Raw genomic sequence first — 144,179 nt, 5'->3', positions numbered from 1 at the left:
ACCTCTGGCAGAACCAGACTCAGGAAGGGTGGCCATCCGCCTCGACCAGCTGGGGTTTGAGAAGACAGAAAAGAGGGAAAAGAGGGGGGAAAAACACCATAACGCCATTCAAAGGATATCTGTTGGAACAGGGAAACATAGGTTAATAATCACAATAATGTCACATGTACATAAAATCAATTTTGAAATTAAACAGGGGGAAAAAGAGAGCAAAGTGAGGAAAGGTGTGACAGATGAGGTCCCCCAGCAGTCTAAGCCTATAGCAGCTTAACTATTAATATTGATAAGATAAAAAAAAGGAGCAATAAGTTTATTAGAAATGTTTATTTGTCATATGCTTTATTCTGTTTCCCAAAAGGTTTCTGTGATATTTGTCTCCACCTCGGACACCTGTGTGGGGCGGGAGCTCCTTCTCTGAGTGTGAGTGAGTCAGCTGCTTGGGGAATAACAGCAACATGTGATGACAGGACACCCAGGACAAATTAGAGACTTCTTTCAAAAGCTGCAGTGCTGATGTCAATGACACTGCAGCTGCAAGGTTCTTCTCTGTACACACACACATACACACACTTTAGGTTGAATCCAGCCTATTTTACACACCTGGACAGACTGGAGTAGTTGGTGTGAAGTATGTATGTAAGAGGGAAAATGCTGATGTGTCAGTCATGTGCTTTAGTTGAGGGTTATTAAGTGCTGACTCAGGAAAACAAAGGATCAACAGTAGTTATTAGCCTAGCTGGGGGCTTCCCCGCTTGCTAGGTACTTGGATATGTGGACGAAAATACACCTATGAACTATATGTAGTAACAGCCTTCTTCAAAAGCTTTACATCTTGACGTAGATTAAAAAAGATATGATACATTGTGGCATTTTCAGGATAGAATTTCATGCCGGTGTTGTGGTTAACACCATTACCTCTCACCAATAGGGTTCCTGGTTCAAATCCCAGCTGGGGCCTTTCTGTGTGGACTTTGTTCTCTCGGGTACTCCAGCTTCCTCATGTCACTCAGTGCTAATTTACATACATGCTAAGTAACACACCTCTTTTGCATAAATTATTACATTGTCACATAAATATTTAGATGGTTGCTTTTAGCACACCTAAAATGTTACCTCAGAACTAGCGAAAAAGAGTTTGGTTTGGTTTAATGTACAAGTAAGAGGATGTGATGGAATGTAGTAGTGGCTGAGGCCGAAGCGTGTGCTGTGTAGTCTGTACAAGTAAGACTGTGACAGATATTTCTGAAGGAAGAGGGCGGCCTGAAGCCACAAGGCTTTTAGTTTAACCTGACAAGAAAAAATGGAAACAGCTTGTTTCAAAAACTTAAAAAAGACACATTAAACACTTTAATTTAAATTCATGTATGGCTTTTATTGGCAAAGTACAGCAAGTAAGTAGGCCTAGATAGGTGTTGTAAGGTCTACTTTATTTTATTTTTTTCTAACAAGCTAGGCTACAATACATGTTTGCCCCTCAATATGCTAAGCTAATAACCTTCTAGCTTCAGCTCCCTATTCAGCACAAATATGAGAGTGGTATTGATCTTTTCCTCTTAATCTTGGCAAGAAAGTGAATTTGCAAGGTATGTTGAGGGCAAAGCTTAATATTTTCGAAGAAATACAGTCTGCATTGCATACTGCAGTGGACTGTTTTTGCACTTATGCTGAGAATACTGTGTGGCCTGCTTTCACTTGTCACTTACTGTTTAGCAGCAACTGCAGCCATTGCTGAGAGGAGAGAAAAGAGAGGAACATTATTCTGTTTTATTTTATCTTAATGAGTGTCATGTCTGTGGCATACTATGTTCTGTCTTTCATTTCTCCACAGATAGTATCTTCCTTTCAGCTTCCCAGTTTCTGCCCATCTTCCTCTTCCCACCCACAGAAACCCAGACTCTTGGAACAGTACATGATATGACCGCCAAGTCTCAGTAGACTGACTTCCTCCAAAAACACAGTAATCTTGTTTGCATTGCCAATTTGGGGGTTAACAACATCATTCTGGTGTTTAACCAAAGGCCCTTTATCATTCCTTGGCCAACCTCAACATCCCCATTGAGACCTAATGATGACATCATTAACAAGCACCAAGTGCTGGTGGCCGATAATCCCTGAGATCATGTACAGTAACTGATGAGGGCAGATCCTGATGTTGGATGTGAGAGTGAGACAAGAGGAATGGAGACAGAGAGACCAAGATGGAGGGTTAAGTTAATAAGAGAAGATAAGTGCTTCATGGTAATATTTAGCAGGTCTGTTTGATATGTTTACCATATCAGAATGTTGATATGTGGAGATGAAAACATAAGTATTTTCAAATAATTAGATGTAGATCAAAGAATAGGATGTGTGAAATGTTTTATCATATGACAGCACAAACCTGTCTACATAAAAAAAAAAAGTTTGGGCAATTGACATCGACAACATACTGACAGTAAACTGTGCCCTTGTTTTAGTTTGGGTTGCTGTGTATCCAGTGCTGGATTTGATATCTTCCACCGTCTAAATATTACAGGACTGCACATTCTTCAGGCAAAAATGACTGTAAAGCAGCATCCAAACAGCACCAGCCTCTACTTTACACACAAAGCTGGCAGAGAATCTGTGAACAGCTGTGTTTCATTTGTGCACATCACATCAGCCGCACAGAAAAGCTGTAGGTTTACTTGCTGCCATGATAATGGCTTTCATAATGATCTTTCATCACCAACAAAACTGTAACATGGGATTTTAATGTGCTATGTCAGTGGACATGCTCCTTTGATAATAAGTTTAACATACTGACATGCTATGTTAAGCTAGGAGCTTATTTCCTCATTCCTTCCTATTTTTCACCAGATGGGCATGATGACATTAGGCCTTTCTTTTGTATTTATTTTTATTTTACCCTAATGGGTTTTTTGCATTAGTTCACAAGTTGTTTAGAAAGTTCTTACCTCTGAAAAGAAAGTTTTTATTGAACATTCTCTGTAGTGTGTGAACATATGGCAGCTCCTTCTGACTTTCTCCTCAGAACATGATGGAACTTGGCGTTTATCTAAAAAAAAACATGCTTCCCACTCAAGCATGCTTAGCTGTGTGTCTCTGTGTGTGTGTGTGGTAAGTGCGCTAACTGATCTAATCTTGCAGCTCCTGCCTGACACTCGTGTCATCTTGCTTTCCTTAAGACTAAGTGAGGTAAATGATGCGCAGACTGATTTTGGGATTGTGAATGTTTAGAGTCTGAGACAAGGAAGTTACAGCCACTGTCTTGCAGCTGAGCTCACTTCCCTTGTGGGCTGTGTTTTCCTGCAACATGACGGACTGCAATACCTGTTGCACAGGCTTCAGCCGAGGGTGGGAAGCAGAGAAAGGGAGCAGCAGAATAATAGAGAGCACATGGTGTCAATACTTTTTTTATTTACTGCCTCAAATTATCTCCTTCCTGTAATAGACATGCTCAGGCGCACATCTCATGCTGCTGAGCTTGACTTCTCCATGGTCCTTTACTACCCCCAACAGGTCGAATTATGAACTGCAGAGTTGTTTGACAGCAAGGTAACAAAGATTAAGAGTGCAGATACTCAGCAGGTAAAGTGGAAACTAACTGTTGGTATACTTAAAGTTTGAAACTTTAGTAAACTTTCAGGTCCAAACTCAACCCAGACCGAATCAGAATGTAAGTGGCTTGTGATGGGAAACCTACATTAGTTCCAAAGTTACATTTATTCACCCAATGACACTCAGAATAATAGGTTTTATTTAGTGTTTCTCATTAGATTTACGAGTTGAACGCCTCACACACCCCATCAGGAAATTCTGTGCAATGATAGCCACCAGTGGTGGAGCCAGAAAATGTTCACAGGGTTGGAGAAGGCTGAGAACAATAACCTCAACTGATGTCTGGTTAGCGTTTCTCCTGTGGCACATACCAGTGGAGCTATATATCTACATACACAGCAGACAGTCACGTGCAGCTGGAGAACACCGTGTTTATGTAATCCTTGATTGTTAAAATTAGATCAGGGTCAGATTCTAATACTGAGCCTTCTGAAACGCTGATAAAAGTCTTGAGAATTTTGTATTTAGAGAACATGTGATAACTACAGATATGGATTGGTTAGCTTATTTTTTGTTTCTTATTTGTCTGTTTCTCCTTTAGTTTTTAGCTGGTTTTACTTACTGGTATATGCATTTATTTTTATTCTACTATTAAGCTGATCTCTTAAACTGAATTACACGTATTTATGAGTTTGTTTTTATTGATATATTTTACAGTGTGGGTTTGCTGTTTATGTTATATCCAGTCTAGTCCATATATGAAAGGTAACTTTAATTTGATCTTACCTCATCTTTGGTCTTACAGCCTCCCCACCACAGAGTGGATTAAGTGGGATTGATGGAAGGATGGAAGAATGTCTGGGCTGATTGTACCCTTTCATAATTTTAAATTTGAAATATTTTGCAACACCTTTTATCTGCCTCAGAGATGACTTATTTTAGTTCTTTTGTTTGTTCGTTTTTGAAAAACTAAGTGCTTTGGGCTGGGTGGTTGCTTTCAGCTGAGGTAGGGTGGGGTGTGGGGTAAGAAGTTCTGTCTTGAATGCTTATTTCTTATTTTCCTTCTATTTATCTTTTCTTTTTAAATGTCTGGCTGATTCATAAAACAGGAGTTTATAGATGCAATTCCAAGTTTATGAGGGTTTGTGTGGGTTTGGCAGGGGGGCGTGCTGTGATGGTCACCCCTGGCCACCCTTAGCTCAGCCCCTGACAGTCACAGCAGCCTCATTACTTGTGATGATAGCGTGACCGTGAATTGGATTTATGAAGGGAACAATCAAAATAACCATCTTCTTTTTAGGCAAAGAAATTCTACTAATCACTAGAAACAGAAGAGAAACACAGATTACACGCCTTAGAGGTCTGAAATGTTTGCCCTGTGCTGCATTTCAGGAACACTGCCAACATACTGTATCTCCAATAAGTATTGAGTGTCACTGTATTCCATTCTCAGTCCTTGTTTTTGTGTGTAAAGTGGTCTCTTACACAGTGAGTGTCTACCTGCATGAGTGCTGACATAAAGATTTATTTATGATAAGGAGAGAAAAGGCAATCATGAGCACTTCTGGGATGGAAAAGGCATCATCTCTCCTCTCCCCTGTAAGGCCGGCTGCCAGCTGGAAGCACTAACAGATTACAAACTCAAGGCCCATAACACTCATTATATACATCAGCTCTCTGCCTAACTCATCCAGACGACAGGAGACAGACAAATGGGTAAAAACTTATTGGCGCCTGGGGGGGATACTTTATATTAGCTATCATCTACCAGCACCAGTACATATTTTTAGCTATTTGAAGGTTTTTTTCTCTTTCTTTATGTGAGAATATGAAAGCCAAACGATTAAATGGTACCATCTTGCATTGCTTAAAAAAATGTGGTTGTTAGTGCTTTTCATCAACACTTCACAGTGCCCGGCCATGTTTTTCAAATCAATACGCTCCTTTCACAATATTATGGCAACAAGAACACTCTGACTAATGTAAAATCAATCTTACCTGTGATGGATTATTGTTGCAATCAAGATTTAAAAGTCTGCAACTGAAACTAATGTGCAACTCAGGCTTGACTCGCTTGTTAGTGCAAACGGTTTACATGGGAATAAATGTTTACGATACATTCACACTTCATATGATAAAGTGACGTAGCACTAACAAGAGAAACCACACTACATGGAGGCATAAACAGTCGTCACGACTCATTAGGATACAGCACTGCAGGCGTAATGTCTGACTGTGTCTGCGCTGATGCGTATGTATTTATTCATATGTAGAAAACAGAGTGTCTGTTTGTGTCTGTGGTGGTTTGCCACAGGTCATTGGAATCAGATGCTTTATTTGTATCGGTTGTTGGAGTAAAGCCAAATGAAACCACGTGCTTTCAACACAATAGTTATCACATTGGCTCAAAAGATTATCCTGGTGGGGCAGACGGGTTTACATAAAGGACAGAAAAGCTTTTCAGAAGACTATCGGAGATCTGAAAAAGAAAAAGAGTGCAATCTCTGCAATTAAGCTGATCTTTACTAGGTCGAAGGCAACATGAATAAGTTGAATACAACCTTAGATGAATAGAAGGGTATGCCTTATGATGCATTCATTTTGTCAGTAATTGTTTGACAAATACTAAACTAAAATGCAAATGCACTGGGTTTAAATATAAATACACCATCACTGCTTCCATAGGAATTAAGAGGGTAAGAAGCAGCCAGATGCTGCTAATCAGATACACTTGATTAACTGATCATCAGCAGGTGTGAGCACCTCTGTAAAAGCAGAAGTTTTGTCAGTTTGTTTGTCCGGAGCATTCAGCGGTGTTGACACGACGACAAGAAAGAAGGACACCAGCAATGATCTTGGAGACGAAACTGTTGCCGCACATCAGTCTGGGAAGGGTTAGGAGGCCATTTTCAAACTATTTGGAGTCCATCAGTCTGCAGTGAGAGAGATTATTATGTTAAATGTTAAAGTCCATGACAGTACAGTTAAAAAAAGAGTGAACAAGTTTGTTTTGTTTTGAATGGTTGCAGGAGAAAACTTCTTCTTTCCAGTAAGAACATGGCCTCAGGATTACGTTTTCAAAGTTGTATCTTAACTCCAAGACTGCTGGAAAAATGTCCTTTGGACAGACAAGACCAAAGTGGAGATGTTTGGTCATAATGCACAAACATCAGCACAAACCCCTCATACCAGATGTCAAGCACGGCAGTGGAGGGCTGATGATTTGGGCTTGTTTTGCAGCTGCAGGACCTGGGCACCTTGCAGTCATTGAGTCCACCACGAACCCCTCTGCATACCAAAGTGTTCAGAGGGCAAAATCTGTCCGACAGCTAAAGCTTGACTGAAACTGGGTCATCAACAGGACAATGATCCCAAACACAGCAGTGAATCTACGACATAATGTCTGAAAAAGAAGAAGAATCAAGCTGTTGCAATGGTCCAGTTGAAGTCCAGACCTGACTGAAATGCTTACAATTCCCTACGAACCTCAAATAAAGGACAATGTAAAGGACTTGGTCAACCCCCCCCCCCATACAAGCTGTGGAATCATGAGATAGACTTATTTTTTTTTACACATTGTTGCTGCATTTTGACTTAATTATTGTTGAGTGTAATGTGTGACGGGTTGTTCTTCATCTGAAGTCAGATCATTTTAATTTTATCCCAATACGTTCACCTTTAGAATTTAAGGACGGGGCATTTTCTTTTTCACAACTGTATAGTATGTGCATGCATATGCCCTACACCGTAACTGTTAATGAATCAGTGATAATTAAGTATGCTGCCACTTAGCTCATAATTAAATTTTTTTGCTATCTTGCTATCATGTGACTGAATCTTTCTGAATGTGTAGCGATTGACTGCCTAATGACTTGTTCACAATACCCCCAAAAAAACTGTAAAAAGGAACTTTGACACGCTTTTGAGATGCTGCAACTGCTAACACAAACTTCTTTATCTGTTTATCCCAAACAAAAGCAATGGCTGGTTCTTATTTTGCCATTAGAATCAAAATGAAGACTTCAGGCAGTCATGACCGCCAAACATTAAAGCCTCATAAGCTAATTAATCATTTATGCCTTCTCCAAGGACATGTCATACCTGACACTCCCTTCAAAATGTACCAAACTGCAACTTTTCTTCTTTGAGTCAAACCCAAGTCTTCTGTGTCTTTCCAATGCTTTACATTGATAGAATTGTCAGATTCTTGCTCTAGAAAGCTTTTTTTCCCTTTTTTTGTACCTCATATTTTCTATCATCTGGAAACATAATCATTTCAGTTGTAATAATAGGGAATTACAAAAGACATTTGTGTTGCTAACTACACACATAAGGCTTATGCTGCACTGCCATTTAACTGTGTTGTCTGCCATCAAACTCATTGTAAATTGTTCAGGATGAGAGCAACCAGAAAAGTGCCCTGACTGCCTGAATTTTCTCTTCCCGCAGTTGGAACAAAGCAGCAACAATGCTCAAATCGTGTGCCAGATAAAACTGCAGAGGAAAGGCGGAGGCTGACGGGTGACATTTTAAACCAAACTGTTAGGGAATCTCAAGACAACAGATGCCAGAAAAGAAAGAGAAACTGAGAGGGAAATTTGTTTTAATAGTCTTGAGTCAAAGCAGGCCTGAGTGTGATGCAATCTTACGTAAGATGGGCTGTTATCACTGGGTACGTCCTGCAGCCACTGTGGAGGCACATAATGGAGCTCCAAGCTCAAGTGATGATGTCACAGTCATCACAAACTGACTGAAGTACTACGGGTGCAAAGGATAAACGTTTGACAAATAAAGTGCATAAAAAAGGAAACTCATAAAGGGAAATATTAAGTAATCAAAGCTATAAATGATTGAACCTTCTTATCTAAAGTTTGTCAAAGCTTTTTACAACATCAGGTACACAAAAAATAAACAATAAAAAAATACACAAAAGACAAGAAATCTCCCTCGTTTCCCTTGTTTGAGAAAACTAAAAAAGGTCATTTGTGACAGAGGGTAAAGAAGATATATATAGTCCTTCAGGGGCCTCCCCAGGCACCATAACCCTCAGAGAGCTCTTACAACTGTGCCTGTATTTTTGAAACATCTGTAAAAACCTGTAAAAACTTAATTGTTTGGCCACTAGGAGTCTGCAGGAACAGTTTGAACATAACACCAGCACATCTCTTTGAATTGGGAATGCAAACATGCTAGCAGCTAGCCGCTACAGTACGAGACGGCATTAGCATTCATTTAAAGCTGTGTTTTAATTACTTCGTGGCTTTAAGTTCAGTGATTGTCTTTTAGCTCCCGTTGAGTTCTGTCAGTTCAAGGGAGGAACATCTGTCTTGGTCAGCTAAGTCCTCCATTCTGTTATGTTTACCTGCTAACCGCTGTAGTCTGTCTACTGTTTGATGAGCAATGAGCTGAAACAATAGAATCCTGTAGCTACAAATTTCAGGTTTTCAGATTGACTCAGAACAAATTGTGAGCAGACCATGTATACTTCCAGCCAAGCCCTGAAGTTAAAGTCAAAGAGAGAAAGAGGATATCATTGGGGCACATTCTGGCAGTTTGAACTTTTGGGGATACATTAAATGTTTGTTGTTTTAATGGGAATAATTCCTCCTCCAGCTCTTAACATATACACTATTGCCCCCCTTTCCCTAAATTACAGTAAGAAAAACAACATTAGCTAACTTTATGTGTCAGATTTTCTTTTTTGTAAACATTTTCTTTGACCATCTTTATTGTAAATGTTTGGTTTGCTGGTAGTTTCTGCCAGTCTTTCTGCTGCTAAGATTCAACCTATTCCAAATTTGCTGTGGTCGGTTTTGCAATTGCTGATTTCAAAGATCGTCAATGGCATTAAGATCAAGACGCACCACTGCTCATTTGAAAAGAGGTCCCTGTTTTCCTTTTCAACCATTCTGTGTTTTTGGATATGTTCATGATTCATGTCTTGCTGAAAGACCCAATATCTCTTCCTTAAGCCTAGTTTTCAGGCCCTAAAATGCCTTGTTAATCATCATCAAGCCTTTGAAATAAGCAACAGAGCAGCCCCACAGTATGATAAAACCCCAATCATGCTTTATTGTAGGTAAGGTGCCTTCAAACAAACTGATGCGCTGCATGCCAAGGAGCTCTGCTTTGATATCCTCTGTCCATCACACATTATCCCATAGAGACTGTATCTCATTGGTCTAAATGTATGGAGCCCTACTTTGTTTAGTGCAGCACACAGGCTGAAAATCTTCTCTGAGTTTCCTCTGAGTACCATGTGCTGTCAGCATCTTCACAGTTTTACCCTTTCTGCAGCTCTCAACTGGACTTATTATTCTGTTCTTTTGTAAGCACTAATCTAAATTAATCCATTTCAAGTTATCTTAAATTTGTGAAATGTCTTTGTCTTCATTTCTTTTATATACGAGACCTTTGTTGTTGAATATCTTTTGGCATATTTTTTATGATATCTTTACTATTAAAACCTTGCTCACATACTTTTAAATGTGAGGCTATTTTAAATCAGAGCCAGTAGTTCTGACCAAGACTGCAACTAAAAGAGTATTCATTGTAGATTCACTTTTACGAGTCATTTGATCTGTCCTTAATATGAAAACATTGATTTGTGCAGCTCATAGGTCAGCACCATTATGTAGATGTGAGTCTGTGCAAATGTTTATGTTTCTTGAATGATGTGTTTCAAGCAAAGGCAGCACACCATTATTGACTTGCGTGTCGTTGCCTGCTCTGGATGCAAAACCGCTTGGACCCAGATCGTGAAAAGCCCACTGATCTGGCAGGGCTGCTCAAAAGTCAAATATTTGCAAGAACACACAGAACTTGTGATGAAAGCTGGTTTTAAGCTGCGTTTGAGGAACAAATAACAGAGGCTGCAACAATTGCATATCACTGGATCAACCTGCACTCAGAGGAACCAACATAAGCAGAGCTTCAAACCATAAATACAGAGGTACAGCCATAAACTCAAGTGAAGTAGACGTTAGAATAACAAGACTGCTGTCCTGCTACATGACGTCCACAGTGTAGGGCCCCAGACTCCTCTGTTTTTCTTGGAACAACTACAGTGACCCGCTGATGACCCCAGTGATCTCTATGGTTAGTGATTTGTGTCTGTTCACTGATTTTTGATGTACCACCTGAATAACTGCTGCGTATCTTTGCAATAAAATGCAGTAAGGCTAAACGGCTCAAGGACTCTGCTGTATTGATGCCTGCTGGGTTTCCTTTTGAAGGTTTTGTGCTCAGTTTGCAAGTGGGAAACCACATTTTCCACATTTTTGTCGAATACATTCTCATCCCTCTCCTTTGCCTCACGTCTTCTTTTATCTTATTTTTTGTCTATTTTTATCTTGTTTAATTGTTTCATTCGGAAGTGTTGGCCACCTTCTTCCTACACTTCAGGAAGTCATCTTAACAGCTCAGCTGTTATTGTAAACATCAGATTTTGCTCAGTCCTATGCAAAAGTCTTGAGCTAACCCTCATTTCTTTACTTATTGCCAACAGGAAATTGCAGCAATTTATTGAAGCATATATGCAAACATAACAAACTATAATGATCCCACACTGCTTCAGTAATGTTGAGGTCCGGGCTCTGGGGAGGATTCATCCCTCCATAAGACCTGTTGCCACTGATTTTCAGTCCACTTCTTGTGTCATTTGGCATAGCTCAGCCTTTTCTCCCTGTTTCCCTTCCTTAAGAATGGCTTCTTGACAGCCACCCTTCCATGGAGACCATTTCTGACGAGGCTTGGGCCAACAGTAGATGGATCAACTGAAGGTCCAGATGCATCTCTCAGGTCCTGTATCAGGTTTTCCTGTATTTTTTCTTTATTTCATAAAGACATCACTTTCAGAAACTGTTCATCTGCGGTATGTAGTTTTTCAGTCCTCCACTTGTCCGGTTGCTTTTTAGTTTAGTTTATTTTTAACGACACACTACATACCATGCTGAGATATTCCAGTTTATGGCTAAGAGCTCTTTATGAATCACCTTTGTTGGTGCAAAATACTATTCTATGTCTGCCAAACTGTGTTGCCTTTGGCATTTTTCTTTGATGCAACTAAAGAAATGAGAGCCAATTATGTGTCTTTTTGATACACTGCTTGTAAGAAAGTCTGTGAAGATTGAATTTGAAATTTGAAAAGTGTTTTTATGCTATAATGATTCATAGATTTGTGTTAAGTGGATTAACAAACAAACCAAAAAAAAAAACTGCTTTCAACAACTGGACTGAGAATGGGTGAAAAAGCGGCCAATATCTAAAGAAAAACTTTGCGAGACCTTCAGAAAGCCTGGAGAACTATTGTTCAAGACCACTTTAAAAGATTGAAAAATACTGCGGCTGCTTGGAGGCAAAATATAAAGAAACGAGGGCTGGATCAAGACTTTTGCACTTTTTCATTAACTGAACTGAATGCAGCTTTTGACATGCAGCCTACACAAGATGAACCTGAGAGATTTGTGCTGACATTCTGAAGCAGTCTGTGAGAGCGGAGATAGTGAGTCAAGAGCTCCAGCCAATGGCAGCGCAAGAGACAGGGTCAAGGGATATGGAAAAGGAAATAACAAACAAACATGGCAGAGAGCATGACGAAGAAACTACCAGTTCTCCTCAACAACCAGATGATCACTCGTGTCGTGTGGGATTTAGTGTATGCAAACCAAGACTTTGTGGTCGCCACCATCAGCCAGTATAACACCAAGATCTATGATGGTGGCCGCCCAGACCTTTACTGAAGTCCCAAAAAATGTCAAGACCTCAACACTTAACAGCTCTTAAGGACAAGCAAGACGAGCATTTACTTGAACTGTGCTTTTCTAAATATTACTGTGATCTCATCAGACTGTACTGAAGTCTGACAAAAACCACGTAGACTGGCAGTCTGTGATGTTATCTCACTCATCAGAAAACAGCGAATTTTCTGCGATTTTCTTTGGAGAGCATTATCCACGTCTATTCTATGGAGTTGAATATTTCATTAAGCATCAGGAACATCTGTTGAATCGATAAAACAGCGATGGAACTCACATGTCAGACCTCTCAGTCCGTCTCTGCCTGCTGCAGTCGCTCTACCTGCACTTCAAGTTTAGTGTTCACATTTGGCTTCGGTTATAGACAGTAATCCAGTGAGAAGAAACTCGGCATATATTCATCGCTCAGGAAAGACTCTCAATGTCTGTCCATCTGTCTTTCTCACCAATATTGATCTTTTTCTCTCTGTGTTTTCATTTCAACACCTCTCGCTCTGCCCCTTCCATCGTTAAAGGAGACACATTTGTTGTAATCCTCCTGAGGAGAAAAATGTCTGTCTGTGGGTAATTTCAGAGACATTCATCTGAAAGTTATCAGTTATTTTGTGTGAGTCCTGCTCTCTCCGTTTGTGTTATGTAATGTTTGTTACGTGTTTGAAGGAAGTGGACATCTGGAATTACCATCGAAGGCTGAGTTGATACAGAAAAATTCGAATGAAAAAGCTTACTTGTACCTCCGAGTAAAAGATGATAAACTTCTAGGGATGTCCCAGGGAGTCTGACTAAATCTAGAGCTGGGTACATTTTTTTTTAATAATTAAAGAAAAGATGCGCGTGTGGAGGAGAAAATGAGAAAATGGTTTGTGATGATCTCCAGGATGTAGGTTACCATGTTGCCTTGTCAACAGTCAATAAGTGATTTCACGACCAAAACCTCAGCAGATGTTAAATACCTGGTTAGCCTCAAAAAAGGGGGAAACTGAGGCAGCAGTTTTACAATAAAAAAAAATTAAAAAACCTCAAAAAGGGCCACCGGAGTTGTGGAGCGCAGTTCTAGCCTCTATCAGAAGTGATGGAAAGAGGAAAGTGTGGCGTTTCAGTTGAGGCCTGAACTGTGCTGCAGCCACATGCCATCTAGAGTCTCAGCACCGAGTCTATTTTTCCACACAGTTACTGCTCATCGTACTGTCCTCGTATCAGAAAAAAACACCTCTTATTGTTTCGTTAAGCATGTCACAGATGTTAAAAATATATATTTTAACGTGCTATGATGAGAGGTTTCTCGTCCTTTTGTCAGTTGCATATTATTAAAGAGGGAGTCTTCGGCCACAAGTGTCGGCCTGCTGCACTGTAGTTAGCAGAAATCCAATGATTCTGAGAGCATATTGACAGAATTTCTGTCAGTATTTCTATGCTTTGCTCGTCCTCCTTGAACAAGGGTTACAAAGCCCCATGACTGCTCTCTGTTCTTCATTTTTTAATAATATCGACCCTGGAATTGTCATGGTTGATTGGTTTTGTTGTCTTCTTTGTTCTAGTGTAAAGATTTTTCTCTCTGGTTTCCAATGGTTTTGTTTCTTTGTTTAAGTGTCAATCTTATTCTTTGAATTTATATATTGTGTATGCTGGGTGTCCCCAAAAACTGGGTAAAGTTGGGAGGAAAAAGTAAGATTCTAAACAAATTCTTTGTGTCATTTAAAGGCACGTCTTCTCAGGTCACTTCGATTGGTGTGCACGTAAAGAAGTTGGAATCTTCCATCAGAATCATTTCAGATAGATTTAAGAAATATTTGTCCATCTGAGGACCAGCAATGCCAATGGTGATGGATCTGCAAGGAAGCAGGAGTCTGTTATCAAAGCTGTTGGATGAACTCTAAAAGTGTTTGTTTCCAGGACCACACCCCCTCTAAGTGGCCAACGATTCACTTAATACACCTTTAAATTTGAAGTGAATTGATTTGCTAGCAGAAACGTCTTGGACTAACGATGTGAAAGCTGTTCTATCGCTCAAACTACTGAAGACAAATCCAGATCTTAGAGTGAGCTTGAAAACATTTTCTCATTGTTTTAGTAGGCTCAGTGATCTTCTCATTAGAGTGTTCTGGGCTGCTCAGCAGTCTGAATTGAGATGAATATTCCTACAATGTAATTATCTGTCAAAGGAGAAACCAAATAGCAGCAGCTTTTCCTCAGCCAGGCCTCACACCTCGTCTCAACGCATGTCTATGCATGCATTTCTGTGTGTGTGTGCGTGTGTTCCTCTAAAGGTCGAGGTCAACAGCCGCAAAATATTTTCTGCTCATTAATTAAAGCAAATTACAGTCAAACCAAACTGTTATCAGCCTCTCCTCAAATGCTCATTTTTGGTTGAAACTCAAGCTCCTTTTCTGCATTTGGCTTCATCTGACCCGCTATAAATGACGCCAACTATAGCGTTTTCACGCGCACACACACACACAAACACAAACACAGCGTATCTCCTAGCTCCAACCAATTATTTCTAAATGAGGCCTGTCTGAGATTGTTCATGGAGGCTTTGCAACAAAACCACATTCTGACTAAAAGTGAGAAGGCAAAGACATAAAGAGCTTTGGCCTGAGCTTTTCTTATTCTTTTTTTTTTTAGTTTTATTATTATTATTCTTTGTCCAAAGAGGGGAAACTCAAATAAGACCAAAATTCTCCCCATTCGGGTCATTATTCAAACAGGTTGAATCCTCCACAGTATGTTTAGAAGATTGGAACTGATGCATGTCATGTTACCTCAACCACAAAAAATAGGAACCTTTCAAACGTACAAGTTTACATCTAATGAGATATTCTCTCATATTGCTACTTTAACTGAAAGAGGGGAGTTCATAATACTGTAGATTATGAGGATTTCTGGGTTTTGAAACCTGATTTTTCTATTCAAAGACAGTTTAGAGGACAAGAGCCATGCCTGGACCTAGCTGATGGCAGGGAGGGATGAGGATGAAAGACTGCAGAGCATTTGGCTCATAAATGGCCCACTGGTCAACCAGAGTCCCATTAGGAACTCAGCACTACAATGGAGAAAGAAGAGGAGGGTGATGATGAAAAATGGATGTATGTGCTGGATGAATTCCATATGCCGCTTTCCTCTCAGACAAGAGCAACAGGCCTGGATCAGGTTCCCCGTTTTAAATCCCAATGCTAGACCATCGGCAAGAAAGCAGGAAAACCGACCGCAAATCAGAAGCTAGGGTTTCTTTATCCTCTTCCATCAGGCTTTTATGTACTTTTATACATACAAAGAGTGTCATAATGCTGCAAGATGTAGCTCAAGAACACTTTAACCGTCAGCAGCCACGACCCCAGACCGTTCCCGTGTCTCAACAAACTGTTCATCGGCAAAGCTCAACATTACTCAGTGTTTTATTTAATGTCAGTGACACATGAATACCTTTTAACGCAGCAGCTCAACCTGCATAACTTTCTCTCAATATCGACAGGCACATTTTTATACATATTCTTAAAATGTTAATGGAATCCCATCTTGAACAAACTTTTTTTAGCCTTTATTTTTGTTTCGTTTGCGACCGAGTCAGCTCCAAGTGCTGGCTCACTGACTTGAATGATGGCATCCAGCTCCTGTTTGAGAGCCACTTTTATTTGTTTGCTAAGTTTTTTGCAATACCGCGGAAAAACTGCACCATCCAGTGCAGCAGAAAGTGGAGATTAATGACAGGAAGAGGTGGGCTTTTAAGAAGGCAAGTTCTGTGCCATTTAAATATTTGGAATAAATGTCTATTCACTGGATATGCCTTGAAGTTATTTATTGACAGTGTCAGTGAGCCGGCATGCATCATCACTTACTCATCATCACTCACTTACTGTCATGGGACTGGAAACACAACAATGAATTCAACTTTTACAATTTACTTATATGACAAGTGATGTTATCCAGCACAGAAATAGTGGAATTTTGTCCTAAGGATTTAGTTAAATGCAGTTTCATTGATGATACAGTATAATTTCAGTTTATGTCTTGTTCGTTTTTTATGCGTCAAAGTCAAGATAAACGCCAAGATATACAGTATATACACAAAGAATTCATGTCATAATTCCTCTGTCATATATTGGCTGTAAAATCTGGATTTCCCTTTCCCCCTGTCCTGCTGTCATGTTGCTTATATGGACATATTTTACCAAATTCCCACTTTTTAGGCGCAGCAAATATAGCATCATCAAGTTAAAGCTAGGTGGGGATAACAGGAGGAGGCTGTGGAGTGACGTATGTTCCCTTTTGTAATGGCTCACTGACACATTTACAAATATGTATGATCCAAAACAAAATGCTAGGGTTGCTTTTTTTTCACTTAGTTTTTGAGTTGATTGCTCTAAAGCACAGAAAAACAGGATTTTTCTGTAATGTGTCCCCTTTAATCTCTATTATAGGTCTTATAAATCCACTTTATAGACCGGGTAGAGGGTTTATTCCTTTGTGGGTTTGGTTGGCTTCTGGGCCGTAGCACAGAGACTGCTGAGAGCCGCAAATAGAGCACCTTCTTTGTGTGTTTTTCCTCCAGCTAAAGACTGATACTCCAGATCTGCGGTAAGGAAAATGGAGAGAACAAATTGGAACAGATAGGCAGAGCTCCAGGTTTTCCTCGCACCATTTGTGATCAACATTTTTCAACCCAGTGACCAGTTTATGCAAATAAAGAGCACCAAAAGAGAGCAGGAGATGTGTGGCTCAGATAGCAGACCTCAGTAATAATGGCCTGGTAGCATGATGCATGAGCCAATTTAAATAACATAAACCCCGACTTCATCTGGAAACTTAGGCACACGCATACACACACATACACACACACACTCACACATATTTAAATGCCTACATTTAATATCCGAGCATACACGCACAGAACAGCACATGGTGAAGCACATGTGGCATTAACAAACAAACATTAGCCTTTGCTACTCAACGTGCCTGGCTCCCTGGAGCTGCTGGAGCCATAGCTGTAACAACTGGGCTACCTCAGTCTATTTGGCCAGTCCACCTTAATCTACATCACTGGAGCAGCAGGAGCCCCAGCATGTTGGCACTCAATGAGGAGGAACGAGAGAGAGAGAAGTGCAGAAATTTCCCTTCTGCTAACTGTCCCGTCAACACATCCATTCCTCAGTTTGGCTGTTTAATTTGTAACGTCTCCACCTGCCCTGATGTGTAGCACGATGGTCATGATAAATACATTATATTGACTAAAAGTGTGAATGTTTAACCACTGTAAAGTGTGATTTGACTGCAATTCACCTGATACATGCAGCTCAATGTATTCCAAGGCCAATTCCAAGAAAGCTGGGACGCTGTGTAAAATGATGATTAAAACAGAACGCAGTGGTTTGCAGGTAGAGGGGGCAACATAAGGCTGAAAAAATAAGAGGCACTAAAAAGTGCCTGTGATCTTCGGGCTCTCGGAAGGTACTGCATTAAGAGCAGACGTGATTCTTTATCATCTGTGAACACAGTTCGCCAGTATGTATGGGCGTGCATTTGTGTCTATGGAACTGGAAACTTCCATCAGCATTGATGGAATATATACTCACAATCACATTCTACATCTGTTACGGCAGCATGGCTTCGTAGTTAAAGAATCGGGGTGTTATTTAAGTAAGCTATTCGTTAGTTTTGACATTTTCTTGTACTGTTTTAAAGTGAAATTACATTATATATTATTTCAGGTAGGCTGGAAGATTATTATTGTCTGTTTCATCCTCATTCTACTGTTACTGCCACCTCAAGCTAAAGGGTAAATGATCTCCTGGAAAAAAAATAATTTGCTAACTTTTGATGTGTGGAACTTGAGAGTCTGGCCAGGTTGTAACGATCTCCACCCCATCCTTCAGTACTTCTGCTACATTTACAGGCACCACAGGCATCAAATTATTTGCTGTTGTCATCAGTCAATCTGTTTACTCCTGGAACTATTATATCTGAATTGAAAAGTTGTACGTTTGTAAAGAGAGGAAGAAGAGGAATGTTCTAGCAAACTGGAGCACCACCTGTACTGCTTGATCCAAAGAAAAACTCTGTGCTTAGCAACACAACTGTAGACTAAATAAAAAACAAAGAGCTCCATCAATTTTAACAATCATACACACACAGGCAGAGCTACACAATCACAAAGGCAGGCAGATGTATTCCTACAAAACAAATTCTCACACACACACACACACACAGAAAATGCAGGTGGTCGACCATGATAACAAACAGCATAATGAGGAACAGGTGAATATTATAGGACACTTTCTACCACAAATACGGTACAAACTCAGAGCAAAGAAGGAAATGAGAATGCTTTTACGATTAAGAATATTCTCTAAACCGCAATGATTTACCAGATGAAGTAGCGTCTGGCCGACTTAATGACAGAAAGGTGAGGTCGCCACGCCGAGCAGGGAGGAAATGGGATGTAGGAGTAAAATTTTTAAAAAAAGAAGAAAAAAAAGAACGATTAAAAAAAGAACTGCTTGTGCACCTTGAGCCAAGAATAAATGTTTTCAGTGTTCTTCCAAATTATGAGTTGAAAGACTGAACTCAGATTTTGGACAAGTACACTTGAGAACAGAAGGCTAAAATCTGTGCAGTAACAATGCTATCAAAGCCTCACATTTTAGGGGAAAGACTTGCGCCCCTACATGAGAAGACTGACACCACCGATCTCTTCACGGTTTACAGCTAGTGATTAGCCTCAATGGTTCTGTAGGTTTTTTTGTATGTATTCAAAATGTGAAATTATCATTCCCTGGGTGTCAAGCTGCTTTTTAGTAAAATGTAAAGACTTCCTAAGCTACAGCTGCTCAATAAAAAGAACATGGACTAAAAATCATTTTCATGGACAGCATCTAGGGGCGTAGTCGGGGAGAGGAGGATGTCTAGTTTGGAAACCCAAACAAAGATTTATGCTCTTTGGCAATGATGTGAATCTATAGGCTTCTTCAAGCCATGACCTATAACACGCATTGGAGTGGTTTGCAGCTGAGTGTGAAGCAGCAACCGGCATCCAAATCCGAGGCCATGGCTCTCAACTCATAAAGGGTTGACTGGTCCCTCCTGGTTGGCCTTGCCTCAAGTGGAGGAGTTTAAGTATCTCAGGACCCTGTTCACGAGTGATGGCAAATGGGAGTAAGAGATGGACAGACAGATTGGGGCTTCATCAGCAGTGATGAGAGCACCGCTCTGGTCAGTTGTGATGAAGAGGGAGGTGAGCCAAAAAGGAAAGCTTTCTATTTATTGGCCCATCTTCGTTCTAATCCCCTGGTCATGAGAGGTCGTAAATAAAAAAGATGATACATGCAGCTGAAAGCAGATACAAGTGGATACGATGAGTTTCCTTTTTGAGGGTGGCTGAGGGATAAGGATATGGTCTTAGGGATAGGGTTAGAAGCTCAGAGTAAACCCACTGCTCCTTTTAACATCACAGGATGCCCAAGGATGAAGGAGAGAGGGTTGCTAGGGAGAGGGCTTCCTCCTGGACATCATGGCTGGATGGATGGATGGATGGCTGGATAGATGGATGGGTGGATGGATGGATAGATAACTCTTATCTAATTAATTCTTGTGCCACACTCATGATAGAAAATATCTGCTTGTACACCAGATACAGACACTTTAAACCAGATCCATCATTCAACTCTGCCTTTATTTTAACCAATTACTCAATTGTTCATTTTCATGGCAACGCCTGGTATCATAGCAATGGGTCAGGTCGTCAAAATTTGACCACAGACAGACATGTAAAAAATTGCATTCAGCTGCCTTTAGAGTAGTTCCTGCTGCAGTGACTTAAACACACATCCCAGCATTAATGGTATGCACCCACAAGGAGAGTTTCAACTTATGTGTATTCTCATCTGCCACACTGACACCAAAGAGAACTTCAACAGCGCTCTCTTTTTTGTGGATCTAGTTGCCCTAATCATGATGTGATATCGCTGCATGTTCATGCAGATTTGTCTTGTGCACACAATAGTAAGATGATTCCTATAGGCTGCCCATCTCACCAGTACACCCCCTCTTGTTCTCATCAGCTCTACTGCAGCTCAGGAGGATATCCTTTAGTCCTCCTAATGGCTCCAGTGAGTATCATTCAAATTCTCCCGTCTCAGGAACAGTGATGGAGGCTTACAGAAACATTGCAGCTTTACTCTTTGCCTTTAGTCTTCTCTGTCTTGCTCTGTTTTTTCTCTGTGTCTCGCCCTCCTCATTTTGTCATTTCGTGTTTTGGTGTCTTTTATTAAAGCCTCTCATTCTCAGCTTACCTTACCGCAAAATTTCATCAAACTGCATTTTGATGGTTTTATGAAGCAGAGATTTAGGGGAAGGCATTATGTCTCGATTGAGCTTGAAGGAAGCCAAAAGAGGAAAAGGGGTAGGCTACAAATATTTAACTGCCTCCCTTTAGGCCTCATTCTTTCACAACATCCATCCAAAAAGTGGCTACTAATAGCAGCCTTGGAGGAGCTGTAAACAGCCAAGAGGATCAAAAATTCAAACTGTCTTAAATTTTCACATGTAAGGTTGCATTTAGTGCAGAAATACTGAAAAATTCAAAGGCCCAGATCAACTTTTCTATGGAACTCATGTTACACTCCACCCTCTGGGATACACTTAAATGATCTCAAATGAGTGCTTCAGTGAGGTTAAAATAATTTGTTTTAATAATAATCTCAAAACTACTTGTATTTGAAACTAATGCACAGGAGCAACGTACTGCAGTGCAAAGTTCAGGCAGAAAACATAAGTGTGCTTCTGGTTTTGTTGGATGTTTCATCACAGCTTTTGAGGAGTGATGTAGAACATGCACAAATAAGGTTGTAGATTGTTTGAAGTACTTTCACCAATGCACTTAAGGATGTGCCACTAGAGTAGCGTTCACTGCAATCAAAGACAGACGTACTATACAGAAAAACAGCGATTTGCTGCGTCTTTACAACCCTGGCTTTTCTGGTTTGGCCTGTTTGCCTTTAGGTGTGTGAGAATAATAGGAGTGACTCATTCCTCCTGCACACATTTTGAAAAAACAAATCACTTCTTGATCATTTCTATCAATGAAATATTAGTGAGACTTTTTATGTTCCATGTAGTGTCACCATGTAATAATTTTACAGCATGGTGCCAGATCATCGAAGTCACATCACTATGGTTTCTCTTTCCTTTCAAGAAATTAAAGTGTTTTAATTGTTTTTGGGGGTTTTTAAATGAGGGTATGTATATTTTAGTAATTATTGGTAGTTTTGTCAATTCTCTTTACGAGTTGTGATGGTACTGCTGGGAGAGCAGGGCCTTGACACTGCTCGAACCACATATTGTTTAGGGCCAGAATGAACTCTGTCTAGACGATGACGAAGATGTAGCAGCATTCTCACACAGCAGGTGCCACACAGAGATAGGGTTTGGGCCACATACACACAGAATGATATCAAGAAATATTAAAACATTTATACATATAGTCCTTACATACACGTAGAGGCATGATGCTTATAGCTTTCTTAAGAAAAGGGCTCATTGCAGAGTTATAATCAGGTTGAACTATTCTGGGAAAGAGGTTCTGTTCCCAGCATCATGATAGACACTCCTGATATAGAAGCTTTAGCTAACGCATTAGAGTTGTTTTACTATTTCCACATGCATGTGCAATGAAGATTTGCTTGCTGCTGATGAATGCAAAGAAGAACAGCTTACACATAGATCCATATAGGCCGCTGAATGCAGTGAAGACCTGCTTGCGCAATAGATGTACATAAGACATTTTGGTAAGTGTTGATATGATTTTTGTTACTACAACAACAACAACAGTGTTGTTAGCATTGATATCCCTCAGTTTGTTGATTGTTGGAATAATGGTATCAATATGCACATTCCCAGCAGGATGGACCCCCACAACGTTAAGGATGTCCCGTAGTTTTCATCTTTGTCTTCTATGAGAAGCTGTTTTTTAATGAAAGTTTTTTAGAAACTCTTTGGTGGCTGCAGCAAACTTCAGTACAGTAGCTCATCGTCCCCAGAGGAGGGAACTTAATGGCTCAAAGCCCAGTTATCAGTGATCCACTGAAAATTAGTGGTGGTGATTTTCACTTGTTGTCCGGAATAATGAAAACCATGCGGCCACTTTCTACAATCCCTAATTAAGGGTGTACTCATTGTACTAGTACGTATTACTATTCTGTTCAAATAGAAATTTGAGCACATATTAAAACAAAAACAATGAAAGTATTCTATCGGGAATGGTGGTAGTGTGAATTGAATTTTGGTCAGTAGTTCATTATACAGTGTTTACAGAATTTGCACCCCAAAAAAATGCAAAAATCAACCAAAAAAAAAAACATAGAAAACAATGGGAATTTGCTTGAAACAGATGAGAACACCAAGCCCCTCTTTGGAGCCTCATACCTCAATCATACTTTGCATTAGTAACATTATTCAAAGTTTAAATTGGTCACAGGAAGTTGAACTTTTTCTGGCTGAGTCAGTTTTTTTCCATCTCTTTTCTGGTTTCTACACAATCACAGTTTAAGTACATAGTTTTTGGGGGGATAATTTTACCGTTAAATGTTGAGGTCAGGTGATGTCACACAGTCTAAATTTTGCTCCTGATAAATATTCAGATTGTTTTTGTTTTAAACTACTTCCATGTTCTTTATTTCCCCCTTTACATATACAGTTCACACGTCAAAACATAGGCCCCTCCGTCCAACCTACGCCCACCCAAACTCCAATTCACTCCCATTAAATTGAATGTGCTTCTTTGTTTGTAGTTGCTATTTAATCTTTACAGGAGTTCAATTAGCTGGGCTTGACCAATAGAAAGATCAACATCAAACAAAGAAAAAAAAAACAAAGGAGTGTGCCAACATGCAAATGCAAAAAGAAACAGGTTTCACCTGATAGATGAGCCTTTTTATAGGAAATGCAAATGACTTCTGCTGAAATAGGAGCCCGATCAAAGTGAAAGCACTTCATGACAACATGACTGTGTGGAGCAGACAGAAAAACCTGTGGTAGGAAAAGTTTTATTCACACTAATGTTTTCAGATGCTATCTGGACCTTTTTGGTAACTGTCTTACTTCTCTTACTTTTGAGTAAATACTCAAAATACTCAGGTGTTAAAGTTGTTTTTGTCCAGATTTTAGTTGGCAGGCATTATATTTCAAGTCAACGCAGTGCTTCTAATAGAAATTTTGTATAATGGTGAAGTGAGATAGATTGACTGGGATGACCCTGTCTTCTGCTTCAGAACGAGATGAATGTGCAGTCAAGTTTGATTGGTCTGTTTTGATTACGCAATATGAACCCCACTCAGGGTTGGATTTCTGTTCTTTAGTAATGATAAGGTCCATAGGCTTCTTCATTTCTTCTATTGTTTTAAGGCCAGCCATGATCTTTTCTTACCATAACCAGTTAGTTTTTGATAACTAAACCTCACCAGGTGGTGTAAAAAAGTATGAGGTGGGATGGGAGACAAACCCAGGTCTCCTGGCTGACAGTAAGTGTATGAATCAACTGCCCCACTCTCCTGCTTCCAAATACAGATGTTTTTTTCTGTTAAAAATGATAAACAATTTTCATGTCCATACAGCCAACTATGATCACGGAGATGATATCATAAGAGACCTGGAAGTTAACAACCACCATTTTACTAAACCTATTAGTAAATCCTCTCTCAAAACAAATTCTGTTTATATGCTTCTTTTTGCATTGACAACAGGCCTACCTTACAAGAAATTATAAAGGTTTGTTGTTTGTTTTTCTTTACCGAACAAAGTGATATATATCTATGCAGCATATGATAACTACTGATGGACTTGTTTTCCATTTCAGACTGGTATCACGAAAGCTCTGGATAGCATATCCTTAATGGACTGAGGCACTGGTTTCTTTTATCACAGAGAAGGCCAAAGACTTTACCAACTTTAAATTTGACAAAACGTGGCAAATTGTGCGAGAAGAACAATGGCCAGAGAACTACCAGATATGTTGTCTGCCATACTCGGTAGGCTCTGTGAAACTGCAAGATCATTCATTGCACTTAATAAGCAAAATGAGCCCAAGATGATTGATATTGTACATAAGCTGAGGCAAATATCTGATCAAGTTACAAAGTTAGACAATGAAACTAATGAAAGCAAGCAAATTGGGGTAGGACTTGGAGGACTTGGTGTAGGATTGGGATTACTTTCAATTGGAGCAGTATCATGTGTGGGTGCTGAAAAAATGGCAAAACTATTAGTTGGAAGTTTAACGAATGTAGCAGCAATCGCCATGACCACAGCTGGAGTTACAGCTGCTTTGCAAGCAATGTCAAAGAAATCAGATGCAGAGAAAGAAATTATGAAAACTGTGGAACAGTTGAATGAAGAATTTAAGATCATCATTGAACACCAAAAGACTGCCCTGGAGGAAATACAGCAAGTGCTGAATGAGTTGAAGAAAAGCTCATCCTTACTTAGTTCAACAGCTGGAGAGCAAGCAAAACTAAGTATTTCAGAAATAGACACATTTTTGTGGCTAATGATTGAACTAAGAGAGAGTAACAATGTTGAACCTCTCCTTACTCAGTTAGCCAGACAGAGTGAGAAAACTGTTGGTGAGCTTGCTAAAATGAGGAGAAATCTCAGAGACTTTGAAAACTGATCGGGAAAACTAAGTGGGATGACATGTTTTTGAAACATTGAGTTTTATCATTTCTGAAATGTAAAAGGAAAATTATACAAGTCCCAGGTAGATGCATCTCAAGTTTAAAGTCAGACCTAACACACTTTTACATTTGAAAACAAGGGGAAAGAGCTAGCAACTAACAGCATGTACAACTTGCTTGCTGAAGCTACATGTTTAGCATACAGACCTCAACAATTTCTGTCCCCCTTAACTTAGCGAACTCAGACAGGCACAGTGTTAATCATATAATGAGGCAGAACATGGCGTGTTTGTTCTAGTTTTAATCACAAAAGGTGTCACTATGACTAACAATGCAATTCACAAGTTGAAATATTGTGGTTGGGCCAAGAAATACCCAAAGAGTGACTTTTTAGGTTTTTAAGGACAGATAAAGTTGTTGGAGCAGACAGGTGGAGCACCATACTGAATATCTAATGGACTCAGTCATTCCCCAGCAGGGTAGGGGAGGAGCACTTGTATGAGCTGCAGCCATAAAGGTTGGACCAATTCACTTTGAGTTTGGACTGTGAGTCAAATCCCAAACCTGCCGCCACTCTCTGGACGATAATCTCTTCAAGGAGAAGTAAGAAGGCTTTAATCTTAATACAGGATCATGCCACATCACATCCAAGTACTACGCTGCCTGGCCTGCCAGTAATGGACACAAATATACGTATTACTGGACCCTTTTTCTCACCTAACTTAAATCCCTTAAATAAATTTACAGTGAAGGAAGACAATTCAGCACTTTTACTCCTCCATCATTGAGTCCGTCCTCACCTCTTCGATCTGGTACGCTGCTGCCATCGCCAAGGACAAGGGCAGACTGCAGCATGTCATTTGATCTGCAGAGAAGGTGATTGGCTGCAATCTTCCATCTCTCCAGGACCTGTATGCCTCCAGGACTCTGAGGTGTGCAGGGAAGATTGTGGCTGATCCCTCCCACCCCAGTCACAAACTCTTTGAGACACTCCCTTCTGGCACGAGGCTGCGGTCCATCAGGACCAAAACCTCACACCACAAGAACAGTTTCTTCCCATCCACCACTAGCCTTATCAACAAGGACCAGAGCCAACCTTGACACTGACGCTCTCCCTCTTCCCTTCCAGACCTACAAGTCACATTAACGTAGCATTTCAGACGTTCTGCGTTACATTAACGTTCTATCTATTTGGGACCACTTCATCCTGATGTAAATCTGCACATTTATAGGATTTATAGCATTCAGCTTGCACTACAGCTCCTTATTTTTTGAAACTCTGTATATATACAGTATATATATTGTCTATACTTAATACTCTACACCAACTACACCAAGTCAAATTCCTTGTAAGTGCAAACCTACTTGTCAGTAGACTTGATTCTGAAAAGCATTTATGTAAAAGTTCAGCTCAAGAAGACTCCATACGCAAGGGTTTGCAGCAACTACTGAAAGGAAGAAGGGTTGTGTTGAATATTTTTGAAAGCTAAAATGTTATTTTGTATTATTTGTTACATCTACTGTCTACATTTCGAAACAATTGAGAAAACATTTGTTTTTAAATTTAGTTGACTAATTACTGTATTCTGCACACCACAGTGCTACTACAGTATAATTCAGCACTCTGTTTGTATAAGCGTGTACAATTGTTTGTATGCTGCGTACTATTTTTCGATCAATAAAGTTCCCAGGATTTTATGCACTGAAAAAGTCAAAGCAAAGGAATAGTCTATTTTTCAAACTGATTTAATCTAAGAAAAGAAAAGTAAAGGAGAATTCTATGAAAAAGCACTTTATATCAACTTTAAACACTAATTTCTAATCCAAGCAATGATGCCTAATCATGGATTTATTCCCTCTCATCTGCCCTCATTTGCCTGCTGCTTTTTGAGTAAGTCCTTCTGGTCCACTTTCTTTAAAAACTCTCTTCTGTTCTGTCATCCTCCCCTCAGGCTGATGTGCCACCTCCTCTCTAATGCTCTCTGCTCATCCACCAGCAGTGTCTAAACTCTTAAGATATCTATTCTATCCTCTTCCTCCTAGTCCAGTCCTTGTATCTGACCATTTTCAGAAGGATGTGTTTTTGTGTTTGTTAAGCTGCTCAACACTGACCTATTAGTCATTCAAACATAAAAAGGCACCTAAGAGAAGATTAAGAGATCAACCAGTGCCATGTCCACAGCAGACAACTAAGCAAAGAACCCATTTTATCAGCCTGTTGCCAAGACACATAATAATGAAATGATTTCTAAAGAGCTATTAGCAAGATATTGCATGATGTCCAGAGTGTCCTTAAAAACAACCAAGGAAACTGGACAAGTGGAGAACAAAATAAGTGTGATGCCTAAAACACTATCTACAGAAGAAGAACAGTATCTGAAAGTGATGTGCTTAAGAATTAGGGAAAGAATCCGGCAAAGACCTGACACAGGACCTTCAGTTGATCTACTGTTCACTAACACCTCAACAGAAGTAGTCTCTATGGAAGCGTGGCTGTCAAGAAGCCAAAAGGCTGAGCTATGCCAAATGACACAAGAGCTGGACCAAAAAACCGTGGCAACAGGTCTTATGGAGGGATGATTCCTCCCCAGAGCCCGGACCTCAACATTACTGAAGCAGTGTGGGATCATCTTGACAGAGAACGGAACAAAAGGCAGAAAACATCCAAAGAAGAGCTTTGAAACGTCTTTTAAGAAGCCTGGAGAACTATTCCTGAAGACTACTTAAAGAAATGACAAGAAAGCTTGTTTTAGAGGGTTCAGACTGTTGAAGAATAAAGGTGCTCATCCTAAACATTGATTTTAAACCTTGCTAGAATTGTACAAACTCTGTTTTTGAGGTGTGGCTCAAGACTTTTTAACAATACTGTGTCATTTTTACTGATGTGGACAAAATCGACCAATCGCCTACATGTAAATGACAGTATTAGTTATGGTGGTGCTTGTGTAATCACTGCAAGGTGAGATGGCCAACACTGGTTAAAATGGACATTTCAGACACTGAAGAGGTCAGCTGACCCTGCTTGTTTGTGGTCAGAGGCAGTTGGTAGATTTTGTAAAAAATCACGTTACTTGTGGCTGACTTCAACACCCTTGTCATGTGTTACCACTTTAGCTGTGACTGTAAACCTCTTCATTATTCATTCAGAGTTGCAGCAGTGGCCAGCACTCGGAGCAAATGCCTTCCATGTGTGTCTAATTACATCAGTAGAGGTGTTTAACACAAGGTGAAGTCATTAACACATGGGCACAGTTGTCAGATGTGGAGCCAAGCAGCCCCGGGTGAAAGTGTAGACAACTGCAAACTACAGTTACCGCAACATTCACCATGTCTGAGCAAGAAACCTGAGCAATGGCTCGTAAAGTTTTCTGAATCAGTGATCAATGTAAAACATTTTCAAAATTACACAGAGTACAGAGAAACACTGAATTATTGAGTTTATCTGAAATTACTTTACTGAAGACTGTTAGGTTCATAATTAGTGAAACTGGGGCGCCTGATCCTTTAGTTTCCATACGTAAGCCAACAGCCCCATCTGCTGTTCAAAAGGGAATACTGCAATCTTTCAGTCAAACCAGAGCATACACTGAGCCGTAACATTATGACTGCCTGCCTAATTATGAGTAAGTCCTCGTCATGGACAAATTACATCTGAGGGTGTCCAGCAGTGTCTGGTACATGGACATTAGCAATAGATCCTTTGGGCCCTGCAGGTTGTGGAGTGGAGTCTTTGTGGGTTAGGCTTGCTTCCCATAGATCCCCATCAGATTACTTTCTGTGAAGTTTAGGCGAACACCTCTTTGAGTCTTTGTCTTGGATTCCTTCCTGAGCAGTTTTTGCAGGGCCCACTGTTGTCCTGCTGGGGGAGTCTGCTACTGAAGGGGGTGCTGTTTCAGAGTACTACCCATGTCAATGCCAGGATGAAGGTTTTCCCAACCCCAGGTATAGAGGATAGCATAAAAGTAGGCCAAATTCTCCAGTTTCAGAATAATAGCCCAGACTTATTGGCTCCCTGTCACACTGGTATGGCTGCACATGGCCATCAGAGACTGTGAAGCTAAAAGCCCCCTTCTAATAAAGATCAAGTACTCTCAGAAAGGCAAGGTCAGACAGACTGTATATTCAGTGGAAGAGATTGGAGGAACCAATCCTAATTTCTTACTGGGTGGGGCTTTAAAGTTAATTTGCATGCGATATGAGCAATCAATGAATTGACAAGCTAGCAAGCTACAAGGAGCAGTTAGCACAAGCTAAGTGGAGAGGCTATTTGGTGTGTTTTGCTCTTAGGAAGATGGAAGTTCTGGTTTTGGCTGTGAAGGCATGAAATCAGATTCTGTGAATATTCATGTCATACCCCAACATGTTGAACTACAACAGAGTAGACAGAGATCAGCAGCTTTCATTTTTGTGGCATCTGCGTTGCAACTTTGACCCAAAAATAAGGTGACCAGACGTCCACGATTTCCGGGGACAGTCCCCGTTTTGGGTGACCTTTCCCCGGTCAAAGCTGTCCCCGAAAATGTCCCCGATTTTGACACTGAATGGGGGAAAATGCGCGCAGACTCATAGTAATACCAGTTATTACGGTAGCCATTTAACACATCGCCAGAGAAGACGTCATATGACGTAAAGACGCAGCAGCGTCAACAACAACAATCTCGAGGCGGCAAAAAGGAAAGAAAAGGAGACCAGCGGCCACAATAAATGGTATGCTGTGTATTGACTTATTTATTTTGTGTGAACTGGCAGTAGACTTGGCTGTGAGTGTGTGTGTGTGTGAAGTGATGTAACATTAAAGTAAGTATGATTGTTTTTCTGAATTGAAGACCTAACTAGTTATAAAAGTCAGTGAACGTTAACATTCTGACACTGTTTTCATATCTGTCATTAGTGAAGCTGTAACGTTAACATTAGCATGAGATTACCAGGTGATGACATGTTTTTCTCATGTTCTCCTCTGCTCTTATTCTGCTCAGGCTCCTGAGGTGGAGGTGGATGAATGAGGAGATAACTGTAATGTCACTATTTTTTTTTTTTTAATTCCACCTTTTGTGTAATAAAAGCTGGTTAAGACGCATGAAAAAGTACTTGTCCCTGTTTTTTTTTTATTTCATAATGATGATATTTGATGATTTTTCACCACTGCAATGACAATGTCCCCAATTTTCATGATAAATCTGGTCACCTTATTGTAACCTATATTACGTTCTAAATAAACACTTTGGGCAGCTAAATGTGGATGAGAACTAGTCAACCTGAAATTTTATCAGGTGTCCCTGAAACTGTAAAATTAGGCTGTTTTAAAATAGCAATTAGATTAACGTTAAGCTACATCTACGTAGACTTGGTTTAGCAATTAATCTGGTAACTGTTAACCTAGGTTACTTAACCAAAGTCCAGACTGCTGCAGATAAATCAGCATCGCTGTGTTGTGAACAGTGAAGCTATAATCTGCATATAGTTTACAGCACTGTATACTTTGATTAGTTTGCTACCATACGTGCCAAGTTTCCCTTTCACATTACAGAGAGACTGAGCTGTCCTTGTGTGTTTTCAGGTGCCTGATGAAGTTCGGCATCATTTACCCTGATATCACACACTTTGCAAGTGGTCGTTCGGTTGTTTGCTGTCTGCGTGAACGCTTTATCACCAAATGTGACAACATACGGCACAGTTCCAGATGAGCTTGACGTTGCCATGGTTACAGTAGTTTGATCTCAGTGGCTGCCGGCATGTGTGAGGCTACGTTGCGCTCAGCCTGCCATCAGCCTTCATACATCGGAATTCATTAAATAAAGATGAGAAACAATAATTTCATGAAATGAAGATTGTGTACGAGTCCAAAACCTCGAGTCCAAGTCAAGCCTCAAGTCTTTTGAGGGCAAGTCTGAAGTCAAGTCTTGAGTCTTTGTTTGTGCAACTTAAGTGCTACTCGAGTCCCCATCTCTGGACAGCCGCTGTTACGCCTTAACCTGCGTCCACGTTCACTGGCGACCAGAAGAGGCCGCTCAGCTGTCCTGGTCAGCTGTGTGCGTCACATCCCGATCCCAACGCTGCCATGTTTGATTGTAATGTGGGGTGTGGTCAGAGTGAGCAGCCACATCCAAGGAATATTCAGTCAGATGTGAGTTGTTGCAGATCAGCAGGAACAGAACAGGATGAGAAGCTCTCAGAATCATCCCATCATTAAACTACTTTCAGTAAATTTCCAAACTAATCTGCATCGAATGTTCAGTCCTGTTCTCAGCTGTTCCTGCTGATCTGAGGAGGAAGAGTCTTTACCAGGTTCCACTCTTTTTTTCTCAGTCTTCAACTTTTGAAACCAACAAGTCAGAGACTTTATCTGGATACAGAGCATGAGACAGAACAGTCCCAACCCAACACCAAGCAGCTGAACAAACCAAAGACAGTTGATGAGCAAAGCTGCTTCACAGGAAACATGTTGGAACACTAAAATATAGAGTCTGTGGTCATCAGTCTCAGGTAAAAAGTGCCAAGAAAGCAGCACAAACTAGCAGAGTTGTAACTCAGCAGCTCAATAAACTGCTTTGGGACTTGGAGCTCATATGTTCTAAGAGTGCTGCTTAAATGTCTTCAGTTTTTAGAGGCCAAAGTAAAGAGTGAAAAGCTTTCATTTGCAAAGTTTGAGTCTCTAATTTAATGGCTCAAACTGTTACTGAGCAGCTTTTAGTTTGTGAAAATGAGGATCAAAGCTCTTAAAGGAATAAACTCTGCAGGTCAGTATTCAAACAGAAGAATGGAAGCAGCTCAGAAAGGAGGCTGAAGCTGTGATTTGGTGGTTCAGGCAGATACAGAGCAGCTTGTGGAAGCAGAGGGAGGAGGTTCAATTCCTGTGGATGCTGACGGCTTTTATAAAAGGAAGGGCAGGTTGTTCAGCTCAGAGAAGGCTGTACTTTTTGAAGACAAAATAAAAAGAGCTTTTTCCTTTTTCCGAGCTGCTTCCATTCTTCTTCCATCCATACTTTAACCTGCCTCTAACTGGAGAAATTGTAAATTAGTCTCACTGTGAAATTCATTACAGATGTACCTCGGTTTTGAAATGAGCATTATGAAAATAGTTAGATGAGAACATCCATCCATCCATTTTCTATACCTGCTTAATCCAAATCAGGGGCGAAGGAGGGCTGGAGCCTATCCCATCTGTCATTGGACGAGAGGCAGGGTGCACCCTGGACGGGTCGCCAGTCACAGGGCCACACAGAGATAAACAAGACACACAACCAGGCACACTTACTTCTAGGGACAATTTAGAGTCACCAGTCTACCTAACATGCATGTTTTTGGACAGTGGGAGGAAACCATAGTACCTGGAGAGAATATATGGGGAGAACATGCAAACTCCACACAGAAAGGCCCTAGCTGGCATTCAAACCGTCTTGCTGTGAGGCGACGGTACTAACCACCACACCACCATGCAGCCCTTTCATATTCTTTCTCCAGGCTAACAAAGGGTGACTCCTCTGATTGAAAGTCCTCTTCTGGACAGCATAATATATATTTCATAAATTATGACAGCTTGTAGAAAAATAAGGAATGGCTGCAGGGCTTCAGGACATACCCTAAACATTGCAGTTTTGCAAACACGGCTCTAAAATTATTAGTTTTTTCAGGTTTGAGTAATGTTGATATCGCTTCACTTTTGTCACTTCATCTTTGAGTTTAAACACTGACATAACTTGTTTAAGGTAAGGGCTAAAATATATTCTTTTTACAATGCACACCCTATCTTGACGGACACCATTTTTACACTTGATGTGTAGTTACTCTCACGACTGCTGGAGGTTGCGCACTCTTCAAACATAAGTATTGTACATACATTATGTCCCCGGTGAGAACATAATGGGGCAGAGGACTCCTACAGACTTCTAAAAGTCCTTTTATGTTACTAATTCCCCTCCCACTCTCCAATCCTCACGTCTTCACTTACCTCTCATCCACAAATGGTCACGGTTAGGAGTTAACAGCACATATGTTACGATTTACTCATTTTAAATCTCAGTTCATGTCACAATGACGTGTCCCTACAACAACCACTGTGGTTCTACCAGGTTCTGAACATGTTGAAAAATGCACCTATCACATTATCTCTGATGAGACTGGGCTGTCTGTTTTATACCTTGCATCAATTAGGCCAAATGTTGTTGTTACATTGGGCCTGTGCTGTACTCTTACGAGATGATCTGCGTCAGATGACTTCCCTTTAAGTCTATCAGGAATCTGCACATGGTCAGTGTAAACATTCAAGGATATCCCACATGTCAGATGCCGCACACATGGGCAGAAGGAACACACACTGTGTGTCACTGGGAAACACATGTCATGTCATGACCTGGTGCCTGGTCCTTAGCTCTCTATCGCACCTTGACTTAACAGAGTAATGGTTTCCAAAGCCTTTCATTTCCTTAGTTTAGTAAGAAATTTCCATTTAAAGTAACTTTTTTTGCTTCCTCGCATATTGGCCCAGAGTTTATCATTAGCATGTAAGTTGTTACAATCTTCCAAATAAAGTGTAACTTTTTAACAAATAAAAGGAGCCTTTTTGTTCAGTGCATGAAATGTAGAAATAACTTTTTTTTTCTCCAGGAAATCCAATCATCACCAGACCTACTATGTTTCCTTATTTGTAGTTTTTATGGCTATAATCTATCCTGAGGCTTATCTGACATGTACTATGGCTATTGAAGTGATACAAAAGGGATCAGGAAACGACTCTAAACATGAGTAATGGCCCCTAAATGAGGGGATCATCATCTGCCTGAAATCACCATGAATTTGATGAACAACACAGGTGGTGGGGGGGGGTCATTGATCAGCTTGATGATCTTGGGAATTTGATCCCTTTTGTTAGAGCTGATTGATCACAGATAATCTCGAATACACCTTAACGGCGGAATAAACACGTCATTGTGACCTGGGTGTTCACTCTGAGTCACTGTCCAAATAGTAACGGAGGAGGGGAGGACGAGCCGCCTGCATTTTGTGGAAATGTGCGCGTTAACAGGTGGCTTTTGAAAACGCGCCTCATGTGCGTCACGGCTTAGTTGTTAGTTTGCTCTCTAGCAACTGGCCTCATACTGATAACAGACAACTGGGCCCAGAAACACATGATGTGGAGCAACGGCGACAAAACATCATCATGGGATCATTTTATTTGGATGGACCGCTTTGCTCCCTTTTATAAGAGGATGGTAAAGAGGGGCCAAATAGTGTAATAAAGAGACGATTTATTTTTTTTAATTGAAGTTGAACATATTTGAAATCTATGGCAATACATAGAATATATAGAAGTTATCTATTTTGTATTTAAGTAGACTATTGCACCCACATTATTATGACTGTGTATTACTTAAGCACGTTATTTTGTAATAACAAATGCAGCCTAACAGATGGGTTTATAAGTTTAACTTTCTATAAATGTAACTTTTTTTTTCTCATTGAGAAACATGTCTCTAAATTGGCCTCCAAACTATAAGCTTCATGCAAATACAGACATATTAGTCATTTACTTGTTTTCATGTTTCAAGTTGACTCTCGGGTCATTTTCACCTTTCCTTTGTGTGTTTTTTTTTTTCCCATCATCAATCACGGCCTAATCATCTCCCGGTGTTAGCTGAATACAAGGACAGCCTGTTATCAGAAGCAGCGGGATCACCCTTATCACCCATCGTCCTACAGGTGTAGAGCTCAGTCCACTCTCACTGAAAAATGGCAACAGGAGCTGTGCGCCTCTGCATCGTTCTGGTCCTCCAGCTGGGGTGCGTCACCCCGCTGGCTATACCGCAGGGCGCAGGGACGATAGGGAAGCAGGACGACTCGGATGCAGTGACTAGGAGGTTGGACGCTGTGCTCAACTTGAGAGATTTACCCCGGGCTCCAGCGGTACCTCCACACAAGAAGGCACCGCAGTTTATGTTGGATCTTTTTAACGCGGTGACTGTCACCAAAGGAACCCCGAAAAGTCAGAAGGAAATTCTGGAGGGAAACATAGTGCGCAGTTTTGAGGATAAAGGTGAACAGAAGCTTGTCAGATTGAACTATACGCTAAAGTCTGGTGGTTCTGTGAGAAATCATGTAATTTCTTGATAAATTAATACATCATTTAAGCTACAGAACAACACCGTCAGGGTGAGAATGCGTAAATGCTGGCAGACGGTGCAATTGCGCACGGATACGTGTCTGTTTAACGAGTCTTTCTGAAAAAAACGTTCCTCTAAAGATGTTTCTTCTATATTTTCTCGTCTGCAGGCCATAATGGAGAGCGGTTTCACTTCTTCAACTTGTCGTCTTTCGGAAGAGAGGAAGAAATAATCAAAGCGGAGTTCCGCTGGCTCAGAAAGAAACAGAAGTTTTACCTCGGAAAGTCACACGGTCCTCATTTCTATAGGGTAAGCCGCTTATGGAGAGATTCCCTTTAATGTCTTGTCAAGTACATTTTTGTTTGATTTTGGAGCAGAGCTGTAAAGATAACCTGTCCAGTGGGGTATTTGACAAATATATGTTGATGTCTAGTGCTTCAGTGTCTAATTAACCACACTGACCACTAATAGGAGCGGTCATCCTGCCTGAGTGTCAGCAAACATTCAATAATTACGGGCTTTAAACAGACACATTGACAGTTTTGGTTTAGTTAACTAACATTACTGTTTTTTTAACTGCCCAGGTGGATCTATATGAGGTGCTGGACAGCAGAGTAAAGCCATGGAGAGGAAACCTCATCACCTCCAGGCTGGTGCCCGTGTACACACAAGGCTGGGAAGTCTTCAATGTCACTCAAATGGTAACGCCTTCCTTCCATGATTCATTTTCTTGAATTAGGAACAAATGTTGGTTAATTAGACATAAAGATTTCAGTGTGCTGTTTTTGCACCATTTCCAAAGCAGATTTGTGTTTGATTTGTCATTTTGGTGACATTAACAAAGAGCTGGTCCATCAATGCTCTGAATCTCAGATATACAAGTGGATCCGGAGCAGTCAGGAGAACAATGGCATCCTGGTGGTGACCACCTTTCCTTCCGGTAATTGGATGGAGTCAGCGGTGTCTTCATCTAAGCAGGCTGGAGAGTTGACAGACACAAACGCCTATCTGGTCATATTCTCAGACGATGGCAGGAGAGCAGCAAACCAGTCATACCTGGGTAAGGTGGTGGGAGTAGTGTGTGTGTGTATTAGATGCTTTTCCTCCAACAGATCCTCCAATCGAAACAGATTGTCTTTTGCTAAGTGTGAATTATAACGGTGTTCCGTACAGGTGTGAGGAAGGACACACGACTCATATGTGCGTTTCCACATCATAACACACCTCATCCTCAGGTGTTTCCTCTAAAAAGCCCCAAATCCTCATAAGGATTAAGAAGTGGCATTATCTGTTCTTCCTGTACAGTCTACATAAGACGTTTTGAAGTTTTGTTGTGGCCCAAAGAGAAATAGTTTATGACTGCGTCTTTGTCTTCCTCCAGGACAAGCCCAACCTTCAGCAGCACCCGAGCCCCGTGACCGCCTGAGCAGAAGACGGCGCGCGCCCTTAGGTTTCTCGCCCCACAGCCGCGTCCAATCCTGCCAGCGGGTCCCACTCTTTGTTGACTTTGATGAGATCGGCTGGTCGGGCTGGATCATCTCTCCCCGTGGATACAACGCATACCACTGCAAAGGCTCCTGCCCATTTCCGTTGGGGGTCGGCCTCAGGGCCACCAACCACGCCACTGTACGCTCCATCATGCACGCGCTCAAGCTCTCTGGTGATGAAGTAGAAGCGCCCTGCTGTGTGCCCGACAGGCTCCAGTCCATCAGTTTGTTGTACTTCGACGATGAAGAGAATGTAGTCTTGAAGCAGTACGACGACATGGTCGCTTTAAGCTGCGGATGCCATTGACTGTGCAGACTGCACTGTTTAAGACTGGAACAAAGGTTGGAGGCGATCCAAGAATTGTTTAAACACTGTATCTTCATGCATATGTTTAAATATTGTTTTATTTTTAAAAATAAATGAACAATTCTTCAAGTATTAATCACTGCTGCCTGATGTAGTTGAAGGATTCATAAAAACACTTTCTGGAACACAGAGATGTTCACGACATGGGGTTTGAACAGTTTTTTCTTGTTCTAAGTCATTCATTAATAATGAACTATCAGCTACAGACTGGTTCGTCAAAATCTCGCTGCGGTGCGGGAGCGGCCACATGCGTCCACTGCAGGGTCCTGTGATTTAAACCAGCACTGTCTTTTGTGATTTGTAGTTTTTGCGATAATCTGACAAACTGTTAAAAGTACATTATAATGGTTGAAAAGCTGATCACTGTTCAAACTCCAACAAATGTTTTGAAGAAACAGCATCTGGAATAGCATATGTTGTGATCTGGTTATTAATGATATACGTGGGTTTTTTCTTTTTTTTTTACTGTTCATCTGTATTGGAAACACCAGCTCTGCCCTCAGAGAGGAATCTGAACCGATTTGTCCGTCTTTACTACCTTTTTTGCTCTTTTCAATACACAAATGCAGAGACTACAAAATGTTTGATGGAAGGATCTTAATCATTTCTCAAATTTAAAAATGATTATACAAGTTATAGAACTTTAAGTACAATATGTAACATAAATCAAGTAAAAAGATTTAAAAGCTGCAGGGTTAGAAAACCCTGTTTGAATATTTGTGTTCTTGTACATTTTTTATGTACATTGTATGTTTTGTAGAGCATATTAGTGAATGAAAGCTGTAAACAAGCTGTTAGACAGTTCTTGTCTTTACACGATTTGATCAGCAGGTGACAGTATAGAGGTGTAGCTGAAATATACAAACCTGCTGTATAGCTTCAATTCAGGAGAGAAATATCACATATTTACTTAAAATATAAAGCATCCCTGAAAAGTTACTGTACACGTCTATGTAACCTTTCAATATTTGATTTATCACCACTTTGGGGTAACAACTGAAAATGATAATTTACATTTGTTCAGCTCTGTTCAGTACGATTTGTCGAGCCACTATTCCTAAATGGATATCGGCAGTGGAGCAAAATAGGTAAGAGTACACAAAAAATCTGTTGAGAACAGTCATTTTTATTTGGAATGGATCACAGACACAAGGCAGCCCTGCTTAGTTCTAGCTTAGAAAAATGCCGATGCAACAAACCTGCAACACCAATTCTCCTTCGTGTTTACTATAAATTACAAAAAAACAAAACAAAAAAAAAAAAACAGGGATTGTTTTCATACCAGTTCAAGCTTTTCCACGGTGAGAATGAAAATTGTGATGTTTGAAACACATTCAGCAGGTGCAGTTTTAACGTCAGCATGCAAAGTATTTCAGAAATTCCGCTGTGTGGACATGATCAGTCGGAATCAGGAGCAAACAGGGTTTTTTTAAGTTCATCTGATTAGTTTCAAGTATATCTAACGGTGACTTACTTCAAACTGTATGTTGAAAATAAAAATCTCAAGGCAATAGGTAAGAAAACAAAAGCAACAAAACCTGAAAAATAGTAGAGATCCAAATACCAATGTAGTATTTTACAAACTATCAGCATTTACAAATTATAAACACTTTACATTCAGCCACACCTTCACTGTTTACACTTAAGTACATTATGTACATGGATAATCCATGTTCTCGTGTTCTTTCTCGAAAATTGCACATATTCTCAAATCTGCCAACCCACATCCATACAGCCACATTCAACAGCTATCAGTCATCCACAAATTGATCATTTCTTGTGAGTTTATACTCAACCTATCGTCTTTCTTCCTCCTAAACCCAGTGGAGGCCTCGGTGGCTTCAAAAGACAGACACGGCTTGTGTCATCAAAGTTTAAAGTAAAGCAAAACCACAACTAAAGATGTCTATTGTGAAAACAAATGAAGAACTTTCCGGGTGGAGGAAATAAGCTCCATCTTTTAAACCGTAACATCAGTAAAAATGAACATGCACTGGCATATCTAGGGCCATTTTAGTGGTATTTTTAGGTGCATTCTTCTTTTTCTGTCCATAATGGGCAAAATATGTTTGCATCAAAGCTGATTTGGTGTTTAATACACCAATGCACCAGTGACCAGTCATCAGTTGGGGGTTTGATCCATCGCCGAAGTGCTCTTTAAGGAAAATGTAAATGAATCTTGTGAAAGTAATAGAAGGTAAAGCAAATTGAAAAAGATATACCATTGCAACTGCTTCACAAAAATAACTCCTGGAATGCAGCAAACACCACAATTTAACGATCAACTGGGACAGTCTAGCTCCTCAGTTCCCATGAACTCCCCTAACATGTGATCATGTTGTCCATAGGCAGGCTCTAAATATGGATTTCCCTCCTTACAGTGCATTTGCCTTGCTCTCTCCAGATGCCTTTGCTCAAACTCCTCCTGTTCCACGTGAGCCTTTTGGATGGTAGTTTTCTTAGCCATGGGAGACAGAGGGACGGGGACAAAGCTGTGGTAAACAACTAGTGGTGGAGTAAGGACATCCATGGGGGAAGCCTGTGGAACAGCACCATCTGGTGGCTGGACTGGCAGCTGCACATAGCTTCCTGTCTCAGGATCAAAGAAGGTTTTTGTCTTGACCTGAACAGGCAAGTCGACAAAGAAGTACTGCCCCGACTCAGGATCCTGGAGGAGCTTTCGTTGGGTCATAGGGAACGACTGTGTAATAATAGTGTGCTCAATGCTAGACTGGCGAGAAAGCTGGCTGGTGTGGCTGGTGTGGCTTGTGTGGCTTGTGTGGCTCGACTGGCGAGACAGGGATGAGGGGTGAGGTATTTCAATGCAGTGCGCATCAATACTGTGACTTCTCCTCACTGGGTTGTCTCTGCTGGTCATCTCTCTGGGTCGACCTCTTTGCTTAAGCTCATCCATGATGGATTTCTCAATGCGCTGAGTCCTAGGATCGAGCTTTTCACTGACCACCGCATCAGCACTGAGCCTACGCTCTACTTTACTTCCCAAGTACCTATCAATGCTTTGTGATCGATGGAATGGCCTGTCTGACGTGGGCCTCTCATCGACTTGAGCTTTGTATACAGGCACGTTGCTGATTACTCTGTCACTGCTGTAATGTCTTTGCTCTGGCTTATCTCGAACGTGTCTGTTGCTGCTGCGGCCTTGTCTTTCTGATGCCACACTGGGTCGAGCGTCGGTTCTCTGGTTATTGTTTTCCACTGAATCGTGACTCTGTCTCCGAGCCTTGTAGTTCTTTTCTGCTGTGTTCTGATGGTGGTTTTCATTGCCGCTCGGTTGTTGCTCACTCTGGGCATTGCTTTTATTCCTATGATGATTGTCATTGGGATGACTGCCATCTTCTGTTTTTGCTTTGTGTTTTCTCTCACTGTTCCTGCCAATTTTAGCACTGTTGCTACTTTTCTGCTCTGATTTATCACTTTTTTGTCCATCTGCTCTGTGTTTGCTGCTACTTTGAGAGGACTTATGGGACGATTTCTGGGCCTCCTCCTTCTTCATCCTTCTATTTGCCAGTTTAATGGCTTTTAGAACAGCCTTTTCAGATTTGGGTAATACAGCAGGTGGCTTGGGCAGCCCTGTTTGGCTGTCATTGCCACTACAGGTGGACCCTGATTGTTCGTTGAGAACCTTTGTCCCTTCATGCTCAACAGGAACCCCACCATTTATTGCCACCTCATCGACTGTGTCAGCTGTGCTGGTTGTTAGGCTCTCCATGCCTTCAGATGATGGAGTCACCCTTGAAGATCTGTCTTCATCCTGTGAGACAGTGAGAAAATCTCCAGCTTGAGGTCTCTTTGGGTTTTCACTTTCGAGATTTGAAGGCGAGGGGGGTGATTGGTTCGATAAAATCTCCTCAGGTCTAAACATTTCTGGTGAAGTTACAGTGATATTGACAATGGGCGTTTCTTTAGCCAATGTTTGTTCTGGATCTTCCTTTTCTCGATTTACCTCCTCTACCCTCTCTGAACCATTCAGACCCACTCTTGATGACCATGATGGTACAGCTTTCTTAAGCTTATTACTGAAAGTGTTATCTTTTACTTTAAACAAAGCTGGGATCTCAAAAGTTGGTGAGAAAGCATTAGTGGGCGACAATGTTGCTGAATCATTTTCTACACAGGTTTCTCTTTGATCTGTAGAGACGTTCTCTCTATCTGCGCTGTACTTGTGCTGTAATTCTGGCTCTTTTTGAGGAGATTTCATGTGCCTCTTTACACCATCCAGCTCACTCTCCTGATCACTTAAAGAATAATATTCCACTTCGGCTCTATCCAAATCCTTTCGTGAAACACTAAGTCCAGCGTCATCAACCTCTTCCATCTCTCCAGTCAAGTTATCCAAGGAATGGTATATGTTTGACTCAGTCTCAGTGTTTCTGTGCAATGCGCTGTCCACAGAAAAGTAGGAGGACTTTGAGGACAAGCTGGCTTGATCGGGTGGGCTCTGCGGGACACTGATGCCATTTACTAGTAGTAAGGGTGACACTATACTTTTAGGGGTTTCACTAAGAGCCTCAGTATCCACATGTACATTATCACCACTTGCTTTGTCAGGCTCTTCTTGTGCTTTGACACTCTTAGTCATACTGTCATCTGCCGTAATTAAGTGGTCTGGTTTTAAAGGGGCCTTTCGCTTTATCTTGCCCGTCTCCTGTGCCTTATCATTGGTTGTTTCAGTTGTGCCTTCTTTTGAGGGGTGCAAGTTGTTTGTCTTAGTTTGGTTTGCTGTCAGCTTTGGTGACATGCACAGTGTATTTTCAGATAGTCTGTTATTTGAAATTAAAACAGGCTTGCATGTAACTTCATTTGTTGCAGTATTTGATTCTAAATTGCCTTGATTTTCCTCATCCTGTCTGTCTTTGGAAGAATAAGTTTTACTTGGACTTGGCACGGCTTCTTCGCTGTCTTCTCCTTGTATTTCTGAGCCTGTCCTATTATTTAATGGCTCCACGTGGTTTTCAGATTTCCCTGAAATTTCAATTTCGCCTACCCTATCTTTTACTTCATTTGAACCTCCATCCCTCTTGTTGCCTCCCTTTTTGCTCCTGGGAGGAACAGGAGGAGTATCTATTTTTTTGTCTTCACTTTCGTTCAAGTACTCTCCACTCTCTTCAGACATCTGTCTTGTTATTTCTTCCAAGCTGACCTCTGAATTATGAGCAGTATTATCAGTTAAACTGTCTTTCATATGTTTAGCTTTAGCTTTCAGGAGTATGTTTAACTCATTGCCAATCTTATCCATGCCAGGAAGTGCTATCCTTCCACCTGATATGTGAGTCTCACCAGGTCTCGGTTCAGTTTGTGATAAAATCTGTTTGAGTTGATTATGGTCTCTTAAATCACCTAATCTCTCTTTTAGGTCTGTCTCTTTAAATGTAGAATTGCTGCCATTCTGTTTCTCTCCAACTGATGCAATGCAATCTTTAACAGCTTCTGTGCCTTGCTGTAGCCATGTTTCCAATTTTCTGTCAATAACATTTTCTTCATATGATAAATTTGCATCCTGTTCTGTCAATTTATACCTTCTTCTCTCCCGTTCTGAGATGATCTCTTCAAGTGCCATTTTGGCTTTGTCGTAATTGTCATTCATTAGTGTCTTGTTTACGATGGCGTTACTGTCCAACTTTGCTAAAGCCTCTTGCTTGTTCTGCTCCTTCTCTTTCTTCGCAAATATTTCTCTCTTGGCCGAAGTGTTCCCTCTCATAGACAGCATGCCTCTCTTTATATTCCGAAGCTCCCTAGATATCAAATCATTCTTAGCTTTCGCCTCTTCGTCTATGTTAACAACCTCGAGTTTGCTCTTTGTATTCTCAAGTATGCGATCGCCAAGTCTTGCTCTCTCCAGCTCTTTCAAAGCCTGCAAATCATTCATAATATGCCCGCTATCTTTCATTTCTCCGCATGACGTCATCTCCTTATCCGTCTCCGCCCTTGTGTTCACGTTCAGATTGTCTTCCTCATACTCCTCTGCTTGTTTATCATCCATCACTACATATCTTTGATTTTTTATGTAATTGTTCTGCCTGGCTGAGAATACATGTTTCAGCTTGCCTTGTTTCTTGGCAAGTTCCTTTTCTTTTGAGGGTAAATCTGGTCGCCCATCCAGTGAATTGCCATCAGAGGCTTTGCTTAAGTTATTTGTTTGCTGTTTGTCAAGAGGCAGCTGAATGTCTGCTTTAGCAAAGTTTCTCTTTGGAACGGGCGGAGGCTCCTTGTTAACATTGTTCATTTTACCAACCAGTGTTGCACTAGCTGCTTCATTACTATTTCGAGAAAAAACGGTGCTTTCTGGCTCTAAATTTTCTCTCTTGCTTCTAAACGTTTCTTTTGAAACTTTGTCATCCATCTCTTTCTGCCTCAGCTCTTCAGTTTCTAACATCTCCTTGCTAATGCTATCTGAATGACTTGCTGATCGAGCTTTATTTTTGGCGGCATTAATTGCTTCCCTTGCTGCTCTGATCACTTCCATTGTACTCTTGGTCTGGCCACCTGACTCCTTTTCTGTAGAAGTAGGCTGCGCTTTTGTGTTTTTCCCCAGGCTTTTTGCTTTCTCTGGGATATTTGGGAGTCTTTTACCCTCTGATGACAGTCTTTCTTTCTCACCCGTGCGGGGTGAAATTACGGGTGAATAGTTTTTGACGGCATTTAAAGCGCTTGGTGAAAGCCCTGTGTTTGTTGGCAGGTCTAATGGAGAAAGCTTACTGTCTTTTGCCTCATTTGTTGGATTGGCGTGTGCAGGAGTAATGGTGCTCAGGGGGACTTGTAGATATTTCATATCACTGTCAACAGGACTAGCTTTCTTGTACAAATTCAGAGAAGGGTAGTTCTGCTTTTTGGCCATGGGGCTTTTGTTTGTTTTTGAGTTTTTAAATGGAGAAATTAGGTTCTCTTCTCCATAATTGCTCTTATCAACAGCGTCTCGTTTAGTGTGCAGCAGATTTGCTAACAAATAATCATCCGAAAGAGGCTTGTCACCATCATGCTTTGTAAGATCAGCATTTGGGGATCCTATAGGTTCCAAAATCGGACTGCAAACTGTCTGTCCATCTCGCAAAATGGCAGGCGTGCTTAAGCCTGATGCATTGCCATCAGAACCAACCTGCTTCATATTATCTAATTGTGGAGACTGGGCACCATCCTCAGGCAGCTCGACAGTTTTGAATTTCGGTGGGCTGTAACGGCTCTTCACCCTTTTCCTGTTGTCTTTCAGGTTAAAGAGGATGCTGGAGGCGAGGGATTTGTAGCTCTCTCGTTTGACCGGTTCAGGGGTCACTTTGGCCTCAGAGTGAGGCCTACCTGGAAGATCAAGGACAGACGGTGAGAGGACTGCTTGGAGGATTTCTGATGTTTCCGTTGGCTGTCTGGAGGGAATGAGGGGAGTCATCAGCTGGCAGATGCTGAACGGGGTAGAGGCCAAAGAGCTGACCTCCTCGACTGCTTTTACTTCCACAGATTTGACTTCCTTTTTAACCAACAAAAGACTTTCTTCCACTGCTTTTGTGTTGCTCTCTTGAGGTTGTATCCCAGCCTGATTGGCTGGAATAGCACTTTTTGCCCTGGACCTGTTGCGCCTCCAGGGGGCAGCAGTCCCATCCCCTCCATCTGAAGAGCACCTCTTCTCAGCCAATGTAGTTAAGGGCTTAGGCAGGACCTTTGGGGGAGGAGGAGGAGGGAGGATGGGTTGGGGAACAGTGGGGGGAGAGGGCTCAACTGCTTCTTTGTGGCATGTGTGTGTCTCTTTTCTGTGGGCCTCAGTTAGCTGCTTGTAAAATGGCAAGTCGTACCATTTAGGAGTATTATCTGCAGAGAGAATAGTGGGGACTGTGTCCTCTTGGCCAAAGGGGTACCGTTTAAAGTCTCTCCATGTTTGGAAAGGACTGAACTCACTGTGGAGGAAAAAGTTTTTAATGTTAAGCTTTCTTAATTTGACCGTGGATTTCCCATTTTTAATTTTTGTTGATTTCCCAGAGGGAAGGCTTACATCTTTGCCTGTTTTGTTTGATAAACCATCACCAGAGTGATGTCGCTTATGGCTCTTGTAATGTCTATCAGCAAGCCCGGAGTGATAATCTGAAGAGAATTCTGATAACTCTCTCTGGATGCTGCGAAGTGCAGACTTATCCCATGATTCCCCATTAGAGTCTGTCATTCCATTTCTGATTAACATCCCCTCACAACTTCCCTCAGCAACACTTAATGCCTTGAGGAATGATGACATGTGGGATATGTTCTTCTGAGCGTCGCTTTTGTCATGTTTGTGTTGACCTGCCTTTTTAGATTCCTTCTGATTTTTAAGGCGTTCCCCCACCAAAGGTTTGTGGCAGCTGAAAGGTGAGTATCCATACAATAACTCGTCATTGTAAACCGCATCGTCTCCAACACAGAGACTTCGGAAGGCTCTATCGGTGAGGATGCTGACCTCGCGATCCGTCTCATCCATGAACAAGTCAGTGAAGCCATTGGGGAAGCGATGGTGGAGCATGCTTCCCATCCGATGGCTCATGTGTCGCTTTTCCACACAGCTCATGATGTCATCAGATGTCTTTCTGCATTGTCATCACTAGTCTTGCCTTCTATATAGCTGAAGCAGCCCTGCAGATCCTTAAGTTTTGCGTCAGCTGAGGGATGGGTCAGGATCTGTAAATCATCTGCAAAGAAGCATCAAAATCGGTGTCAATATTCAATAAACCAGCCCACTGAGTTACTATAAATGGTTTTGAACTATAGCTGTACTGATGACCTTTATGTACACATGTGGTGGTTCGGGCTGTGTTGTAACTATGCAGGGAGTAGACAAACACTTCAGACCATACTCTTGGTTATTTTAAGCAGTGTCTGCTTTTAGCTCTAACCACAGTGTTGGTGGCTATGACAGAAAATTCCTGCGTTCAGTATAGGATAAATGTGGAAATTATTCATGTGTGTGCATTTTCCACCCATCACAATCAAATCCCTCACATCCTATCTTCTTTCCCAAATGTAGTGAATTTAGTAGGCTAACATGAAGAGAATTCATGTGCAAAACTATAGAAATAATGTTCTCACCAGCAAGTTTACACCGCAGAGCGCAGGAAATACAAGTCAATCGATCACACGTGTCGCAGTCCACCTCAGCAGCAGCTGCTCTACTGTAGCTTACTTTAGCTAACTGGGTGAGTTCTCAGAATAGCTCAATAACCCATTTATATGGCCTGACCTGTGAGCTTAGCCACTGACATGTAACTCAAGGCTTCAACTTCCCACACAACCATCACTCATCTTAAAATAAAATTGAGATTTATTGAGACAAATGTAAACATTTCAGGGATAAGAGTGTTTGATGGTAAGTATCATTAGTACTATCAAGTGTCAAAAAGCATTCACATTCCAAGGCAAATACAACCAGATAAAAGATTCACCAATAACAAAATGACTTATGTAGTCATAAAAATTCATTTTTAAACATTATTTGAACACAGCAAATGAAACTTAATAGAACTTCATCACTTTACTGTATCTTAAGTCAGACTTACTGAATGCTTTGGCTTTCCAGGACACTTTGGTCGCCAACAGTCTTCTAGCTCTTATAACCAGAGATCAGTTAGCAACCACGGTACTTTCCCAGCATCTGCTTGTTTATTTATACCCAAGGAATGAACCTGGACAGTTAACTACACTGTATAAAGGTTCAATCATTGGAGCATGATACAAATTCCCTGTAGATGTGTTAATACAAGGGGGAAAGATATGACAACATATTAATATAATGATCTTATAGTGGGAAGACACAGAAATGCAAAGACACCTTCTTTCTGTCCTTTTGGACATGAGGGTTTAGCTCAAAATTCTAAAAATCTTTGGCTATCTCATATTATTTGCTTGGGGCCTCTCATGTCTTTGTAAACCTTTATGATAACACACTGTTCTCTCACCTTCTTGATGGGTCCTTCATGCTGACTGCAAGGGTCCAATACAGACTCTGGTATCAACACAATTTTTACTGTAGAATCCAAGAAAACAGTGTGGTATCACCTGCCGAGAATACTCCAGTTAGCAGTTTTCAATCACAAACTTTCTGATGTTTTCTGCTTAAAACAAGCAAAACTCACCAAAGTGAGTCAAGTCCTTGGATCCATGTTCAAATGCACTGGTGTGGTCGGGCTCCTGAGCACCAGCTCAAAAGATACCAAAATAGACACACTAGTCTGTGTGGCCAAACTGAGCAGCAACACAGGTCCCAGCTAGCTAGCTCACATTGGAATAACCAGTGGGTGTCGAGTGGCAGGGAAAGACAGGCCAACAGGATGAAATGGACACTGTCATTGGTTATTTTTGTAGCTAAGCAGTGAGCACTGATAGGCCCTGGCATGGACCTTCTCTTTACTGTCTGGCACCTTTAGAAACATGACGGGGCCCTCTTGTCAGTGAAGAGCATGCATTGATCAGTTTAGGCAATGCAAGACTGAGTGGGGTGCACTTACCTGGTTACATCATTGGCCAGTATTTAGCAACAAATTAATTTTGCTTCTGTCACCCACAGAAACAAGCTCTCTGATATAACCCCTTGCCTCACATAGGTCCAAATAAGCATGACAGTCCCTGAGGGGGAGATTGGTCGCTGGACGCAGACTTGATCTACTGAGTGGCATAACTGGCAGGGTTGGGCTCATTCTTGTTGTTCAAGCTCTGTTTACAAGGCCATGTTGTGGACATGTGTGATAGGGTATACTAGTTTTAGGACCAATGCAACTGTTGCTGTGAGATTATGCTGAGCTGGAAGGGGCATTTTATTTACTCTCCATGATTCAGATGAAGTCAATAGATGATATTTCATGTGACAGCTGACCCCACGAATCTCCTAAATGAAGAAAGGTTTGTGTTTGAGGAATAATGTCTTGCTCAATGTAAGCTTCAGAGCAATTACCTACTACCCTTTCATTTACCTTTATTAGAAATATTTGCTGTTATGAGCTACGGTTTTAAACTACAGGTTTACCAGAATATTCATGTGCTGGCATCACCATTGTCTGTTGCCCCCAGTTTCAATAAAGTCTTCCAAAAATATCTTTAAATAAAATGACCATCTATGACTAGCTTTGTGCCTCAGCATCAAAGTGCACCAGGATGCCATGTATAAGCCAGTCTATTTTTGTTGCACCTTTCACACAGTCAAACCTTACACTGTCAGTGAACTGCTCTTAAAGAATATGCACCTGTATGTGGAAATGTTTCATCTTCAAATTTGGATTTGGTCCATCCAAACAATGGGGCATTCCTGCCCCCGTCTGAGGTCTCACTTGCTCATCCATGTGGGAATGTCATGGTGTGAGCAGGAATCCTGTGTGTCAGAGCATTTCCCTTTTTTACTGTCTGTGCTCATGCCCTAAATAAGGCCTCTTATGGGCCTCCTTCCCCTTTAACACCTATTTCTGTTTGGATCCAAGAGCATATTCATGTCTGTGAAACACAGCTAGAAAGTCTACAAGGCCGTAGTTAAAAAACAGAATGCATGCTAAATGCAGACTAAAATCTAAACACTGAAAAAGAAATTAGGAAAAAAAATACTCTTCTGAGCTTGATTAAAAGGCTACTGGACTTTATTTCTTGGCGATGTGAAGAGACTTCTTCAAGATTACCAATTTTGGTTGCTGGAAGTTGGATGTTGGTGACTATCCTCCGCCAAATAAACATTAATAGGTTGTATTATTCTAACCAGCTTGCTGCAGAACAGGGTTTGTTAAAAGGTTGAATGTCTTCACAGTGAGAACATGAGTTTTGAAAGATTTAATGTTAAGACAGCTGTTTGTGACCTGAAAATACCCACATGAATGTGTGTCCAACCTTGGAGGTCTTTGGAATTGCTCTTGGTTGAGATAAATTGAGTAATGGAAATATAATTTTGTAAGTTATATAACTTTTGCTGTTGAGTTTGTCAAGACACATCAAAATCATGCAACTGAAAACATTGCCATGTGCCGCAACATTACTCAGGTTTCTATTCAGATATGGCACAAATTCAAACTGGGTTTTCTGAGAATTTTGTCTGTATGGATGTTTTGAATATCGGGAGCTAAAGATATCAAAATACACAGAGGGTAATGTTAATTTCCAAGGTCAGTGTCATTCATCGGCACAAAAGAGATGTCTGTGTGAGACTGTGTGAGAAGGCCTTATAATCACTGCTGACATCCTTCATGCTGGACATTGCTTTATACACCTAAAAACCTCAGACCAGCAAACTGCCAAAACTCCTGGTTTAATATTTACTCTTTAAATTCCTGTGGGAACAGTAACATTAATAATTTTTCTGCTCCCATATTTTGGCTGCACGGTGGAGTGGTGGTTAGCACTGTCAACTCACAGTAAGAGGGTTCCAGGTTCAATTGCCAGTTGGGGCCCTTCTGTGTAGAGTTTGCATGTTCCCCCCATGTATGTGTGAGTTCTCTCCATGTACTCAGGCTTCCTCCCACTGTCCAAAAACATACAAGTTAGGTTAATTGGGGATTCTAAATCCTCCCTAGGAGTGAGGGTGCATGATTGTGTGTCTCATTTGTCTCTTTGTGGTCCTTTGATGGACTGGCAACCTGTCCAGGGTGTAAACTGCCTCTTGCTCAATGACAGTTGGTGTAGGCTCCAGCTCCCCCACGACTCTCAATTGGAATAAGTGAATAAATATTCCTGTGTTTTGTTTTTGCTAACAAAATAATGACACGTCATGCATTGTTAATCTGATGTTGTTTTACCAAAATTTATATCCTGGTAAAGGTTATATAATCGATCGATCACCACATTCTATTACAGAGACTTGAACATGTTGTTGGAATTAAAGGAACTGCATTAGGCTTTAAGTCATATTTATCTGATAGATTCCAGTTTGTTCTTGTAAGACGAAGAATGTTCCCCTCACACTAGAGTAAGTCATGGAGTTCCACAGGGTTTTGTGCATGGACCGATTCCTTTCACTTTATACATGCTTCCATTTGGTCACATTAGTAGACAGCATGGCATAAATTTCCTTTGCTATGTTGATGATACTCAGCTGTACTTATCTATGAAACCATTTCAGTTGGTCAGACTTCAAGCATGTCTTAAAGACATAGAGACCTGGATGACTCAGAATTGTCTGCTTCGAAATTCAGACCAAACTGAGGTTGTTGCCTTTATACACGAGCACTTCAAGTTTTCTAGCTGTATACTTACTCTAGATGGCATTCCCTTGGCTTCTAGTGTTAAAATGAGGAACCTTGCAGCTATCTTTGACTAGAATCTATCATCTGATGCACATCTATAAAGGTTTCTAGGGCTGTCCTTTTTCACATTCATAACTTTGCCCAAATCAGGAACATCCTGTCTCAGAGTGATTCAGCTTCTCTTTATTGGCCCCCTGTTCAAAGTCAAAAGAGAATTCGTCTCCTCACATATAAAGCTCCTAATGACCGAACTCCATCATATCTTAAAGATCTCATAGTTACATATTTTCCCAACAGAGCACTTCGCTCTCAGACTGCAGGTTTACTCGTGGTTCCTAGAGTTTCTAAAAGTAGAATGGGAGGCAGAGCCTTCAGTTATCAAGCCCCTCTTTTGAGGAACTAGCTACCAATATATGTCCGGGAAGCAGACACCCTCTCTAACTTTAAGATTAGGCTTAAAACTTTCTTTTCTCAGGTGACCCTGAGCCACCCCAAACTATGTTTACGTTTATGCATTTAGCAGATGTTTTTATCCAAAGCAGTGTAGGCCTTTAAGCAGTGTAGGCTTACAGGCCTCCCATGATACACCTTTCTCTGTTCTTTTTTCCCCCCTCTATGTACATATAATATTATCATATATATATTGTATATATACATATTCGTGGGAATGGATCGAAGAGAGGCCTCAGTGCAATCTGTTGGTTTCCTTTCCTTTCTTGGAATTGGCTCTGTATGTATGACTTGAAAGGTAATGAATTGGATTTGATTGGATTGGATTAGGATTGTATTACAATGAATTGGATTCTAATTTGCTTGAACTGGATTGAATTGAACTGATTTAATTTATTTTTATGTTCTGATACATAAAACCTTAGAACTGATTAATGGTGTGGTTTTGTTTGTTTGTTTAACATATGACTGTATTATTCAGGTTCAGATGATTTTAAAAACTATTTTTCCTTGAGATGTACAAATTATCTTTATCTTTATCTGTCAGCACCGTATCTGAGAGGATGATCTGTTTGTCTGTTCAGATATTTATACTTTGTTTTCAGATATATGGTACACAGAGAAAAAAATGCTTTAAAGCCATACCATACTACAAGTAAAAAGAGTTGGACAACAGACAACCAAGAAGCCTTGTTTCATACTCCTCATCTAGGCTTTGTCTGTGCTGTTATGACTGACACCCACATGTGCTTTGGCTGGCTGTTAAATTGCTGGGAACTAGCAAGCAGCCTGGCTCATGTCTCTTCATGCCCACTGAGAACTGGGACAGGCAGGCAGAGGGGATAAATGGCTTTCAGGACAGTCAGGCTAGACAAGCCACCTGAGTCCGATCATATACAGTTATGGGGCTGTGATATAATAAGTGCCATATAAGAAAAAAATGTTTGTATTTTAATTATAAACTACTAATAGATAAACTACTGACAGATCAACCGTGATAGTAAACACTATGATGGATCTTATCAAATGAAAATCTCTGTAGATGGAGGAAATGTCAAGTAGGTCACAGCTGAAGTGAAACCTTGTGATTGAGATCATTTGGAAGAAATAGGCCTAACACAAATGTCTAATTTTCTCAGTAGATTAGGATTTTATTTTCAGCAGTTACACAGGCCGTAAATGTGTTTGATATGTGTAAAGATCTGATATGTGTAAAGGTCAGTTACAACAGAATCACAATAGCAACGTTATTTTGGTGTTGGCTTGAGGTAATAACATCACTTTGTAAAGGTTTAGAAAATTGTCAATGGAAAAGCTTGTTTCAGTTGTTTTTAAAATGAGACTATCACCCCCATGAACTCCATTTTTTCACTTCACATACAGGTACTCCTATGACGACTTACATTTTTTTGAACGTAATTATGAGCCATATCTGCTAGTATGAACATATTTTGGGGAAGACAGTTGTTAATAAAGCAGTTAATAAATATCAATACCAACCACTTAATCCTGCTCATCAGTGGCAGCTATAAATGCTAATTCATGATAAAAAGTCACACAAATCATAAAACTTTATGGCAATAGTTTAGGGATGCACATTCACTTCTGTTAAAGCTTAAACAAACCAATAAAACACCAATTTGAGTAAAAACTCGTGTTGCACACCACTGTAACTGTCATCCATGAGTTGGCTGAAATAGATATTCAAGAAAAGTCAGAGAGTAACGTGGCTGAAACCCACAAACACAGGAAACTGCTTGCCTTTTGTATGAAAGACTGAGAGCACTTTAAGAAGTCAGAAAACACTGCAGAAACACCAAGAGAGATGACAGCAGTTCATATGCATGGGCGCTTATCAGTTGTCATCATTGTCATCCTTACCATTGGTGAGTACAATGGATAGCTATATGTTGTAATAAATACAACATTACTGTTCATGTATCTTGTTAAATTTGGGTGAGTACAGCATTTGTACCATACCAGACATTTAAAAAACATCTCTTTTTGTTAGTAATAATTATTGATAATATAGCAAAAAGGAAGTTTTTGCAAACTCTTTTACTTTTGTTTTATGATATAAAAAAGTAATCTGTCCTTAAATTGAGTAATTATATCTGTGAGGGCAGCTGATAACTTTAGATGAGCTAACTTTACAAAGGAAGCCAATGGAAAATTTGAACAAATTAGCAACCTGGCTAGTGTCTCACTCCAGATAATGTAATAGCTGTTTGCTCACACTGCAAAAACATAGCAATACAGGAAGGGCTTGAAACTTATGAGAAAAGTTTGGCAAAATTTGCAGTGGTCAAAATTGTACAAGGCCAATGGTGCAGGTGTTAAAACTAATCATGTTGCACAGCAGCACCCTAGCTTAAGTCCTGCTAAAGCCGACTAGTTAATGTAGATGAGCTAGCTTTTATCTTAGCTTTTCAGTCATGGTCCAGCTACCTTTAAGACATACACCTTATTAATTATATTCTGTTAAATTGATTTGGATGTAAATTTGAAAAGCTTTGTGTAAATTATGATAAATTCAAATTAGATGAAGTTAAACAATAAAAAGTTTTTGGAAAAAGAAAAGCTGAAAAAGCTCAGTTTGCTAAGCCGTAGCCTTTTTTCCCCTTCGAGGGTAGAGATCAATACAATGTCTGCTTTTCGAGGGACAACATTTTCTTCAAATAATTATAAAAGCTATCAAATGAAGACACAACTATTACGGACATTGCTTCTTGTCTAGTTTGAAAACATTTTGTATAATATCACTGCTTCTTTGTATGAACTTAATTTGACATGTGCAGGCATAGAATTTTTTTATACTGACAGTTATGCAGTGTCAAAGTACGTAAAAGTGTTTTTATTGTCAATTAGCAGAACCTTTGTCGTACCCTGGCTTATCCTGCAAGTTAAAGCCTCAGTGAACTGCCAGACTCATCATGCTTTACTTACTGGGCATGACACATTATGTAAGAGGTCACACTTTGGTCACTTGAAACTTTATCTGACTTACTCTGCCAGCACCTTGGATGTGTTAAGCTGTTGTTACTAAAGACATATACAGTACATGCATCAACCCTGGTAGCAGGGCTTAACCTATACCTGCCGATTTCTGCTGAAGCTGTTGAAGCTTTCTGCAGACTTGCACATGGCCTCATTCTCATTCATATACAGTAACAACAGAGCAGGTGACAGAACTACCACAGAAATGCAATCAGGCATAAATTTTAAGATATCCGCTTGCTGAGCATGTATGCACTATTTCAGCAACACTCTTCTACAGTCATACCTCACCTCCCACAGCACCACTCTACTTATTTTGGCTCCTGAAAGAGCAGCTGGGGACTGAGTGCTTGGCTCACGAGTGTCGTAAATTTTTCTGATTTCTTCCTATGTCCCATTGCGCAGCCGTGACCTCCGTTATATAAATGCACCTCTACAAATTGACCACAATGTGATCTTTTATTTATAAATATATAAAATATACGAATGTGTGTTTGTGCGAATATAAAATCTTTTCAAATTAGTTTAGAAAATATATCCATTTGAAACAGCAGTAACTTTTGACATAGCTATAAAAAGTGTGGTTACTGTCACACAGCATGCACTTGTCAAACTTGGTCTAAAATAAGCATGTAAAATGTACTGTATGTGTTTTCCTAACTGTGTGTGATTTCGAGCCTATTTAATCTGCACGCATATGTGTGTGTGTGTTGGTACTGTATATAATATGAGGTGAGACTCAGAGGGCAAGCCCTTAACTGTCTAACCACGTGGCTTGGTACAGCATGAGAAAAAAAAAGATAACATCAAAGTATGGACAATATAAGCTAACCAGTTATGAAAAGCATTATCCCCCTTTGGCATGAACTTTGACCTGGGAATAATGAGCAGGGCTTAATATATAGATCTCAGTTGTCAAATACATACATACTAGGTCAATAAGTCTGAGATGAATTTAAGACTATTTAAGGCTTTAAAGCAAACTATGAGGTTTTATCAACACAAAACCATACAGGGAGACAATGAAGTAAAAGGTGATCTGAGAAAGGGATAAGCTCCCTCCACTGTCTCCATTTGGTCCTAAGAAGAGGATTTTTTGTGGAGAGAGCCCTTGCTGTTACTTGACAAAAGTGTGTCGCAATAAGCTAAAAACAGATAAAAGCACGAGTTGTTTTAACAATGTGTTTAGAAGAGGTGCAAGTGCATGAAAAAGCCATGTGCTAGTTAATGCTGTGAACACACCGTTCAGTCTTATCTGATGGAAGATACTGAGAACATTGTTGGTTATTTCCTTCCTGTCTATCGACACAGCCTGCTTTCATCACATAATAATGAGCTGAAACTGTGTTTCAGAGTGTCTGATACTAGGTGTGAGGGGAGATGGACCAGATTCTGAAGAAACTATAGGTGGGTCAGCAAAAACACACCATATGCTGTACAAAGTTGAACTTTAGATGTTTCAACATTTGTGGGGTTTTTTTTCATTTTTTTTTCAACTTTATAGCCAAACATTTTAAAGCTGCAGGACATTTGAAAAAAAAATTTTTTTGTTTACCTGCTCTAATCATACATATGGGTTTGGGTTTACGACATCATTTAAAAGAAGGCGAATACCCTTCCCGATGAAGGATTTTTCCTTTATTTTGTTTATCTGAAGTAGCAAATACTGAGGTCATACAAATTATGGGTGCATTCAAATGAACCATTACGTCCCTTAAAGTGGACTGTGTAGGGTACAGCACTTTTCAGGACTGTTGACTTAATCCAACAAGATTTGCATCAAGTCCCGCCCAGTACTCTAGCATACACATACCTGAATGGGTGGAAACAACCCTCAAACTTTTGTTTCACCTCCTTCTGACAGCTTCACCTAATTTCACATTTCTACTGTAAAGCCCTGCCTTCTTGTCCTCTTCTCAACTTCATTAGTTATTTTCCAGCATTGTGGTTAAGGTGAGCTAAGTATTTCAGCCATGTTAAATAAGATTCTAAACTACAGGGAACAGAAATCCTCAGCTGAAAGGAAAACTAAATTGTACTCAGAAGAATTGTCACAATAAGTTAATTAGTAAGATTGCCTATGAGTCAGTGTAGCTTGCCTGAGTCCCAAAACAAACAGGAAAAGGAAGAGAAACTGAAGAAACTAAAGAGGTTAAATTGCCTCGAAGCAACAAATATTTAAAAACTCTATAAAAACAATCTACTGCTGATATTGATACTACACTATAAAAAAGCTAAGCTAACATGGTTTGGCTAGCTTAAATGTGCAGCTAGATATTATGTTAGCTTTCAATGCTAAATTACTACAGCAGCTGTAGATAAATTATATTGCCAAAAGTATTCACTCACCCATCCAAATAATTAAATTCAGGTGTTCCAATCACTTCCATGTCCACAGGTGTATAAATTCAACCACTTGGGCATGCAGACTGCTTCTACAAAGAATAGGTCACTCTCATTAGCTCGGTTAATTCCAGCGTGGTACAATCACTACAGACCTCCAAACTTCATGTTGCCTTCAGATTAGCTCAAGAACAATGCATAGAGAGCTTCACGGAATGGGTTTTCATGGCCGAGCAGCTGCATCCAAGCCATACATCACCAAGTGCAATGCAAAGCGTTGGATGCAGTGGTGTAAAGCACGCCACCACTGGACTGTAGAGCAGTGGAGAACGAGAGAGGTGTTCTCGAGAGTGACGAATCACGCTTCTCCATCTATAAATCTGATGGACGAGTCTGGGTTTGGCAGTTGCCAGGACAATGGTACTTGTCTTACTGCATTGTGCCAAGTGTAAAGTTTGGTGGAGGGGGTATTATGATGTGGGGTTGTTTTTCAGGAGCTGGGCTTGGCCCCTTTGTTCCAGTGAAAGGAACTCTGAATGCTTCAGCACATCAAGAGATTTTGGACCATTTCATGCTCCCAACTTTGTAGAAACCGTTTGGGGATGGCCCCTTCCTGTTCCAAAATGACTGCGCACGAGTGCACAAAGTAAGGTCCATAAAGACATGGATGAGCAGAACTTAACTGGCCTGCACAGTGTCCTGACCTCTTGCACATTCTACATTATATCAACTATTTTCATTAGAAAGTCATTCCGAGCTTCCAACTTATCCCAAACATCACAGTGGGGTAAAGGTCAGGTGATTGTTGGGATCAGGTCATCTAATGCTTCACTTCATTACTCTAACTAGGTGTGGTTTGGCTCATTGTCCTGTTGTTTTTGTTGATGTAAGTGTTAATCAGATGGGATGGCATGTCACTTCAGAAATATGTAGTAGTCTTGCTGGATAAAAATTGCAATGAAATCTGAATAAATCAGCAACATGTAGAACCCAAAAATTATCAGAGATTTTTTACAAATCAGAGGAAACCAAGCATTTAGATACGTTAGATATGTTCACCTTCTGCATAATGACACAAGATGCGTATCATTCACACTCCAAGTTTGCTTTGTTTCTTTGCAATTTATAATTCATTATTTGACCTCAGTCATGGGTGTGGTGGTTAGCACCGTCGCCTTAAAGCGGATTTCAGGTTCAACTCCCAGCTGGTGCCTTTCTGTGTGGAGTTTGCATGTTCCCGTGTATGTGTGGCTTCACTCCGGCTTCCTCCCAACGTCCAAAAACATGCATGTCAAGTTAATTGGTGACTCTAAATTGTCCCTAGGAGTGGGTGTGAGTTTGTATGGTTGTGTGTCTCATTTGTCTCTGTGTGGCCCTGTGATGGATTGGCGATCTGTCCAGGGTGTACTCTGCCTCTCGCCCAATGACAGCTGGGATAGGCTCCACCAATCAATCAGGTGTTTGTTAATACAAACCCAAGGAGGAACGCGGGCTGTACATAAATGAAAGCGTGTGTCTGGGGAGCAGCAAACAGGTCAGCGGGAAGGAGTATTAGCAGCAACTCTTGACAAACTCAACTTGCTCAATAGCAGTAAATACTTGTCTTACGCACTGATGTTCTGGGGATTTCTGGACTGAAAAATGGCTGGAAAATCCAGAGCGAATGTTCTGGACATTTGTGTCAGCACGTTTCACCACTCTGGGACACCTGTAGAACATTTCAGTGCATGTGTAAAAACAGAAAACAATTATTTCAGGATAAAGGTGGCTGAAGAACTTAAATGAATGAATTAAATAAATAATTGTCTGATGCTTTATTCGATCAAGATCAACCAATTTATTCTTTGTAAGATGGCTTTCTGGTGAATGTTGTAATGTGTAGGAGCAGTGTTTGGCAAACCTTACAAAGCATCCCAAACAGTAAATCCAACTTCTGAATTCTTATGACATTCCAATATAAATAGAGGGAGGAAATGCAAAAGGGAAATAATTGGTAACTAAATAAATCTAGAATTAACTTAAAGAAATTATTTGATTAAAAAAAGCTGTGTGAATTGACATGAAATACATGGATAAATATAAGAAAATGGAGCGAAAATACAAACAAAAATTAGAGGACCAACAAATTTGGGGATGAAAGAGTAAATATATCTAATGAAATGACAACAAATGATTAAATTGAAATAGAAATTTGGAAATAAATGGCAGAAATTTAATAAGAGCAGAAATATGAATTTGGGTCAGACTCTATACATCAGTTACTGCACTAACTCTTTTTTTTAGGTTTTATTTCTCTGGAATTTATAGGCATATCACTTTATTTATTAAATTATTTATAGATTTTAGTGTTTATTTTGTATTTCAGTCCTACATACTGACTGACCTGCAGTAACCTCCTGCTTTCGATGATTCTCAGATGTACAGGATTCAAATTGCAAACAGCAAGAGCGTGACACCATGACTCGGACTTGCATCCTCAGCAGTGTAAACAAGTTGTGAAATCAAACATCTTCTTTCTTCCTTCCCCCTCTTCTTATACACACTCACACACACATACCATCTGGCATTTCAGGAGGGATGAACATGAGCTGGCTCTCCCCAAACTGATGTTTTGGTCTGTCACAAGTGTTGCATTGCCTCATGTTTGTTACTGGCAGCGTGATAGCAGCTGGTTGTTTTCCTTTCAGAAATCAAGTACATCTTGATCGGCGGTGGGGTCGGCCTGTTTTTAGCTGCTATGTTGATTATCACCAAGGTCTGCATCATTAGGAAGCAATTGTTTGAAATCAGGACAGGTGAGACGATCGACCGTGAGCTCATATTTATAGTTTTTACTGTATGAACTTAAAACATTCTTCCCCAACAAAATGACCATTTTCATGAATAATAAACACCATAATCTATCTAATATCTAATTGTTCTTCACTTCAGATTATAGCACGAAGAGACCCTCAGAGGTAAGTAAGCTGTTAAACTTTTCAAAAGGCTGTTAATTGTTGCTTGTTGTCATTATCACAGAATGTTACTCAGAATCATATGTTTTTGAGCTCTCTTTGTTTTTATAAATGACAACCATGACAGACATGAAGATGGATCAGTATTAATTTATAATGATTTCAGGACACCTATCAAAAGGCACGCTCTCCCCTAACCCTTATTTATTCTCAACCACAGCCTAACGTGGTCGTTTTGAATCATCTCAGCCAACCAGAACATCCGATGACGGCAGTGTCCCATGACATGCAGGGTTAAAGGTCAGGCAGAGTGCAAACTTGGCATCTGGGTGAAGAGTCAGCCGTGTGGCCCCATGTCTCCTCTTGTTCGTTGCACTAACATCAACAATGAACTGTTTCACATTTTCTACCTCTTCAATAACGTGTGTCACTGTGGAGGTTGATCGGAAGCGTCTGAAGAGGATCTGTTATACTGCATTGTGAATTGGCTGTGGGCGGTTATCTTGTTTAAAAACCTTAATGGATTAAAAAAAAGAAGAAAAGAGCTTGAAATATGTGATTGTGTTTGGGCTTTCTTTTGCTCTTAACCTGGTAAAACCAACTGTTTTACTGACACACAGGGAGCCATTAATTCTTCTTCCACAAGAGGGGGGCATTTACCTTTGACTGACCCTTTTGTTTAGAGAGCAAGAAAAGCCTTGAAAAAAAATCTTTGCCCTCTCATTATTTGGAACTATGCCGGAACATAAACAAAAATGACTTGCGGAACAATTAATCACAACAGAATAATGTCTCAGTTTCCCATTATTAGAGGGAAGTGAGTGCGGAAATGTATAGTTAAATGTGAATATGGCGCGCTGCATATCTAGCCTCCTCTTAAGTAAGCATTTCATGGGTACCAACAGCTCAAGAGGAGATGAATTTGACATTGATGAAAACATTAAAGGAAATAGAAGAGATTAGATTTGACATCAATCTCAATAGAGAACAATGAGCCAGACCTTCTTGTAATCATGTGAAGTGGACTTGAGCAATATTTCTCCAGGCTTTCTGAAGGCCTTTCAAAGTTTTATGTGGACATCAGCGGCTTTTTCACTCATTTTCACTGCTTGTACCCGACCATTTTCAGCATCCAAAGAAGAGCTTTGGAATGTCTTTCAAGAAGCCCGGAGAACTATTCCTGAAGACTACTTAGTTTGTCTAAGAGGGTTCAGGCTGTCATACCAAATATAAACTTTCAAACATATTAGAATTGTATAAACCACTTTTGTCATATATGCTGTATTTCTGTACGTTTGCACATGTTTTAATGAATAGTTGCATCTATTTTCTGTTTTCCTGGCAATGTATAACAAAATGAAGACTCAGGACTGTAGGGAAGCACTGTATGTACACATTTACACTAGATTCCCACACTCTCCATCCTGGTCCTGTAAAGAGACAACAGACCAGCAAACAGGGTTTATCCAATGTTGAAAATAGTCCCCAACAACATGCTTCATTTGGTGCAGTGTAACCGTGACTTTAACCTACAATATTTGTACAATTCCCTGTCTTGTATACTATATCTGGATTGTGTTCATACACAGTTATTAAACATTTTCATACATCCATTTGACTTGATATGACAAGACCACTGGTGTTGATTGAGCTGCGATGCAGATGTAGATGCAGGTTTTTGATGCTGTTCTACCTCCACACCAAACGATCTATATCATCCACATTGGGAGTTTTAGTCCTGGGCCAAGTTAATGAGACCGTCTTTTCCATGCTGGAGACCAATCAAGACGATCCAATGAAAATCCTAACTACTATCCTGTTGACCCTATATGCAAACGTAGGAGAATAACTAACAGATGTATTCATTTTCAAAGCCTGTTTACTGTTTATTGCATTCACTAAACAAAAACTATAGAGAAATATGTCATTTTATAAGAAAATTACTGACTTAAACTCAGTCTCTAAAATCTTAAACCTACTATAATCAATTTCCACAGATTTTGTTACAAGAATAAAATACTCATTCGAAGAAGACGCTTGGAAATAGACTGCAAGGTTTATGTGAACTAAGGAGAGACCAAAAACATTTAGAAGAAAGAAACTTTCATTTTGTTTGATGTGCCTGATACTCTGCAACTCTCCTCAAATGAAGCTGGTTTGGCTTTCTTAAACTAAGTGACACTTCAAAGAATGTAAATCTTACATATATATATAAAACAAAGTTCTCAAAGTTAATATATTACATTCTATCTGATCTACCCATGAAAATGAGAATCAGATTTCACCACAAAATTTCACAAGGGTCTTATCTGAATCACTCCAATATCAGCAACCATCATCACAGTTAGAAGAGAGAGCAGAGCTTGCTTGATAAGGTCTTCGAACAAAAAATTTTAACATTGGAAATTTGAATTTCATGATTTTTTGTATCTTTAATGACCCCAGGTTATATTGTGTATTGTTGTACTGTGCTCTCTGTCCCTATCTGAGTGTAGTGCTGTCACATTGTCATGTGAATGGTTGTCAGGATGCTGTGTAAGAGGATGGTGTCACTGGACGGGGCACCAATGGCACGTACTTTAAATTAGCTGCTTTAAAAACTGGTTTTCCACCCTGACAGTGGCAAGAGGTGCAAAGACAACAATTTCGTGAAGTTGGACCTTTTTTTTATACAAAACATAATTTTTTTGTTTGTTTGTTTTAGATGAAAAGCGAGGAAGCTGAGGTGACGTTATGCTAGGAGAAGAACACGGCTGAATCGTGGTAGCGCGAGGAGCAGTATCACTCAGTGAGGTGTAGGATATGATGATGAGAGCTGCTGGTTAGGATTAGAACTTAAAAGTACATGGTCAGGGTTAGAAATGATGTACAGGGCTAGGTTTCATTGTTAAAAACTGAACTACTTACTGGTCACAGTTTCAATCATGTGACGTGACACTATCCTACACAAAACAACTGCCCACCAAAACATAGTCATCTCACAATTTCTACAACTGACAGTGGATACATTTTTTTGGAATCTGAAAATGACTTTAATCATGCATTCACAGATAACTTTTATATTATGCCAGCTCCACTGGCATTTTTTGTGTTGTTTTACTTCCCCCTGAACTCAAAATGCCCTAAATAACATAATTTCATTTCACCACAGAGTCATTAAAAAAGAAAGAAAAACCCCCTGCAATTATCTTGATGTTATCTGCTCATAAGCTAACAGTCACAATTAGCAGCTAGCTGGTCTACTCAGGTGAGAATTCAGCAGCTGAAGAAACAGGACACTTTAGGAGGTGCTAAATAGGTTGTAAAGAGCAACTCATTAACTCTAGTTCCTCTCATCTCTATCACCTCCAGACCAAGACTAATGTGATTTAACTGCTGGAAAATACTTGTAAATCAGACAAAGCTACATCTGCAACATATTTTTTATGTTTTACTGTGAAGAAGCTCATTTGGAGATAAGCACTAAATACAGAAGAAAAAGCAACTTTTTCTCTAAACTTTCATTGTACTTTGATTTGCTGTTTCCTTTTCAGTTTCCGGTGAAGTTTAGAAACTAAGACTGCATGATTACATTTAGGAAACAAAATGATGTGGTTAGGTTTAGGAAAACTGATGGAGAACAAAGCAGAGTTTGTGTGGAATTTGTCTTTTACTTGAAAAATCTGTTAATGTTGCTTCAAAGGGCCTATTTTTATCACTTCCCAGCCAAACTGGTACAGGAAAACAAGTTTCTTTGATGTACAACATTAAGAAAAGCTGCATCAGTAGAACTGATTAAGAGCAGGGGAAATTAATGAGAAAGGATTTCTGAGCTGTGGTTCAAGCCGTAATTTGGTAAATCCCTCCAAATGTTTTGTTTCCGACTGCTGAAGGTTATAGATCTTAGAGGTTAATGTGGGGACTTCTTTGTGAAGGACACTTCCATGTTTATCAAACTGTTGCCAGACGAGACGCACTTAAGAGGCCTCTCCAGACAGTCTCCTTTATCTCTAGATCAAAAGTGTCCCAAAACTCCACTGCGCTATTGTCTAAGGTTTGATAAAAGACCACAAAGTGTCCCAAAAACCCTGGGTGAAAAGACTGCTGTACAAAGATTCACTGTGGGATCTTGTTACATGAGACAAAACACGATGGGTGACACACAGACCCACAAAGACTTAACAGTTGCTAGTTTTGACTGGCTACCTCTGACTAAGAGTGATAAAGATGTGACCAATATTGTAAGCTTAAGCACAATTTGCGTAAATATGTTTAATGTACGATTCCCATATAAATGTGCAGACTGTAACCCTCCTTTTTCTTTGTGTCAGCCTATGTGTGTGTTCCAAAATAACAGCTTTGACTGAGGTCTGCGCCCGCTGTCCTGCACAGCTGGAAGTGTGATTTGCTGGGCGTCAATCTCAACAACACAACCCTCCATCCTGCACAGGAAATTACATTTCCCACTCCCTCACCAGACTCAGAGGTAGTGTGTGTGTGTGTGTGTGTGTGTGTGCCCTGACACTGCTCACCTGTCTGTTTCAGTCTGCTCCGTACACGTGTATAAGAATGTGTGCACGCGCACAGGAGCTTGCCAAATGTGCTTTGACTGCGTGAGTGAGGAGGAGGGAGGAGGCGGGGCGGAGGGAGGGAGGGAGGTTCTGAGTAGAAACAGAGCATCCAATGTTTCATATTACACTTCTCAGCTGGCAAAAAGAAAAGAAAATAGTAGAAGAGTAGAAGAAGAGGGGGAGGAAGCCTACTGCTACTTTTCTTCAGGCGCAGTTAACTTGGAGTTTATGGGGGCTGCAGCTGTGGAAAATGAAGATCTCACTGGTCTTCGCTCTTCTGACCCGAGCACTGTTTGGAGGTATGAAAAGCTTATTTTTGCTTTGTAACAAAGTGGATGTGTTGGAGGCTGAATGTTTTCCAGCGGTACTCTGGATTTTTTTGTGGAAAACATCTGAGAATCAGAGAGGATGTTGGGGTGAGGGGTGAAGAGATGGAGAAAAGCATTGTAGATAAATGAAGAATGTTTGGAGACCTGGAACTTATGAGTCTGCTCAAATAAACTGAGCTTTTTAGTTTATCCAAGTGGCATGTGTTTGTACTCGTGGGGATTCTACAGTAAAAAATGTGTTGTTTTGTGAGTCTTCTAAAGTAAAACAGTGCCTGCAGTTTCAGCTACTCTTGAATTAGTTATTTCAGTAATCTGTTACAGCAGAAACACTTTCAACTTGTCAATATTTTCTCATTTTATTCTGTCTACTCAAGAACAAATAAAAGATAAATCTGCACAAGAGGCACCGATCAGTGCTCACAGCGCCTGACTTTTGTGACAGTGAAATGAGGGCGCGTCATGGAAAGTGCGGATTGTGATACTGCCTAACCTTGGAAAAGCAGATGTGTTATAAATATTGTCATGCAACACACAGCAGTTAGGTTTGCCCGTCTGTGCTCATCTATCTATGTCGTCAAACTGCCAAAAACAACACGGTGTGAGAGGGAAGACGACTGTCGGGCAACAACAGACTCACTCCGAGACCTGGACTTTCAGGGATTTCACACATAATTAGTGACTTTTATTTGTAACACTGACTGCCATTCTGTCACAGTGACTGAGTTATAAAGAGACAAGTCAGTCAGAACCGCACTCAGCATCATTGTGAAAGCCAAATGTGGAACCAAAAAGGCTCTAAACCCTTCTCTTACTCTCAACTTGAGATAAATATGATGTAAAAGTTCCTTTATCTCCCCATTAGTTTTTATATTTTTCACAAAGGGAGTTTGTTCTTTTCCTGTCGCTCTGTACCGGATTTGATTCCGTACACAAGCAATAAAAGTGATACGGACCTCTAGGCCACGAACTGACAGTTGTAATGACCGGTTCATTTCTGACCCTTAAAGCAACACGAGAGAAGTTTGTGAACCTTTTGCTTGTGAAAGTCTGCGTGCTTCTGACTCGTTCTGAAGTATGATGGCATTTGTTTTGCACATTCTCAGGCCTAAAACTCCCCTCAAGCAAGAGGGGAGGAAACGGTGGGAAATAGAGATGGAAATATGACATTTCAGCTCATTTCATCCAGCTGCAACAGAAATGGATTTAACTACATTTATGTGAGGAAACACCTTGAACCTTTAAGCGGTCACAGTTTTTCTCGAGCTATTGGGAATGGATGCGTATGCCTGTAATTTTCTCCAAAAAAAGTTTTGTGATAGCTAGTTGCCATGCCAGCAAGCTACATATCAACCCTTTTTTTCCCTCTATAATACATGTACTCGTGTTCTTATAAGTAATTCCCAGACATTTGTCCCATCCACAAAGACCAACCACCCAGTATGGGGTGGCATATATACCGTACTTTGGTTTCCTTTCTAGGGATAATTAAGCAGTCTAACACACAAATAGCCCCTGGTATGTTTGATCCAGTGACATTTTGAGTAAAAAATCCTCTGCGTCTTCTGTGTTGACAACTCTGAGAAAAACGTATTAAGGATTAAAGTAAAGACAGAAAAAGGCTGAATGTGATTTCTCATGAGTTGAAAGAAGAGAGTGGCTTCAAAGTCACATGTTCTGTTAGGAAGGTCTGATACGGATGTATGACGGAGAACATTAATTATCCAAACCATAACTTGTTTCTCCAGATTTATGCTCGGCCATCAACGCCACCATCACTCCGTCCCCATTCACGGTTGCAGAGGAGGGTCAAAACATCACACTCACTTGTGTCGTGTCCCAGCGACGGCGCAACACAGCCTTACCAGTCGTTAAGTGGACCTTCCTACCTGCGGACGCCGATCGACCAGAGGACGAACTCCTCATTGCCCGTGTCAACATGAGGAAAGCTCGTTTCTATGGCAACTACACAAAGAGTTTCCCATGGCCCAAGTTGAAGCTGACGGTGGTAAAGCAGGGGAAGATTTTTGAGCTGCTGATCTTGAATGTGTCTGAAGGGGACCGTGGGCTCTACATGTGTCGGGTGCAGGAGTTTAAAAAGAACCAGGACCGCTGGAAGGCCTCCTCCAACTGCACCGCTGCTACTGAGCTCAGAGGTGAGAGCCCGATGCTTTGTCTTGTCTTTCCCTTTCCTTTCCTTTTCTTTACCAAGCCAACGCTTTGTGTTCACCATGCTTCATGTTTGATTTGCATGAAGAGGTTTCCAGGCCAAGATCCCTTTAGTAGTTTCAATTCTCTGTTTTCTTTGAAGCAATGCAAGTGACAACATACAAGCCTGCAGTCTCGTACTTATAGATTTGATAGAAGAATGGCGTCCAGAGAAAGAGGCCGAGGTCAACTTCATTTGAGTTACAATGGATCCCAATGGACACATTTTCAAGTCACACAAAAGTAAAGAAAACCCTTTAATAGCATTGCCTCAAATCTTATGACCAAGTTGAAATAACAACAAAAGGAGGTAGTTGCTTAAGTGGACAACAAGTGCATTCGACAACCCTCTCTCCCATTAAAATGTGGGCAGGCTATGTTAGTCCACAGCACCTTATCCACTTGGGTGACATCTTGTTCTTTCATGCAAAGCGCTGTTACAAGCTAGATGGGACAGATAAGATGACATCAGTCAGAGCTGCATCCACCCACAGCTGGTTCAAGCGGAGGCGATGCTTTACAGGACGTCGTCATGGGGTCGATGGGTACAAAAAGATGGCCTATCTGGTCGTATCGATAGGACTCATCGATCATTTGTGATTCATCTAGTAGTCATTTTAATTTACTGGCTTGGGGGAAACTGTCCTTAAAAAAAGAAGTTGGGAACATTGTATTTTCCACTGTGTGTGACAGAATGATGTCATTTATTTTAATGGGTAGGCTGGAAACAGTTTTGACAATAGTAAGACTGCAAACAGGCCTTAAGTACATGATTTTATCTGTAACAATATTCTAGACAGAAAACTTTAGCTGATGGTAAGCAGTTTCCAACTTTTTGTTTTTTTTCCAGACAAAAAAAAAGAGCTCTCCACAGTATTTCATACCTCAAAATAAAGGACTGTGTTTGACTGAAGAGGGAATGGGCATGTTGAGCTCTTCTGCTGCCACATTTTCATTTCATTTGGTCATATGCTCTCATGTAGGTATTTAAAGTATAATGGGAGATGCTCATATGCTCACGGTCTTAAAGGCATAAAGAAGGCCAAATAAACTCAAACTGTGAAAACTATTTGTCTCAGTGGAGCAATTATGTGTCTCCAGGAGCTGCAGTTGCTAACCACAACTGGGTGATGTAATTCAGATGGCTCCAGAAGCTGCTGAGTGGCTTCAGTGAGCAAAAGCACTGTCCTGCTTTTCATTTGAGGAGCGAAATGTCATTGGTTAGAAACAAGCCTGGAGATGAAAGGATCCTGCGTCTCAGTAAGTTTGCGGCTCTGACTGAGTAAGTGATCTTGGAAAAAGAGCAAAGTGTTTGAGGTTTCATTGGCACCTCTGGCACAAGAAACGTTCGCAGAATGGAACCGATGTCCATTTACTGGGATCAGATACCGATAAAAGCCGAGATAAAACCAGTAACTCCTTTAAAAACATTAATAGCACTCCACATGACACATGGTTTACATTATAGAGCGTGCAATGATAACGTTGGCAGATTTAAAACTCTTTTACTGTAGTTGGAGAAAGGCAGGCTCTTTTATGTAGTCTTTTGCATCCTGTAGTCAGATCTTAATTGAAAATGTGAGATGAGAGCATCGCCACATACATTTGAAGAAAAAACATATTTACATTGTTGCATCAACTTGAAGTAAATCCTTCTTAAAGCCTTACATCACTGCTTCCTCGAGTGCTTGTTGCCCCAGCGAGCATGAGCAGAAACCCACACCAAACACGAGAGCAGACGTTTTGTTATTGCAGACTCCTGTTGATTGAAAAGTGTTCACGTGGACCACAGCAAGTGGCCTTTTAATAAATCCCTCCACTGAATATACAGGTAATCATAGCTTAACAACCACCACTATACACGACTGCCTCTTCAAGCGGGGATTTCTTAACATTGAGAAAAGTGTTGGGTACACGGTACGAGTCAAAGCAATTTTTGTTGTGGCTTTTCTAAAACCAAACCACCAACAACAGTGGTGGAAGTGGCGTTTACTTGCTCTGAAATAAGCTGAAAATATTAGCATGCCTGGGTGTCTGGCCTCAGACACATCTGACTCTTGAATATGACAGTCTTGTTCCAGAAGCAATGAGCTGTGACAACAAACATAACATTTTGTCTGGATAAGGGTTGGAGTTGTGCCCTTATGCTACGATGCTTATCTGCTGCAATGATCGTATTCTGTGTTTTGCTGATTAAGTCAGTGCAGTGATCGTCTGCTCCAGACCGGTGGCAAATGAATATTACTGAAGCCGTCTTATGGATACAAAGAAGTTTATTGTAAACTCAATGATTGCAAGGTGTTCAGGGTCCCTGTGACTCCAAAACCAGCCCAAATCATTACCCCTCCACCACCATGCTTGGCAGTTGGTATGAGGTGTTTGTGCTGATATGCTGTGTTCGCTTTAGTCCAACATGGATCTGTGTATTATGGCCAAACATCTCTACTTTGATCTTGTCTGTCCAAAGGAAATTGTTCCAGAGATCTTGTGGTTTGTTCAGATACAACTTTGCAAACCCTGATGTTAGATATTGTGTATTATTGTTCATCTGAGTTCATATTTACCTCATTTCTAAGACCTTGTTAGGATCAAATTATCTTTTTTATTATGTCCTGATGCATAAAACCTTTGAATTTATGGAGGGTCATTCAGTATGTGATTTAGGACCAATGCTAAATGATCCTCAGGTCCTCATGTGGAGGGCATAGAGAGTTTGAAAAGACACAACAAATCCTGCTTTAAGGGGTGATTGATAAATGCCGATGGTACTGATCCGAAGATGTTCCCTCTTGTTTTACAGTTATATTGTACTCCTATCCCTACTCTGCTCTCTTCATTTTCCATGGACATCTTCCTACAGGCTGCAACTTTCAGGCTGTCAGGCCCACCTGAGTTTGGGCCAGAGCCCTCGCGCAGTCCCTACTGAGAACTGCTAACACTGGCGCCAATGTGGAGTTTTCCTCCCAAAAGTAGAAACGGAACAAGAGATAGTTGTACTCGGGAGGGTAAAGCTGGAACGTTTGTCTGCAGTGACAGTTGAGTGGGAAGCTGTGTCGTGGTGGCTCTTAACACACTGTGGTCGAGGAAGTGGGAAGCTATTTTCATCCAAGGAAGCGCCGGTCCATTATGGTTTCAGTGATAATAATATAAAAATCCTACTGCGACATTTTTGGATCGACACTGAATTAAGGACACAAAGAATAATGTACAATATGTATAGAAAGCTGACAAGAGAAGGCCTCATCCAACTGTACAAATTGGACAAATGTGTCCAATGGATTCCAATGGACACAAAAGAAAAATATGACTAGAAAGCTGACAAGAGGCTAAGCCTTGTGTAGATTAATATGTTATTAAGCAAACTGTAGTGGGAGAGTCAGGGCTGAAGAGCATCACATCCCTCACTCAACAGACCCTGTACATCGTGCCTTCTGCGTTTAGCCTTGCTACCATCACATCTGCTGTGCAGTTTTCCTTCCTCAGTCTTTCCTCTGTCACATCCCACAAAAGCTGGCAGGGAACTCCGATTTTCTAGTAGTCTACAACACAATAAACAAGCACTGCATCAATCTGAAGGTTTGTAGCCATAAATAAGGGCTCTATCTTGATGTACAAAGTGTCTTCGGGAAAACTAATCTCATTTACTTTGTTGTGCAGACTTAAATAGATGTAGCACCGTTTTCTTTCTGTTAAACCTAATTTACTTCCTGTTAAGAACTTTTAGGGCATTGCTGATAACGTAATCACTGACTTTATAATTTGGCTGGGATTTGCCTACTGATGCACAGTTTTGATTAAGCAGAGATAAAATGTCATTATTGCTCAAGTCTTTCAGATCTAACTTTTGGGCCTTGTGATGGCAAATGTTCCCAGCGGCTTCTTATCGATAGAACCCAACTGTGGAGCTGTTAATGACTGAAACTGTCCTTGGTTTATTACCTAGGTTTTAAAGATAAAAAGAGAAAGCTTTTGACTGGAATATTCCAGTATCTGCTAAAATATTCCCTTTGCCTGGTTGGATTTATCCAATTATTTAGAGGAACTAATACACCACATAATTAGCTGGTGGCTGATGTTTTGTTTCCATGTCTTATTCATTTATTATTTCATGAGGTTCTTGTTTATGTAAGATTGCAGAGAGCAGCGTCAGATGTACATTCTTTATCAGTTGAACCAATTTTTCAGTTTCAAAACTAAACATAGTAACAACGCTTTACTAAACAGAAACTCTGGCTAACTATCATTTGACTAAAGACCTATCAGTAGCTTTGGAGAACAAATAAGCAGTACCACATCCATCTTGGGTTACTGTAATTCAGATGTGTAAACACAGGAAAACTGCCCTCCTTCTGGCCTGGAGGGAGGGGAATTTCTGCCCACCGTCTGCGCTACGCTCTGATAGCAAGGACAAACTTCAGCTGGGCATTTAAGGGGTTAAAACCACCCAGGAGACCTTTGCTTCTGGTCTCAACTTCGGATGAGACACACCGTGTAACCAAAACTTTACGTGCACATTTGTTTTGCACATTTAGTTTTTTTTACATCAAACTAATGGAATTCTTGTGCTGGGAAGGCGGGGGGAGGCATCAGGTGACCAGGTGTTTCCATCTCATTCACAAAAACCTCCATCACTCCTCTTACTACTGCGACAATAAACACTTCCACAGAGAGGTTCACTGGAGACAGAGGGCAGCCCGCAGTGTGGAAACAGCCTCCTGTTGGCATAAGCAAACTGAAGTTTTAGGTATTCCTTAAACCCATGTGGGCAAGACGTACACGCCACATCCGTGTGCCGTATGCGGCGTGAGTTTAAGTATAGAAAGGACACGAAAAGGGAAATTGAACTACACACGTCTCTTTTGAGTTGTTTCCCCTTTAAGAAAGTGGCGACAACTGACTTACAGTTCAACAAAATGGATTCGTTTGTCTATAAATGCATCAAAGAGACATTTCGAACAATTGCTCATTTAATAAGATGCTGATTCCCAGAAGAAAAGATTCAAAGACGCAACAGGAAGTTAGAGGGTTGATTATTAAAAGCTTTGTTAATGACACTGTGTACTTGCATTCATTTGCAGTCATTTACTATACAGTCACAGAGGATCACTATTCATTCCAGACCACATCTGTGTATTGATTTTTACTGTGTTGGGTTTGTTGGGGCAAGGAAAAAAAAAAAGAGAAAGCCACAAGTCTAAAATACAGTCTGAAACTGAAGACAGCTCTGTGCCTCTTAAGCACAAAACACTGTTTTAATGAATTCGTCCACAGTAGCCCTGTGTCCTCTTTCTAAAGCTGCAGTCAGAAGGAGACATTTTTTTCCACATGAGGATAAAAGACAGTTTTATGGCAAACAGCACAGCAGATTTATCAACTTTGTAAGTTTCCCAGCATGTACAGCTGCTGCACTGACAGAGCTACACGGAGCGCCGAAGCAAAAGCAACTCATAAATGTCAAAGATGTTATCGTGATTTACACTGTTAATCATCCAAAGAAATGGTGAGGCGTCTGCCATTTGAAACAACTGGAGAAACTATTAAGAGAGAGTGATTATGCTCACCGCTGCATCTGCTGCTCCATCACTGACACATTTTTCTTATTTTTAACAGACCGTACAGTTCATTGTGATTTGTTATCAGTCTTGTTCTGAAGGTGGGGATCTGCAGCTCCACTGCACCAATATGGCTGTCATGATCACACATCACTGCAGCTCTTGGCAGCAGCCACCAAACTATTTATGTGACTAAATGTGTTGTCAATAAACCATAAATGAGCAGTCTAAACTATTTTTGAACTGAAGTAGTATGAAGTCTGGAAAGTAAATCTAATTTGTTTTCATTCCAGGTTTAGATTGACATAAAATTATGTCTAGGTTTCAGTTTTAAACATTTAACCTGCGAATCTACTTACGGGTTCGCAGAAAATACTTAAAAATCCCATAGTAACCTATAGTAAACCTAAAAAGTAGAATGTAGGTCACAGACAGACAGTGTAGGGTTGTGGTTTCACACATGCTAAAAAAATTCAAAGTGAGACTTATTCTAAATGAATTATTTTAAAAGTTATCTTATTCCAAAGCACAACGTTGCATTTTGCATTAAACATTTTCTCTTGGGTTCATTCTTAGCTCTCTCACAACGTGGCTTTTTCATAAACATCCCACTGCTTTATGTGATGTTTGACACCCTCTAACCCTAACCCTTACTTAGGCTGTGACGCTCTACTTTATGAGATTGGCTACAAATCTAATTTTCTTTTCAGCGATGGGAATTGTGATTGAAAGGCTATGTTCAACATGCTTCTTACCATTCAGTGCGTCAGATTCTTTAAAAGTATACACATTTCCTCCCAAACCAGCAGAAACATACTCTTCCACCTTCCATCCACATTCAGATATTGTAGCTTATGCATCATGGGAGGCATGATTGCTGGCATACTTGTTGGTTTGTCAGTCAGCCAGTCAGCCTGTGGGAAAGACTCCAGTGGGCGTAGAGGCGAGCCTGCCCGTCGTCAGCTGGTGGTGGTTTTGGGTATTTAAAGATGTCCTGGTGGGTGTCACTTCACAAGCTTCATACTACCACCTCAGCAAGAGTACAGTGATGTTAAGACTCCTGTGGTCAGAGAGGGTGGAGAAATGAGTGAGTGTGTGGAGGCAAGATTTTACGTTTGAGCATGGGAAACACATTTTCACTGTCACTTTGGTCACTGACAGCAAGCACATAAGTGGGATTGTCGTTACGCAGAATTTTTTTTAGGATAGTAAATTTAAGTTCCTACCTGCTTGCTGTATCCCATGATGTCAAGTAACCTATTAATGGGTTCACAATGAACCCATATTTTTCATGGTAAAACTGATAAATGCCAAAAAAAAAAGAAAAAAGCCAATATAGGAAGTTGAGTATGTGCCTCTCTTTATTCCACTAAAATCTGTTTTATTTAATATTTGGACTTGTTTTGACATTTTTACTCACTTTTGGAATAGGTTTAGGCAACAACGCTGAACATGGGTGTTAACACTAGTGTTTATCAGAGATAAGACCTGAACTTATTAAAAAAAACAAATAAAATAAGTAAATCGCTTGACTTTAAAATGCACTTTGAAAAATGCCTAAGCTAACGCTGGAGGACATTCTTGATTTGTTTTATTTCATGAATATCAAGCATGTAGGATAAAAATCTTAATGGAAATACCTTTTAGAGTTTTAATCTACTAAGAACTGGCTTTGACAAAAAAATAAAATGTTAGCTTAAGACTGATTTTCTCACCATCTACTGCAATGCTAACACAAATTAGCCCGTTAGCTGCTTCTGGTAAAATCTGCCAGTGATGGTCAGAATTAGGAACATTAACGTATATTTAAATTTCAATTATGCTGTTTATCTTTTTTTTTTGGTCATTGGTTGTTCTCAACTGAGTATTTTATTCATCACACTGAAGCTGCCGATGGTGTAAAACTAAACTGTATAGCTTAACTGCTATACAGTTAAGCTAGCATATCAATGTCAGAAAGAGAAGGATGAGTATGACTGGGTGTGGGTTAAAAGTTTACATTGATGTCAAAGTTAATGAGATATTTACTCTTTTCATCCAGAAAAGTTTAAGCCATGTGGATCGTGAATAAGAGACTTAATCATACAGGGAGGAGACCTGCTTTGGGGGCCTGTCTTCCTACAATTAGCTTTCTTTAAACTCTCAACAGCATGTAATCAGGCAGCAGGGACGCCACAGTGATGACTACGACCTTCACGTGTTTGTCTTCTCTCCTTTTCTTGTGCAGTGCATGTTCTACCGGCCGCCAAGGCCAAAGAAAAGCTGTGGAGTTTGTTTGAAGGTAAGTCGTGATATTTTTAGTTTTTGTGTGTGCACATGTGCGGTGGACTAGACAAAAATAGCTCAACCCAAACAATATACTAACGTGGCCTAAAATAGCTTAATGCAAGACACGTGCCGTTTGTTTTTTTTCTTCCAATTTTAGCAGACAATGAAGTAATAGGCATGTGGATGTTGTGCTGCTGCACTCATTCCTGCATTCATGTATGTGTATTTCAGATGTGTACCTGTGTGCAGTGCTGATCTGCTCTGTGGGTCTGCTGTGCATGTGCATGTTCACTGTGACGGTAACCTGCCAGTTCATACAGAGGAAGCAGAGGCTAAAAGGTAAGGTCATTGTGGTCTTTATCAACACTGTATTACACTTCTCCAACGTAATCTCTACTTTCACCCACATTTCTTATTATGTCCTCTCCTTTTTTCTATGAGTATTTCACTTAAAAAATGTGTTGCATCTCTACAGATAATTACCATTTGGTCAAAAGTCCTCAGAACAGGTAAGATATTTGGGTAGGGCAGCTTAATCCCGAACAACCCTTTTATTAGTAGCTACAATACAAGCATTCAAATGCACTGAAGCTCTGTTAATCTGGTCCAACTCCAGCTCGGGAGAGACAGTCACCAGTGTGGTCAGCGTCTCTCCTGCTCTTCCAAAGAAGGAGAGAAGGTACAGAAAGAAGAGGAGCAGGGACTACCAGGAGGAGATACCGCCAGAGATACCAGCAAAGGGTAAACACAAGCCTGCCGTGCAGTCATATGTTGTAAAACACGTGGGTAAAGTTATCTCTGTTGCAATTTTTCCCAAATTTACGGATAATTCCTTACATATATTTACATTTTGCTGATTCTTTTCAATGAAAAACAAAAGAAGAAACACCTGGACAATAAGGAACTTGGAATTCAAATTCTAAATCCAACAATGAACCCTAAATATTACCCATTACGTGTAGAATGGCCTCCATAAAGACGATGTTTGTGGCTGTGGTGGAAAGATCTGCTGCTTGTTGTACACATTAAAACATATGCACATTCACCTTGCTACTAAACCTTTGTAAAATCACTCGATTGTGTTTTGTGCATGCAGCTCCCATTGGAGACAAATCACGCAAAGCCAAACTTTTAAAACCTCAACCAAGGAAAGTAGTACTGGTGAGTACAATCATGTTCTTACGTTACTAGCCTCTTTTTGCAGGTTATTATCTATAAACTGAATGTGTTTAACTGGAGAAAACCTCTAACTTTCCATGTGTTCAAACCTTTTCATGTCCAAAACTTACTGTATCTTGCAAGGCATTCATTGTCGCACTCTACCTTTGCTGCTGCCCAAATACAAAGGAAAGGAACAAAGATGCAACCAAATGTCAGAAATTTAGCAGATATTTGGCATTTTAATGACACAAAATGCATTTTTTTCCCGTTTAACTCAGAACTCCTCTTAGGTGGCCTCTGTGCACAACCTACTTACGTTTTACCAAAGCCAGAGGTTCATGCAAACAGTAAATCTACAGCATCTTCAGCCTTGTAATTAGCTTAATGGGGTTTTTCTCAAGCTTTCTTGTCTCACCACTATATTTAAATCTTCTCTCTCGCCTCCCTTTTAGCCGAGGATAGTGGAGGAGAATCTGACGTACGCAGAGCTGGATCTGGTGAAGCCAATTCCAGAGGCGAAGGCATCGCAGAGCGGAACCGTGTACGCTCAGATACTGTTTGGGGAGCAACAGCTATGAGAGAAACACATACCACTAAAAACTGTGCTTTATGTAAATAGTATTCTCTATTTATAGTCTGCGTTGTACTGTTTTGTATCCAAACTGTGTGCAAGGAGGAGAATGTGTAAATTCTCCAAAGTATTAGAAAATTGTACATGTGTGTTTTACATTAATTTTAGTGCAACTTCATTTTATTAAACGTACAAAAGAACATGTTCTTTACATACATGAGATTTGTTTTGGGTTTGTTTTTGTACCCATGCTTGTACAGCCCATACCAGAAAAACGTAACAGATGGCTTTTGTGCCGTTTTAGACCTGATTTGGCCATTATGACGATCGGAAGGGAAATCAAATAAGTGGTATTTTTATCTATTCGATGTCAGCAGGAGGAAATGCTGTTTGACTTTGCTGAGGCCAAGTGACAGTGAGGAAAACTCTGGCAGTAAAGTGAGATCTTTAATAATGCCACCGGTTCTGCTATCTTCAGGCCGTTGGGAGCAGAAACACAATCCTTGTAGTTTCACAGCTGGAAATGGACACCTTTTTTTTTTATGTCTGGCATCAAAAGGTACAACCTTTTACAGCAAAATCTTCCTCCTCAGCTTGTCACAAAAAAGTCAGCATAAGAGCACCAGCAGATTCCATGATCTTTAGAAGATCCGGGTGCCATTTGGCTTCTGTTTACTTCCTTCAGTTCTTTTCCAAACATCCAAACCTCTTTAAAAATCATCAAACTGAAATGGTATGAGATTGCTCTGGTGATGGTCCATTTCACTATTGATTTTTCAGAAAGTCAGCATACCACATACACTTGTTTTTTTTTCCTTAACCAACTTGTTATATTTTAAAGTTGGACCCATATTGTTGTTGTTTCAGACAAGATGCATTTTTTTTCATGAAATTTAACTTTCGTTAAAAATAGAGAAAATGTTGAACTTTTCCTTCAGATTCATAAATTCTAGATGCTTTCATTTTCAAGTTATATGGTAAATTGTATAGCGCTTTTCTAGTCTAACTGACCACTCAAAGCGCTTCACTACATGCCGCATTCACCCCACTCACACAGCATGTCTTAAGATACTTAACTACATGAAATGTGGGGTTCAGTGTCTTGCTGAAGGACACTTCAACATGTAGCCCGGGGAAGCCAGAGTCGAAACACTGACCTTCCAATTGGTGGGCGACTGCTCTTCCTCCTGAGCTACAGCCGTCCCCAGTTATATCACTAATTCCAGGAAAGTTGGGGAGCTGTGGAGAAGTGGAAATGAAAAAGAATACACCAGGATTTGTTTCACAATAAAACACATCCCAGACTGAAAGTGAGACCTTTTACAATTTCATGAAATTTCATGTTCGCATATGTGTGTCCAGATGTGTAATTAGTCCGTTTCATAGGTATTAATGCAAACCCATTCCAACAGAGATGCAAGCTTTTGAACTTTTCCTGTGAACATGAAAAAGTCAAATCTCAATTTATCTGACAGCAGACCGATTTTCCACTTTGTCTCAGTCCATTCTCAAAAAGCTTTCGTACAGAGAAAATGGCAGGGTGTGGATCACATTCGCATATTGCTTCTTCTTTGTCTGGAAGAGCTTTAACATACATTTGTAGGTTTCTGGAAGTGTTCCTGAGCCCATGCAGCGATTTCCATGATTGAATCGGGTCCGCTTTTGATGCAATACCTCCTAAGGGCCTGAAGATCACAGGCATCCAATATTGATTTTCAACTGTGTCCATTGAGCACAGAAATATCTCCTGATTCTCTGAATCTTTTGATCATATGAAGTAGTGTAGAATATTCGAAGAGCAATTTAATAATAACGTCCCTCATGTAACAGGTGAAGGTATAGTTTTTTGCAGATTGCTGAACCTTTACGGATCTGTTGCCAGATAAGTCAATTATTTGTAACATGTTTCTTCAGCAGTTTTTTATTAATACCATTTACTTTTCCAGCCTTTTCTTACCGCCATTCCAGCACTTTTGAGACAAATTGCAGCCTTCAAATTGATTATAATATTTTCCATTTAATAATTGTCTCACTTCCAACATCTGATGTGTTCTATGTTCTTTTGTTCATGAAATATTGGTTTCTAAGATTTCTAAAACATTGCATTCTGTTTTTAATTTACATTTTGCACAGCATCTCAACCTGTTTCTGGAATAGGGGTTTTAAGTTAAGTCTATGAACACACTCTTACATTTTGTATGAGGGGGCTTCTGTTCAGCCTCACGTCTGTTATTTTTTATCAAACTGAACTCATTCACATTGCAGGAAACCATATGTCATGTGAGCAGATTTATTAAGGAGTGTCAGCAAATTGAAGACATCCATTGTTATGAATGTGAACTATTGTACTATCAGATGTGATTTACTAGGAGTGTGTTACCAGAATTATCTGCTTCTCATCATCTCAGTTCAGACTGTATATCAAGCTGCAGTTTATAATGACCACAGTGCCACGAAGCTGATACCAAAACCAGCAATTAGCCCCCCACCTCCCTTAAAAGCAAATATGTGAGATCATGCAAGCTCTTTCATCTGGCGCCAACATCAACTTAACAGGCTGTAAGCAACACATACACTTACACAGACACATACATACACACAAGGGTGGAGTTACATGTAGGCTAAACACAATCACAGGGAAAGGCTGTGATTGTAAATCCTAAAAGCTGCAAACAACCGTGACACCTGATGCACGAACAGGGACAGACCAAGACCTTTGTTTGATTTGAGTGATTCTACGTTGATGTCAGTCACAGTTTATTTCAAATTAAGGAATGATTTTGTTGACCCAAAGGCCATATTGGCCACGATCCCAAATACCTTTGCTACAGTCTCCCTGTTTTTTTTTCCTTTTCCATGAGTCTGAGTGTGAAAGCACTTTGGACTCTTTTTTCCATTTAATGATCCTTTGGACTCGGGCATGGAAAAGCAAAAAGGAGCTTTTTCTGAAAAGGCAAACTTGAAACCCAGACACAAAGGCACCCGATCTCTCCCTCCCTTGCCCTGTAACTTTCACTATCTTATGTGGAGTTATTACGTTTTGCTGCCTGCTTGCTGGGGCTCTTGTGAACTTGATCTTAAAGTGGCAGATTGGTTGGCAAAACTAGCAGTTGATCTTTTATCAGTTTTAGATGCATAGTTTGAGTGAGTGTAATCGCTATAATAGGTCTGATATGATGAGACCATCTCTTGTTAGAAAAATTCGCTTTTTTATGAATTAAGTTAACTCAAAACTTCCCCACAATAGTTTGCAACAAAGTGAAAAACTAACTTTTCTAGCCACTAAATGTCCAACAAATAGCTAGCTGGTGATTATGAACGTGGACATGTTTTGTTCCCCTGACTGTATATTCCATTTCAATGTAAACCATCTTAACCTCTGCATTTGTTCATTCATTTTTCCACCGTTGCTCTCTGTTGTTGGTTTCAGATGCACGGTGTGTTATCCCTAAACGAAGTGAGATAAGCCAGTGAACTTTCTGTGGTGGGTACAAGTGTCTTAAAAATGACTGTGAAATGTAAACTTTCTTCCAGGCCAAATTGTCCTTACTGGGAATCCACTAACAGGAACCATGTGTGTGAATTGTGCCTCTGTGCTTTTCCTCCCACTTTTCCTCCTCTGACCCCTGCATTCATGAGCATTCTAGCATTTCTGCTCATGTGCATGTTGTACATTTCAGACGCACACTGCGTGTATCGATAAGTGAAATAAAGGTGGATTTAAACAGTACCTTGTGTGAGAAGTGGTTTGGCCACGGCCCTTTGGACGGCAATGCCAGCTACATATCAGCAACGTAATCAGTAAACATGACTGAGCATGGACAGAAGGACTCAGGTAAAGATGTGGCGTGGTTTAACTCGGTAACAATGTGAGGGGAAATTATTTAAGAAACTTAACTTGCAAAAAAATTGTCAAAACAGTACATAATCTGATGAAGGGATCTAGACAATCCAGACGAATCTGCATTAAAAACAGACAAGTTCATGGTGGAAACAGGAGTACTTCTGAAACCAGTCCCAGCACAGTTTGTCGCTCCATCCATAAATCAACACTGTCGAGCTGAAACCTTCCCACGTCCAAAAATGCAACTTTTCAGGAAATGACCGCTATGTGTACTTGAAGGTGTCATTACATTAGAAACATGTGACCATAATCGATCTTAAATGCGGTTAAAAAGTCTTTTTTGTACATATTCTAAGTCATAATATCATAAACTCATAGGTCACAATGTGAACTAAGGCTGTACTTATTCAACTGAGCAACTCGTTTTAGGAAGGAATAATAACTCGCTTGATACTTCTGCTGTGTGTTCCTCTGTAGTTGAATGAAGCCTCTACGGCTCCATACTGTTCCCTATTTGTGGTAATAAGCAGAAATTTTAATTGTGTTAAATAAATGAAACACTGCTAAGAAAAATATTAGTTAAGTTAGTGAAGTAGCACCAAGATATCTATATATATGTACATATACAATCTACATATATATACATATATATATGTATATATGTATATATTCAGCTCAAAGCACTGCTTGCGTGTCGCTCCTCCTATTATAGTCTTGCTACTCAGATATACGACGCAGGGCTGATTTAGCATGACAATACAAGACTGGTTTCTCATGTAGGTGTTAGAAGTAAAATTTGTGGGGTTTTTGTCTCAGACACAGGTCATGTGGTTTTCTTTTACTGAATTCAGCCGACATGGAGATGACTCTCATTCATTTAACACTGAATGGCCTCTGCATTCTGTTTACTAACTACACAAAGGATATAACGTCCTACAATACTTTATCCACCGTACATATGATACATAAGAAGGGAGCATCCATTTGCATCACCTATACATAACTTAATTCCATTATTTGATAGGCAGATTTTATTCAGAGAAGCATTAAAAGGTACAAGTTCTAAAGAAAAAGTCCAATGTAACACACTGTGAGTGAGTGAAAATTGAGAAAAAAACCATGCAGCAACAACCAGAGGGTGTGCAAGGAGCCACTCAACCACTAATCAGTGCAGCATGGGTCACCCACCTGAAGTGATATCAAGGAGGCAGCGCTGGCAAAAGTTTCAGACGCTGGGTTATCAGTGGAAGTCATAGTTTCAGTGACACTGAACACTTTGAAGGACACTGCATTAAACTCTGCGGCTGGTGCGTAAGAGAAAGCTTACTATTTGGCTTAAACCTCCAGAGTAAAGTTAGTTGAAGAAGAATAATATTGGGAGGACTTCTTTTTTTTTTTATCATATCATAAGATCAATTTATTCAGGTCAGAACAAAACAAACAGATTACGGGTGAACTTGGCCTGAGCTACCACAGTAAATATGAGGCCCCAATACTGAAGACTGGAGTAGAGAATGAAACTACGCTGATCTGCATCAGTGCAAACATGTAGAGAGGACGACATGTTGCAGATAGAACGATGAAAGTGTTCACAGGCTCCCACTTGGAGCGGCTCCACAATGTTTGGGCAGCCTTTAGTTTCGTCTTCAACATGGCATCATAGCATAGGGTTGTTTTCACAGTGATACAAGTTATGAAAGATTTACTCACTTTTGTTGCATTGAGCTGCTTGTGTTTTTAAAGGAGCACTTCTGAAGTGTGTAAACCTTCAAACTGTGTGCTTCTGACTCATTTTGATGGCACACTGACATTCATTACGCTCATTCCCAGGTCTGCCCTGCAAACCACACTTTACAACTTTGGTTTCCGGTCTGGCAACATCCTATTTTACTTTATGGCACCAAGTCACACAGCAACAAGTAGATAAAAAGACAGTTTCACAATAAATTATCTTTATTTTCTTTCATTTGGGGGGGGGGGGCACAGTGGCAGATGTGGGAAGGGGGCCCATGATAACGCTTTCAGAAGAAATTAAGGGAAAGAGACAAAGTGATCAAGTAGAAACGAGACGAGTAAACATCGAACCAGCTTTTATCCGCTGGAGTGAGCTCAGGGAAATAACAGGATGCAAGACAGATGTTGCCTAAGCTTTATTGCAGTTGATCTAGTAAGTAATTACCGATTATCCTAGCTAATTAGACTAAATTAGCACAATTGGTTTGCTCGAACCTGTTGGTAAAGCTGTTGACTTGCATGTTAATAGTCTTGAAAACTATACTTGGTTGAATCCTATAATAATGAAAATAATTCCAAGGAATGTTGTAAATGTCAAACTCATACATCTTTGTTTATTCTTTTATTTCTATGCAAATGCTGCAAATACAGCATTGTTTATAGAATCCAGACATTTACTTTTGTGCTCTATATCATGGCGACACTAAATACAATATATCTGAGATTGAACAAAAGCTTTAAATGTCACTCACCGCACTACGGACTCAGAACCTCTGCACCAGAACCCCCCTGGACTCTGTAAGAACCAGATCAATTATCTGGATTCATCTCGCACTCGACCCTTATCTAATCATCTCCCGCTCTTCTCAGAGACTCCCGTTCGCCTGGATACCTCCTCTGGCTGTCCACACCACCGCTTATTAAATAAGCCTTAAATCAAACTCTGCTGTTTCGGCGTCTGCTCTTGGGTCGGCTAGCCTTTATAGTTAAAGCAGATGAAGCCTCAAGTTGGCCACCTATGCCCTGTTTCTGATCAGTGTGCTGATCAAGTTCTCATGCGAAAATATCTGATACATTTTTACAAATCTAGCACCAAAATCTTGGACGTTTGCAGCCTTCCAAATAGTTTTAACCTGGCACTGTAATATATACATTAAGGATTAAGTTGCACATGCACCACATTCAAATCCTTCCAAAATGTAGAGCAGGAAAAGCAAACCATGTTACTGATGAACTAGATGCTTTTTCTTTAATTTTCTTCTTTGTTTCTGTTTATATTCACAGTTGGAAATCAGTAAAAGAGCTGTGTTTTAAAAAAGTATAAAATGATAAAAAGCAGATGAGAAGAAGAAATTGCTGCAGCCGTTGTGGGTGTCAGTCCTCCTGTGGTGGTGAAAGATCTGTAATGAGAGACGGGGAGGCTTAAATGTTAGGTTTAGTTTACTTGTAGCCTCCAAATTATTTTCAAAAAGGAAAAGAGATGAAGTTCACAGTATGTGAGACACAAATGGAACCCAAGAGGTCTTATAAAAATGTCTCACCCACAAAGAAAACACATGAGGTTGACAGAAAGAAACTGGTCAGTGGAGGGAAGCGATCCAATAGCAATAAAATACAATAAGAGAGAAAAATAAGGCTCTAAATTGTTTAAGTGGGTGGGACTGCAGGAAAGAAATAGGAACAGAGGCATAAATAGGAAAAGAGTAATTAGAAATAAGTGGGTAAAGGGTAAAAGAGGCAGATAGACTTGGAGGTGTGGGACAAATTGATGCTAGTTTCTCACCAGCTGCCCTTAAAAGTAAAAAATGATGTCACCACAAGAACAGCCAAACAAAACCTATTGTTAAATCTGCAAAGACTGCATGTGTCTGCACTCGTTCTGTCTGATCATCTCGTTCCATAAAAAGACAATGCATAGTAAATACTCAGTCTCCAGCATACATATCCTGCGCGGTTACAGTAATGTATAGCTACACTGGCCTCGGGGCAGAAAAACAAAATAATGAAAGACTTCAGCAAGAGGAGATCACAGGAATGAGGAACTAGACTACCGATCCACTGTCCGGCAGAGTCAGTCCATGCTGACAGTCACTGTACCAACCAGTCTCCAAAACCTCAAACCCAAACCCTCCCACTGTTTGAATTTCATAGAAAGACACTGGACGACGCTGGCAGAGCGCTGGACTCCTACTGCCCTAAAACAAACAGTCAACTGGCCTGCAGGTTAACAAGTTCACCCAGATTGTTCTCATTGTTCTCCAAGTCCAGTCAGTTTGAAAATATACACAATGTCAGTCAGCTCATACATTTAGAGGGACACTGCTTGTTTTCCAAGGTCTCAGTCCATGACTGTGAATGAAAACATCAGGAGACGGACTCAAGCCCCTCACTTTGTTATTGTATCACAAAGGAGGAAGGACATCCGTTTGTATCTGCTCCTATCGTTTTCGATCCCACAGCCTTCATCTTGCACTCACATGTGCTTGACAGACATGCAGCAACTAGTGAGACTTTGCACGATGAGATTTATTAGTCTGTAGTGAGGGCGGCTGTCATCTGTCAGTGCTATGAGTCATCCAGCTGTTGTGCGGAGCTGCAGGAGGAGTAGGACAAATGAGAAACAGACTGTCAGACTCCAGCTCGCCTGCCAGCTGCTAGTAGCCCTCTTTAGGCTTAAAAAAATGATGAGATCACACAACAATGACTTTCAGGATTGGTGGTCAAAAGGAGAAAGAGCAAGGAGGGAAAGCTGTAAATAATGAAGCCAGTGAAGTCAGAAAGAGAGTTGCCTGATCAAGTCCACGTGTATTTAATCTATTTTATATTGGACTTTGCTTAAAGCTGCTAAAATGCATATCTTCTATTAATGGATCAAATGATAAGAAGGAATGCTGGCCAGTGCTACTGGCAGCTGCCCAGAAGTCTAAGGAGTTAAGGAGGTTCATGGATCAGAAAATGACCCAGGACTGAGCTGCAAATGTCATGACACTCCTGCAGTCAGTTGTGTGCCTTTCCTTTGGGATGTTTAAACGTGTCTGTCCCCAGGGAGCCATTGTCCAATAATCTGTCCATGCTTGTACAGTAGAAACAAACCCACAGAGAATTCCACAGTGTTCACGAGCGTCAGGTCCAGCTACACCAATCATCTGTTTCAGCATGAAAAAAGGACAAAATCAGCAACCTATAAAACTCAGACTCAAAAACTTGTTTTCAGCGGGAATTCATATTTTGAACAGTCACAGCTGTCAAAATTGATTACCTTAATTATGATGACTTTCCTCTTCACTAATGTGGTCAACAACTGTCCTTTAATGTGATATGTTTCTTGGGATCATTTCATTTACGCTCCCCTCCCTCTATGTACTTCCTCACCGGGTACCTCCCACCGTCCAAAAACATGCATGTTAGGTTAACTGGTGACTCTACATTGTCCTCAGGAGTGAGTGAGAGCGTGCATGGTCTCGTTGGTCTCTGTGTGGCCCTGTAATGGACTGGCGACCTGTCCAGGGTGTACCCTGCCTCTCGCCCGGTGATAGCTGGGATAGGCTCCAACCCCCTGCGATCCTAAACTGGAAGAATGCCTAACTCTAATCTTTATCCTGAACCTAACCTTAACATAATTAACCATAAAAGCCAAAGTTCTGACCCTCAGAAATCCTTTGAAAATGTTATGTCCATCATTTTGCCCCTTTAAAACTTGTTGGACCCCATAAGTATAGTGGGCTCCCAATTTTTGGATCCAACACATAAAGAAAAACCAAAACATACACAGACCTGATCGAACCAGCGGCAATTTGCTTAACTCTAAATAGATGTGTGTGTGTGCTTAATGAGTACATAGGCAATTGCTTTATTTGCCATGCCATTTTATTAGGGTGATCTCAACAGGGTTTACGGCTCACTGCAGTACCCCCACAAAACATTAGATAAACTAAAAGGGGACGTGCCCTTTTTTCCATAAACTGATAATCTCTTGAAACCATAATTAAATGACTGCAACATGTCAAACGACCACAGAATCAGTACCACAGCTCATTTTTCCACCATGAATTTACAGCTCTTTTTTGGTGCAGCCAGTTTTTGAGCTTGGGGTGACCCATTTAACTCTATTCCACCAGTCTTTTCATATTGGTAACACTCAGTGACCCTTGAAGCCAATCATATCCATAAGACAGAACATACTGGTTTTAGCCTGTGAGCTCACACCGGCATGTAGAGCATGTCAAACTGGTACCACTGAACAAACAGTAGAAAAATTCTTTACTGATTATTTTATTTTCAGATACTTACAGTTCCCATGTCTGCGCTCCAGCCACAAACAGTGGGTACTGAGTCATGTTGAAGTGTCCAAGGTTGTTGAAAAGCCACACCACAAACAGACTAAGGACCGTTTTTTTAAAGTGTCTGTCTGCATTGTTCTCAGCCCCAGCAGATGGGTATTTTTTCAACTCAGGCAGACACGCAGTCCTCCAAAAACCTAACAGCAAACAGTCCTGGGAGATGGGACTATGTACTGGTCTAATGCTGGCGAGTAAGCAAGAAGAAGCCAATAGCAGATTTCAGAACAAAGAGGATAAAGCACCAAAAATAGAAAGCACAGACAATCTTATTTATTAACCATTTTGCTCCATCTCAAAGCAGATCTTATTTCAGTTTGATATCTGTTTTTTCTACTGTAAAGCACCAACAGCAAATTACTCTCTGATCCAAATTATGATCAAATATGTCTTGTATCAGGTTTTCACATACATTGAAAAATGCATTTAATCAAGAAAGTTATTAGGTGGGCTCATAAAGACTAAATTGTGTGTCTAATGACTTAAGATATCGATCTTTGTAAGATGTTAGTTTACACACAGTGCCAGCGAACTAATACTGACCTCGGGATTCCATATAACCAATCAAAAACACATTCTCAAGTTTTTGTTCAGCTTCCCCGAGCGAAACATGAACAAACATTTACAAAAAGGCAAAAAGGAGCCCTTTGAACTTGCAGCCAATGCGTCACTGACAGCACGACAGTCACACAGTTTTAAGGAAAGGAAACCCACGTTCATTCAAAGTTTAAATAAACACACAAATGCCTCTGCCCCCACGGTGCCAGCTTTCCCAAACATGTCGAACAAGCCATCACTTATCTCTGCACCGAAGCAGCTTCACTTTTGTTTTGAATGAGAAGGTTTGAAGGACGGCAAAGAAGGCAAAATATAAGTCTTCACAACAAATTCTAGATTTAAAACGTTGGGCCCTGTAAAAGTTGAGTTATTGTTAATGAAAAATGAATTCTGATGGAATTTACATCAGTGACTGAAAACGAGACACTTGAATGACAACATTGTGTATAAAGCCATGGTGGTAACCGACAGGAAAACAGGAAAAGTTGCTGTTAAACGGCAGAAGAAGACAGGAAGGAGGGAAATGTGCGACAGAAAGAAAGGAAATCCTTGCCGGAAAGTTAAACAGAAGTTATGATGACATGCGTGGCGTCACTGCTGAGCTCTTAGCTCACTTAATCACCCACAGCTGTTTGTGTCATTATGTGCTTAATTCTCTGTCTCTAGCCTTCCTGATGGTTAATGGCAACAGTCCCCTGTGCTTTAAAGGGTTTCTTCTTCTTTCATCTTATGAGTTACTCCCTTTTACAATTTATGGGGCGGCGTATAAACATACAGGAAACATCTGGAGCCAAGTAAATTATCAAGTGTTTATTAGTAGAAAATGATATATCTCAAACATTTTGCTACATTTCATTTATCATTATCTGTCGGCACCACAATTCCGACCTCCAGCATGGTAGCTAACAGTTAGTATGGTTGCCCAACACCTGTTAAATGACAACTGTGATGGTCACTAATAGACGCCGTGCGGTGAAAAACGAATGTGTCTTCAGAAAGTTATCGGTGGAAACCTTTCAGTCCTGACACTGTTCACTGACGTTCTTCGCTTCTGAGTTCAGCTTTGGGTGAGAACTGTTAAAGGTGGATGAGGCGGAGCAATGACCTTCAACCGTTGTGAAAAGTTCAACTCATCCCTTTTGAAAGGACCGACCGTCTTAAAAACCACGAAAACCACTGACTCTGTCTGCCATCATGACCGTCTTTAGAGCTAGAGATTTAAAATCCCTCTTTTCTGAGGCAAAGCCACGCCGACATTGTCGTCATTGAATGTGTTTATAGGCTGTACTTGGAAGTTAATGAGTGAAAAAAAGTTTTTTGTTTAAGGCTTATTTTCTGCGTCCCACTCATATGTAGCAGTACTTTTCCTGCCTTTCACACTGTGAACACGCATACACAAAACCCCTGTGCTCACATCTGTAATCTGGACGTAATCTAAACCTTGGTGCTCTACCTCACTCAGTCAGGTCCGCACCATTTCTCTCCCCTGTGAGCTGCAGATCTCTTGACCTGATTTTCACACTGCACAAGGAAATGACTCGTATTCCACTGCTGTCTCAGTAGATTTAAAAATAAACTAATTCAAATGGCGAAAGTAAAGAAAAAACAACTGAGGAATAAACTGAGTTTGTCTGTGGTTTAAAGTTACAAATAAAAACGGCATTTGGTTGGTGTGTTTCCGCAGTGTGCAACAGCAAAGCTTCTTAGGCTTTGCACAGCAGAATGAAGCCCAAGCAGATTTTCTTCTTTCCTCCGATTATCAGTTTGCTTGCATCCACGGAACAGTTTAGTCCCCCCATACCTTGGCTTTGCTTCATCATTCAAAATTTTTTCCAACCCCATTTCTTTCTCAAAGTTGATGGTTAACCACATCCTTCGAGGGTTTATCAAGGCACTGGAAAGTTCTAAACCCAGTTTTAATCGTTTCAGCAAAACACCTTAGTTGTTTTGTTTGCTTGATTCCCCTCCTCTGACGCAGAGTGGCATCTTTTCCACGACCACAAGATGTCTGTCTGACTCCTGAAACAGCTGTTTAACGAGTGAGAAGCTCCTCACCACATGTTAACTGAATAATTCTGCCTAATATTTTGCTCTGACCGACTATCAGCAATATCTTTTAAATACAAAAAATTGCTCATACCACTGGTCAAATCACTTTCTCTACTCAAAAGACATTTTTTCACCCCCTTTTCTGTGTTGTTAGTGTACAGTACCTTTGCATTACTGCTGCAAACATCAACTGTAGAGACACTTTCGCCTTGGAGCATCTTTTTGTCGCACAGCGTCACCTGCTGACTAAATTAAGTTACTGCTGATGTTTGTCCAACCATCCACCCGCCCATTTTCTACACTCGCTTAATCCAACTTGGGGGTCGCGGGGGTGCTGGAGCACATCCCAGCTGTCATTGGGCGAGAGGAGGGGTGCACTCTGGACAGGTTCTGATGGTATTCATGTCAAGTAAAAGTGCATCAACTGAGACTAAATTTAGCCAAGTCGCAGCTGAGTAATGAGTGCTGCAGCTACAGCATGTGATACATTAAACCCACAGCTGACAGAGGTCTGCGTGTGTGTGTATCATGTCAAAGCTTGGGAAATGGGTCAGACTGGAAACTGTTTACATGTGGAAGTTAAAGGCTGAAGCCGGTCACATGTCTCGCTGGTCAAATCACTGTTAATATACATGTCAAATACATGTCAAATACATGTCAAGCGCATGTCTTTATATGTGCACTGCACTTTCATTCGATGCACGTGCACGTCAGTTTTCCTTTTCAACAAGAATTTGTGTGCAGACATGTTTTTTTGGAGTCAACTGGTACTGTGGATGTCTTTAAATCATTAAGCAGATTTTAATCAGCATGAATTGGAACCAAAATTCTGACTAAAATGTCCCCACAGTAGATGACTTTGTTGCGTTTTCAGACATGAAACAACGTCCTTTGTGCCCTTTGTGCTCCTCACAGTTGTAAAGCACACTCAGATCAAACAGCAGTTGCCGAGGAACAAGCGAAAACAAATGTCATGTCTGGCAAAGAGGCTCCAGGCTGCAGCATTTCAGCATCTTACTGGTTTAACAACAGACCGGGTTACACTACTTTTGGAGGCTTCTTGGTGTGCAGTTAAGTTTTCAAGCTGGAAAAGGGAAATTGTGGTTTTCCTTTGGTCTCTTTCCTGGTGGTTGATGCGTTGGATAAAAAGCTTGTAAGGTATGACAGATTTACTGGCATACTAAAAACAGAATGATCCCCTAGAAAAAAGCGCAGCATATAGCCTCTGCTAAATATTTTGCTTTGTCATGGAACATTGGGTGATAATGTTGCAAACAGTTGATCTAAGGAGAAAGGTAAAACTTGGCTTTGTCTACAGTTACGGCTGCTTGGACTGCATCCTGTAACTTAAATCTCGCAGGTAAGTTACACAGTCAACTCCACTGTCGTCTCTGAATACTTTTAACTACAGAACTCATCGCTGGGTCGTGTGACTGTTCGGCGTGTCCTGCAGTAGCATGGCCAAGGGAAAGAAAACCAATGGACAGTCAAAGACTAAGAAACTCACCTTAAAGACGGTGCAGAATTGCGTGGAACTGACGCTGGACGGGAAGCGGCGGCTGGACCTCAGTTTCAAAGACATCGACGCGGTGCCAAAGAGCGTTCAGAAGCTCTGTGACTTGAATGAACTGGACCTGAGCAGGAACCTGATTAGAAAGATCCCAGATTTCATCGATCACTTCATTGACATCACTGTGTTGGATCTGCACAGCAATTATGTGAGTATGACAGGCAGCTGAAGTAATTACACTTTAAATCATTTAAATCAATTTGAATGGGCGGGATCCACCACGTCACATTCTGAGGACCCCTCTTCAGTCGCCAAAATGGAGCCGAGGTGGTGTTGCGTTTTCAGCGCTGTTTGATTGTATGCCTATCAAGAAGGTCATACGAAGTGTATTTCTAAGATACAATTCAAATGAAACTTCAGAGATAGTGTCAAAAGAATAGTTTCTGGTGAAGGAACTTTAATGAGGACAATATGGTTAATCTGGTATTTTGTTGTTTAGCCAAAATACAATACGAAATCATAACTGATTGAGTCATTGGACGATTAATGACACAGGGGCAGTGTAAAGGGGGTGAGTCCTGTCAAGGTGACGACATAGGCATTCAAGTAGCTGTCACATCTGAAAACAAATTAACCTAATCCAACCCTGTTAATATATTTGGGAGGATTACCCCAAAAATGCAGGAGGGTCTCCACAATGTGACTGAACAAACAGGTCAACTGTACATTCCTATAACATGAGCAACGCAAGTAATCATTTCTACACCAATACAATGTATAAAATACATGTAAAATGTACGATTAAAAGGAAGTGTTTTAACACAGTGGTAATAATATATATCCAAACTTTTGCTCAAATAATGGATTTTTTTAAACAGTTGAAACACTTTCAAACACATTTTTTTTAAAATTCCAGATATAAGATTTTCTTGCATTTTAGGAAATATCTCAACTTTTCTGGAAATGGGAGTTGTTCACATGCACAATAATTCTATTCTATATTGGGAATGATATAGAAAGTCTTTGCATTTTAAGTTTATACCCGATCATGTTACTGACCTGTCGTCAATCAACCTCATTAGTTGCAACATGTTTTTTTAGTACCACTTACTTTACAAGTCAAGATTAAATACAAGATGATCCAATATTTTTCCAGACAAAGTCGAACGCCTAACTTTGACATTTTATTTGTTTTCTATGGGTTTTTTTTGTGATTTATCGTGTCAATTTTCGTACAACAAATGCTGCTGACCGTCAGTCTGTTTCTTATTAAATGTGTAGCTTCTTCTGCAACAGTTGGAGGAGCTCCCCGCAACGATCGGTCGCCTCCAGGGTCTGGTGGTTTTAAACCTGTGCAACAACCGTCTGACAAGCCTTCCCGATGAGCTCGGCCTGCTGAAGAACCTCCAAACCTTAAACCTGGGACTCAACCAGCTCGATGCTCTTCCAGCATCCACTGGTCTATTAAAAGAGCTCCGGCACGTTGGCCTCTCTGACAACCGGTTCACCCGCTACCCCGGCTGCCTCTTGAAGTTGGACAAACTGGAGAGGGTCAACCTGGACAGGAACCCCATTCTCACTGAGCGGATGCCGGGACAGAACTCACTTATGAGAACAGAGAGGTTTTACCTGGTCAAAGAAAGTGCTCTGTGTGACGACTGTCTGTATAAGTGCCAAACTGAGAGGAAGAGGATGGAGAACGCAGAGAACGAGGAAGAGTATAATTTACTGGTATTGCCCTAGTTGAGGATGGAGCGAGAAGGGAGATTTAGAGATTGTGTTTGCTTTCATTGAAGTCATTCAATGCAGATTAAGGCAGATCAAAAACACTGACTGTAATTTGTGTTCGGTGTTTCAACTGAAGTGAGGCTTTAACTTGCACTACGGCACCCTTTGTTGTTTTCCATTACTCACTACATTAAAAAGATTTATATGCAAAATGTCGTTTGGAATTTAGTTGTGTAACGAGCCCTCTAATTACAGCCTGGATCCAAAATAAATTGTAACACTGTTTAAGCAAACCAACTGAATAGCCAACAGCCATCTTTGATTAATTCATTATTTCTCGCTCATATGTAAAGAACTAGGCTTAATGCAGAGCCTCAATGCAATTTGAGCAGTTCCTACAGTTTACTATCCAGGATCCATGTGTTGGTTTGAAGCGCAGTGTATTCAACCAGAAGTCCTCTCAATGCCAAATACTGTACAGCATGCATTAGCAGCCGCTCCGGCCTAGAGGGCAGCAAATACTAACAGAGGCCAGAATTACTCTCCAAATACTGACTACAAGTGCCACCTTCCTTTCACTGAATATGAAAACTAAAAATGAAATTCGATTTCAGGAAAGCAACGGCGAACTGAACTATTCAAATATCTGAAAGTGTTCAATTCTGTGTTCACTGGCAATATCCGGTTTGTTCTCAGTCACATTTGTTATATAACCGTTGCTTGTAAATCACACAAATCAAAATTCAGGGAATGCTTTTTTTTGTGGAGGGGAAATTCACTGTGTAAAGGCTGTTAAAAAAAGATTATTTTATGAAAAGGTCAAATAAAAGCGTTTAATGTCAAAGAAGTCCCTACAACTGTTACTACTGTAAACATTTGTATTTATCTGCTGGGAAATATATGCCAGTGTTATATTTACAGACTTTCACTTGAACCCTGAATAGCTAAAGAGGGGAAAAAAATCTATCACAGCAGAAGCACCAGAAAAGGGGGGGGAAGCAACATTCCAACACAGCTCTTAAGATCAGGTATTTAAGAATAATCAGGGTGGTTTTACTGAGAAGTTGCTAACAGATAGTGGTGGCGGCACATTGTGGTTGTTCCGTGCTTGCTTCTAAAGCCTATTGCTTGTTTAGGCTTTCATCCCAACAGGTTTCCTGTCTCTCTCCAGTGTATCTCTCTCCATCTCAGCAAAAAAGCCCTTTGCTCCTGTAACATGACCCGTCACAACCCTGTGTTTTAGTTTCTGCTGCGGTCTGTTTATTCTGTCTGTTAAAAGATTGAGATTTAAAGTCCTACTCCAGCAATTATCAAATCCCTTCAGAAACTAATATGTTGATTGGTCCCACCTTCCCCATTGGAAAGAACGGTACAGCTCCATCCTGCAAGTAGTCAATATTAGTCCTTAATAACAGTCTACATGGAACATATGGGCTGTCTGACCTTGCCTTTCTGAGCATGAAGGTGATGTTCAGGAGATTCAACGCAGAAATCCTTCATCGTGGTTAGCAGATCTGACAACACTTACCTTCTGTGGCATAGTTTGTTGGTTTGGATACACAACTTGGTCAGACTCGTAGAACAATCGCATTTTTGGTTGAAATCATGGTTTTCTCTTTTTAAGTTTGAACTACAATAATCTATTCATTACCAAACAAAACTAACATCAGGGCGAGATGAGTCATTTGACTGGAGGGACATTTTCAAGGCTAGAATAGTATAAGGGAAGGGGAAGAAATATCTATGGCTTCTTGCCTGATGATAGAAAAGAACAGCAGTCCTTGGTTTCCATAGCGATACTAACAAACATAAAGACTGCTGCAAAAAGCAACCCTCTAAATTTAAATCCAGTGATTTGATGACACATTAATCCACCTGCGACTTCTCACCATGAAACATCAAAATAATCCACCATCATAAAAACCTCTGGGGTTTTGGCTGGTTGTTAATACTCTGTCTTACCATTTTGTGGTTCAGTGTACAAATGAATGACACTTCAAAAATCACCACTTAAGACAAGTGCTGTCCAAAAGAATTTTGTTCGCTAAGAGGATGAATTGTTTAGCTTCCAAGACTTGGTTTATTCCAAACATCCAGAGTGAAATCAATTCTCACTTTTCTCCTTCTGTTCTAACCGCCACTGTGTGTCCACGCAAACACTCAATACCACCTGAAAACGGGGAATAACCCTCAGGGGCCTGTCTCACTCAGTTCCAATCACATCGCTGAGCCGAGGAGAGCTGAGTGGACTGAACTGAGATATCAGCAGACACGGTCATTAAGAGGCAAGCTGCATGGTATTGACTCAGCCAAATAGTGATATTGTGCAAAATGACAGCAAAATGTGGGGACTAAGTCAATAAAGGCCTAAAGACACCGGAAGTGTACTGCAATACACTGAATACACATTGAAAGCCATGGCTGTGATTACTGTGGTTTTAAAAATATTAAATAAACTGTTTTTTTTTTTTTTTTCCCTTTTCATGATTTGCTGTGTGCTTGTTGGTGTGATCTTGATATATAACATTAGATATATGTGAGATGGCAGCCAGTCGTAACTCAACAGTCTAATGCTCTTTAGTCACACGGACAATGTCAGAGCTACAGAAAAATCAATTCGCACCCACTCTGTTTCTCTTTGCCCCCCCCCCCCCCCCCACACACACACACACCTCATCCATTCCAAGCGTTTCTCCACCTCCATCCTCAGAACCTGCATACATCAATCAATTTAAACACACACAGACAGGCTGGTTGAATGAAAAATAACTACCGTGGAGGAAAAAAAGCAATGTTGCCTGAAAGAGAATCTAATCAATCTGTATTGCACAGTTCTGGCTCCTTTACTGGCCAAGATAGAGGGCACATGGACTTTCTTACATTATAAGAAATAAATCCATGACTTCAAATTGTCACTGAACTTTCTATGAGCTAAAGGTTTCTCTGCAACTGACTTCTTTTTATATATGTATAAAGAAACCTTCTGTGACATTTGCAATTTCTTTTTTGTAGTTTCTGTAATTTTTCAAATCTTGAAATCATCACTGATGTTCGAAAAAAATGTTTCCCTGCCATTTTCAGATTGCAGTGTATGAGTGGGCCATGTATCAAAATCAAATTGCATCAAATTATGTCGGCATGTTCACGTCCACGACCACATCCATTTTATGAAAGGTTTAAAAAAACGGATAAAAATTACGGGAAAACAAACTTGTTATTGAATTCTTTAGTGTCTGGAATTAATGGAAATTGAACATAGACATTTGCTGTAAGCCCACTCACTGGTTTGAAATGTTTTTTGTGTTTGTACATAAATGCAACACTGGCTGCTTTTTAAAAGCTTTTTGCAGGAGACAGAATAAGATTGAGCCATTGAATAAAATACACAATCGTAAATCATCAGTTCTACTCTTGATGGGATATTGATGATTTTTCTTTCTGATGACAAAAACATGAATAACGAAAACTAAACTGATGTACATCAAATTAAGTACGTCTCCCAAAGTATGAACCAGGGAAAATTAATCAAATCCTTTCTTGGCAAAGAGCTGGATTTACACTTCTCTTTGATAATTATTTTTCAAGATTTGTATTTCACTTATTGACCGCTTAGCAAGGACTCCATTGTTGGGGTGAATTAAACCAGATACTGAGAAGATACCCTGGTTATGTTGAAACTGCTACATAGTATGAGCCCACTGCCGAACGTTCTTACTGGTACAAATTATTCACTATCCTTTTAAACAAGACAGTATTGTCACCTTTGCTACTTATGCTAACTAGTTAGCTGCTAACTTTGTCTGGTACCCATTTACTGTTGGCACTTCACACTGAGCTTTACCAGAATCCTGTTTTTAGTTCTTTTTTATTCACTATCTATAATAGTATACATGTAAGTACTTTACATACAAGTGATGACACAAAATTAGTAATTTTGTAGCATTTCTACGTCTTGTAAGTGTTTACATGGACGCTACTTTTTGACCAATTGTAGTAAATAAGCTGCTGCTATCCATGACTAAAAAACTGAAGGGGTGTGGTGAAGTGAATTAAGTGTGTTGTAAAACGGAGCGTTTTAGGTGTGAGCCTGGATTGTTTGTGAATTTTGATAGAGTGGTAACAATTATACACCAACAAATCTATTGAAAAATGTCAGGAGATCTGTCCAGCTGATTCTAAAGAGAAAGTGGATTGTGACACAAGTATCTCCCCCACAGAATGATTAAAGAAGGAAGTTTGAGTTTTGGAATGACCAATTTATAGTCCTGACATTAATTCAATAGAAATGTTGCAGAAAGTGGGCGGTTTATGTGAGGAAGCCAACAAACATTCCAAAAGTCTTAAATCTAATTCATTTTTAAGCACAACAAAAGTTGGCAATAAAAATGGCAGCAGGTGCGACAGTGACAGGTTTCGTGACGCTGACACCACACGTGTAGCAGTTTGTATGCCTGTATGCAAGACAAGTCTTGCAAAAAAGCCAGAGTAGAAAACTTGAGAGATAAAAACCCAGTTGGACAGGCAGAAGGCTGCCATCCATATTGCATACACCACAGTCTGCGGTCCTGTCTGCTCCTCTTACAACCGTTAGTGGATGAAGTCATGGCCCCATGCTAATTGTCAGTGACAGAGTAGTGAGGGAGGGTAATGGGGGGCAGAAAGTGGGTTAGAGAGAGAAAGACAGTAGCAGACAAGGGACACACCTCATGGGAAAACACCTGTCCTGTGTATCCTCAGACATCACGTCCCTCTCTTAATGGGCACTATTTCAATATTCTGTCTTTTAATTAAAGATGTAAGATGAGCTTCAGTCACTCAGCTGTTAGTTATTAGAGAGAGAGAAATTTAATGAGCCAAATTTCAGTTCAATTTGACAAGTGGATTGTTATCTACTTTGCATACAAGCCCAGGCAAAATGAAAATTTCCCAGAGGTATGGGCTTTTCCTCCATAGGCATTCTCCTTCTTCCACATCATTATTTTATGGCCGCGACTGGGTCAGATTAATAAGATAAATATTTAACAAAATATAAGGAGTAGAGGAAGCACTTTCCAGTCGGCTAAAGACGACATAGCGGAGGTGGCCCCTGCAACCTGGTCCTACGTAAACAGAAAATGGATAGATGGATGGATGGATGGATGGATGCTTGAAAAGTGATCCCAATGGAGCAGTATAACCTCAGGCAATTGACAAAATAATAAAATTTAAGGGTATGTCTTGTCATTTTGCCCAAAACAATCCCGGTTATAGACGATGTTTTTTTAAAACAAAATTACTTTCGCAGAGCAAAGGTCGGTGCAGCCCGTTTGTCACTGGTTGGTAGGCAACTCTCATCTCAGTCAGTTGTGATCAATAAGTAATGCAATGTCAACAGTCACACCTTCAGCAGACACCCTGTGGGTGTGTTTTAGCTCAGCCCACCGGCACAGATATGAAATTTTAATCTTGGTCAGTATCAATATTTTAAAAGGCTTTCGAAACACTGTGGGCTTATTGGCATTCTGAGCATCATCCCTGGCGACATTACGTGACCTCAGAAAATCATAGACTTACTAGGTTTTGTCAGCCTAACTGGTGCCAGACGTGAAAGTTCTAATCATTGGTAAAGAAACCTTGAATTGCCAACTTAACGGGACGACCAACAAGAGCATTTTTAACAGTTGTTCTGTTTATGGTTTCTGTTCCGGCTTTTAAGGCAATGACCAGTATAACTCCTTCAACATCCTTCACATAACAGTCTGTAGGTGACAGAAGTGACTGGATAGTGTAGTGGTAAGATTGGTGAGCGGGGTTTGAATTCTGACCATAACCCACATGAAAGATAGGGGTTACCTTAGGCTAGGCCCCCTTATGCTACCTGGGATATGAGTGTAAGTCACTATGAATAAAAGTGTCTGCTGAATGCATAAACTGTCATTTTCACATCAAGTGTGGATTGAAGAAAATGGATGCCGTACTCGAAGATGGTGCCCATTTACTGCTCGGGAAAACATCCTGTGTGGATTTTGGCTCTCCAAAAATGTTTTACAGATTCCGGGTTTGCTGTGGTGTTGTGCCCTGCTACAGCTAATTTTATGTTCACTAAATTTGGCGTGTGGCAGAATCTTTGGTCTTTGTTTCGGGTGGTCATGCATCTCCCTAATTTTGCAACCTGTTGCACACTGTAAGGTCGGCACGCATAATGATGCGGTGCTAAAGTTTCCACCACATCCAGTTCCCAGTTATAATATGATATCTCTAAAATAAAACTAAGTTTTCGAGGCAGTGGGCAAGTGGGCAAGATGTACTGTGTAGGAGCTTTTTGAACCAGGAATTGATAAGGAAGATGAAATGGATGCATTAAGTATTTTCTACTGCCCCAGAGCCCATTGTTGCCATGGAAACAAATATTCTAGCAAAAACATTTCAGGTCAAACTTGTATTAGTGTAATGAGTAGCAAAAAATATAACGGTCCATGATAATATCATGTTTTCTTTCAGCTGTTTATGCATGAACATATGTACGTTTTTGATTTAGATTCAGCACTTGACGGAACCAGAGAAAAAAAAAAAGGAAACTTCCATCTTGTATCGAAGAATATTCCATGCATGCCTGGTAGAAATCTCCCAAAAAGTGTTTCAAAGCTGAGGAGTAAAAGCAAATTTTAAAAATGACATTTCAGACATCGCTCACACTGCTGCAGCCTAATTTTCTTCATGTAAAGCAGGTGATAAACCCTGACATTTGAGCGCGCTCTAAAATAGCTCAGAATTACAGTATCAGCGAGCTGTGTGTAGACGGTCAGCCTGTGGATTAAGGCGAAACAAAAACAGAAAACTTTGGGTGTGGGCTGCTCTGTCGGTTTGCAGCGCTGCCACTGGTCTCAGTGTGCACTTTCCAAAGTCCTGCCTCCGAGTCCACGTTCCCTCCTCTTCCCACCATCCTATTTCTTCCTCTTTTGCCCGACATTCCATGCCCTGATAACACAACAACATGAGGACGAGCTGGGTGATAAATTTAGAGGGAACAAGGCTCAGAGCCACACCCAGCATGGTGTAGCCACAGTGCGTTCATCCAGCCTCAGTCTTAAACCAAATCCAGGCACAGAAGGCTTTTTCTTTCTTTCTTTTTTAAAATGCTTGCTCGTACTGCCAGTATGTGTGTGTGCCACATCTCCTTTGCTGTGTTTCATCTTTGTTTTTGTTGGTGTGTACCTCCTTTTCAGCTTGTCTCACCCCATCTCTGCTTCTTTCAGCCTAACTTTGACTCCATTTTGCTCTGCTCTCTGTGTGCTTGTTAAATCTATCTGTGTGTTTGCTCAATTTCAGCAGCTTGTTATCTTCTGAGTGTGTGTGACTGTGTATAAATGCTTACATATTATGTGTGAACACACAGACCCCTCCACCCCCTCGGTCCCCCCCTTCTTTTCTCTGTAATAAGAGCAGCTGTGGTTGACGTGAGGCCAGCTCTGATTCAATTGCAGAGCAGGACTGAGGCCATTATCTTCTGTACGCTGGAGGAGGAGGGTAGAACAGCTGCTACAGCAGCGACAGGTTTGATGCTGCCTTCCAGAGACGGCTTAGAGTAGGAAATGTTATCAGCCAAAGAACATCCAAAAGAAACAGCCATTAAGTGTTGGCTATCTGCCAAATGTCCCTGGGTAGAATAACATTAAATCTTAAAAGTAATTTTTTTTTCATTCAGTAATCATTTTTCAATGAAAAATGAAAGAATATATGTTCCTTTATCATTTTACTTATGTTCTTTATGTTCATCTTTAGGTAAATGGTACACAGTGCACAATATAGATTATGCAATTACACATAATACTGAGTGCAGATGATAAAATTTAATGCATATGATGCATTATGAAGTATAGATAGACATCACACATCTGTATCAACCTTTTTTTTATATCTTAACACAGACATTTCAAAGCACTAATACATGAGTTCTGAGTTAGACCACAACAATGTTTGCTACTGACCTCCTGGCCTTAAAAGAAGGATTAAAAATATTACCCAGTACATACAAATAGGTTTCAATGACTTCAACATAATAAGCATTGTTCTCTGCTCTTATATACTGGAAGTGTGGCCTAAGCACACTGGGTTAAATCAACCACACTAAACAGGTCAACAGACCTGAGCTTGTTTGAGCTTCGATGTGAAATCTAAAATGCACCCTGGAGGTGCAATATATTCTGTCCACTTTCCAGCTGTGGATTAAGTCGCCTACAATATCAAACCAAGCTCACAAGGCAATTTTATGTAATTATAGGGCACTTTTTATCAATGATGCAGCCGGGGATGTGAGGACGAAGGAGTACTAGATTATTCCCAGCTGTCTCTGGTGACATTTAAAACTACCAGGATTAAATTGTTCACTGCAGTGTTGGTGATGATCATGTCTCATTTTGTGGCTTTCCACAACATAAATTCACTGAGGGCAGCCGTAGTGACTCCACTTCTAAGAGTGCATGTCCAGTCCTCCAGCAACTGCAGTACAAGCTCTTCATCCTGGGCCTTCTATCCACCATCTGTGACTCTGGTTCTCTGAGTATGTGAACAGTCTTCTCACATCTGTGCTCTTTAATCCATCTGGGTTTTTTTCACCTCGTCACTCCCGATCAAACTGAATAAAGAGCCTGAGCTTTCATGGCAGTGGATGTAATGTCATCAGGCTTTCACTCATATCTTCATCAGTGAGAGGATTTTTTAATGATCGTTAACATAACAAACCAACCACTTAAATCTTCCTTTGTATCTGGTAATAGGATATCATTGCTGGCGTTGTGACATGTTGGCTTCTTGTCCAAAATGAAATAAGTACAGGCAAAGCTGAGCTAAGCTAAGTGAACGAGAATACTAGCATGTAGCTTAGCTGGGCTCCCTGCTGAGCAGAATGAATGCTAAACTCAAAATTTATTCCAGAACAAAATACTGTTTTTAAAATATCACCGTTATGAAAATAACTAATCATAATTCATCAAACCTAAGTAACATATTTTATATTCAGACTGGGTTTCAGACTGGATGTGTGGATCTGGCTATTGTTCAATGTAAGATTGAGAAACAATTAGATCAGCTAAGTGTACTTCCTTTATTGTACTGTACCTTATCTGATGCACTGGTTGAAGGGTTGAACGCCAAGGACCAGCTCACAAATCTGTAGCAATAAGAACAGAATGTGCCTGTCCTGACACTCTACTGTTGCTGCAGACACACAATTTTGGAATAATTGACATTTGTTTGCCCAGATCTGGCATTTCTAAGGCTCTGTTCCTCTTTTAGTTCTTTAAGCCGTGGCATTGTGAAGATGTGCAAGACTGATTTTATTCTGGGGTTCTTTTATAGTAACAATTATGGACGAGACATTAAAAATGTTAAGCAATTGACATTTCTAATTGCTATACATAATTTCAGTGTCTGCTTTAAAGTTACAATTGAGAATTTGGCAAATGCTTTGCCCTTCGGCTCCCCCTACTGTTGTGGAATCACTGTAAAAAAAAAAAAAAAAAGACACATTTCTGTGTGAGCCCTGTATATGTGCAGCCATACACATGAATTTGTGGTCATGATACAGAGGCCACAAAAGTAATCAAAAGCCTACAAAAACTGCGGTATATCAGCTCCCGAGCAGTTTCGAGCACAGGAATATGTATAACAACGTGTACAAAGTCAGTGTACTTCAGAACAAGTTTTAAGGTTCACAAACTTCTGTAACGGTGCTTTAGTGCAAGCCAGGCTGTTGCAAACCTTCACCATGTAGTTATCTTAATACCAAACCTTCAGAAATCCCAAACTAACATTTTGAACGAAAGTCACTTTTCTGTGAACACAAATCAGTCAACGAAGTTTTGTGACAATTTTCCATTTTGCTGTGAGACGGGGTTGCCAACCTTTCAACGGAAAAAGCTGTAGCTTGAGAATACCTTCAAAATAAAAACCGAGTGAAATCCCGCCAATGACTACATCCGTATTTTTTGTACAGTATGGCTGCACGTTAAAAAATAAATACGATGTCTATGATGATGCTTCTGTCTATAATTGAAAATTTTTATATTTAGATTTTCTTCTTCGTTCCAACACATTGGGAGAGTTGTTTGACTGTTCAGAGCAACCGTACGCACGCAACACTTATCCAAACTATTTGCAATTGTTTCTCTGGCACAGAGCACCTTATGACAAACACTAACTTAAAGAAAGATTGTGGCAGGTCATTGTGCAAAAGCTTGGAATCGGAAATGTTGGATAGGCTACTGATCATAAGACAAAGGATAGAGCAATGTTTAGACAAAGGTTCCTTTTTCAGCTGGTAACCGATAGCTACTCGGTCAGCTGAAGCTGTAGCATGCAGGACGCTGCAGGACACATCCTTTACTAATTTATTTTGCCTGGTATTGCGAATCTACACAGAATACATTAATAAAAACATGTCAGACTCCGCATGCAAGCCTAATGATTTTTGTCAAACGACATGTTAAGAAAAATCATTTAAGACACATTTTCTTCAAACTAAAACACAAATTAAAATCGAATCTTTAGTATAGTTCATTTTAGACAAATATTTCCCTTGCTTTAAGTGCCACACACTGTGATTACAGGCCGATGTAGCTCAAGGCGACAGGACACTGTTACAGGGGGCCCCGCATTCTCACTCCTCCTCGTCTTTCCAAGCTGCACCACTGGAATGCCTTGAGGGTGTAATTACAACCTATTGTATGAGCAGGAAATTTCACATGTTCTGAACTGAGGGCAGCATCACTCCTACAAAGTAAAGATATGTCAAAACTAAAAAGATTAATACAAGTAGCTTTTCTAAAAAAAATAAATAAAAAAGAGAGAGTAGAGAGAGAGTAGAGATAGGCGGATGTGTGCTACAGCAGAGTGGTAATAAAATCGTGTCACGGTGAATGGGAAGAGAACACTTTAAAAAGAGAGGCTGAAATATTGGTACAAAGTCTCCTGAGGAGGGGTGGGGGTAAATGAGTGATTAAGGGAAAGAGGTGGAGACAAGCTGAGGACCTCTACAGCCTAATTGGGTGCAGAGGGAGGAGACACCTGCCAGATGAGTGCGCCCTCTATCTCTCCTCCTGATGAAAAAGCATCATTGCAGTGAAGAGAAACGCCTCAAATCTGCCCATTTGGTCAAACCTGTGTTTCGATGGTGGGGTGTGTTATGGAAGTTTTTAATCGCTTCCTTCCTAATACCTCTGATGAGCAATGAAATAGAGAAACTTACTTTTTCTGCCGGCCGGCTAAGTTTTTATTCTTCGTTGCAAGGAAAAAGATCAGTCCACACCATTCAGCGGCAATGGTATGAAAAGATACAAACAAAAGGAATCCAGAGTATTTATACCTTTAGATGTGTAACAACATCTCCAGAGGGGGGCAGGATGCAGTCTTGATGATAAACAGGAGGTTAAAACAATTATCTTGTCTGAGTGTTAATTAAGAAGTAAATAGTTTAAAACAATTAGCGTGTCTGGGTGATACAAATGGTTAATGTGGATTGGAGGGTCTGTCAGTCCTGAGACATAAAAATTACCATCACAATTCTCCCTTTTGATTATTAATTAATCACTAACAGAAAACAAACTTAAGAAAAATAAAATGGATGAAAACTAAATGCAAGAGAATACTTAAGTATCCGGTATGCTATTTCAAGCAGATTTGAAAATGTATCATCGTGGTAGTTGATTAGACAAAACAAAGCAAACAAAAAAACAACCCAAAAAAACAAAATGAAATAAAATTTTACAGACTGTTATCAAAGTTAGAGTCTTAGCTGGGGTAAAATATCGGGGTCAGGAATATGAGGAGAGGTTGGATTTTGATCAGCATTATTGGCGTTCACCTGAACATATGTGGAGGAATGAATCATCTTTTTCATGAGCACGTTAGACAGCCTTTTCAATACACATGGAATTAAGGTGCAGAGCAAAAGGAAAATCATTACATATGGGATTATTGTTAAAAACCATGTTGGCCATCCTTGGCCCAAAGATTTCAGCCAAGGGAACCATGAGTCATTTATTACAGGAGGGAGTTGAATGGCATCTTTCATGTGTTTGATAATGTTGGTAATGTTCTCATATTCGTCGGAGTGGTTGTCTTCAATTCCAGAGGTCAACATGACCGTGTTCACATCTGACAGCATGTTAAGTAGGGCGTCATGTGGGTCTGGTGGCCCATTGACTATGACTGTGAGTTGTCTGTACATATCCGAGCTTGGATATTCAATTCCACACCAATACGTGCCTGCATCAGTGGGTTTGACATCAGAGATGGTAATCTGGGCTCCGTTGGAATTTGGAAGTTTTGTTATTGTGAAGCGGGGATTTCTGTTTGGAGCAATGGTTTTGTCAGTGGTGGCAACGATCAAGTGCCAATCGTGTGGGCCGCAGGGGTCTCTGCATAGGTATTTGTCATACTTGGCATAATATGCCTGAACCCGTCCTGATCGCCAAATTTCAGGGTAAACGAGGCAGGTGAATGTTGCACTTTGACCTTCTGTCAAAGTGACAGTCCTGGCAGGTTTGTAGGTGTAAGCCTCCATCAGCTGTGCCAAACATGACAGCATCAGAATCAGGTGATGCATGGTGGAGTTTGGTGGAACACGTCTGGTTGGTGTTTGTTGAATCCACAGGGCCAATTCCACGGGTCGTCCTCTTTGGCGTCTGTGCGTCCTTGCACCGTCCGTCGTCTTTGGCCTCTGCTCGTCCTCGTGTCGTCCGTCACCGTCCGTCCTCTGTGCGTCCTCGTGTCGTCCGTCACCGTCCGTCCTCTGTGCGTCCTCGTGTCGTCCGTCACCGTCCGTCCTCGCGTCGATCACGTTGGCAGCTGGGCTCCTCCGTTGGCTCGGGGATCTTCCTGCAGTGGATGGCGTGAACCCACGTTGCCCTCTCGGCTATCTTCGCAATGGTATGCGTTGTCAGAATGGATCTCGTCACCGTTTGGAATTCCAGTGCTCCTTTCTGAAGTCGTTTCTCACCACCCAGGTTGGAAGTCTGCAGAGAGAGAGAGGGAGAGAATAAGTTTTTGCAATATTTTAGCATATATTCTCACATAGGCCAGTGGAGGGGAGTGGCCTGGTTACAGGTTTTACTCCCAGAGATGGAGGTCTGCCAAAATTGAAATTTTGATTTCAGAGTGCCATTTTCTCGTTTGACAACGTCTCTACTGGCAGGGTGTTATACACAATGTTGTCTGAGGTTAATGATAAGAAATTCACTAATTTGGGTTATTGCAGAATTGACAAAGTGAGAGCCATTATCGCTGCTCAGTTTTGGTGTAGTTGTAGTTCCCAGATGGGGAGTAATCTCTGTTAGCAGAGCCTTTGCTACCACTTGGCTACTCTGGTGTTTTGCTGGAAATACTTCAATCTATTTTGACCACGTCAACTATTACTAAGCAGCGTTTCTTTCCTTCTGCTGGTGACAGTTCTATGAAATCCATCATTAAGTGTTCGAATGGTCTGTCTGGTGATGGGTGAGCGATGTGTGTGACTGCTTTGGTTTTACCTTTTATGCGTTGCACAAACCATACGCGGTTGACTGATCTTCTGCTGTATGAACTGAAAATTCTTTGGTGAACCAGTGCTGGGTTATGGCATCCATCATCCCCCCTTTTGACACATGGTCCAATCCATGTGTCAATTTCGCGAAATGAGGGAAAAAATGTTTAGGTAGACAAGGCTTATTATCGGTTCCTCGCCACACATCTTCCTGTGGTGTGGCAAAAGATTGCACCGTTGTGAAAGAGGTGGAAATGGTGACAGGGATCAATTTTTAGTGGGTAGGAGTGTAGCTTCTTTTTCAGCAGCATCCACTCTTGCATTTCCTTGAGAGACAGGACCTGTGTTGTTAGTGTGAGCAAAGCGTTTACAAACAGAGATTGACTTTTTGGAATAAAATGGCATCAAGAAGAGCTGTGACTTTGTCATGATGGAGAATGGGTTTGCCGTTAGATTTTAGGAATTGTCTGTGTTTCCACAGAGTGTCAAAATCTTGGACAACCCAAACATGTGTCTGAAATCAGATTAGATGGTTACTGCTTTGTTGTTAGCTAGTCTGCATGCCTCTGTCAAAGCTATCAGTTCTGCCACCTGTGTAGAATGGTGAGGAGGGAGTGAGCTGGGGAGAAGAATTTCATGATTAGTGACAACAGTAAAACCAACTCTGTTGTGACCCGTTTGTGGGTCACGTGAAGCTGATCCATCTGCAAAGAGAACCAAATGAGGGTTTGTTAATGTTGTTTCTTGGCAAGCAAACCGGTTGGGGGACAGCAACAGTTATGTTGTGTTCTGTCATCTGGTGTGGGGAGGAGAGTGGCAGGTTTTAACACAGGGTGTTTGACAGTGATGTTAGACATTTCTAAAAGTGTTTTGTTGTATCGTTGCCATCGTGCTGTGGAGAGGTAAGAAGTCTTTTGTTCAAGTAAAATCATGGACACATCAGAATAGCCCACAATGTCTCTGGAGGCCATAACTGCCTTTTCAGCTGCCGCCACATATCTGAATATATCTTGGGATCTGCAACCACGGGGTCCAGTTTTGAAGAAAAATAAGCTACAGGCCGCAGCTTATTTCCATGATCCTGCAACAAAACAGAAGTCATACATCCATCTTTTCCATCTACTGATTGAGTGAACGGTCTGGTAGGGTCAGGCAGGCCCAATGTTTGAGTGCTTTGTAAGGCAAGTTTTAGTTCTGTGAAAGATTGTTCTGCTTCAGGAGTCCATTTGATCTTATGTTTTGCTTGCAGGCCTTTGCCATGAATGAGGGAGGTGAGTGGAGCTTCAAGAATGGCATAGTTAGAAATGAACTGTCTACAGTAAGAGTACATAGCAAGAAAATTGCGATGGGTTTTGGAAGGTTCTGAATTGCATCAACTCTTTTTGGTGAAAGAGTCTTCCTTTCAGAAGTGATGACATGACCTAAGAAGACAAATTGAAGTTTAGACAAGCTGGCTTTGTGACCAGTTTTAGCCAGATGTTTCAAGGATTTGACTGTGTTGGCTTCACACTGCTCATTGGTCAGACTGCAGATCATGAGGTCATCAAAGCAGTGCCTGGGGAGAGAACAAAGGGTTCAAGACTGTCTGAGAGCTTCAATGCAAATGGTGGGACTTTCACAGTATCCTTGGCACAGACGTGTGAATGTGTAGTCCCTCCTATTGAATTTGAAAGCAAACCAGAATTAGCTTCCTGGGTGACCTGGAACACTGGAGGTGTCTGAAAGGTTGACCACTGAAAAGAATTTTGCATTAGTTGGTTGCATCACCTGCTTACAGATCCTGAATGTAGCGCCAGTCTGTTGGTTGATCTTTGCCTCTGATTTTAAACAAAGGCGTGCGTATTGGAGAATCGTTACGTGGAACAATTACTCCTGCTGCCTTAAGAGACTCAAAGAATGGTGGTATATTAACAATGGCTTTTTGTTTAAGTGAGTATTGAGCCTTGCAAGGTTTAAAGTCTGATTTTCGAATGATGACAACATTTTCACAATTTTTGACAAGGTTAACATCATACTTACTGTTGACTGTTCTTTGTGTGTGCACAAAAGATGTCAGTGAAGGTGAAAAAATAATAGATCTATCAGATGTTTGTTGCCTTTCGGCTGTAGGCTTACACAATTTCATAACTGGGCTCAAATCTTCCCAGCTATCCGATGTGTGTTTTTCTAGTGGGATGTGTGGGACTGAGTAGTCCATGGTGTATATGTTACGTTGAGCTGGTGTGAGAGAGACTGACACAGCGCATTTATGTTCTGTCCAAAAAATGTGTGTCAGTGTTAGTTTGTCAAACCTCTCCCTTAACCAGCTTTCCTCGTACGATTCGTCAGATTCTGGTGACAGATGGGAGGTACACTGCAGGTCCTCTTTGGCCATGAAGTCTGTTGAAATGATGTTTTTTGCTGAAACAAACTCAGGGAAGGTTGTTAGTGGTTGCAGATGCATATGTCATGTTCGAGGTGTGGAAGACAACTGGGGTTGGGATTATCATTTACACATCCAGTTCCTGCCTGTCAGGTTACTGGGACAGATTTTAGAAAGCAACATTTTTATTTATTTATTTATTTATTTTTTTAATCAGTTTCTCTTCTAGTTTTTCCGTTTTTCTTAGTTTTTTTTTTTCTTTTAAACTAAGGGACCCCCCTATTGGGAATCTGAGCTCATTTGTCCATAAATTTTAATATTTTAAGCTTTTATCCCCAAATCTCTTTTTCATGATTTCCACGATGGGCCCCTCCGGAGGCTCAACCACCTCAACGGAAAATCTCCCCATGCCGAATGGGGATGGGGAGGCCGTACGACAAATCCAGTCCAGACGTCTCTGTACTGGGTGCTTTTTTCAAATGCCAAGTCACAAATGCTAACTGTTTCGTATTTTGGCCACAAACAGCAAAAAACCCCTTCCTTTTGTGTTTTCTTTTCTTCTTTTTCTTTGTCCAAAGGATACAAGCAACAAACGGAATTATTACGTGTTCGTTTTAAAAGAGAAAGAATAGAAATAAAGAAAATAAAAAGAAGCCCCGTTACTTGTTTATCCAAGCACCGTAACATTACTTCGTCTTATTTAAACTGCTACAAGTAACAAAAAGCATGGCCACTTCGTCTTAACGCTACAAGTGGCAAAAAGCTGGCCAACTGTGGAGACCATGAAAAAACTCAAATGTGCCTAATTAAAACCCAAATTTGAAAGACAATGTATTAAGTCAATATTTCAAAACTCACCAGACGAGCTTCGCTGAACTCTGTTCTTGGAACCCCGGTGGCAGCGACTCAGGACGTGTTACCGGTTAGCCCTCCCGTCTCACAAATTAATTGAGGTTTGGAGGCTGGAAATAATCTATTTCTCCAGGATGGCCTGTCGCTTTCCGTGCCTCGTCCTGAACGGCTGCTCACGGGGTCCTGCCAACAACGCCAAACTGTTATGGAAGTTTTTAATCGCTTCCTTCCTAATACCTCTGATGAGCAATGAAATAGAGAAACTTACTTTTTCTGCCGGCCGGCTAAGTTTTTATTCTTCGTTGCAAGGAAAAAGATCAGTCCACACCATTCAGCGGCAATGGTATGAAAAGATACAAACAAAAGGAATCCAGAGTATTTATACCTTTAGATGTGTAACAACATCTCCAGAGGGGGGCAGGATGCAGTCTTGATGATAAACAGGAGGTTAAAACAATTATCTTGTCTGAGTGTTAATTAAGAAGTAAATAGTTTAAAACAATTAGCGTGTCTGGGTGATACAAATGGTTAATGTGGATTGGAGGGTCTGTCAGTCCTGAGACATAAAAATTACCATCACAGGTGCCCTTCCCATCTCCCACAGGCGGATGTTCCACTATGAATAATGTAAAAGGGAAGGGTGGAGTTCACTGGGTGTGTGCGCAAAGAGAGAGAGAGAGAGAAAAGGAGATGTAGTTCCTCCCCCTCCTTCTCCCTCACTACCTCTGTTCCCTTTCCATTCTCCTCCCCTCCCGTGTTCACCCAACCCCCGAGCTGCCGGCCGCACTGCAGAAGGTCAGAGAGAGAAGAAGAGGAGCGAGGCAGAGGGAGACGCAGGGGTGGGGTGCTTGGATGTACACGAACATGCCGACAGGAGAGCGTGGCGACGAGCGATGACAACCATGCTGAGCCCAAAGATCAGACAGACCAGGAGAGGTAGGTTTGTTTGCCCTCGTGTGTACAGCAGCAGCCAGCTGCGGCAGCCTCACCTCTGTGCTCACACACCATGTCACACGCCGACAGGCTGAAGGAAAAAGAACTTCTTGAAAGAAACGCGCTTGAAAAGAAGTATTTTCTCTTCTGTAAATAGGGTTCAGCATCCTGGTGTCTCTGCACTTTCCTCCTCTTATTTTCCTACCACCATCTCCCGTTTCTGAGTGACGCGGCGGATCTGCCCACGCAGGAAACCTTCTGCGTGCATTAGCATTTTACTACAGTGGGGGGGCCGATGCTGCCGGTGGGAATTCTATTACGAGGAGCGATCAGCATCTCTAGTTTCAGCACCATCAGGCTGCTGTCAGCTGCTGTCCCGCATGTGTGCTCACACTCGTGTTTGAACAGTGTGTGTGTGTCTCTGTGGATGGATGTATTAATATGAGTGTGAGCATGTGTGTCATTTCTTCCTTCAAGTCTTGGCACTAATCTCCATGACTGCAATTATACAGCTGGATCTGATTAAGGAGAAATGAATAGGTCCAAAGAAAAGGAGCTTGATGTTCAAACCTGTCGCTGGAGTGGCATTAAATTAATAGCAAGGTGGATTAAATCTGTATTTCCATTCATTAAAAAGAGCAGAACAGATTCAACTGGATAAATTAAGAGAGATCATGTGTACAATATGGGCATTGTTACTCAACTGCTTAATGCATTTTGCTTAGATAATGATAATATTGACTTTCAATCTTTGAAAGCAGTCAGGTCATATATTTGATTTGAAATGCATTTACAGAAGAGACCAAACAAAATAATACAAAATTGGGCATCCCACACATCCCCGCTGCATTTCCAAGAGAGTGAAAATGAAAGGGATTAAAGCGCCTGTGTAATTCAGCACGTAATTCAGAGGCGTTCTCTGCATACCTTCTGGAAATTGGTGCTCCACTGCTGACAGGATCGCATTTGCTGCATGAGGCGCATGAATAACCGGGTATGTGACAGATGTAGTGCAGTTCTACGTGCTGAGCCAGGGTCAGCGCGGGTCAAGAGGGGACGGAGCGCGAAACCACAGCGCATGTGATCGCGAGTGATTGAACCACTTGTAGTTTAATGTCAAAGGGAAAAGCAATAAAGAAAATCCCTCATGATCAAACATGATATAATGATCATTCACACTGATCATATGTGGCAGTGGCAGTCATGATGCCAGCTCACTTTAACCAGCATTGTTGTTTGAATCTGGAAGGTTGCTTGATAACGCCATTAGATTAAGTGTTAAACAGCTTGTTTTGACTACAAAATGATTATGATGAGCTATTTATTAAGTACATGATGTATTAATTTGAGGGCAGTGACAAGTTGAATAGCTTAGATTAGTTAAACCCACTTTGCTCTACTGCAACTAATCACACGTGGATGCTGTATCAGGACCTCCTCCAGCTATCGTATTTTAAAACGCACAAGGCCTTGCTTTAATACCAATCTTCATCCCACAGGGTAGTCAGCAAAATGTTTTGTGGGTGTCGTAAGTCTTGAGGGACTCGTCACTGTGGTAACTAAGGAAATGGAAGAGAAACGCAAAAGGGAGTAATGGCAGATGGTCCGCACTTACAGCACCTTTTTTAACCTCTTTTAAGGTTCTACGATGTGCGTTAGACGCGTTTCTTATTCACTCATCATCATCTGAGCCACAGTTATAAAGCCGCGCTTTATAACAAGTAACAAGTTAATGTCAAGTGGTGGATGTCATCCAAAACTACAATTTCCTTCTACACCCCAGCAACTGACAACTAAAGTAAATTCAAGTGTTAACAAACAGTCCCTGAAGGTCCTGTGTTTTATTACACCGCCACTACCCTTTACCATTTAAATGTTTTACATGTCTTTAGCCAGCTGGATTACCCTTACAGTTAGTCATCTAGCAGCTCTTTTTTTTTTTTTTATCTCCGGTGACTTACTGGTCAGGAACTGGTCAGGAATGTTCAAGCTTCAGTATTGTAAGAAACCCCGAGTGTCATCTGTTTCAATGGGAGCAGTATTAGTAAGTGCGAGTGAGGCATTATAGCGTGTCACAGGTGTTAGGAGTTGAAATGTTCTGGGTAGAGACGGGTCTTCAGAAAGGTTCCTTGAGTCAGGGCGGGAAGCTCCACCGCTGTGGAACCACAGATGAGAACGGCTGGTACAGAGAGGTTGGGTGCTATACCGATTCAGATACAGCTTGATTGTTCTTATGTTATGAAGCGTGAAGAGACACGGTCGAGAGACAGTCTCAGTATGGATGGAGAAGGACAACTTTTCATACTTTTTCCTCATTTTACTCCAGATGTGAGGCAGCGATACAGAGACTATGTGATAATGTGGGGGAGAGAATAGACTGACTTATCAAGAATGATTTATTTCCTTTCAGCTTTATTTTTGTAAGAGAATGAACACAATGCAGACGAGGCAAAAAGTACTTTTTAAAGAGCTTAGCATTCTGTCTTTGTGAAACATAGAAGAAAAATGATTTAAGCACAAAGTTAGCACCCTGTTTTCAGCTCCACTGACTGTTACGACCGTTTAATTCATTGTTTTTCATTGCTGAAGTTCTCAGTTTTCACCAATCAGATTTCAGCTTTTGTGCACATCAGCCAACAGATCAGCTTTGTGGGATCAAGACTTGTCATGATCTAATCCCCCCCCCCTCCCTGTTTGCTGGCCATGTCGTTGAGTTTCTTTATGTCTTTCCCGAAGAAAAGTTTGAACGCTCTTTGCTCTGTGGAACGATTTCACATCATCCTGAAAAATGAGCTCAGCATCATCAAACCTCATTTATATTGATGGAATAGGAAAAAAAAGTCCCAAATGTCACTTGAGCTCCTTCAGTAGAGGTAATGACTGCCATCTCCCCTGGACCTTTACCAGAGTTCAGTCACATATCGTCAATGATAGTCGCAATTTGCTCGTTTCTTCAGGCAGACGTCTTTACCCCGTTTCACCTCACATTGCAAGGCGATTCCGTGCTCTTTAACTGCATTTCATCTGAAAAGAAACACATTTTATCCAATTCTTTTGTAGGTATGTGTTACAAAGCCATGTTCTGCTGTTAAATTAAGGAGTTTTGCGTCACATCCGTGATTTGTCCACGGATGAGAGAGACGATTCTGTCATTTTTGCCAGGGGCTCTTCTTGCGTGAGTTAAACCACAAGTGTAAACATGAAATGCCCTCAAAAAAATGACAATGTAACGAGAAGTTGGAGTTGTTGACGGAAATCTGTTTTTTAAGATGGAAAATGAGACCAGTTGTTCCACACTGCCGACCTGATCCAATTTTCCTCTCGCTTTAGTCAGACATTTTGGACTGAGACGAACCAGTAATGTCTTCTCATCAAATCTCCTCATCTTCCAGTTTCGAATGCTGTTCCATTCGTCCAGTTAGGAACAACAGCATCAAACTGCTTTTCTTCAGTAACGACCACAACCATCCACACATTAAAACTACAGCAGCACTGGCAGTCACCAGAAGTCGGGTAGCAGCTTTAATTGCCCACATATCGTCTGCTTCTCTGTACTCTTTTAAATCTGCGTTACCATGGTGTTATGATCAGAGCCCTGCGGTGCTGCAACACACTGACATTCTGCCTTTTCCAAGGCAAGCGAGCGACTGGGAAGCGTGTACGAGAGCGAGGATAAAACACAAAGATATTTGGAGATGATGAAGCGCGCACACTCGCTGCAGCAGATCCCTTCCACTCTGTACTACAGCTTTTAAATAACAGGCTTGTATGTCATTTGCCACACATCAGTGTGCCAAGGAAGGCAGACACGCACACACACACACATTATTGGAAAACACATTAATCAGTCGTGAAAGGCTTGCTGGAAGTTACGCACTGCTGCACCTGTAACTCTTGCTGCCATTTTCCAAGAGCCATAAATCACTAAACAACAACCAGATTAACTAAATTGAATTCCTCCTCCGTGCCTACATATGAGCCTGTATGAATGTGCACGCGTGTGTGTGTGTTTGCTTGAATGCCGTTTAGCTGCTTCGCTGTGCCTCTCTGATGCACACGAAATCTAAATTTCTATTTGCTGCAGATGATAAATATACGACTCCAAGCTGTTTAAAAGTGGCACCAGAGGGACCTGGAATGTGTGTTCAGGCATGTGTGTAAGAATGTAGCATCACATTTCATAACAATTGGGTTTTGTTTTAGGTTTATAGACAACCATTTGTTCACTTTGTAACATTAGAAGTCTGGCTTTAAATACACATGTGTTCCTGCACTACTTTCAGCACTTTATTCTACTGTTGAAGGGAACACTGGAAGCTGTGCTGAGGGTGGCTCCGGACAGAATTCTTTAAAAGGTGATCTGCGACAGCTACAGCACACCCAACAAACTATAACTACGCTGTTCTTGGTAATTAATCTGATGACATGGACCTATACAGACATTCAGTTTGGTTTCTGGCTTGATTGAAACACTGCGATGTCCTGCTTTTGTTGCGGTGCTGGAGCGTGAAGCACTGCAAAGATAATGTTTCCCATTCATCAGTAGCAGAAACGTGTGTATCAAAGCCCAAGGCTGAATTTTCGATTTATTTTAAAAAAAAAAAGGGAAAAAAAGCCCAAAGACAGGAGAGATTCCAGTTTAGATGCTGTACCTCAGATGTCTTTAGATTGTTGTGATCTCTCTATTGTTGAGTGTGAACCTCAACACGATGTGCTTCTGACTCGTTTTTAAGTACTTTGCTATGCACATTCCCAGACCTGAAACTTCTCTGCAACCCTCAGTGTCTGAGATACCGCAGTTCACAAAAATCACAAAAATCTGATATAATGCTACTGCTGGAGAGAGAGCTTTGAGGAAAAAAAAACGGACAACAGATGCGGCGTCACCTTTTAGTGGCTATAAATAAGTAAAAACTGATTAACTATCTTGTTCTGTTTGGTGTCACGTTTGGCTTCGTCAGCAAAATTGCCAACCTGTTGGTCAACGATCGTGAAAAGAATACGACAATTTATCTGCGTAGCTTGCAAAGCAGATGGAACTGAAGCTGCGGTTGATTCCTATAATAAAACTGAATATCACATATGTAACATTTTATGAAACTACGCTGTACTGATGTATCTTTATCAGCCTGTTCATGATGACGACAAATTCAAGTCTACTGCTGTGACTGTGTTGTACAAATGTAGGCGAAGCAAAAGAGCAACAAAAACACATTTCCTGTCAAAAAAATGACCAAGACTCGGTGACATCTAATGGTGAAGGTGTAGGTTGCAGAAAAAGCAGATGTCCTACGCCTCATTGAATATATCGGAGAAATTATATCAGCTGCTAAAACCGCAAAAGGCAAACTCTGAAAGTCCATGTGTCACTGAAGAAAAAAGGGGAAGCAACAAGCCACAAGAAAGAGGACTCATGTCATCTGTCGGTGTAAATTGCTAAGGTAATGAAAGGAATTCTTATTTTCCTGAATCTACCAATAGCTCCACCTAAATGGTATACACTGGAAATTAGACTTTTATTTTTTCCTAGAGACTGTATGCTAAAATTGAAGATCTACAAAATGATCTGAAATACACGACATCATTGTACTGTATAGACAGTCTTGTATTCCTGGATGTTCAGCTCCATACCCAGAATTATTCACCCTGGAATAACGTGACACATGCAGTAATTTGGTGTATGTCATGATAAACAAATGTGGGTGTCCAGATCATCTGCAGACACACGGGCATGATGCAGAGCCTGTGTTTGACTCAGCCCTTCCTTAACTGCTAGCTGTTACAAATGAATGAGCAACAATTAGGGACATATTTCACCAAACTGCAGTGACTCTGCATAAAGTCTGCCTTTACAGAAAAACTGCCCCCTTTCAGAGTTGTAGTTTGATTGTTGAAAGAGGCAACCACAGAGCGGCTCCACCCAAAACCAAGGAAGGTCTGAATCACTCTTAATAGAAGGTCCAAATTGGTGCAGTGGGCAGCCTTTCTTGGCACAAATGGACACAAAGACATACACACAGAGTCAAAAATCAGTTGTTGTGACTCAGGCGTGAATCATCCAGTATGTTCCACTCAGTCTACTATCCAGGCAACAGATGTGTAAAGCAGCCACCATTTTATACAAACACTTGACAGGATGAGGAGCGATGGAAAGGCATGAGAGACGGGATGTGGTGAAGCGGGACAGGGACGGTGAGTGCCCCGATCAACAGCATTACCACTGAAAGGGCAGACGCCATCCAGCAACTTTAATGATGCTGTTCCCACTGCTGCTGCTAGACACAAGAGTCATGTTTACATGAAACATCAGATGGTTCCTGACTTCAAACAAGGAAGAAATTCAGAATCAACCCTAAAATTCATTTGAAGGAACAGATTTAAAGAGAAAACAGTAGTGCAGAACACTGGAAAATTAGAGGGAGTGTATCTTGAATTCATTGGAAACAGTTTTAGAGTTGAAAATGTATGAAAAGACTCAAGATGTCTACGCCTCTACAATCTAGATAAGATATATGAAGCTATAGTATGCTAAATTAATTATTACAGTAACTAGTGCTTGTTAGCATCAGCAAAGACAGCTATCACAGTCAGAGGTAAAACTAATGTGACTGATGTTTGCATCTGAACAAGGATAAAGTGAGCTAGAAGAATCCTTGATGAGAAAATGCAACCACAGAGGCCGACTTCAGTAAGTTAGTGAGATATTAACAGTACTGTCGCAACCAAAAGCTGACTGGAGGCACTAGTACTGCATGACATCACTTTTAACACCTTGTATACAACAGATATTGGAAAGCAACTGTATTACTTTAAAGTTTAACAGTAGAAGATAAACCTTTTCATACAATTAAAAAGAAGCATTTTTGGGGGGTTCCCTGTTCCAGGGTGTACCCTGCCTCCCACCCAATGAGAGCTGGGATAGGCTCCAGCCCCCCCCACAACCCTAAATTAGATCAAGCAGGTATGGAAAATGGGATGTATTAATACACAGGACTCACAAAAGCAACTTTATGGAACAAAGGTCCATGGAAAAAGCCACCCCCCCCCTTTTCTTTATTTTTACTCTAATGCCACGTGTGGTTTCCGATGACACACTCAAACTTCCTCAGCATGAAGGGCAAAGATGTTGCACGTATTTCTGGAGAAATTCCTCCGCAACAGTTTCTTTCTGCAGCTTTTACATCGTTTGATTCCAATACGGTACATCCGGGTTTCTGTTGTTCTACCTTTCCCTTTCGAATACTCCAAAGGTGTTCTATTGGACCGAGGCAGTTTTTCTTCCTCTGTTTGGGTTCATCCACAGCCTCGTGCATTTAGCCCTGCACGACCGCACTCTGTGCTATCTGAGCTGAATAAATCTCTTTGTATTGCATTTCGAGTATCGGTGCCGAATCAGGCTTATTTTCATGTTTTAAAGTTTAACCTCAATCTCTCTATTCTTTTGCATCTCTGAAGATTCGCATTTGGTTTTTCTCTGTTCCTCTGGTGACTCTTGTCTATGTGGAGCACTGATGCAGACACCAAGCTTATCTAATATTCTTGTTCTTGCTGTTAGTTCGATCTCATGTATTCAGATTTGGATCACAGGTGTACTGATCTGAGCTTTGTCTTTGAGCTCATATTTTCAATGTGTTCTCTCTGAAGTATTTGTTTTTGATTGTTCATTAAAGGAAACTCATTAACTCGGAAATAATGAAATTATCAAGGGGTGACGCAGTCTGGAATCATTTGATATATTATACTGCACAGGAGTGCTCCAACAACTGTTGTATACAAGTATTCGGGCATTGGGGCAGAAACAAAACTAATCTAAATGTAAATTGGCAAGAACAAACAGCAGCCGAGACTGCTTTGCAATGCTTAGGATGAACAGAGTTTTTACAAATAATGATAATTCTATATTTTTAAAATGCTTAACGACAACATGCCTCCAAACTAAAAGCTCATTTATTAGAAAAAAGTTCAAATGTAAGGCCAGTTGTGAGAACAAGACTGGCCTTTGTGAGCAAGTGCTTGCATGTGTAACAGAGCTTTGATTCCACAGGCCCACCGGGGGGAACAGAACTGGTCGAAAACAGGAGAATGATGAGGCAGAGGGGCAACAAAACAGAACCGGGAAAGATGCCGTCATTAGCATGTGAAATAACATCTGACATTTAACGCTCGGGAAGAGCCTGAACAGTCACCAATACTTGAACCATTGGGTCAGTAAATCATGGTGCAATCACTGTTGATCCTAAAAATAAAGCAAAATTCACACACACTCAGGATCTAGAGGAAGTTGCCCAGTAGCTTCCTCAAAGAGCACAAAATGGTTAAAAGACTCCAATTCCCTTCAGGTCAGAGTACTGTAGTGTCTTCAAGAGCATTGCATTTCTTTGAGAACCTCTTAAAGCTACAGTTTTGAATCAGCGCCTGCAACGTGTTTCCAGTTAGCTGCCAAAAATACCTGTGAACCCTTTTATTTACACAACCTCTTTAATGATCAAACTTCCTAGATACCATACCATTCCATACAATACCTCTGTACCACATTTCTTAGCATCAGCAGGCTTTCTCTACAGCCTTGACACGCTTTCAAAAATTACGAGCCATGTCCCTTAAACTCTCTATATATGTTGGAGGAAGCAGGATGGGACAATAAAAAAGAATAAATATTGATTTTCTACCCCCGTCCATTCTTTCATTCCCTGCTCTGCCTCATCACCATCAGAAAATTGATCCTTCCTGAGCATGTCTATATATATATATATATATATATATATATATATATCTTGGTATACACCAACAGGGAGGATGTCTCCTCATTCGATTTCTATAAATTATACATGATCATTTAATAACACTGGCCAGCGGACCTGTGCCAAACCTTCAAACATTCAGTCAGAAGCTGTTAGGGTGGAAATGTAACTTATTCTATTGTCTAAGGCACAAGATTCTTTAAATACTGATTTCATGCATGGACAACATGAGCAGTTCGGTGGGTATAAAGCTGCCGTCCCCTTTAAGCCCGTCTTTGACTTAGCTCAGATTACACACATTTGCTAAGAATCAGTCAGTCAGCCACCCAGTTATCCAGCCAGTCCCATGTGGTCCTATTATCTGTGTGCAAAAGCCTCTGCTGTTCTGTTGGGCTGTGGCAACACAATAAGTCTTTTCCAAGGACCTCTGAAATTGATGGGGGGGATTCCTGTCACCTGAGGCTATGAGTAACGTGCGCTTGTGTGTGTACGTTGCTCCTCTGCAGTCTGTGTTGTATAGACTCTCTGTTATTTCAGTATTTATGTCTGCAGCCTCTTTGCAGTCCCGCTGCCCCTTCATGTAGAGATGGAGCAGCCTGCAGCAGAAAGTTGTGAGCCTACCAGAGAATGTGTGTGCAAACAGCATACAGAATGAAGGATAAAATAGAAACCTACAGTATTAGGGAGCAAACAAAAAGGCATGAGCCAAAAAATTTAAGAAAAAAGACATGAAACGGACCAACCAATTCCCTTTGACTCATCCTGCCCTTTAGTTTTAGCTTACAGTGTACACACTGATTAAAAAGGTGTTGTATGTTTGCGTGTGCCATTACAGCCAGGTCAAAGAGCATGGTGATGGGCGAGGTGTCTCGAGGCTCATGCAGACCGGGCTCCCCCAGCCTCCAGGAGGGGGCGCTGAAGGCTGGATGGCTTAAGAAGCAACGCAGCATCATGAAGAACTGGCAGCTCCGCTGGTTTGTGCTGCGCTCAGACCAGCTCTACTTCTACAAAGACGAGGAAGAAACCAAACCACAGGTAATAATTCAGCCATGTTTGCTCACTACAGAAAACATCCACCATAAAAGCATGAAAGAGACATATTACAGGGTAAAAAACATTAACAATAACGTGACACTAAGAATCTATGTTGCCATTTTCACTCGTTGCCTGCTATGATTTAGCAGGTATCATCATAATGTGTACACATAAAACTGATCATAGCCAAATTCTCCTGAAGCCTCACAGTGGACTTTGGGATGGCTCAAATCACACAGGCTGTAACTGCCTTGAGAAAGAAACTAAATAATAATAATAAAAATAAGAAGAATCATCTTCCTGTACCCTCTTTATATCCAGACAAAAAATCCAATGACAAATTGACATTTTTAAAATGATTTTCCCAGTCAGAAGGTGTAAGTTCAAATTTCTCCTTTACCGTGGATGCAAAAGTATTCCTTCTACCTTTGTCCATATAAGCAACCGTTCCTAACATTAGCCTCTAAAAACTGAAAACAGAGAGATAGTGGAGTGTGGGGTGTATGGAGCGGAGAATTACAACACAACTTTACTGATTGGTGTATTAATTTGCCCGCCGACCAGCCAGCATGACTTCAGCCTTTCTATCTGCGGTGCAGTATTTTAACAACCTGGTTTAGGTCAGCACGTGATTTACAATCAAGATGTGTTACAAAGACGAACTGGTACCAACTGTACCTGGTTGAATTGCAAATGAGGGAAATATAAGTATCACAGAAAAAAAACTTGTTCTATCAGTTTGGGGTGTGGCAATCTGAGCTTGGCTGTCTGGGTGTGTTAGTGTGAGCTCTCAACAGTACTATCACTGCATTATCCAGCAGTGAAAGTGAGAGCACTTCCTCCCACACAATGTGAAGAAAATTCAAGGTACTGGAACTAAACAGCTGCATAGTCTTAAAAAATAAAATAAAATAACACTTACCTTGAGGCTAATCAACAAAAAGGCTCCAATTTTTCTAGGGAACATAAAGATTGGACTCTGCAGCAATGGAAACAGGTCATTTGGTCCTGATGAGTCCAGATTTTCCCTGTTCCAGAGTTATGGGTACACCAGGATGAGAAGAGTAGTGGCTGTAGTGCTGCACCCATCATTCCTAGTGTCTACTGCACAACCTGTGGAAGCAGTGTTACGACCTGGGGTAGCTTCACTTTGTCAGGTTTGAGTTCGGTAACGTTATGTCTCCAAAAAAAATGAGGTCAGCTGACAACCTGATTACGCTGACCGTGTTTTCTATCGAATAGATTTCTTCTTCTCTTATCACACAAGCATATTCCTAGATGACGACGCCAGGATTCATCAGGCTCAAATTGTGCTGTAATCAAACCCAAAGATGCTCCGACTAGCAGCGCGCTTCAGTATAAAAGTGTTGCTGCTAAAGAGAAAATGTGTTGCCTTCTGAGTCACTTTTCCTCAGATGACAAAGGGCTGCTGTTTATCTGTAAACTGATAATTACAGGAAAAGAAAAAAAAAACTAGACTATGCTATATATCGTGTAACTTCGGGCACACACAGCTCTCTTTAAGGTGTATTTAAAAAATTGGGAGCAAATCACCAAAGTAAATCAATGCTACCAGCAGAACTAATGTCTCAGTTTTAACAGCTGAAGTTGCCGTAGCAATGAAAACTGATCTAACTTACAAGATATTCTAGTGCAAGTAGCAAAGCAGCATAAGCTACTCCATTAATAAAGCATCATAACAATATTCATAATCCTCCAATCAATCCAATGGCCACTATGTTGTCCTTTGTGGCCAGGCGCCGGCTCGCATCTAACCACTCTAAGTCCTAATGTGCCCACACAGGAGATTTCCAGGATGGACATTCAACAAAGCTGAGCAGTCTGGCTGTAACTGTAACAAGAGGTGATGATGTAATCCAACTGCACACATATGCTCCTTCAAATGTCCGTGATAATCACCTTTCCACATTCCTGCCGAAATCTTGACAAGTATCGATTTCCTCAGTCTCTGCATGACCGGTCATTTAATGTATGCAGCAGCCAGCTGCCATCACGGTCTTTCAGTCCCAATCATCACAGACAGACGCGCTCACACGTGCACACTCAATGATTGAAGGCTTTGACAACCCGTCTTTTATCAGAACTTGCCAATAGTCATTCAGCCTAAATTGCCGTGCAAGTCCCAAAGGATTCGACTTGCACACATGGCTGAATGCAAGCTACACGAACACACGGGAAAATGCACACGTGTGCATAGACACACACACACCTCCCCCTCTAAAAGCTAGATGCATGACAGTGTTACTGTGCCCCCCCCCTCTTCCTCTCATCTTCGAATCGATAGGAAATCCGAGGTCGGTTGTGTGTGTGTGTGTATGAGGGATGAGGAGGTGAACAGGGTGTAGCCCAATCACTGCAGCAGCAGAACAAGACTACCCCCCCTACAAAGATGAAAGGATGTGATATGGAAATACAATACTTAATGAGGATCGAAACAGGTTCTCCCTTCCTTTTCATCATAATAGGTCCACTATTGGGCAAATCGACTTCAGCCATCACAACAGATTAATTACCAGATTACAAAAGGTTGCATGTCCTTTTCTCACTAGTTGGCACAATTTTCTGATGTGTTCATTTAATGTCTGTGACATGCCATGCTTAAAATGCCACAGAGGTACAGCATCACTGCACTCTCATCGACTTTGGCGTTCTGTCGTTGAGCCGTTTTTCTTTTTTAGGAGGTAGAGTAAGGCGACGATGCCTACGCTCTCTCCTGCAGGGTGTGGCTCTTTAGCTAGTAGTACATCCTTTGAGCTACCAGCATGCAAACATAAAATTTGGACCTAAGTTGGAATACAGTACCGAGCATGAGAGCTCACACGAGCTCATACATCAAACTGAGCCCAGACAACCACAACCCAAACTGATAATCAATCAATGTACTTTCTGATAAACTTATATTTCTCTCATTTCCCACATAAGTTGTTACGGATTCCTCTTTTAGACACAATTTGATTGTGAATCATGTGTTTATCTGGACCAGACTGAGAAAATGCCACACCACAGGGAGAAAAAAAAAAAGCAGAGGGAATGTAACAGCTTTTCCTCTGGTGGTATAGGAGAGTCAAATTGAGGTTCAATTTAATCTCATATAGGCTCAATAAACCCTTGGCTCCACTGTTGGTCAATTCCTCTGGGTTTTTCTTAAGCTCTTTGAGGTTTACACTTATATGTGCTTATGGAAGCTGCTATCATTCAACTTCTGCATTTTAAGTCATTTCTATGAAAGACAAAAAAGTACAAGTACTGTATTGATAATTATCAGGTAATTTCTTTAGGTGAATAATATTAAGAAATGAAAATGTGTCCATTATCACAGGTCAGAGGCTGAGTTGCTGTTCTGGTCCTGGATGAGGACTGATTAACTTAAGTAAACAAACCTGGGTAAACCAGATGTGTGCACATCCATGTGCATCCACTTATAGCCTTTGCACGTACACAAAATGCAAAAAAAGTGTAGAAAAGGCCTGTTCACCTCTCCTGTGCTCTCAGTCCACACTACCAACTGTGTGATGTGTGCTCTCAAGGTACGTGTTGCTTTCCCCTATTCATTCATCTACAGCCACTTCTTTGTGTTATTCTCAGCACATAGCACCCTTGGGACACCCATCTTGCCCTGCCTCAGTGCTCCATCCGTCCACTGCTCCCACCCCTTCCATTTGTTGCCATGGCGACTAATGCTGGCGACAGCCCGGACTACAGACTGAGGCGGTTTGGCAGACTCCTCTGCCTGTTTGATGGAGGATGCCAGTGTGGAGATTAACGGGGCCGACCCACAGACGCTGGCATCTCTTCACAGCTCCCTTGGCCTAAGTTCTTTGGGCTAAATGGGTATTGATCTGGATAATATATTCAGATAATCTTTGTGGGTTCCTGTTCAATCACAGGAGTAGCTGCTTAAAATGTTCAAGGGGGTTATGAGTAGTGAGTAATAGGAAGACAAAAAAACGGAAAAAAACCACTCAGCAACAGAGAAACATCTATTCCAGTTACATAAACTGTGAAAAGAAGTTAGAGCGGAGTAGGTAGAAAGAGGAGTGGGCAGACTGAAAAAGAGGAAAGTAACGACATCATTATATCGGAGCCAAATGACAGAAAATGCTTCTGTTTTTTTCCAGGGTTGTATTCCCCTGCAGGGATGTCAGGTCAACGAGCTCACAGCCAACCCAGATGAACCAGGAAGACACCTGTTTGAGATCGTACCAGGTGGGACCCCCCCAGCCTCCTTTTTCTTTCCTCCGATTCACTGCACAGTTTGCACCAAAAGAAAAAAAAAAAATCGGTTCAATCTCTCTCACTGCCTGGATGTAGAACCGCTGGTAAAAAAAAAAAACTATGTAGTCTGCCACATTTGAGGGTGTTCATTGAGATATGTATTTTGTAAACAACTGTAAGAAATTTGACTGAATAAAAATTCTGTTCAGAAGTTTGAAAAAGAGGATACGACAAAACTATTTAATTTAATAAGTGAACATCCTGGCATGGACTTTTTACTGGATGTGATTGATGAGACAAGTGTCCAGAATTTCTTAATACACCTTTGCATATACTGCAAGGGGAATAACATGAGCTCCTTTTCTCCAGACAGTCATCTTTAATATCACTTTCATCCAACCATCCACAGTCCACTGACAGCTTCTCTTTAACCCACCGTAACCTTGTAGCCATCTGTCAGCGTTAGTGATGATTTTCTTCTGGCTTTCCTGAATGGAAACTCTCATTCCCTTCAGCTAGTTACTTACAAACAAACACAAACAGACTCAGGGATATTGCTTGGAGTTTACTGTCCTGACGTCTCTCTTGGTCGATCAGTATGTTTCCCTTTAACCCTCCCACTTCGCGCGTACTTCATCCAAGTTTTTAGACACAGCTGACTGAGAACAACCAGCACCTTTTGCCACATTCCAAGTTGAATCACCTTCTTGTCGGAGTTTTATTATCCTTCCACGGACAGCTTTCTCGCTCGGACCATGTTTCCTGTCCAGCAGCCAGCTGCAACAGTTCAATTCTGCAAGCGTTCCCTTTTAACTGGAGGCTCGGTTGCATATTCAGACCATGTTTTAGAAATGCAAATTACAAGGTGGTTCCATCAGTTTTTTGCTCTTAGTTTGAAAGAGAAAAAAAGAGAGTGATCAGGCAAAATGAACACCCTCCAAGCGTGAAGATTCTATCATCTTTGCCAGCGGTTTGAACATCCTGTTCTCTCCCAGCTGCTGTAGTCTGTTACACTCCCTTACCCCAGTGACCACTTTAACGTCTCACATGGAGCTGCACAGTGATGACCAGATTACCTGTCGCTTTATCATATCGGGCAGTGATTTGCAAAATGCTGAAGGCAAAGACAAAGTAAACCTCATCCTGATGAATTACATCCAAGTACCCTTTCAGATCTTGAACTCTTACATTCAGCTGGTTCAAAATGTAAGCTTCCAGTCGGTATCTTGAAAATAACACAATGCTTCAAAAACCAACTGTGGACACTGATGAACCAATCGCACTGATTTTTAAAGTCATTCTGCACATTTGTCAAGGAGAAAAAGGGAAAACGTATTCATAGTTGCGAGTCTGTTTTTCAGACAGCAGGGGATGCTGTAAGCCAAGCTCGCGGAATGTTCCGTCTCCTTGTTTCACAGCCTGTGACCTCAGGCCTGGTGAAATAACAGGCTCTTATCCAACTTCTGGGTTAATAGTGTGAAAGTCAATTTCAGCGTTTAAGCAACAAAATGAAACGGGCTCTCCCTCCATCATCCCAAGCTGCTCTGAGGCTGTAGATTTATGGTCTTTAGTAATCCGTCACGCTTCACAAACCCACAGCTGAGACACAGCTTTGCCTGGAGCAAAAAGTTGGTCTGATTAGATGGACCTCACATGGTTTCACTAAAATCAATACAGCACTAACTTCAAGTTTATATTGAAGGTTATACTTGTCACAGTGTGTAAAACAATATATTGCAAGGACATAAAACTAGCTTTCAGTTACAGAGCTGTTGTGAACATTTCATCACATCAAATTCAATGCTGAAATTAGCACGCTGCGATCCAACAGCAGACATGGTGCAGTCTCGCATGCAGGGCTTCAAACTTAATGAAAAATAACGGCTGAACAATGAATGCTTAACCATGTAGTCCCTCTGCATCAATTATTCAGTCAATGTTTGCTCAGTGGTCTCTCCTTGTGTTTAAAATGGCCGACAGGCTTGTGAGTGTTTGTGTGTTTGGTTTATGGCCGTCAACATTGCAGAGGGGTGTGAGGCTGAGAGGAGAGGGGACCGAGGGAAGAAACGACAAAAATGCAGACAGCCGGAGAGGGAAGCAGTCAGGTGTAGAGAGATGAGATGGATGGAAGGTAGGCAGGCGGGTTAGAGCTTGGGGCGAAGAGCTGCAGCAGAGACAGAGGAGGTGATCGCAAGTGTATCTGGTTCTTTTGGAGGGGTAAAGCCACACTTCTACACCCTTCAACCCCAGCTCTTAGGAGATGCAGACTACAACTAATGCTTTCACTGCATTGGGATCATTCACATTTCAGAGGAAGCAGCACGAGTTGGTCTCCGGTTTCTTCCTCCAGTCTAATCAGCTTACGCCGATGAGGGTTTAACTCATTACTGTTGTATGAAATTAATAGACTTGGAGATTTCAGACTGTACATTGTGTGGAAGAGATATTTCAAAGAGGTTTGTGCTTCCTCTCATGTTTCAAAGCAATCTTTAGGATTTCACAACACAAAGAACCTCAGCAAGCGTCGATAAATCCCCGAACATTATTCATTCAACCATCAGGAGAGCAGAGGCTATCTGGAGTTGGAGCAATTGGTAAACTGATCAATTCAGCTTTAGAAGTGAACATTTGCTCATTTCGTTAACAGCAAACATGTAAATACATATAAACAGGATTTCAAGTTCTGGTTGCCTTTCACTCAAACTTTCACTTATATGCAAAAGAATTTGCTTGTGGAGAAGTTTGTCCATTTAGGGACCCTGCAGGCATGAAGGAAAAAGGCAAATAATTGGCTTAAAACATTTTTTGTATTCAATAACTGAATCCAAGCTGTAACCCCTCTGCTGTGGTAGTGTGATGCAATTTTAGGCCACTGGGGAATCCACCCACAAACACACAGAAAATACAGTTTAGGCCAATTCATTATCGTGGCGCAGCAGTTCAGACAGTAATTGGTCCATTTTTGTCAAGAAGCAACAACACAGACCCGCTCGACAGAAGGGAGCCCCGCTTTCTGACCCGAAACAAAGAGACACGTCATTGGCCTCTGACCTGAACCATTAACCCACAAACAGTGATCCAAAATAGTGCGGTGCAAGGCAACTCCTCCTCGCTTGAGATGAACCAAGTGACCCACTCGGCCGGAACCAGGCAAATGTCTTAATTAGGGATGTAAAAGAAAAGCTGAGACTGCCAACAAGGCGTTTCAGAGTTCAGCAGAGGTGTTATTTATGTGGCTTTCTTTGCTGTGGATGGTGTTTGTTCTTGTTCGTGCATCAGGTCAGACTGCATACCTTCGAGGTTGAACAAATAAATACTCAGTCCGGATCTAACTCGACATCAAAGCTTAAATCACCTCTAAGTCGGCCCACGTTCCACCTCTTATGATTTTCGGAGTTGTTCCCATCAGCCACAAAACATTTGAGTTGGGAAGTAAAAAGCTTTATGAAGCGCCTTCCTGTTTACCCGCCTCTCTCGTTATTCTCCTCATGCTTTTAGTCTTTATGCTCAATTGTCACATGCTGGCTTCCTCGAGGTTTATACAGACAAGAGTATATTATTGATTATTTTTCTTGACTCTGTAAAAAAATGTGGCAACTTCCACCGAAGAAACATAGTTAAAGCCGGCTCCAAACAGCCGTTAACAGCAGGCAATTTCTAAACCAGCAGAAGGATGAATGTCTGCCTGGGATGATTTGGCTTCATCTGCCTTGTGGTCAAGAGGACAAAAAATAAATAAAAATATATATATATATTTAAACATGCAAGTCTTGAACTTGTTCTAAAGTGTGTAAAAGTTTCCAGGCTTTGGCACATTCACAGGAGCATAAACCCTGTGCGACTTCAGAGAGAATAAAAAGTCTCTGCTGCCTGTGTTCGCAGAGCTTGATTGGCATTGTCTGTTTTCCCTGTGTGTGTGTGTGTAAGTGTGTGTATGAGTTTGTTTAACAAAGACTGGAGGACAGCCCACCTCCCAGTTACTGCTCTCTCTCACACAGAGAAGTACAGAGAGAGAGAGCGTTGTTCCACTCCTCCTCAGGGATTTGCATCTCCCCAGGGGGCCTGAGGGAACGGACCTGCTGCCTGTGCTGCTGAATGAGAGAGACAGGAAGGAAAGAGTGAATAAAAAAAAACGAGTAAGAAAAAAAAAGTAAGGCTCATTTGAGGGGTTTCCGCTGGTGTCGAGCATGCCTCACTGGCAGGTTCGGACCGTCAGTGCTACCTGCGTGCTGCTCTGCCTCCAAACGGACGCCGTCCTGTCAGAGGAGCTTCTTCATGCTGCAGCTTTAGGCCGGAGCCGGTCGCTCGCTCAGACATGGGGCCGGTCTGCTGCAAGCCGGACAGACTGAAGAAACAACATCTCCAAGGTAACGGGAAACAGATGCTGGAGATTTTTTTTCTTTTTTTTTACAAGAGGCAGAGAGGTGGAGTAGCTTTGAGACTGCTGGAATCTCTGATTTACAGCAGGTTTAGCCTCTTCTTGCCCTGCTCGTGCCCCTTACGCGTCTCACAGAGAAGACTTTTAGGGCACGATGTGGTTTCAAATATTCTGCACGCAGCAAGGCATTAACAGTTGGACTTTTAGTGCAGAGTTCTGCTGTAAAATGAGTAACTTGTAACTGCAACATGTGTGTGCACACATACGAGTTTGGGTGGCCAATTTTTGACCAAGTTTCTTACAGCCAAATGAGTCTCTCTTGGCGGTGACTTGGCTGACTGATGGGTAATACTGCTCTGTACCGGCCCTGCTGCACACAGACAGCAGGAGCTTGTCGTGTACACTGCAGTGTGTGCTGGATTGAGCCAACAGGTCATTTCTCAAACTCGTGTCCTCGTTTAGTCGTCGATGCTTCTTCTCCTTTTCTTTCAATTCCTGTTTCTTAATAGCTAGAAGATGTTTTTCCAAGAATTCTGACACTTCAGCAGACTTTAGAAAAACAAACTTTTACGTACATTTTGTCGAGCAAGCCTAATCCTTGCATACTGTTGCTACTGAGTAACAGGGCTTGTGCTCTAATCTTTAAAGCTATTAGTTGCCTTCAAATTGTTCTCCCTCAATCACTCAGAGCCAACAATAAGTAGCACAGAGGTCTTATATAAAGTTAAAACCCAGCCACTTTATCAAAGTAGTAGGCCCGATCCACAGGGCAACACGCAGTCTCCATGACATGTTGCTGGTACTTACAGCCTCTTTAAAATCAAAAATAAAAGGAAGATTTAACATATACCCTGGAAAAATTTCAGTCAGACTCTGGGGTTCCCAACAGAGGAGAAAAGTGCAGTCAGAGTTAGTTCATGTTCCACTTTCTTTTTCTGAACAGTTAGAACCGTCTTCTATGCCGAGTACAGTTCCAATACGTTCAGTGATGAGACAAAGGTTCCATTCCAGTCACTTACTGTAGATTCTTTATTGCTTTGAGCATTTGGGTCTGGTTCTTCAGAACTGAAGCCGGTGCTGTGGGCAGTTTGAACGGGGTTACTGCTGCGTTACAACTTAGCGGCATAACAAGTTGGCACCAGGCCCAATGCAAGATGGTCCAAGCAGGTACTGCCCAGTCCAATGTTTAGCTCACTTTTCACCCTGCCTTCCTCTTGTCCATCCGGTCTCCACTCAGATTTTTATTTTTTTATTTTTTTAAATACACACCAATTCCAGCATATCAGCCAGCTGTGGCCCTGTGACGAATGCCCCAATCTCACAGTAAAAAGAGCAACACGAGGTAGCGAGTGAAAGAATGCAACCAGCAACATGCTTCGTGTATCAAACCCCTGAAAACAGAAACAATGTCGAAAGCACATCAGTGTTTGCCGAGGTCAGCTACATTATAGGTGGAGTCCCTGCACAGAAAAGTCAGTTTAATACTTTAGATTCGCCTGACTGGCCATTAGCCTCCAATAGTGTCTTTTATAGTCCTCTGAAGCCAGCTTCTACTCGTCTGCCAACTGTCAGTTTCTGTCCGATGCTGCGCAATTTTACGCATTTCTGTAATCAACAATATCTGCGATTTCACTTATTAATCATCCATTAGTCTTCTTTAAAGCAGCTAACATAGGTATGAGTTGATGATTGTGTGTATACAGTGTTACATTACTACACTTTAACTGAAAAAAAAAAAACAAAAAAAAAACAACAAGTTAGACATTTCCTAAATTTAGCTCAAATATCAATAAGCCAACAACGCTGTCACCATTTCCTCATATGTTTCCATCTTACTGCTACAAAAAACACATTCTTATTAACCAGCCATGCTTCTTTGGTTGATCACACATACGAGACGGAGGAAACTGAGCACTGCTTCCACAACACGAGCTGCATCCACAGCGTTAACAAACTAACCTTCTGACAGAACAGTCAAAGAAGAAAAGTTTCTGCATCAGGTTTCAGTACAAAAGGAGTTTCTGGCAAAGAAAAGCAACACCCATGTTTTCTTATTTAGGCTATTTTTTTCTCCCCTTCTTCCTTCATTTAGTATCTTTGCTGCTGAAAGGAGTTTCTCTGTGGGAGGGGATGGTGGCGAAAGTAATGATTGCTTGCCCGGAGATTTTGCCATTGCTGAAATTTTCAACTCTATGCTGTTACCTGGCAGATTAGAGGTTTTGTCCCCGCTTCTTCTTCAGCTGGCTCCTAGCAGACCATGTGACTCCCATCTCAACTGGTGGCCTAAACGGGCAACACAGGTCTATCCCCAAAGGATTTTAATTGTTTTATCCTGACTGCATAGGTTTATGTATTTAACAGACGCTTTTATCCAAAGCGACTTACAAATGAAGATATAACAAGCTATATAAAAAGCTAACAAGAAACTTTTTCAAGAAGAAAGAAGGAACCCACTAGTCCGACTCTGTCAGAGGTGACAGAGTAGAGATAGGGTGCAGGCATAGAAGGAAGTGCAGAAAGAGAAAGTGCAAAGATAGAGGGGGTAGGTAAGTACAAGGTAAGTGCTAGGATAGGAGGTGCTCTCTGAAGAGCTGGGTTTGCAAGAGCTTCTTGAAGATAGACAGGGACGCCCCTGTTCTGGTAGCGCTCGGTAGGTCATTCCACCATCGTGGGATGACACATGAAAAGAGTTTGGATTGTCTTAGGCGTGATGTAGGCACTGCTAGACGACAATCCTGGGACCAACGGAGGGACCGAGTTGTGACATAAGCCTTTGCAAGAGCATTCAAGTAGATGGGAGCCGTTCCATTAAGCACTTTGTAGCTAACAGTGACTTGAATTTGATGCGGGCGGCTAAGGGCAGCCAGTGGAGCTCAATGAACAGAGGGGTGACGTGTGCTCTTTTAGGCTGATCGAAGACCAGACGCACCGCCGCGTTCTGGACCATCTGCAGAGGTTTCACAGCACAGGCTGGGAGACCAGTTAGGAGAGCATTGCAGTAGTCAAGGCGGGAGATGACCATGGCCTGCACCAGGAGCTGGGTGGCATGTTGGGTTAGGTATGGTCTGATCTTTCTTATGTTTAGTAATGCAAAGCGGCACGAACGAGCAACCAAGGTAACGTGATCTTTGAAGGTTAGTTGGTCATCAATCATGACACCCAAGTTTTTAGCAACCTTTGATGGAGCAAGAGATAGGGATTCAGTTTGGATGCAGATGCTGTGGTGTATGGACGGTTTGGCTGGGAAGACAAGCAGTTCAGTTTTTGGGAGGTTAAGTTGGAGGTTCATAGTGTGGTTGCTCTGTCTTTGCATTACAAGTTTCTGTAATTACCAACCCTACACAGGCCCATTAGAGTCAGGGATGAACTTGCTTTGAACTGGTGAGGTGGTTGCACCACACAAGTTAACCTGATGGGACAACTGAGCTCTACATATAATTTTCAGGTCTAACCTTAAGCCAGCAACGTCAGTAAATGCCACCAAAGGTAGGCCGACTGCCAATGTTGTTACGCACCCAGTAATGGAACCGTTACTTCCCAGTTGAGTAATGGGCCGACTTTCTCGGCGAGTGCTGGCAGGTCTCTTTAAGCCATTGATGCTCAACTGCCTCAAACGTGCAATATTTCATCCGACAGCTCTATCAAGCCATCTTGGCAGTTTAATGTTCAAACTGCTTCAGCGAGGAAAGGACTCAAGCGCCTTCCTTCCACCTTCTCTTCAGTTCCACTCATCTCCCGTTCAGAAGCATCTGAGCGCCGGCTGACATTTAAGAGGAAAAGCAGAGGTGTGTGTTCAGTGAGAGCAGAAGTGCGTGTGCTGTAAACATTCAGCCTCCTCGCAGTTTCAAATGTCAGCCGCTGACTGCCGTGTGGAGGGACTACGATCAGATTCATCACAAGAGCTTTGAGAAAAACTCAATTAAACGTGCGCCTCTGTAAACCCTGCTCTCGGCTTTATCTTAATAGGCTCCAAAAGGGATCCTTGTACGCCTTGTCAATCCAAGCTTGGATGTTCCCAGAGTTCTGAAGCCCACTGGGTATGTTAGGATTGATTTAAGTGGCTCAGTCTGTGCGTGTTTGTGTTGCATGATAGCATTAGATGTATTGGATGTGTCCAGGCTCCTTCATGTCCACATCTCAATATATTTTTCAAAACCAAGGAGGCCTTTTTCATGCCTCTTTTCCTAATGTCAAGTTCAAGCACGCATTTAAATACAATAGCGTAAATCAATTACTAGTGGTCATGAAAGGAGATAAAACATCTAATAATTGTAAATCCCCCTTTTTGCTATTGCCAGCAGAGCAGCGTTCGTCAGGACCGTGAGACTTTGAAAAGCTGGGTGACAATGGCCCTGAGCTTAATAGCACTGCTGTTGATATTTGGTTTCGCCTCTCACAGCTAAATGACTGGGACAACAATGACTGCAGCAACACCCCCCCATCTGACACAAACTGCCCAATTTAAGCAACCAGAGAAGCGGCATTCCCCAAATAACTTCAATATATGGCTAAAAGAAATCCTGTACGCACAGTAAGAGATGATGACGCATTTGCCATTTGTTACATTTTGTCATTTTTCTGCAAAACAAACGCGTTCATTGTTCCTACCTCAACTTCATGATCCACAATGTGCTTTTTTAATCGTAGTGTTCGATACATTTCACATGGTTACACACAACTGTTGTTGTCATGCACAGTTAAACCAACCAAAAAAAAAAAAAAAAAAAAAAAAAAGGGAGTACATGAGGCCATTTCTGCATCTGAACTCCTTACATGCTGATCAGGATGAGCCACAAACAAGAGCATCCTCTGCAGAACTTCAGCACCATCTTGTGTTTAGAAACCATTACTGCATGTTGATTTAAACAAAAAAAACCTGTTTAATAGAATTTATCTAACGTCAATTTAAAGAAATACACCAATTACAGTTTATGTAATCCAGGCGATAATTTGTTAATGCCTTTGAGCAGTTTCAACTGTCTACATCTAAAACACTGCACTCAGATGACATTAAGGTAAACTGCCATTACAGAACACTACACGGCATCTGCAGGCTTAAGGATGTTGATGTATGGATCACTAAAATATAAGACCTTTACATCTCCTGGTTGTAAAGGAAATTCAGTGGACAGACAAACTGTCTCATAATAACCCACAAATGTCATCAAAATCACCCTGAAAAGAAAAAATTATAATTTTTCCTGCCTAAATCAGTTATTAAGATATGACAACAACACAAATGAAAACATGAAACATTAACTGTATAACGTAAAAGATAAGTGGGGTGGATCTGCTGTACTCACATGCTCCTTATGTTTGGCCCCACAGGTGGAACTGGAGAGAAAGACCGGGCCCCCATCAGCCATGAATCCTTCCTGCTCATGGCAAACTCCCAGACAGACATGGATGATTGGGTCAAGGCCATACGGCGGGTCATCTGGGCGCCGTTTGGAGGAGGTAAACCTAGATCCTCTGAACTGAAACAAAAGGAATGTGGCGACTGCTACACTTGCAAACAGATTATCAGCCTTCAAAGATTTGTGCTATTAAAAATTCAAAGTTCAAATGGACTGAGATAGCTTCTGTTTCTGGGTAAAGGACAGGAAAAAAAGCTTTTCTAAAAATACTTCAATGCCAATTAAGTTTGAAGCATACCTTCATAAGCCAGGAGGTCTTCATTTCCTATCAGCCCTGCAGGCTCCAGTCTCCCAACTATATTTGAAATAAGATCTTGCCGTTCAAGCAGAAAAAGACAACAGCAGACCACATCTCCGGCCCGTCTCTGTTCTACTTTATGAAAGTCACAAACTCTTAGCACGAGCACCACTGTGTCTCAGTTCTTGGACTTAAACATCTGTATCCGACTGGAGAAACGGGATCAGCGTCTGCAGGCGGTCTATTCCAGTAAGCTGCGGCTGTAAATTCAGAAACAGGACATTTGGCCTACAAATCAGACTGCACAGTAGGGAGCTCGTTTGTCATTTGTAATTACAATCTTCAACTTAAATTCCCACCAAAAGTCAATTTCCAATCACACATCGTGTGCTGTATACAGGATGTGGGAGGTCGAAGCTAATCCCGTTTTCCTTTTTTTAAACAAAGTCTCTAGTGTTTCGACACAGCAGCTGACCTGTCGTTAATTGTCACCCGTCTGCATGTCAGACTAGTGAACTTGACAGAGGGGCCGAAATAAACCGAGGCATGTCTGGCTGGGAGCTCACAGAGAGCAGCTGAACAGCAAGGTGTGGGGTTACCAATAAGCACTATATTAATAGGAGCATAAATGCAAAGTAACGCACCGTTGACAGAGCGTGTGACGTCACAAGTCTGATCTGGATTTTTGTTGTTTTCTTTTGGACAACTTTTCCTGAGGTGGTTTTTTTTTTTCTTCCTAATAGTCTAGGGTGTCGCTCTGCTCTAATAAAAATCCTGATTTTATAACCACACCATGATTGATAAAAATCCACTTTTTATTCAAGTAACTTCCTGTTATTTGAATGTTTGAAACATTATACCAAAACTTCACACTTGTTTCTCACTGAACTTTGAGTAATTCTTTACCAATCCATAAAATCTCCACCTCTGTAATGGTTTAACAGTCCACAGTGGCAGAAATATAATCTATTTATCTAGTGTGCACTCTTTATATTGGCATAATAAAAACGGTCGTTCTATTATGCAAATACAGAAGTTACTTCAATATTCCTTGTAAAGAAATTCTCACATTTAGGATGTATGATAAATTGATATTTGCCAATTAAAGCCTGAAGTTCCTTTTAAATGTGATAAAGTTCCATTTGTTGTATCCAACCTCAACAGCTTTAACTGCCTCTCAACAATTAAGTTAATTCAAAGCAAGACTGTAAACTCAAACTACCACGTAACCTATTCGTTAGTGAAATGTTAATTTCACATATTCAATTTTTGCATTTTGTCCATTACCAGCTTTGCCTTTTGAAATTCGAAGCATGTTAATGACAATGAGATTTTAAACCGGCAATTAAGACTCGAAGCTCATTTGAAAATGGTTACAGATTTAAAAAAATGTTTTAATTAGTTTAATAATTTAATAACTCTTTTGGTAAAACAATGGAGTGGGCAGCTACTGGTCATTAGGCTCTAGATTGGAAGGTTTTAGCTTTCATTTACATAAAAACATATGCTAATACTTGATAAGTTAGCATGGCAGTGCATGTCAAAAAAACGTCTTTACACATATTACAGGTTTCATTTGAGGGTGGTTTAAATTGCCTACTTGATATCTTACAAAAAGTTGAACTTTGAAAACTTCGATAACTTTGAACTTGAAAATTTAGATGGAGATAAAAAGAAAATAACTAACTTTTCCCTATCCAAACAATTTGAATCCTCCAAAATCTAAAAACAATGGTGTCAAGCAAAAAAAAAAAAATCTGTTTAACATTAGTTCAGTTTTGCTTTAATAGACCAGTCCTCTTTATATGCGTTCTTAATCTAAAATGTGGTTTGTTTAGTTTAAAACCAAATAAATATTTTTTTAAAAAATGCAAGGGAGAGGAGGCAACTAAATTAATTTATTCCTAAATGTACTCTGTGATCTCAGACCGGGGTTGGTGACGCAGTTACTATTACTAAATTACATCAACGGTTACTCACTGTGGCGCGGACATATTTCCAGCCTCCCTCTCAGATTCACAGGCCTGTCCAGAATAGATCTTTCGCCAACTTGCAGACCTGTCATTAACAGCAGCTCCACAGTCAGCACACTGACCCCCCCGTCTGCTACCGGCCATATTTCTCTGCTCCCTCTTCGCCTCTGTCTTTTTCCTCAACTTCTTTATACGGTGCAGGGACTCGGAAATAAATTATTAATCTGCGATATCCAAAAACCAAATGCCATACACGGAATGGACTAACTTAGTGAAATGTGATTTGGGTATGTATGAGAGAAGCTCTCTGCTGCTGTGCAGCTCCTGTACGGTGAAATACTACGATTACTGCGAGCTGTCAGCCAGCTGCGACTGCTGCAGTCAATCAACAGGTAATTAGCGGCGGCCAATTAACTTGGTTTAAAGATGCTTTTAGGGTGCCCTGTTTAAGACAGAGTATTTATCTTTATCTTGAGAGTCTTGTAGTCAATTCTGTGTGAAAATGAGGAATAGTCCATGTGATTTCCACAAATACAGGATCTATCTGCAAACTTTTTTAAAGGTCCTTTATGTGACAAACTGAGCAGTATCATACAGCAGTCTTGCTCGTGCTCTAATCGCAGTAAAGTAGCATGTCTCAGTCCAAGCAAAAATGCATTTGTACTCAATGAATACGTTTAATTTCTGTATTTTCTTGAAATCTTTATATATGTGTACTCAGAAGAAAGAAAGAAAAACATCTAACCTAGTAAAGCTTCAACCCACCAAATGCACTGTCTCTCTCTATGTTTTCTTTGTTCATCCTCAGGGATATTTGGCCAGCGTCTAGAGGACACGGTGCAGTATGAGAGAAAGTTTGGCCCCCGCCTGGCCCCCCTGTTGGTGGAGCAGTGTGTGGACTTCATTCGAGAGAGGGGTCTGGATGAGGAGGGTCTCTTCCGGATGCCCGGACAGGCCAACCTGGTCAAAGAGCTTCAGGAGGCCTTCGACTGCGGGGACAAGCCTCTGTTTGACAGGTAGAGAGAGCATCTATCTAGAATCTCTGATTTTTATTTTTTACAGTCCTGATGCACCTTCCTTTCCTGTACTATTTCTTTCTATTTATTGTGTATTAACTTGCAGTAACACAGAAGTCCACACGGTGGCATCATTGTTAAAATTGTACCTGCGAGAGCTGCCTGAACCAGTGATCCCCTTCTCCAAATATGAAGACTTTCTAACCTGTGCACAGCTTTTGGCCAAAGATGAGGAAGAGGTTTGTGCAGATTCCTTCTTTGTCTGTGTATTATTTGGGTGCCATTGTGTATAGAATGAGTGCTACAGTGTGTTTTGTGTTTTATATCAGGGGGTCCAGGAGCTTGAAAATCAAGTTAGCACTCTACCTCTACCTAACTTCAATCTCCTCAAGTACATATGCAAGTAAGTCCCCCCCTACCCCTTTTGTTTAGACTTGATGATTTTTCAAAAATTATGTATTTTTCTGTCCCAGTCTTCACACGATTATCTGTCTATAGGTTTCTAGATGAGGTCCAGTCCCACTGTAACGAGAACAAGATGAGTGTCCAGAACCTCGCCACAGTATTTGGACCAAATATTCTTCGTCCCAAGATGGAGGACCCAGTTACTATCATGGAAGGTATGCACAACTTAATAATTATTCAAATTTGTCCCCAAAGTGTTTCATTCAACACATTACTCACCGTAGTAGTCCCATCTGATAACACTATTAAACATTTTGTAGGGGCAGATTGAACCAAGTAAAATTCACTGTAACTTTCACGATAATCTGCCTGAATGTGGTCTACATTGTCTAGGAACCTCTCTGGTCCAGCATCTAATGACAGTCCTCATTAGGGAACACAACCGATTGTACTCAGGGAGGGACCAGGAACGAGCCATTATACCTCAAACTGAGGTACCTGTCCAGGGGCATCAGCTCCAACACCGCAGCCTAGGAGCATGGATCTCGGAAGAGGACCTACAAAGCTGTCCCGTTTCCAACCCCGACCAAGAACTTCACAGCAGTGCCTCGTCCCTGGATGCCAAACTGTGCGCAGCTGTCGCTCCCACACAGGCTCCTAACCCGAACCCTGGAACAAAACTTGGATCTTCAACAGGGAAGGGTGAGCCAGTGGTCAGCCCTAGTAAACAAGCCAAGACCATGCCTTCCTGGAAATACTCATTTAAAAGCTCCTCGGCACCTCGTTCGCAGCCTCAAACTAAGCAAAGTGTCACTGGGGGCTCAGTGGCAGATACAACCAGTGGTGGTGGAGGAGGTAACTGGCTCATGAATGGTCTGTCCTCCTTGAGGGGACACCGGCGCACGTCATCAGGTGAGCGGTCCACCCGCGATCGGGACTCTACCGGCTCCTCCCAGAGACTGTCCACCTATGACAATGTCACCTGCTCTTCTAGCGTGGGGAGTGTTCCGAGTGTCTCCAGCACACCGTGGTCTACATCCTCCTGTGAAATCTCAGTCCCTGACTCTGGCGGGGATCCCTCAGCACATCAGAACTTTGGTGGTGGTGTAGATGGTGGTGAAAAGGGGGAGTGGTTGGAAAGCCAGAGGGAGGCTGAAATAGAAAGGGATGGAGGGATGATGACAGAGCCCAGCTCTGAGCAGGACAGTTATGAGGCCATGGAACTTTGCACTAGCAGTGCAGCCTGCAGTGAGAACGGAAACTTGGCCTTGGCAGCTGGAGTGCCGTCCATTATCATGACCGAAGATGGAGATGCGAATAACTTAAGTCTGAGCAGTCTGGTGGAGGGACTTAAGGATGAGTTGAGGAAGCAGAAGTCCACATATGAGGCCAGGATTCAAAAGTAAGTCTATGTTGCAAGATCTTTTTAGTCATGTTTAGGCAATTAATGTTTATTTTCTCCTGGTGCTTACTGTGTCGTTGATACAAGTGTCATGTCTGTTTTAGACTTCTGCACCAGGCACACTTCCTTGCAGACTGTATGGAGTGAACTATGGCATCACTCTGTCTGTCATGTTTTCATTTTACATTACAGTGGTGCTGCTGTATATATTATATTCTATATGTGGTGGAGAGATATTCTCTATTCTCAGAGAACCAGGGTTACACTGTAACCCCACATTCTCTATCGTAAGACCATAAAGAAACTACCTTTATGTGTGTTGTGCTGCATCCCCTCAGACTGGAAGAGTCCAGTGCTGCTCTGTGTGCCCAGATGGAGCGTTTGGAACAAGAAATGGAACAAGAGAGGAAGAAACAACGCATGCTGGAGATCAAACTTCGAAACTCTGAGCGAGCACGGGAGGATGCAGAAAACCGCAACCGACTTCTGGAGAAAGAGATGGAGGATTTTTTTTCCACACTGGGGGATCTGGCCCTGGGTGCAAGAACAAGTGACATTTGATACAACATGGTCTTTTATTTGTGTGAGACTGTCAGTGTTTCAGGGGCTACCATCATCTTCAGTGCATCAGAACGTTCCTTAGGAAGAAGATTAAAACAAGAGAAATGAAAAAAGGCATGTTGTTGCACATTCCCTACAAGCTTGAAATTGAAATGTGGAGATGGTAGTAAATGCTAAAGGTAGTAAATGTAGTCCCTGTCAGGATCGTCTCCGCTTGACGATTTTGACTCTTGCATGCTTGAAACTGAACATTAAAAGGGCGCTTTTGTGATGAGCCAACACTCCTTGCAAATTTTCCAGGGTTTATCTTATGAAGGCAGTGTTTTAAACATTTCAGGTGCCTGTACAAGACTGATATAAAATAATGTAACATCCCTGACATTCTCTGTACTGGTTAGCACTGACTTTTTGAACCACTACTTTACATGGACGCTAAGTTAATGGATTTTGTGCTTAAACTGTAGAGTTATTAGAAATGTCACTGTTAATGCAGATAGCTGATTGATATTAATCTTCATTGGATATTTATGTTAAAGCAATAGTCTGACATTTTGGGGAATATTTAATGTCCTACAGAGGGTTATATGTTAAGTTTGATACCACTCTGAACCTGAGGAAGTGCTGGCTAGTAGTTGCTATTAGCCTAGCTTAAGACAAAGAGAGGGGGAAAAGGAAAAACAAACAAGCAAAAATTCACTAGTAATACCTAAAGGTAAGTAATCATGCTACATCATATTTGCATATCAATCGCCTAATTTTAAAAGTCAGTAGACAAAAGTAGACATTTTTAATTTAGTTAGTTTCTTTAACAGGAAATGAGTCTTTAAGCTAATCTAAGCTAACTGTCTTAAGCGCTTGAACATTTTGTGGTTTCTGACTTCTCAGTAAGCATTCAACAAAACGGCAAATAGTTACATTGTACAGAGTCAATTTATCTAGTGGAGGAAGCTATGAAATGTCTTTCTTTTTTGTCCAGGCTTTGGAAATGAAACGGTTGCTAAAATGTAAATTTACCAAAGTGCTATTTTGTGGTAATGTTGTGAGGCCCAAAACTGAATTCTGACCAGGATGGTGACTGCAAAAAGTCCCATTGATGTACAGTATATCTCCAATCCTAGGCATATTGAAGTGTTTTAATAGTGAGTAACCACTAGTTACTTTTATGTAATTTGGGTGAACTGGTTCTTTAAGTACAGTGAAGGTTTTAGTAGCAGTTCCTCAACTGGTATCATCCTCCATATTTTTACTGCAAGCGCTTCTATGGTTTTCTGTAGAATTCAGTTTGTATATCGTAAAAGGAAAAGCAGGTTTCAGAAAACAAGATTTCCCAAATGGTTTCTTCCGTAGTAACTGAAGCATCAACAGATGGGACTCCCGCCACAGCTGCCTCAAACTCTTCTTTGTCCTCAGGCCCTTCCAGTGCCTCTCTCGTCACCATCGACATGGTTTCCAAGTACATTTGATGGCAAAGCCTGGGTCTTCAATTCATTCTGATTCTTGCTGATGTAAATATACCTTTGATGTACATATAATATAACAGGGATGATGAAAACCATTCTGAAAGCATTTTTCAGCCTAGTACACTTGCAAGTGGCTCATTTACAATACACAGTAAATACCAAAGCTGGACTGCCTCAGCTGTTCACTCACAAGCGATCAGAATGGCCTGCTTGGAAGCCATGTTGATTTTGGCACATGAAGCTGAACACTGCCCTCAGAGAAACAATGGAGTTTCCTGGTTGTGCCTTCAGGGAAGTGTGTTTAAATAGGAAATAAAATGTAATGTTGCTTGCTTGTCTGGAAACGTGCATATATTTACCCATAGTATACTCAGTGGCTGCATTGTTTTTTTTTGTTTTTTTTTAATACAATGAACAAACTGCTGATGCTGATAAATCACTTGAAGGTGCCAATTCTTGTGAAAGTCAATTGTGAATTGAGTGGAGGTTTTGCATTACGAATGTATCCTTGTAGTGAATGTGTTATTGATTAAAAACCAGCCCTAAAAAAAAAAACTGAGTAACAAAAAGGAAGCCTCTCCTTACATTCAACCTGCATTTCTGGCTCCAGCTGTATGGCTACAGTGTGGCGTAAGACACAGGGTACTGCTGGTCATGTTATAAAATGTGTCGCAATAAGTCTTTTTCGTTACAAAGTGTAACTGTGAAGGTTTTTGTTTTGTCAAATGAACATATCGATTTGATCAGAATTCCATGTGGATATCAGCATCATATTACCAACCAAAAGAACGTTCAGAGTGTCACTGGTGATGGTTTTTTCCTCAAAAAAAGGGCCCAATGATCATTTATAATTCTCTTTGAAAGTGTGCTTTTGGTTGGACAACTTGATTGTTTTCTAAAGAACTAAATCACAATGAATTATTTTACTGGTTTAAAAAACGGTCCTTCATAGACTCATCTCAAAACCAAAAGCAGGTACTTTCATTCCAACAGGACTTTTCTTTCGTCTTATGTATGTCTCATGGCTATGGATAACTGTTTTGTATTGCTCTGCTGATCATCTATGGTGCTTATTTATTATGGATTTCCACTGTTGTAATAAATCCCATGCCATATGTGGGAATAAAGGTGACTAACATGTGAAACTGTGTGGTGCACTTGAATTTCTAGAGAATGCGAAATAATAAAAAGGTCCTTTTCATGTGAGTCATATTTGACAGGAGTCTTAAAAATGCTGTGAAATTTTCAGGTGACCATTAAACAGACACGGTAGATGTTGTCAGCTTTGGTTACAAGCACTTTCCTCTAAACTAGACCAACAAAATATCAATACAGCATGTAAAGAACTGAATTCAGATTTTTTTTTAATTTTTTTTTTTTTAAAAAGCTGTTTTAAGCAGCTGGCTATGTTGTACATAACCAGACATCTAAGAAAAACAAAATGTATATTTCCATTTTATTTTGAAGTGCCACATCATGCTACTCAATAGCAGTATTCAACACTTTAGCTCGTAAAATCTGCAGTATCATTTCAAAATTACTGTGTTGTTGGGTTTTTGAGAAGTTTGTTAAACATTAGCTCTGAGTACTGGAAAAGATGTGGGTCTTGAAGAAAGAAAGACCACATCCCTCAGAGGCAGTGGAGCCTTTCAAGTACCGACAAAGCTTACCCAACTCCATGAAAGCAAAGACAAAACATTTGTTCATACGGAAAGAAGACGTACAATCATGAACCAAAGTGTATTTCTTTTATTTGCAGTACATTTTTTTTTTCCATTTCCAGGAGGTGGCATCATGAGATCCCAGTGCATGTATTCTAGTAGTGCACTTCTTCACTGGTTGCGGCTGGGACGCGCAGATCCAGGAATTCTTAAAACTAGTTGCATGGCTGGATTCACTAGCAAACATTACAAACCAGCACCAGACATATAACGATTTCTTGTAGGTATTTACTCAGCTTTTTTGTGTTTATTAACATACGAATACGTCCCATATCCAAAATCTGTCAGCAATGTGCGAATCAAAGAACTTTCGGACTCTACATCAAATTACGGCCGACAGATATTTTGGTGGGAAAGACCGATTACGTAACATCATGACTAAAAAAACAAGTCACAGAAATAACAATTGATCTTATTTGTAAAAAAAAAAAAAAAAAAGAAAAAAAAAGAAAGAAAGAAAGAAAGAAAGAAAAAAGAAGGAAAACATGGATTGACGGTACCAAAACATTTTCTTTACCTTCAGAAGACAGCTATGGCTAAGCCCATCACATATTACTAGCACAGTTTGCTGAAGGTATTGCACATTTAGTTAAAAAAAACAAACAAAAAAAACAAAAAGAAAACCGAGACAAACCCCCCAAAAAAAGAAAAAAATATTTTATATAACAATTCTCTTACTTCTGGGTGAAGTATACATAATGTACAAAACTAGAAGTCTGCTGAAACTGACAAATAGTACACTTTCAAATAAATAAATAATGGAATCTGTTATTCACACATCTTCGATAGCTAATTCTGCAGGTGACTAAATATTTGCACGAACTGGCAGAAAACTCAGCGTGAGGTAGTTCATCAAAGCGGACTTAAATTAGAAGAAAATTGTTTGTAGAGATGTAATAATATTACTAATAAAGCAACAACAACCTAAGATGGAAAAAAAAAGAAAGAAATGAATAAAACTCAAATTAATGCCCCTAACGTTGGGTTAAGAAAATTAAGAGCACTTTCAAGAAAAAAAAAAATGTTTTTCTGATTTACATTTTTTACTTTTAACCAATATCATATTTGGATACATTCCGCTGTTTTGTTTAGATTACTCCTGCTTTTCATACAGATGTGACACTGCTTATTGATTAAACAGTACTACCATGCATAAATTGTTAGAAATTTAATATTTTTTTCTGTTGGAAACTATTATCATTGCTGCAGTTTAGTTATATACTGCATTATTTTTGGCTCCACAGCTGAATATTGATGCTCGATACTGATTAAAAAGCATTTCTTCAACATTGCGGTGGGCAGTGGCACCAGCTGTTTGTTACAATGTAAGTGTTAAGTAAGTCCACTTTTATAAATCACCAAATTCAAACGGGTTGCACCAGATAAACTTTTGCGAGTGTAGATATTTTACACCCCTGGAACCTATCTGGAGCAAAGCTAAAATTTTTTAACAAAATTAGTATTAAGAGTTGCGTGGCTGATTGACAAGCTGTTTGCTTCTTTTGTGTGATACTGTGTAGCAAACTGTCATGGCAATATGTCCTTTTCGATATGCTTTATTAACAGTTGTGTAATTATTAAGATAGCCTTTGTCGTCTAATATGAATAATATCAATGACTGTACAGCTAATTGGTTAGCTAAAATTTGATAGTTAGCGTTGTGCAGCAAGCTGACTAAGCTAGCATTTTCACTAATTGCCAGACCTAACGTTCGCTTGTTAAAAGAGTGTTAAGAGTTGTGTAACTGACAACCTAACTTTTTTCTTATTTTATTATGCCCGTGCAGCTAACTAACAGGCTAATGTTGAAGTGGTGCACAGCGACTTTGCAAAGCTAACATTTGCTTGTTAATATAGTGAAAATGAATGGTTGTGTGGCTAACTGACAAGCTAACGTTTTACAATTGTATTAAATACGAAACGTTGCATCGCTAACTGACAGGCTAAATAATTGTATATATATTTCAAATAATTGTTTATATAAATTCCCTTTTGAGAATTAATAAACCATTTTCCAAGTCAACTTTTCACTAACCCTTTGGGGATAAAATATCAGTGTCTGTGCGTATAATTGAAGCAACTAAACTTTTATAATATGTTTTTTTTAATGATTAAGCTCATTAAAAGTTTTTTTGTCCGATTATCTATTGATGGCTGTGCAGCTGTCTGAAAAGGCTACAACTAAGCTACACTTTGCAGGGGCACTTCTAAAATTACAACTCAATTTCACAAAAGGTTCTGTACCGTGAGTGAAAAAAAAGGGTGATGGTTCCTTTTAACAGACTAAATGATAATAACTGATTATATTTGCAACATTAAATATGTCCTACTAATGGAAACATATCTATCCCTTAAAAACAAACAACAATAACAAAAAAAAAACATTCATAATGGACTATAATATGTTTCTTTTGGCCTGCAACAAAAGGCATTTGTTATATGGACCTCTTTTACGGCGCCATCTGCTTCCAATCTCACTACAGGTGATCTACAAGCATCACAAGGGCCTAATGGATCTTTGGCTCAGGTTTTTTTTTCCCTTTACTGTCAAATGCATTTATTAAGTTTTAATGATGCAACCCGATTTTGCAAATCACTCTTTGTGGCGGATTTACGAATAGCTGGTGCCTGTCACAGACTTGACGTGTTTTGAAAGAGCCATAGTGCAGCAACATCTAAGATGCACGCCACTAGATGGTTCAAACTCTTTAGCTTGACA

At 40.8% G+C, this 144,179-nt stretch overlaps 4 protein-coding genes and 1 long non-coding RNA gene across 5 annotated transcripts; 4 read left to right on the top strand and 1 right to left on the bottom strand.

Moving 5' to 3' along the window:
• Positions 1-34,684: 34,684 nt before the first annotated feature.
• Positions 34,685-36,919, top strand: LOC140278751 (bone morphogenetic protein 2-like). Its single transcript, XM_072373831.1, has 5 exons — positions 34,685-34,988; positions 35,225-35,364; positions 35,640-35,756; positions 35,929-36,115; positions 36,437-36,919. Exons 1-5 carry the CDS (start codon positions 34,685-34,687, stop codon positions 36,847-36,849), a joined length of 1,161 nt encoding a protein of 386 aa, XP_072229932.1. The 3' UTR covers positions 36,850-36,919.
• A 7,678-nt stretch (positions 36,920-44,597) lies between these two features.
• On the bottom strand, positions 44,598-47,153 carry LOC140278718 (uncharacterized). Its single transcript, XR_011909216.1, has 3 exons — positions 47,013-47,153; positions 46,836-46,935; positions 44,598-45,572 (listed from the first exon to the last, which is right to left on the bottom strand). It is a non-coding gene; the product is annotated as an uncharacterized lncRNA (long non-coding RNA).
• Positions 47,154-63,520: 16,367 nt separating this feature from the next.
• Positions 63,521-75,688, top strand: vstm4b (V-set and transmembrane domain containing 4b). Its single transcript, XM_072373099.1, has 8 exons — positions 63,521-63,686; positions 65,462-65,869; positions 73,701-73,754; positions 73,973-74,080; positions 74,217-74,250; positions 74,358-74,482; positions 74,838-74,902; positions 75,355-75,688. The coding sequence occupies exons 1-8, from the start codon at positions 63,638-63,640 to the stop codon at positions 75,478-75,480; spliced, it is 969 nt and encodes a 322-aa protein (XP_072229200.1). The 5' UTR covers positions 63,521-63,637; the 3' UTR covers positions 75,481-75,688.
• A 13,763-nt stretch (positions 75,689-89,451) lies between these two features.
• Positions 89,452-91,301, top strand: lrrc18b (leucine rich repeat containing 18b). Its single transcript, XM_072373638.1, has 2 exons — positions 89,452-89,713; positions 90,802-91,301. The coding sequence occupies exons 1-2, from the start codon at positions 89,453-89,455 to the stop codon at positions 91,246-91,248; spliced, it is 708 nt and encodes a 235-aa protein (XP_072229739.1). The 5' UTR covers position 89,452; the 3' UTR covers positions 91,249-91,301.
• A 17,412-nt stretch (positions 91,302-108,713) lies between these two features.
• arhgap22b (Rho GTPase activating protein 22b) lies at positions 108,714-140,885 on the top strand. Its single transcript, XM_072373841.1, has 10 exons — positions 108,714-108,881; positions 118,455-118,654; positions 122,794-122,881; positions 132,597-132,725; positions 135,705-135,912; positions 136,019-136,151; positions 136,242-136,315; positions 136,411-136,532; positions 136,711-137,719; positions 138,058-140,885. Exons 1-10 carry the CDS (start codon positions 108,839-108,841, stop codon positions 138,278-138,280), a joined length of 2,229 nt encoding a protein of 742 aa, XP_072229942.1. The 5' UTR covers positions 108,714-108,838; the 3' UTR covers positions 138,281-140,885.
• Positions 140,886-144,179: the final 3,294 nt, after the last annotated feature.

The sequence above is a fragment of the Leuresthes tenuis genome, unplaced genomic scaffold (genome assembly GCF_036924035.1).
Source record: "Leuresthes tenuis unplaced genomic scaffold, fLeuTen1.0.hap1 SCAF_20, whole genome shotgun sequence".
NCBI lineage: Eukaryota > Metazoa > Chordata > Actinopteri > Atheriniformes > Atherinopsidae > Leuresthes > Leuresthes tenuis.
Note: the sequence above shows the minus strand (reverse complement) of the source record. Positions and strands in the feature narration are given on the sequence as shown.

Bases quoted from the DNA above. Each gene is read 5' to 3' on its own strand.
- LOC140278751 (XM_072373831.1), top strand. From the start codon at position 34,685: ATGGCAACAGGAGCTGTGCGCCTCTGCATCGTTCTGGTCCTCCAGCTG. The intron at 34,989-35,224 runs GTGAACAGAAGC...TCTCGTCTGCAG, and splicing joins GCGCAGTTTTGAGGATAAAG to GCCATAATGGAGAGCGGTTT. The intron at 35,365-35,639 runs GTAAGCCGCTTA...TTAACTGCCCAG, and splicing joins ACGGTCCTCATTTCTATAGG to GTGGATCTATATGAGGTGCT.
- arhgap22b (XM_072373841.1), top strand. From the start codon at position 108,839: ATGACAACCATGCTGAGCCCAAAGATCAGACAGACCAGGAGAG. The intron at 118,655-122,793 runs GTAATAATTCAG...GTTTTTTTCCAG, and splicing joins AGGAAGAAACCAAACCACAG to GGTTGTATTCCCCTGCAGGG. The intron at 136,316-136,410 runs GTAAGTCCCCCC...ATCTGTCTATAG, and splicing joins CTCCTCAAGTACATATGCAA to GTTTCTAGATGAGGTCCAGT.
- vstm4b (XM_072373099.1), top strand. From the start codon at position 63,638: ATGAAGATCTCACTGGTCTTCGCTCTTCTGACCCGAGCACTGTTTGGA. The intron at 65,870-73,700 runs GTGAGAGCCCGA...TTTCTTGTGCAG, and splicing joins CGCTGCTACTGAGCTCAGAG to TGCATGTTCTACCGGCCGCC. The intron at 74,483-74,837 runs GTAAACACAAGC...TTGTGCATGCAG, and splicing joins GCCAGAGATACCAGCAAAGG to CTCCCATTGGAGACAAATCA.
- lrrc18b (XM_072373638.1), top strand. From the start codon at position 89,453: ATGGCCAAGGGAAAGAAAACCAATGGACAGTCAAAGACTAAGAAACTC. The intron at 89,714-90,801 runs GTGAGTATGACA...CTTCTGCAACAG, and splicing joins TGGATCTGCACAGCAATTAT to TTGGAGGAGCTCCCCGCAAC.